This window comes from Rhinolophus hipposideros (assembly GCF_964194185.1).
Source record: "Rhinolophus hipposideros genome assembly, chromosome: 10".
Classification (NCBI taxonomy): Eukaryota; Metazoa; Chordata; class Mammalia; order Chiroptera; family Rhinolophidae; genus Rhinolophus; species Rhinolophus hipposideros.
The window spans coordinates 38,432,362-38,572,133 of NC_138056.1; the positions used below are offsets into that span (position 1 = coordinate 38,432,362).

General features: G+C 39.3%; 2 protein-coding genes and 1 pseudogene across 18 annotated transcripts; 2 read left to right on the forward strand and 1 right to left on the reverse strand.

Annotated features, from left to right (window-relative positions):
- Positions 1 to 50,133: 50,133 nt before the first annotated feature.
- On the reverse strand, positions 50,134 to 112,177 carry FAR1 (fatty acyl-CoA reductase 1). Of its 13 annotated transcripts, XM_081064886.1 has the most exons (14): positions 111,690 to 111,741; positions 110,152 to 110,236; positions 106,819 to 106,869; positions 88,557 to 88,752; positions 81,456 to 81,631; positions 71,782 to 71,961; positions 69,865 to 70,042; positions 68,768 to 68,812; positions 68,531 to 68,649; positions 67,504 to 67,571; positions 65,102 to 65,273; positions 58,052 to 58,181; positions 52,569 to 52,696; positions 50,134 to 51,106 (listed from the first exon to the last, which is right to left on the reverse strand). In XM_081064886.1, exons 4-14 carry the CDS (start codon positions 88,743 to 88,745, stop codon positions 50,944 to 50,946), a joined length of 1,548 nt encoding a protein of 515 aa, XP_080921012.1. In that variant the 5' UTR covers positions 88,746 to 88,752; positions 106,819 to 106,869; positions 110,152 to 110,236; positions 111,690 to 111,741; the 3' UTR covers positions 50,134 to 50,943. The 13 variants fall into 13 exon arrangements, with proteins under 13 accessions (XP_080921012.1, XP_080921013.1, XP_080921020.1 ...); XM_081064887.1 differs by lacking the exons at positions 65,102 to 65,273; positions 106,819 to 106,869; positions 110,152 to 110,236; positions 111,690 to 111,741 and adding exons at positions 65,583 to 65,754; positions 89,976 to 90,043; positions 111,986 to 112,177; XM_081064894.1 differs by lacking the exons at positions 106,819 to 106,869; positions 110,152 to 110,236; positions 111,690 to 111,741 and adding exons at positions 89,976 to 90,043; positions 111,986 to 112,117.
- A 169-nt stretch (positions 112,178 to 112,346) lies between these two features.
- LOC308504372 (uncharacterized protein) lies at positions 112,347 to 121,263 on the forward strand. Of its 4 annotated transcripts, XR_013994347.1 has the most exons (4): positions 112,347 to 112,812; positions 113,303 to 113,413; positions 117,832 to 117,917; positions 118,345 to 119,621. XR_013994347.1 is itself a non-coding variant. In XM_081064773.1 (3 exons), exons 1-2 carry the CDS (start codon positions 112,420 to 112,422, stop codon positions 113,387 to 113,389), a joined length of 480 nt encoding a protein of 159 aa, XP_080920899.1. In that variant the 5' UTR covers positions 112,407 to 112,419; the 3' UTR covers positions 113,390 to 113,413; positions 118,345 to 121,263. The 4 variants fall into 4 exon arrangements, 3 of the variants coding, with proteins under 3 accessions (XP_080920899.1, XP_080920901.1, XP_080920900.1); XM_081064773.1 differs by lacking the exon at positions 117,832 to 117,917 and having other exon boundaries at positions 112,407 to 112,812; positions 118,345 to 121,263; XM_081064775.1 differs by lacking the exons at positions 113,303 to 113,413; positions 117,832 to 117,917 and having other exon boundaries at positions 112,477 to 112,812; positions 118,345 to 118,458; positions 118,978 to 120,852.
- On the forward strand, positions 119,762 to 120,776 carry LOC308504371 (actin, cytoplasmic 3-like; annotated as a pseudogene). The gene has a single exon. The product of its transcript is annotated as an actin, cytoplasmic 3-like (transcript).
- Positions 121,264 to 139,772: the final 18,509 nt, after the last annotated feature.

Here is a 139,772-nt window from a genome sequence, read left to right on the forward strand (position 1 = left end):
AACTGAAAAGAATTCCAGACCATAAAATGAGGAGGGCTGAATGCAAAGACCAAGGTGCTGAACACAAAACCCAAGATGGTAATGGGGCATCATGTGCAAAAAAGAACCAAAAAAAAGGACCATGCACAAAATAGTTGAATGCAACAAGAAGAATAAATATGCATACCTGAAATAATTTAATCACTCCACGTGACAGCCTATAAATACAGAAGGTTCCTCCCCAGTCAAGGAGAAGACGCTGTTAGAGCATGAGTTCACACTTCTCCATTCCTTGATCAAAAAATAAAATATCTGCTCTGCTTTACCAAACTCTATCTCATTCTATTGGCATCAACAGTACTGGCGGGAGGACCTTTGTTTTGGTACCCAACCCAGAATGGTCAGTAACAGCTTAAAACAATTATTTATTTTGATCATAGATTGGAGGTTGACTAGACTTTGGCTGATTAAGGCAAGGCTCCACTCCTTGTATTTCTCATCCTCCCCCTGAGCCTGCAGTCTGGTCCTGGCATGTTCTTTTCACAAGGATGACAAAACCTCCAGAAAGCAATTAGAAATATACAATGTCTCTTGTGCCTGGACATGAAACTAGCATGCCATCACTTCCACTTCATTCTTTTGGTTGAAGACAGTCATATAATCAACTTGCAAGTCAAAGGATGAGAAAATATATTCTACTTCTTTTGCAGGAAGAATGGCAAAGTCACATGGCAAGACCAAAAAATAATTAAATTTCAAGATTGGAATCTTACAGAGTATGGTCTCTGGCCACAACAGAAAACAAAACTGAATAGAAATCAATAACAATAAAATGTCCAGAAAATCTCCTCACTTCTAAACAATCCATGGGTCAGAAAAGAAATCACAAAAGAAACTGGGATATGTTTCAAATGAATGATCATGAAAACACAACATATTAAAATGTGTCAGATGCAGCAAAACAATGCTTAGAGTGAAGTTTATAGCTTTAATGACTAAAGTGGAAAAGAAAAAAGGCTTAAAATAAAGTTACAAAGTCAGAATTTTCACCTAAAAAGCTAGGGAAAAAAGCAAAGTAAACCCAAAGAAAGAAAAAGGAAAGAATAAAGGTAAAAGCAGAAATAAATAAAACAAAAAATAGACAAACATTAGGAAAAATCAACAAAGCCAAAAGTTGATTCTTTAAATATTATCAAAATTGATAAATCTTTACTAAGAATAAAATGGAAAGAGAAAGAATTCAAATTGCATATATATATATGCAATTTAAAATATTTGCATATATATTTAAAATATACTAAGACGTTTAAAATATTTAAAATATACTAAGGAAATATTTAAATATTTAAAATATACTAAGGAAATATTATAAACACATTTATGCCAATAAATTTGATCGCTTAGATGAAATGGACAAATTACAAAACACAACATACTAAAACGGACTCAAGAAGAAATAAAAAATCTGAATGGCCATATGTCTTTTAAGGAAATAGAAATTGTAATTAAAAATCTTCTAACAAAGAAAATTCCAAGCCTAGAGGTTTCATTGGGGAATTCTAGCAAACATTTAAGGAAGATATCTTATACAAATTCTTCCAGAAAGTAGAAAGGAACACTTTTCAACTGATTTTATGAGGACAGTGTTGTTCTAATAACAGAACCAACAAAGATTTTGTAAGAAGATAAAACAATAATATAGCTCATAAACATAGACACAAAATCTTCAACTAAACATTAGCAAATTATATCCAGGAATATATAGAAAGGATAATGCATTATAACTAAGTGGAATTTATCTCAAAAATTCAAGGTTGGGGGGGCGGCCAGTTTTCTCAGTGGTTAGAGCGCAGTGCTCATAACATTAAGGTCGCGGGTTCGATCCCCACATGGGCCAGTGAGCTCTGCCCTCCACAACTAGATTGAAAACAATGACTTGACATGGAGCTGATGGGTCCTGGAGAAACACACTGTTCCCCAATATTCCCCAATAAAAATTAAAAAAAAACAATCAAGGTTGACTAAACATTTGAAAATTAGTTAACGTAATCTAGCACATTAACAAAATACATGGGGAAAATTATTATGATTTCAAAAGTTGCAGAAAAAATATTGAAAAAAATCATAACACATGTAGGTAGAATGTACGTTTGATATAATGTGTGAGAATAGCACTTTATCTGTATGATCTTCCTCTCCAAAACCCATAACCCTAGTCTAATTTTGAGTAAAACATCAGACACATCCACAAAATATCTGACCAGTACTCCTCAAAACTGTCACAGTCATAAAAAACAAAGTAAGTCTCAGAAACTGTCATAAAAAGTCTCAGAAACTGTCATAGCCAAGAGGAGCCTAAGAAGACAAGATGACTTAATGTATATAGCATCCTGGATAAAACAGTAAAAGGACACTAAGGAAAAATGAAGGATATCTGAATAAAGTACAGACTTCAGTTGATAATAATATGTCGATATTGGTTCATTAATTGTGACAAATCCATGATACTAATATAAGACGTTAATAATAGGGGAAATTGGATGTGTGATATACATGAAGTCTGTATTACCTATGCAATTTTCTGTAAATCTAAAACTCTTCTCAAATAGAGTTTATTTTACAAAGAGCTGTACCTCGATATTCATATCAGCTTTACTCATAATAACAAAAATTGAAAACAACAAAGGTCCATCAACAAACAAATGGATAAACAAATTATGGCATATTAGTATACAATAGCATGGTATTCAACAATAAAAATGACCAAATTACTGACACATAAAACATGGAGAATATAAAGTGATATTTGAAAAGATATATAAGAAGTCCCCAGAACCTTCTCTCAGAAGGCTTGACACTGAATGTCAAGCAGGAACTTTATCTCAGTATCTATTGTTTCCCTCTCCTATCCTAGGGTGTCAACCATGGACAGGGGTACAAAATAAGACCCCTTCTCAGACTCTCACCACCACCAGCAATGAACTTTGTTCCCTTCCTGAGTGGCTGTCTCAATGTTCTAGCTCAGACACTTTTAGTTCCCCTGTGTGGAACAGAAGTAAACTTACTCTATTAACTATTTTTCCAAACTTGTTATTGAAATGCAAACTCAGCTTTAAAGCTCTAAAGCCAAAAACAAAAAAAAGATTTATTTTGATTCTCTTTGCATTTCAGCTGCAACAACCCAACAGTGAGAGCTGAGAATGCTGAGGTCTAGTTTGAGATAAGTTTAGACTAAAAGGGGATGAGACTTCAGGGGGGGAAATATGTCAGTTGCTGTTCTAAAATATTAACCCACCCGTTTACTCCTTGGAATAAAATGTTTCTTGTAACAAGAGTTTACAAAATAAATGTTCTGTGTTAGAGAGGAAATGAATCTTCCTTAATGCTTTCCATTTTATGGCCAGACATCAGTGGGATATCCCTGGTTAGCACTCTTTGGGTCCCTTTACGATGTTGTCAGCACTTTTCATTAGCTACATTTACTTCTTTTTCCCACCAGAAATGCTATGACTCTGGAAACATTCTCAATGGGCAGCCTCAGACTAATATAAAGAGACAACAATGAGGTGTTGTTAATTGCTTCCTGTAAACATCCCGCTGACCCCCAATATGTCAGACTTCTTGGGCATCCTGCAAACCCCTGATGGGAAAGAACTATGATGATATTTCAGAGTGTCCTCATTAAAAATGTAGAAATTATTCTAGAACCAAAACAATCCAACACCTGAAACTAATTTTCTTGACATATTCATGAACTTTAATGACAGCTTCATTAATTGAATGGAGTCACATGGGGGCAAAACTCATGTTTTCCTTAATGACCTGCCAGATGATGATTTTTTTTTTTTTTTTTTTGGTTACCTACTTGACTCTGAAAAATTTCAGAGGAAGGTAAAAGAGAGGATTTTTCTGAGTGTCATATCACAACTAGGCTTGATCAAGAGGCCTCCTGGGGCCTTGAGGGTGAGTCAACATGTGAAAATGATGAGGTGGGCCTGCCAGGGTAGGGAAGCAATATGATGTCATCATTAGGAGCCTTGCTACTCAAAGTGACATTCGCTCACTGACCAGTGGCATCACTGAGAAGCTGATTAGAAATGCAGCATCTCAGGCCCCACCCCAGTTCGACTAAAAAGGAATTCGCATTCAACGGGATCCCTGGTTGATTCTCAGGCACATTAGAGTTTGAGAAGCAGTTGTTGGGAGCACGGGATTCGGAATCCAATGGACTTAGGTGGGAATTCCAAAGCAGTTTACTGCTGGCTGTGAATAGGGCATATTATTTAGCCTGTCTCAGCCTCATTTTGTTCTTCTGTAAAATAGATGTAATGCGATCTACCTCATGAAGTTGTAAGGATTAAACAAAATAAGCAATTAACATCATGCCAGGTATGTAACATGTGTGGAATAATTGGTAGGTAATGGGACCACTATGGCTTCTCCTGTCCATTCCATGTTGGAGAGAAAGTATTTTTGAAATCAGAACTGAGTTCAAATACAAATTTTGCAACTTAATAGCTATGTGATGATCTTGGTCATGTTACCTAACTTTCTCAGCCTCAAAATCTGTCTGTAAAATGGGTATGATTTAAATGTCAGTTAGAGCCTCCCAAGTCTTAAGATACAGACCAATTACACAGCCTAGAGAAGTCCTAAAACTTCCCAAGATTTCTGCTAACAAAGGGCTTACCCCTCAGACTCTTGAGCTGCATCTCAAGAACAGAGGCTGTCCTTGCTCTTCTCCAAGTCTCTCCTGGTACACAGTTCAAACCCTTTAACAGTTTCCATAAGAAATCCACTTACTCTAGATGTTTCATGAGTTGAGTAGGATTTTGTAAAGATTTGGAGTATAGGCCACAAGAAAAAAAATCATACTACATATGGCATAGCCTTATGCCATCTCCTGGCTCTTTCCTTTCTTCCCTCTTATTTCCCCTCATTACAGACCCCCCTCAGGAATAAGAAAAGGCCTCCCCTTGTCACCCAGAAGAAAGCTTAGCTTCAGCAGATGTAGTGGAAAAAACAGTGAACATGAAGTGAGAAGATGTGTTCTCATTCCAGTGCCACGATTACTATTTACTCTCTCTCGACCTCCATTTTCTTATCCATAAAATAGAACAAGAGTTCTTCAGTCACAGAGATGGCATGAGAACTGAAAGAGATCTCCTATTTGAAAAGACTTATGTAGTGCCTGGTACATGGTGGGTTGCTGGTTATTAAGCCATTGTTTCATGGCTCCAATTGTCTCCTCCTCTCCATTCTCCTTTCTGAGGCTGGGGCTGAGTCTCGGCAAATGGCATTTTTCCTTTGCCAGCTGGCTCCTTGTTAGGCTCTGCCTATCAGGGATGTCACGGGGAACTTGAAGGTTGGAGGAGGAGAGGGAGACTTTCTCCTTTGTTTGCTTTCTGTTCCTGTCAGCGTTGCCCCAGCAACATTCTTCACCTTGGCAGCAGCTGCTAGTTCCCGCAGTGCAGGTGGTTCTAGTCTGCCGTCCTTCCACACTCTTAGAACCAGCCTCACTAAGCCCTCCAGAAACACAGCACCCACCACCGGCACCTCCTCCCCAGAGGTCAGAGTCCCAGCTCCCAGGAGCCTCTTCTCCAGGCCCCTTCAAGCCCTGAGCGTGGGTTCCATTTGAGCGACACTTCCTCCTTAGAGGGCTGAGTCCCAGCTCTTTAGGCCCTTTCTCCAAGCTTCTAAATTTTAGTAATCCCAACGTCTTCCCTCTGTTCCCCTATCCCTAGGGGAGGCAGTTGCTTCCTGCAGCTACGACCTTTGTGATACCTTGTTATCCCCTTTTTGCCTGTTCAGTTCTCTTCTATTTGGGAAACAGTTCTCTTTACATTAAACTCTCTCTGCTGATGTAATGTCATGGTTTCTGGCTTCTGACAGGATCCTCTCTGATCTGGAAAGTATGTAAGAGATACTAGTTTCCTTCCAAAATAATAAAATAAAATATACCTTCTAAATGCAAGTTTTGACACCAATAACGACATTCACAAGAACACGCCAATGGCTTTGAAAACAATTTCCCAAGAAAAATTTCGAAGCTATTTTGGGCTCTGACAGCCTTGTTGGAATAGAACAGTAATCCCAAGTATTTGGAACAAAGGATCAAACATGTTTCTAGTGAAAGAAATGCAGAGTTAGACATCACTCACGTGGCAGAACTGGTGCACAGCTAAAGAAGGAATTGTAGACACCAGTGTAGGCACCAGTGTAGGCAAGGATATGAGGGAGGAAATGGGAGTTAGGGAGGCACCCCATGAACCAGGGGGAGGGTGTCACGTTTCCAGAGGTCAAAAAGGTCTTGAACAAAAGTTGAAATGAATGGGATCTTTAAAAACTTGGAAAGAGCAGTTTATTTAGTGGTGCTTAAAAAGTCCGAGTTGACCATGCCTTCATAAAAAGCTGTACTTTGAAAGTGCTGGCCATGACTTATATAGAAATTGAAATAAAGCTGAAAATAGTTTTGTACAGTTATTTAATTAGTAAAGTTAAAATGGAAGTCATAGCCCTCCGTGGGGGCCATCTTGCTCCCAAATGGGCACCAACCTGTTGTTGGTGCAGTGTACATAAAGCAAGGTAATAATAGTTTGAAAGAGTCAGTGATATTCTTATCTTTTGGTCCAGTTATTCCATTACTGAAAATTAATCCTAAGGCGTTAAGTCAAAAAATATTTTTAATCCATTTTTGTGAAGATATTTATTGAAGTGTTACATCTAGGAGTGAAAAATGACATCAGATAACTAGCAAATAAAAGGAGAATAATTAAAAATGTATTTATATTCACTTACTAAAATATTATAAGAATTGTGAAGATCATGTTAAAGAAAACATGATTTTTGTGGTGTCATCGTAACTAGAATAAAATCAGCATATAAAATGTAGAGGAGACTATAGAAAAGAGTACAAGAAAGGAAGTTCAGTAATGTTACTCTTTGTTACCACAGGGATGAGCATACGGACCGTTCTGAGAGTCTTATACCGAGGCACAATGGGGCGAGTTAGACAGAATAGAGAAACCACACATGAACCTTCACTGCCCTGTAGATTATGTATAGGCTGGAACAGATCTCTTGGTTCTAAAATGAACAACAATTTTAATAATCTTCAGGATTGTGTGTTTGACTAAAGAGAAGACAATTTTGTTACAGACTATATATAATTCTTCCCTTCTATAATAAAGCATCAGAATTTTAAGGTTACTGTGAGTTCTTTCTCTCCTTGGGACAGCAATGAAGATGGTTTTGCTCCACAAGAAGAAGGGAGGAGAGAACATGAAGGGTAGAATCTGAGTCAGACAGAAAAGGCATTTGTGAAAGATTTGGTAGGTTTTAAATAGGGAAGGAAGTGATAGACCACTGAGTTAAACAGCTGATCAGGGAGAAAAACAAAAAACAAAAAACGCTGTAATAGTAGCCAACCAATTAAGTCTGGCCTCTGACCAAAGGGATTTTGACAAGGCTTGGTATTTGACTTTCCAGGGGCCTTGGCTTGGAGGACTGGCATTCTGTGAGCCTTAGAGACCCCCAGAGTTGTAAAAGCTATGAGGAGTTAGGCTGCCATATAAGGCACAGAAGGAGTTATTCCAAACTAATGATTTCCAAATACGAAGAGAAGTGCAATTTTCCTGGCAAAATCTGCTATTATTGCAGAAAATCTATGAGAATCAATTTGTTCACTGTGATTATCCATTGGCCTTTAATAGATGGAGAATAACCAGGGTTGGAGGTCCACATAGGAATAGCCTGGCTTTCTTTGTTGCTGAGGGATAAAGAAGATGAAGAGATCCAACAAAGTGAGGGAACTGCCACCAAAAACATTTGTTCAGCAAGTATTTGCTAAGCCCCTGTTGTACTTAAGGCCCACGTTCCATTAGGGGAGATAAAAATGGAGATAAATCCATTTGAGGGTAACTGTTTTTTATAATCAAATTATCGTGGCTTCAGAAAGAAAAGAAAGGTTAATTTTTTAAAGAAACGTTTCTGGGGAAGATTCCTAGAAGGGATGCCTTCTGAACTGAGTTTTAAAAGAATAGACATTTTCCTTAGTCCGTGTGTTGGAAAGAACAGCAGGGAGTTGCATGTAGCTGGAATGTTCAATATGAGGAGAGAAGGGCACAAGATGATGACAGAGATGTGGACCTGGCTAAGATCATGCAGGTTCTTAAATGGAGAGTTAAGGAACTAGACTTTCTCTGGATGTTGAGAAATAGTGAATAGCTTTAAGCCCAGTTTAAAAAAAAAAAAGATTAGACTTGCATTTTAGAAAAACAAACAAACAAACAAACTCTGTTGTCTATTTGGGGGATGGAGTAGAGTGGGACAAGGCTAGAGGCAGAAAAAGTAAGCAGAGAACTCTTCTAGTAGTCAAGGCAAGAGAGAATGAGCACCCGAATTAGAGCAATGGCCAAGCGAGGGGAACCTTGCCTTTCCTCCTTCCTGTCCTTGATGCAAGTGAAGCATACCTTCCTCCCAACTTTAGTAGTCACCCCAGGATCAGATGGCTGCCTGCCTGCTCTAGGCTTGCTGTCAGTGGTCTGGCCCTAGCTTAGGGGATAGATGCTAGCATGTGGAGGGGTCATATGATAGGACCAAGAGAGACAAGCTTGGGAATCAGAAAAAAAGGAATTCAAACGCTAGTGTTACCATGTTACAGACTGAATTGCCTCCCCTCAGAATTCATATGTCAAAGTTGCTAACCGCCAATGTGACTCTATTTGGAAAAAAGACCTTTAGGGAGGTAATTAAGGTTAAATTAGGTCATAACGGTAGGGCCTTAATCTGATAAGACTGGTAGCATTATAAGAAGAGGAAGAGACACCAGAGATCTTTTGCTCTCCCCACACATGCAAAAAAAGAAAGGCCACGTGAGGACACAAGGAGAGGTCCTCTGCAAGCCAGGAAGAGAGAGGCCTCACCAGACACCAACCTGATGGCACCTCGCTCTTGGACTTCTGGCCTCCAGAACTGCGAGAAAATTAATTTCTGTCGTTTCAGCCACTGTAGGGTGACAGAAGATGCCACCTCAAAATACACCACCTTAGCATAAGGATTATTTTGAGTTGAAGGCAATTGGGAAGATGTAGCTACAATAAAAGATCTATCTGCTACCTTTATTTAACTAAAAATAGCACATAAATTTCCTCCCCTCTTTACCAGGAAGGACAAAAGTTAATCACTGGAGATACCTTTAGACCCTTCTCAGCCTGGAGATGGCATCAGAGTAAGCTGCATAACAAACTGCGAACTAGCCTTTATCTACCATTAGTTTCCCATATATTTGCCTTCTTACAACTTGCCATCCCTAGAAAGTCAAGTTTCTTCTCCTTTATCTTGTCACTTCTCTGGAAACGTATTGTTCCTTTACTAAAATGCTATATGAGCCCAAGTTCTAACCAATACTTTGAGTTACTCATCTCTGAATGCACCTGTGTGTAAATGCAGTACACATGCTAAAAAAACTTCTGCTTTTCTCTTGTTAATCTGCATTTTATTAGCCCAATTTATAGTCCTGTTAGAGAACTTAAGAGGGTAATGAGAAAAATTTTTTTCCTCCCCTACACCACCCAGCCTATACTGATTTGTTCTGACAGCCTGAGCTAAAACACACCATTTTCAGCTTTCTGTTAAACAAATCATTTAAACTAACTGAGCCTCAGTTTCTTTATCTCTAAAATGAAGCAGTAAAATAATAATAATTCCTACTTCAAAGGCCTCTCGTGAGCATCCAATAAGCTACGCAGGTAGTAAATGGTGCTTATTTGAAAGTTCTTTATAAATTGTGCATATAAAATATTAAATATTCCTACCATGAGTGCTGTGTACTAATAAAAGATTAAAATATTTTCAATCATAATATTAGTTTAATAATTATACTTAACTATAATATCTGTCTCTTGGATACATTTTGAATGCATCTAATTAGCCAGTAATCAAAAGCTAATTGATCACAGATTTCTAAAGGGCTTTCACTTCAAATTCAATAATGATAACCAGTGCCAATAAAACCATTTAGGGAATTTCTATGTTTTCATTAAAAAAAAACAAACCACACAGTTCTAAATATATGAAGTACCCCAAATATAGCCTATAAAAGAGACTTCTTTGAAATGTTCAACATCTATAGACACATTCGGGAAGAGAAGTCTTCAATATTCATTTTGTTTTACTAATATTTCTGTTACATGGAAATTAATTAATAAGTATGGACAGAAAGACAATCACATAGAAAGTGTGTATATACATATATATATATATATATATATATATATATATATATATATATATATTAGGGTCTTAAGAGTATTACTCAACTTTATTTCATTATTGAAAAAAGTAGACTAAAAAGTAGCCTTATAGTCATTTTTTCCCTAATACCCCCATGAAATTTTAATACCATAGGTATACTATATATCTCTTTATATGTGTGTCTGTCCTTTATACATAAAGTACATAACCAAGAACTAATTTTCATCCCCTTGGGGTGACATTGCCTCCATTGAGAATGCATGACCTTATGATGATTCATACATAATAAAACATCTCACTGGTCTTCACAATGATTTAAAAAAATGCATTCAATGTGAGAAATGAATCAGAGTGTACCTGGACATAGAGAAAAATATGACTGGAGGGGCCCAGCTTGAAGCCAAACTGGGGTTACACTAAGAGCTAGACAAGACTAGAACTGGAGGTGGGACTGTCTATGAGAACCTATTTTCATGAGGAGCCCAGGAGTCTTCTGGGAAGGAATCTAACCTGAAGGCAAAGAACACAAGTTTGGTTCAGAGTGCTCACTTCAGCAGCACATATACTAAAATTGAAATGATAATATTCAAACTATTGAAAGAGAGAAATTACCAGCCAACTATAATATATCCAGCAAACTTACCCCTTGATATGAAGGAGGAATAAAGACCTTTCCAGATATGCAGAAGCTGAGGGAATTTATCACCACAAGTCCTGCGTTACAGGAAACACTGAAGGAGGCTGTTCAACCTGAAAGAAAAAGACAAAAAGATAAAAAACCATGAGCAAGATTACTAACAGACAGGCAGAAACAGGAAATGGCAACCCCTACACAGAACAGGGCACTATACGCTTAAACATAACATAAAGGGTAAAGAAAATAAAAACATAAAAAAAAGAAAAAGAGAAGAAGACAATTTGTTACTGCAATTCAGAAATCAACTCACAGCATAGAGATGATTTGTGACAACAAAAGCACAAAAGGGGATGGAATAAAAGTCTGAATTTACACAGGGGAATGGAGATAAGAAGCATACTGAAGAAAAAAGGACTACTGTATATGTGAAACTTTCTTTTACATAAACTTAATGGTAACCACACAAAAAAATCCAGAACTGAGACACATAACATAAAAAAGAGGAAAAAATTATGCAATACCACCAAACTAAAATAATAGAAAGCAACAAAAAGGCAAAGAAACAATGGAGACACTGAGCTACCAGAAAAACAAAAGATAGAATGAGAGGAAAGCCTCATATGTCAATAATCACCCTAAATGTAAATGGATTTAACTCACCAATAAAAACCGCACAGAGTAGCAGATTGGATCAAAAAGCAAAACCCAACCATATGCTGCCTCCAAGAGACACATTTCAGGTATAAGGAAAAATACAGACTCAAAGTGAAAGGGTGGAAAACAATACTCCAAGCAAATGCCATCCAGAGACAAACGGGTGTAGTTATACTTACATCTGACGAAACAGATTTCAGCACAAAAAAGGTAACCTGACTCTAGTGTTCCCTCCTTGCATAGCCCACTTTTGGCTTCTCTCTGGAGCCTCATAGAGCCTAGGTCACTGGATTTTCTATTGACTTGAAGTCCTCCAGCCCATCCAAAAAGTTTCTCTTCTTTCAGGCCAGGATGATATGCAGATGAATGCTGCCTAACCCTTTCTATGACTGTCAGACAGAGCCTTCAGATCAATAGGCTGTGGCATTTCAGGAGAAATCCAAAATGGCAGAGTAGATAAACGCTATGCCTGCGTTCTGTGAACACATTATTATAAAATTACAACTAAATTATAGAACAATCAACCTGGTGAACCATCTGAAGTCTAGCTGAACAGAAGCCCTACAAGTGAAAATTGTAAAGAAAAAGCCACATCGAGACCGGTACGAGGAGCAGATACACAGAATGAACCCCATGCCTCACGTGGCGGTTGAGAGTCAGAAGGGATATCTGGACCATCTCGGTTTCCCCTAGAGGAGTGAGGGACCCCAGCCCCCCCACACCAGGCTCCCCAGCCCAGAGTACTGGTGCCAGGAAGAGGAGCCTTCACAACATCTGGCTGTGAAAAACAGTGGGGATTGCAACCATTTTGATGGACCAGAAGGCTGCAGGAAACCCAGACGTCCTCTTCAATGGCTCCACACAGAGACTCACTGGTTCACAGGCATTCACCTTGAGCTCCAGCGGAGGGATGGTGACTCTGGGTGGCCTCAGAGATCTAGGGGAGGGGCAGACTGAGTTGTGTGGTTTCAGGGGGAGAACTGGAGGACAGTTGGCATTTTCCCTGTGAGGAGTCCACCTTTAATACAGCTGACGGGTGGATGCCATCTTTCCTGTGTTAAGCCCGCACTCTCTGGCCAAATCTAAATCTGATTGGCCAGATGAGCTCTGCTACTCTGCCCTGCTGACTCACTGGGACTCCACCCCACCTAACTCGAACACCACTGGAGGCACTTTCTCCAAGAGCAGCCAGCCCTGCCCGCATTGCACTCTTTCTTAGAAAACTATCAGAGTCTGGCAGGCTCCAGGCAGGTGGCAACTGCTCTGAGACTTTTGCTGAGTCACTCCAGGCTCAGAACTGGCACCGAACCAGAATTTAGATTAACCTGGTGACCACAGTTCTTCCCATTCTAGTACCTCCCTGAGACCCTGCCTCACCCAACTAGCATACCACACAAGGCGTTATCAGTGGCTGAACCTTAAGGGAACCAGCAGGTGGCAGCAGGCCTCAAAGTGTCCTAGCTTTTTGCGGAGCTACGCCAGACCTGGTACTGGTGACAGACACCCTGAGTTCGCAGCGTGGCCTCTCCCATATGCCTCTGTGGGGACAGAGCCCCAGAAAGCAGTTTCCAGGCTCTCGGCCTCACATAGAAAGGTGCTGGCTCGCGTAGTAAATGGCCATCAACTATGATCAGATGGCCATCAGCTGTGACTAGTTGACCATCAGCTGTAACCCGTAAGCCATTGGCCACTAATATAACTGCTATGGCTACGCTAACAGAAGTAATGGGTAATGGGGGCTAGCAAGAGCGGATTGCAGAGAGGCGGATGCCGCAGGCGAGAATACAGTGATATGACTCCCCTATCTATGGCTCCGTGGGTGTTCCTTTTTGGCCTTGCCATATCCTGCGTTCTTGTGTGGGGAGCGGGACCAGAGACCCCACCTGACACCCTGCACAACAGCCTCCATGTCCTGCACAGGCAGTGAACAACTGTAGATCCCTTTGTAGCTCCTACGAGGTAGCCCCCAGCTGGTCACAGGCAGTGGCTGACCTGGGTCTGCCCCAGCGCCCCTCCCAAGAGTCCCCAGAACCAACATACTTGAAAGTTGGCTTCAGACCATAGCAGAGCACCACCAAATTAGCCCCATAAATAGCACACCTAAAGGGTGGTCTCACCAGGCACCAGAGCCCACTGGGGCTAATCCCATTCAGCATAGTAAGCCTCCCCCACACTGCAGCCGATAAGCTGTGAACATGGCCAAACACCACAGCCAATCAGCCTGAGGGTCAGTCACACCCACCGACATGCCAACAGCAGTCAATGCTCAACTATAACAGGAGGGCACACAAGCCTCACAAGGGACACTCCTGGAGCATCCGGCTCAGGTGACCAGGGAGACTGTGCCACTGGGCCCCACAGGACACCTACCAAAAGTCCACCCAGCCAAGGCTGGGAGACATGTAGATCTACCGAATACATAGAAACAAACACAAGAGAGGCAGCCAAAATGAGGAAACAAAGAAATGCATCCCAAATGAAAGAACATGAGTAAACTCCAGAAAAAGAACTAAATGAAATGGCAAGCAATCTACCAGAGTTCAAAACACTAGTTATAAGAATTCTCAAGGAACTTAGTGAGAACTTCAACAAAGAGACAGCAGGCATAAAAACGGACATAGGAACCATAAGAAAGAACCAGTCACAAGTGAAGAATACAAAAACTGAAATGAAGAATGCACTAGTAGGAATCACCAGCAGACTACATGGAGCACAGGATCGAGTCAGCTCTTTGGAAGACAAAATCGCATAAAACACCCAATCAGAAGAGCAAAAAGAAAAAAGAATCCAAAAAAATGAGGATAGTTTAAGAGACCTCTGGGACAATGTCAAGCATAACAATGGGAATGTAGTCAATAATATTATAATAACTATGTATAATGTCAGATGCGTACTAGATTTGTTGGAATGATAGATGGAAGAAGGTTGGAGGCAGTGTGAAAACAGTGAAGGGATTAAGAAGTACAAATTAGTAGTTACAAAATAGTCATGGGGATATAAAGTAAAGTATAGGGAGTATAGTCAGTAATATGGTAATATCTATGTATAGAGCCGGGTGGGTCCTAGACTAGTCAGGGGGGGTCACTTCTTAAATTATATAAATGTTTAACCACTAAGCTGTACACCTGAAATTAATATAAAATAATATTGAATGTGAATGGTAATTGAAAATTTTAAAAAGTGGGGGGGAAAGTGAAGGAGACTAAGAGTTTCAAGTTTCCAGGTATAAAACAAATAAGTCACAGGGATGTAACGTACAGCACAGGGAATACAGTCAATAATATTGTTATAGCATGGTACGGTGTCAGATGGCTGCTGGACTTAGCATGGTGATCACTTCTTTAGGTATATAAATGTTGAATATCTATGGTACACCCCTGAAACTAATATAATATTGTACGTTAGCTATATTTTTAATAAAAATCCTTTAGAAAAAGATCAACAGTTTGTAAATGCTGTATTTGATTTCTCAAACACTTATTAACTACCTACTAAAGGCCAGATACTGCTCTTTCAGAGTGCAGTTCAGAGCATTGAGGCTCAGAGAGATTAAGCAATTTTCCCAAGACCACTCAGCAGCAGAGCGGGGATTCAAATCCTAGTTCCTTGCTCTTCGGTTACATCACGTTGTCTGTCTCTGACACTGACGCAGACATGAGGGCTGAGGAATGGTTGTGTTTACCTGTTTTAGGAAGGCCTTTGAGGGGAGGATGGACATGTGTTCTGCTCCCAGGATCGGCATCAGGGAGTGTAGAGGTGATGGTGGGGAGTTCCCTTCTGCACACCCAGAGGGCTGCCATCGTTTCCATGGGTGAGGGGCCAGAGGCCCCCTCCGCCCTCTATTCACTTGTATTCTCATCCTTCCCAGTCCTAGTACAACACACACACACACACACAAACACACACACACTTCAGGTAAAATCCAAGAAAGAGTACACCTTTGAGCAAACATTAACTGTCAACTAGAAAAAAGCTGAACCCATTTTCTAGCACAGGCCTTAAGTGTTCTGCTTCAATGAACAGACCAGGTTGGAGATGAACAAGGAACTTGTGTATGTCAGGCATGTCGTGGGAGTGAGGGAAGATGCTTGGAAACAGAGGGCTCTCTGTGGTGGATCAGAGATCTTCCCACTTAATCTCTCTCAATGTATTTCATCAACCCAGCAGTATCTTTATTTAGAAGATATGCCCAGTGGAAAGCCAGCCCAGCCCTGGGCACAAGGATTGCCACTCTTTCCCTGGCAGGGGAGGCCCACAGCGGGGCCTCAGGGCAGGGTGCAAGGGCACCCCTCTTAGTGATTCCGAAAGGGCCACTTGTGAAATGTGAACCAGAGAGGAATTCTCACAAGGCTGGCTCTCAGGCGAGATAACCTGCAGGCAGCCTAGCTCAGCCATGTGACTCTGGAACTTCGACTTTCTCTGTGGGCCTCAGGCAGGCTGCTGAGAAGACACAGGACAGATGGAGAACAGGCAGACCGGGGCCCAGATCCTGACTCTGCTACTTAGTAGCTGTGTGACCTTGGGGAGGTTACGTTACTTTACCTCTCTGAGTCAGTTTTCTCATCTCTAGAATGGGGATACTAACAGCATCCACTACTTGTGGTCATTATGAGGATGGCATGAGATTTTGTATGTGAACTCGCATAACCCCAAGCATAGCACATGGCAGGTGCAATTAAATAACATTAAAACAGGTACACCACCCTGGGAACACCCCCCACCCAGCTCTCTGTGACTCGTCTACTCACTTAGGCCACAGCTCAAGTAGGCCTCAGTCTCTGTTCCCTGTGTGTGACTTTCCCCACACTAACTGGATGTCATCACTTCACAGTCTCTGGATAAATTTACACAGGCAGCTGATTTCTCTGTTCTGTAGTTCAGGAGGGCTTGGCTTCCCCTGAGAACTCTGCTTCTGCCCAGAGGAGTTAACACCAGACTCCACTGAGGCAGAGAGAACTGAAGAGAAAGAACGTCCAGCTCAGCCACTCGCCACCCAGGTCCACAGGGGAAGCCAGCACTCCCTTGAGGGCACTCCCACGGCAGCACTCCCATGGCAGAGGGAGCAGCAGCCCCATTAACCACCAGTGCTCTTGTGCTGGGAGCTCTGCCTGCCCACTGCCCACCACCTTCCAAACAGACCTGACTCTCAGACTGCCATGTTGTTTATAGAAAACCTGTGAGGTGTTTCTGAATAGGTTTCCCAGCTTATAACACACATGTTTAGCAAGGCATCTACCCTGAGATGAGTGAATATTTTTTTAATTGTGGTAAAATATGTATAACATCAATTTACCATTTTAGCCATTTTTAAGTATACAGTTTTCGGCATTAACATTCACATTATTGTGCAACCATCACCACCATCCATCTCCAGAACTCTTTCCATCTTCCCATAATAAAACTCTGTATCCATTAAACAACAACTCCCCATTTCTCCCTGCTCCTAGTCCCTGACAACCACATTCTACTTTCTGTCTCTATGAATCTAACCCAGGTACCTCATGTAAGTGGAATCATGTGGTACTTGTCCTTTTGTGACTGGCTTATAGCACTTATCGTAGTATCCTCAAGGTTCATCCAGGTCGCAGCATGTGTCAGAATCGCCTTCCTTTTTAAGGCTGAATAATATTCTATTGTATGTACATGCCACCTTTCGTTTATCTAGTCATCTTTGAATGGACACTTGGGTTGCTTCAGACTTTCGGCTGTGTGAATAACATTGCTGTGAGCATTGATGGATAAATATCTGTTCAAATTCCTACTTTCAATTCTTTGGGGTACAGAAGTAGAATTCCTGGATCAAATAGTAATTCTATGTTTCATTTTTTGAGGAACCATTGTACTGTTTTCTGGTGTTACTTTTTTCCTTAATTTAAGGAATTTCTTTAATTCCTTTCACGCCACTGTTCTATATGCCTCCAACCCACCCAGAATGGGCTCCTGGGAAGTATCTGTCAGTACATGCAAGCTCATCGTTGTTGCTTTGACCCATCCCGTTGCATTTCAAGAATCACAATCTCTAAGCCTCTATTTCCTTCCTGTCCTTGAGCCACACCATCTAGCTCATGGAAATGAGCCCCAGAACCCCAACCCAGATTTTCTGTGGAAGCCAGCAGCCCAGCACCTTCAGATTGTTGAGGAAACCGATGGCGGAGGTACTGCTTAGTCCATGGTACAAAATGAGGGCCCAATAAGCTCAGTTCCAAAAATGATGGGAAGTAACTTTTGCACTTCCCAAAGAATAAGAAAATCTGAATGTAAAATAATCTTAATCTACAAAATTTTTTGGTAAAATAACTAAGTTCATTTATATTTGTTCTTTGTTGTGATGGTTCTTTAACTCATCTTAGATTTTCAAATGCCTTGGCCTCTTTTCCCCCTGGTAGCATCCCCACAACCAGACTCTGCCTCCACTCTGGAGCAGCAATTAATTAAAAATTGACTTGAGCTCAACGTCCAATACTGACTTCAAAAATGTCCGGTGAACTCAGCCCTACTGCCACCACGCCAGACCAAAGCAAACCCAGGAGAGAAACACTCTTGAGGGAAGAAGCTTCTGAGTGTGAAAAAGAAAGCATATTTCTTAACAAACATCACAAAATAATGAACCAAGGCATGGAGCACTTGTGCAAAGTGTGTGTTTGGAGACTTTGTAGAAAATGCTGACACCGCTTTAATGCCAGCTGTAGGAATCAAAGCCCAGCAGTGTTTCCTCCAGGTACAATTATATGTTTTCTTTGGATTTTTTAGGAGACAATTAAGCAACAGCAGCAAAAGATGCTGTCCCCAGGACCCTCACAAGGTAAGAGATGCAAACAGCCCTTCCAGGATGGGAGAAATGCTGGAGTCCAGGGAAGTCCCATCTGGAGATTATGTCCAAAGGGTACCTGCCCCCAGTAGGCACAGACTGATTTAGACCCCCCTCTCTGAGAGAGTAGATGTTCCTGTTTGCCCCTTTGGGGCACCAGGATTGTGACTCTACTGATACTTCTATCAGTCATTGATTCTTACTGAACACCTACTCTGTGCCAGCTACTGAGATAAGAATGGCCCAGCTAACATGTTTACTAAGTGCAAGAGTATGTGCCCACGCCTCACATGCGCTATTCAATGAATCCTCAGGACGGTACTGATTGTTACCATTGTCCCCATTTTACAGATGAGGTCCCTGAGGCCTGCTGAGTCTATGTAATTTGCTCAAGGTCACAGTGATAGTGGCAGACAGAGGATTTAACCCATGGGATTTAACCCATGACCGGAGAGCCCATGTTTCTAATCACTTTGCTAGAATGAGGACAACCGCTAAGGACGGTTAAAAATACAAAGTTAATAAAGCAGGATTGTTCTCAGGCCCCCCACTCCCTGCCAGGGAGCTCAGAGTCCCATCAGGAAGTGTCAAGGCAATAATATTTCAATATTGTCTGGTTGTTCAAGATACGTGAGTGACTCGAAAAGCACAACAAAAGAAGAAAATCAATCAGTTGGACTTCATCAACATTTAAAACTTTCGTGCTTCAGAGGACACCATCAAAAAAAAGAAAGAATTTTGCAAACTTTATATGTGGAACTCATATCTAGAATATATGAAGAACTCTTTATATAGAGACTTCAAATAGCCCAATCATGCATAATAAAAATTATGTATCAAATAATAAAAAGACAACCCACACAAAGTAGCTGAAGAGTCATTTCTCCAAAGAAGATACACAAATGCCCAAATAAATACATGAAATGATGCTCACCATCATTAGCCATAATGGAAGTATAAATCAAAACCACAATGGATATCACTTCACACCTTCTAGGATGGCGATAATAAAAAAGACAGATAACAAGTGGTGGTGAGGATGTGGGAAAATTGGAACCCTCATACACTGCTAGTGGGAATGTAAAATAGTCCAGCTGCTGTGGAAAACTGTTTGGCAGTTTCTGACAAGTAAAACACAGAATTGCCACATGACCCAGTTTTCAGATACACAAAAACTTGAACACAAATATTCATAGCATATGAACATTTATATTTATATGTTAATATTCATATAGCTAAAGAGTGGTAGCAACCCAAATGTCCATCAACTTAAAGTGTTTTATCCTTAAAATGGAATATTATTTGGCAGTAAAAATAAATGTGCTGATACATGCTACAGCATGGATGAAATTTTAAAACAGTATGTTATGTAAAAGAAACCTGTCACGCATATTGTATGATTCCATTTACATGAGATGAACAACAGGCAAATCCATACAGACAGAAAGCAGATTAGTGGTTGCTAGAGGTGGAGATTGTTGGGAAGAATAGAGAATGAGAGTAAGTACAGCATCTCTTTTGAGGGAAAAGGAAATGTTCTAAATCTAATTGTGGTGATGATTTACACAATTCTATGACTGTACTAAAAAATGTTGAATTCTACACTTTAAATGGATGAGAGTATGGTTGGTGAATTTTTCTCAATCAAGCTGTCATTTTAAAACAGATATGCTGGTGACAACAAATAGAAGAGAGCAATTGGGGGGAGAAGAGTGACATTTGCCGGGAATGCCTTCATTCAGCAAAATGTAGGGGTGCCAGGTGCCATGCTGTGCAACAGAGAAGTAAATGAGATGCTACGTCTGCTCTCGGGTTGATCACGGTCTTGCCAGAGTGCAAGTGAAGTTCTGGTAACTGTGAAGGTCCGTATTTAGGCAGCAGAGGGTGTGTGAGGCCTTAGGCGCTCCTGGGAGGGACTACCTGAGAGTATGGAACAGGGCTGTACGTCACCTTCAGGAGTGAGACTGGAAATGGACACATCTGGTAGGAAAGCAGAGAGATGCAATGTCATCTCTCATCAGGAGCAGAATGAGTCCACATTCTACAGTAACGAGACGAATTTGCCCACCAGGGGACATTTGGCAATGTCACATTGTTTATTGTCACAACTCAGGGAGCCAGAGAGTTACTGGCAAGTAGTGACATGGCTCAGGACAACCTCCCAACAACAAAGAATTATCTGGTCTAAAATGTCAATAAGCGCTAAGAACTTCAGAAACCCTGATCTAAAGCAAGTATGCATTGATCAGGGAAATGGTCAGCCAGAGAAAAGCTCAGAAACGAGAGAATCACAGAAGCCAACTTCAGCAGAAACCATCTGTTATGGGTTGAATTGTGTCCCTTCCCCCAAAAGATATGTTGAAATCCTAATCTTCAATCCCCAGAATATGACCTTATTTGGAAATAGAGTCATTGCTGATGTATTTAGTTAGGATGAGGTCACACTGAAATAAGGTGGGTCCCTGATCCAACGTGACTTGCATCCTTATAAAAAGAACACCATGTGAAGGGACACGCACAAAGGAGAGCACCATGTGAAGATGCAGGTAGATACTGTGGTGAGGCATCAACAAGCCAAGGAATGCCAAAGATTGTCAGGAAACCACCAGCAGCTAGAGAACAGTCATGGAACAGGATTCTTTCTCACACCCTCGGAAGGACAAACCCTGCTGACTCCTTGCTCTCAGACTTCTAGCCTCCAGAACTGCGAGAGAATAAATGTCTATTGTCTAAGCCACCCAGTGTGTGGTACCTTGTCCTAGAGAACTGATACCCCATCTGAGCACTCTTTATGGGAGACAATGGCTTGGCCAATGGACTTTGCCCATCCCAGGCCCCCAAGCATGAGCATCACTCAGTCCCCATACTCCCCTAGTTCTGTTTCCAGCCTTACCAAATTATAGATAATTACAATACTCACTCCCTCCCCAACCCAGGGAAAGGATGGGCTCATTGTTCGCCCCAAGTATGCCAGCCTCAATGGTTTTCGGGGCCTGAGTTCTGAACATCGATTGACAAGAGCGAATGTCTGTCTCAAAGCAGAGATCCAAACCCGATTGGCTTCACCTTAGGTGGGTGGTTTCCAGGGTACATGGGGTGTGCCCAGCAACGGATGAACAAGACGTTCCATTGGAGTGAAAGAAGGAAATATTAGGCATTAATTAGTATTTTTTTAAAAATAAAAATAAATTAAAGTTTAATAATATTTAATGCATAAATTGACAAAAAAACGTGAAAATACTTCATAAATATATTTTTATGTATTGTGGGTTATGTGCTTTAAAACAATTTCAGTGAAAGCAGTGTGTGGTCACTGCCTTATACATGGCCTTAGATAATATCCCTGCCATTTCTCTAACCTACTCTGGCTTGAAACTGATTCATAAAAGACATTGAATGTCAGGCTAAGGGATTTGGCTTCTCTCCTGTGGGCTGTGAAAGCCCTCAGAAGGTTTTAAGTAGAAAACAGATTGTAGCAATTCTGGGAGGAGATTAACAGCACAATAATTAGTGTGGATTCGGAACCAGCTCAATAATTTACTATCTGTAATATTTGCTACATGTTTATCCTCGAGCTATTTAGTCTCTGTTTTAAGCCTCGGTTTCCTCATCTGTAAAATAAGGATAAGAGTACCACCTCTTGATGTAGTAAAGATTGAAAGAGATACCACGTTCAGAGCGCCATGCACAGAGCACCTAGACACAAGGCAAGCCATCAGTAAGTGTTTGCTATGGTTCTATCTTAGGATATCACTCTATTGGACCCACATCTCAGTGTAAGATTCAGACCTCAAGCCACCACATTCTAAACCTAGCTCAAGTATAGATGGAAGCTGCCTAAAAAGCAGTATTTGAAGATACATAAATTCTTTGGTTCCAAAACCTCCTAGTTTACTCAGTCCTGGGCACAATGGTTGGGAAAGCCTCTGATAACCAGCAAAGGCATGTCTGAAAGGTGTAGGCCATTATAGGGGGCATTTGTGTACAAGATTGAAATCCAGGTCTACCATTCTCTAGTGTACCAAGCTGTCTTTATTCTAATGTGGTAAGCTCTACAACTAGTTCCTCTACAAATGCTTTATTTTCTTACTTCAAAATATTGTCACTTCCTGGTTTAACATCACAGCCTTGTGGCGGTACCTGTCCCCACCACTAATCAGCATTAATTGGATTTTGAGATCCAAATGAAAAAATGACAGGTGGTGTTATTATGTTCTTAGCCACTCGGCTTCTAGCTGGTTTTAAAATTGCATTCCCCTCCCCCTCGGAAAATCCAAGTCATTTTCTCAGTATAAGAAGCAAGCATTTGCAGGCGCTAAAATTTGTTCCTACAGCGGCAACTCTGTGGGCTCCTTTGCCAAATTACATTCAAGAGCGCCATCTCCTGGCCAAAGTTGAAAAAGAAAAGAAAAGAAAAAAGAATCAGCAGGTGCCTAAATGGTCTTGTGCCTTTAATCAGGGACTTAACTACTTAACCATGAAAATGAGTTTCCCAGGGCTTATGAGAGTTGCCCAATTTGCAGAAACTGGGTGTTTATTTTTGTAGCACAATTTCCAGCTGCCTGCACCCTGCGTCCTTTACAGAGTGTGGCATCTGCTTATGCTGCATTGGTGGCGTTCATGGTTTTGCTTAAAGACCCCTCCTGGACCAGGAGGCGGGCAGAGCATGAGCGAAGTCTCCCAGGTTTGAAAATTGGACTCAGGAATCCAGAAAAGCGTCTAGGTTTAGCCTATTAGGACCCAGGAATCAGGCACAAAACTCTATATTTCAATACTAAATGTACCAAAAAAAATGATAGGAAGACAGGTTGAACTCTGATGATACTGTGTAAAAGCAAGAAAACGAATGAGAATTGGAGCAACGTGGTCCAGGGTCAGCATATCTATGGCTATCTATCACTCTGCTCTTTTTCTAAAAAAGAAAAATGCCAGTGTTTCTGCGATAATGAGATATATTTGTTCCTGGGGAGAAGGGGAAAACACACTTTCTGCAAAATTGCAAACTAAAAATAATAAGACTTATGGGGAAAATAGGATTGAGGTAGACAATTCAAAACATTGCAGCTTTGCAACCAGAGCTCTAACAAAAGCAATAACAATCTTAATTATATATATATATCGACAGAGTTTCAAAAGACTACTCAGCTCCTAATGAATAAAAATTCTGCAGAAAACAAAGGACTTTGCCTTAAAAAGAAAAAAAGAAAGGAAAGCTAATTGGATGGAAGGCAATGTAGGGGGAGCTGTAGTCTTCTGAGCCGTGGAGATAAGGAAATGATGCACAGGATTGGAGCTCTGAGCAGGAAGCATTCCTAAGACAGAGTCTGTGGCTCAGCTAAGGTGACAGGGAGACGCAAAGCAAGGGAGCCCCCCTCCTCAGCTTGCTGTACTCCTGTATTGTCTTCACCTTCTGACAGGTGGGCGCACCGCATATGAACCAATGCAGCTTCTTCACTTCACTGACATTGTCCCACCATTTAGTTATCAACTACATTTGAGCTAATTCATGTTAAAAATTACTCGCAAATACAGTGTGATAGCAACACAGTCTGAACGTGGGATGCTTTCCTGGCGTACACTTGACACTAACCCCTGCTGAATGGATGAATCTGTCAGTTCTGCTTCTTCCTCTGGCCTGTCTCCCTACAGCGTCGATGTTGAATTCACAGATGACCCCACCTCCCAGCCATAGGGACCCCATCACATCTCTGGGCTCGTAGGCTTCAATTACATCTGAGGTGCTGTCGGGTAGTTAACAAGACTGGTCTACTTGGCACGCTTATTTCGGTTACTAGTAAGACAACCCAAACTAAAACTGACTTAAGAGAAAAAAGATTTTTGCTAACCTAATAAAAAGTCTGATGTAGATGACACTTCAGGCTTAGCTGGAGTCAGGGGCTCAAATTTGGCCTCTGTCTCTCTCTCTCCTTCCTACCTTCACTCTCCCCATTTTCTGCTGTCCTTGGTGATAGTGTAGTTCTTTTTCAGGCTCTCTCCCATTGATGGCATCCAAACACCCTCCCTCTTCATAATCCTTGTAGCTAGCTAATAATCCCAAGGAAAGAGAGCCTCTCTTTCCCAATAATTTTTTTGGGGGGGAAAAATCCAGGAATTACCTCACTGGCATGGCTCCATGCACAAGATCCCCCACCTTGCCCTGGTCCACTACAGTCAGAAGATGAACTCTCTGACTGGGCAGGCCTGGGTTGTGAGCTGACCCTTGGATTCAGGGCTTGAATCAGCCCCAGCCAAACCACAAGTACATGGAGAGACCCAAGTCCCCAAAGGAGAAACAGATCCAATACCTGGAAAGGGGGAACAGATCAAGGCAGACAAATACGTATTGTGCATGGTGGTGCAAACCAGGCACCTGTCTAGCAGTTTGTGAAGTTTGGAGAATCTGGCTTCTGATGAACATGATATTCGAGAGACACTATTTATCTTGCACTTAAACAAAGGAGCAGAAAAATAAATGGATCTGGCGTGCTTGTACATTTTGTTTGGCTCAGTGGTGCTAGTTTTGTTGTTGTTGTTATTTCAGTTGGCTGCCAACATTTAGAACTTGCAAATTGTAAGGCTTCTCTTAAACTGGAGTCACACTATACCTGTTTTCCCACATGGTGACTAGGCTGAGCTGAGTAGGGGCTGCCCCTTTATTGAACTGTCCTCTCCTGCTCACAGTAGTTCCCACTAGTCCCTGTGCTCTTCCATCTTCTCCCAGCTCCCTCTTCAGTTACCCACCGGCCTCTGGAGCCATCTGAATTTGCAATCTGACTTGAGTTTAGCTCTGGCCACCCACCTCTCCAGTGGCCATGGCAAGTGTTCTCTGGTCAGGAAGGGTTGGGTCATGTGCTTTCGGTCTTGCTATCCTTATGGTGTTTCAAACATGCTTGAAAGTGAGTCAGTGGTCAGATGCTCTACTACTAAGACTGGCTCCCTTAGCATTACACCTTTAAAGTTAACTAGCAGATAAATTATTGAGATATTTATTCTAGCTTATTCCCCAGCTGTAGGCAAATGAAAAGGTAAAATTTTCTCTCTCCCATTCCTGGGAAAACAGCCAAGCTTTTGTATCCAAGAGATCTAAGTGACTTTTGTCCTGTGGGAAAATCAACAGGTTTTTGTTTTCAAGAGCCTAGTCATATAGAACCTAGAGCTGGATTGTTCCAGAGAGGAAAGAATCTCAAGGTCTGCAAAGAGGGAAAACACCAAAACCAGAAAATAATTACAGTCTTTGATACTCGAGGATAGAGGGGAGAAACTGGATTCATAAATGACCATGACCTTCACCTCACTTAAAGTCACCCAAAAGGAGCAGGACTCAGTATCTGATTAGGATTCCTTCTACTGCAAATAGCAAAAAACACCGTCCAACAGGCCTAAGGGGGGAAAAATGATGAAAGAAGTTGGGTAATTTATTGGTTAGTTACTTTAAAAGTACATGGGTAATTAACTTCAGTTATGGCTTGATCCATGGATCTAAAATATATCATGAGATGGAAGGATCCAAGATGGTAGAGTAGATAGCACTGTGCCTGCATCCTTCCATGAACACATTAAAATTACAACTAAATTAGAGAAAAATCAACCCAGAGAACCATCCAAATTCTAGCCAAAAAGAATTCCTATAACTTAAAATACAAAGAAGAAGCCACATTGAGACTGGTAGGAGGGGTGGAGATGAGAAATGGGCCAAAACTTCCATGTGGCAGTTGAGAATCAGGAAGAATATCTTGGCCAATGAGGTTCCCCCTGGAGAACTGAGAAACTCCAGTCCCATGCCAGGTTCCCCAGCCCAGAGAACTGGTTCTGGGAAGCGGAACACCCACAACATCTCGCTGTGTAAAACAGTGGGTATTCTGACCCACAGGTGGAACAGAATGCTGTGGGAAACCCAGACGTCCTCTTAACTGGCCTGCGCACAGACTCATTCACTCGCAGGTACTCACCTTGGGCTCCAGCAGAAGGGACAGTGACTTGAGGGCATGTCAGAGGCATACGGGGGGCAGACTGAGGTGTGTGGCTTTGAAGGGAGGGCTGGAAGGCAGTCACCATTTTCCCTGTGAGGAGCCCTATTCCATGCAGCCGGCAAGTGGGTGCCATCTTTCCTGTGTCGAGCACACCCTCACAAGCCAAATCTGAATCTGATTGTTCTGGTGAGCTCTGCAGCTCCATCCTGCTTATCCAATTCCCTTTCCCAAAGTCACTTTCTCCGAGAGCAGCCAGCCCCACCCACATTGCACTCTTTCTTGGAAAACCATCAGAGTCTGACAGACCCTAGGTAGGTGGTGACTGGCCTTGTTGTGCTCTGAGACTTTTGCTGAGTAGCTTCAGGCTCAGCATCAGCGCCAAACCAGAGTTTACATTAACCTGGTGACCACACCTCTTCCCGCTCTAGTGACTCCCTGAGACCCTGCCTCACCCAACTTGCACACCACACAAAGCGATATCAGTGGCTGAACTTTAAGGGAGCGCGTCGGTGGCAGCGGGCATTGGGGGGTCCTGGCAGTTTGCAGAGCTACCTCAGGCCCACTACTGGTCGCAGACGTCCTCAGTTCACAATGTGGCCTCTCCCAAATGCCTCCAAGGTTAGCACAGGTAGCGAACAAGCACGGATTGCTTTGTAGCTCCTACCAGATAGTCCCCAGCCAATCACAGCCAGTGGGTGACCTGGGGCCTGCATCAGAGCCCCCCTCCAAGCGACCCAGAACCAACATACTTGGAGGTTGGCTTCAAACCACAGCAGAGCACCACCCAATTAGCCCCACAAATGGCATACCCAAAGGGTGGTCTCAACAGGCACCAGAGCCCACTGGGGCTAATCCCACTCAGTGGGGTAAGTCACCCACAAAGCTGCCCATAAGCTGTGGACATGGCCTAACCCCATAGCCAATCTAAGGGTCAATCCCACCCACTGACTTGCCAATAGCAGCCAAGCCTCAACTGTAACAGGAGGGTACAAACAACCCACACAAGAGACACTCCTAGAACACCCAGTGCACGTGATCAGGGAGACTCTGCCACTGGGCCCCACAGCACACCTACTACATAGGGTCACCCAGCCAAGACTGGGGGACATAGCAGATCTACCTAACACATAGAAACAGAGAGGCAGCCAAAATGAGGAAACATAATAGTACATCCCAAATGAAAGAACAAGAGAAAACTCCAGAAAAGGAATTAAACAAAATGGAGACAAGCAACTTACCAGAGATAGAGTTCAAAACAATGGTTATAAGGAGGCTCAAGGGACATAGTGAAAACTTCAACAAAGAGGTAGCAAGCATAAAAAAGGACATAGAAACCATAAAAAGAACCAGTCAAAAGGGAAGAACACAATAACTGGAATGAAGAATGCACAAGAAGGAATCACCAGCAGACTAGATAAAACAGAGGATCAAATCAGCTCTTTGGAAGACAAAGTAGCATAAAACACCCAATCAGAACACCAAAAAGAGAAAAGAATCCAAAAAATTGAGGATGGTTTAAGAGACCTCGGGGACAACATCAACATAACAACATTCACATCATACGAGGTCTGACAATAAAGCACGCGAATTTGTTTCAACAATGTTGCTAACCTTTCTTTGATATCAGAAGGATTATTCATTATGAATTTGTACCAACTGGACAAACAGTTAACCAAGTTGACTATTTGGAAGTGCTGAAAAGGCTGCGTGAAAAAGTTAGATGAATTGAACTTTTCACCAACAATTCATGGCTCTTGCATCACGACAATGCACCAGCTCACACGGCACGCTGTCTGTGAGAGTTTTTAGCCAGTAAACAAATAACTATTGGAACACACTCCTTACTCACCTGATCTGGCCCCCAATGACTTCTTTCTTTGCCCAAAGATAAAGGAAATATTGAAAGGAAGACATTTTGATGACATTCAGGACATCAAAGGCAATACAACAACAGCTCTGATGGCCATTCCAGAAAAAGAGTTTCAAAATTGCTTTGAAGGGTGGACTAGGCACTGGCATCAGTGCATAGCTTCCCAAGGGAAGTAGTTCAAAAGTGACCATAGTGATATTCAGCAATGAGGTATGTGGCATTTTTTCCAGGATGAGTTTGTTTCATACCGGGCGCCATGTGTGGGGAGAGAGCCAGGAGTGCAGTTTCCAGGCTCTCAGCCTCACGTGGAAAGGTGCTGTCTCAGGTAGTAAATGACCATCAACTGTGATTGGATGGCCGTCACCTGTGGCTTGTTGGCCGTCAGCTGTAACCAGTGAGTCACTGGCCACTAATATAACTGCCATGGCTACGCTAGCAGCATATGGGGGCTAGCAAGAAGACGGTGGCTGAGTTAGCAAGAGCAGATTGCAGCTAGCAAGTGAGGTTGATTGGCAGAGAGAAGTAGATGGCGGGTTGTGGTCCTGTGGCTCCTGCCTCCTGTGTCTCCAACCCAGTCGCCAGCAAGAATATAGTGGTATGACTCCCCTACCTATGGCTCCGTGGGTGTTCCTTTTTGGCCTCACCACGTCCTGCATTCTTATGTGGGGAGTGGGACCAGAGACCCCGCCTGATACCCTGCACGACACATACAGTGTCTCAGCTCCAGGTCCCCACAAAAGAACACAGGATATGGTGAGGCCAAAAAGGAACACCCACGGAGCCATAGATAGGGAGTCATACTGCTTATTCTCTCTGGCGGCTGGGCTGGAAACACAGGAGGCAGGAGCCACACTATCCGCAATCCACACTCCTCCCTTGCTAGCCCCCATTTGCTGCTAGCGTAGCCATGGCAGTTATATTAGTGGCCAGTGGCTCACTGGTTACAGCTGATGGCCATCCAATCACAGTTGATGGCCATTTACTACCCAAGTGAGCACCTTTCCACGTGAGGGCGAGAGCTTGGAAACAGCACTCCTGGCTCTGTCCCCACAGTTTGCCAACTTAATTGTCTGACTTCGTGTGTGTGTGTGTGTGTGTGTGTGTGTGTAATTTGTTTATTCAACAGGTATGTACCAGCACCTATCATGTGTCTGATACTTCTGAGTCAAACAGCAAAAACCTCTTTTAAATTACTCTCTTGAAGGGAAGAAAATAAAAACTCCCTCTGCAAGTTTGCATTGGAATAGTCAGTCTTGTGCTTAGACCAGCAACATTTTCTTCTTTGCTTACGGTTGAATATCTCCAGGCTTTCCTCCCTACTTCCACAGTGGGGGACTTCTTTTTAGCTGTTCCGATGCAGCAGGGAAGAGGCCCTGAGGGTCTAGTCAAGGAAATCAGTGAGCGCAAAGTAGGGTGGGGAGAAACATGCTCAAGTATATTTTGAAATGACGTCAACAAATACAAGGGAGGCCAGCATGGTGTAGGAGACCCAGTAATGGGAGATTTGTTTGTGGAGAATTAAGTGGAATTCAGTGGGCTAGGCCTGGGAGCAAGGAAACCAGTTAGGCGGTCATTAATGGTGGGCCAGGAGAGGGATTACAGCGGTTTGGAGCAGAGAGAGGGCAGTGGCAGTGGGGGTGCCTGGATGGATTTGAGCTACATTTTGTAAGTAACACTGACGGGACTTGTGGAGCGGAGTGGAGAATGATCCCCTGGTTTCCATTTTAAGCAAGCTGGGTGGGGGGTGGCTCCATTTACTGAGATAAGGAATGCATAGACAAGAACAAATTTGGGATGAGAAAAGCAGCTAAAGAGTTCAGACTTGAAACAGCTGATTTCTGTATTTGATTTTTATCTTATCAGGGTCACCACATGTGCTGGTAGGGGAAAGTGCAAAGGCAGGCAAGGATTTAAATCCTTTCTCTACCACCTGCTACTTGTTTGTAGGCAAAGTTAGCGACCTCTTGGTCTAGCTATTGTTTAATTTGCAGTGTTAAATGAAATTCTGAAAGTGAATGGGGTTTCTTGGCTGGGTTCATAGCTATTACTTAGCAAGTGAAATTAGCTAACACTCTACCCCAGTATCCATCTGCTGGAATCGATAATCCTGAGAGGATGAGAGAGAGTGGTTGGGGTACGAGGCCCCCCGGGGGGCAAAAGGGAAGATGAGGACCAAGGTGGAAGAAGAAAATACTGAGCAGTTTGAGGGACCGGTTTTTAGTCATCCCCAACCAGAGGTGGGGGAGGGAGGGTAGGATATGGTTGGGGTGGGAAAAGGGGAATAAAGTCACCTTGGACAGGAAGTGGGTTGAGGGTGGGGAGGAGGAAACGATAGGATAAGAAAGTGAGGACATTCTGTCCTTAAATACCTGTGTCCTGCTTCAGGAGCCAGGTGACCCAATCGGACTCAAATTTGGGGATGGGGTTGTTCATATTATACCTGACCCCTCCACTGAGGGCTTGGGGCACCACCAAGAGAGCACAGACTACTGCATCTGACAGAGCTGTGTATTAAACCAAGGGCACAATTAGCAAGGACAGGATGGTTGGCTGGCAGGCACCAAATTGCATCGGGGATGGGAAAACCATGAATGGACTCAGTCTGAACACAGGTAAGTAGAAATACTTGGGGTTGACTTTGAGACCATCTGGAACCCCTTTGTGAGCAGATGGGACTCATAGCAATCAAGATGTGAGATTTAATAGTAATTCAACCATATTTTACACTCTCAGTCTGGTGAAGCAAGAAGATTTGAGTGGCCTCTGGAGCTCTCCCACACATTCCTTTGCCCTCTTTACAATAAAAGCTCCTCCAGCCCAGATTCTACTGTTTTTGTGCTTCAGTAAGAACCCTCATTATTTCACCTTATTTGCATTATCTTGCATGTAACTTAGCCCCGCCATGTCATACTATGCATAAAGTGCACATATGTTCTCAGTTGCCTGGCAACATGAGAAAAAGCAGATATTTGAGTGAGTAAGCAGAGATGATGATGTTTATTCATTGGTTCAGCAAATATTTGGTTGAATATGTGTCAGGCATTGTGTTGGTTCCCAACTAATTTGTATATTTATTTCAAAATGAACCTAATAGTAGAACTGGCACATCTAGAATACATATTTCCTTTTGTATTATGCTTTTTACCTTTCATATGAGATTTTACTATTGAAATAACTAATATTTACCATTGACATCAACACACACACACACACACACACACACATACTCACACACACACACCAAAACCTTAGCAATTGCTGGCTAAACATCATTACAGCATGCTGTCCTGCTTTCAAATGTCATTCACTCTTAAAATCGTGGTTGGACACATAGTCCCTCAAGTGGGCAATTGATGAGAGTTATTTGGGTTCATACATAATATAAAAAGAAGCAGTGCAAAAATAACTCTGTCCTCAGGGAACTTGACCCTCATTGGAAAGGTAAGAGCTATACCTGAAATAACTACGATTCCCCAAAAGAGACTGGCCCTCTCCAGGCACTCAGTAGGATTACCTTCCCGGCCCCCTTGTGGAGCAATGGGGCCTTTGGTGTCACTGTCAGGCGGAACATTTCATTGTCCATGCAAGACCTTCCAGAAGGCTCTTTCTCTTTGCATAATGACCATCTGAATTGTCGCAGCTCCATCATTATGGATCTCTGAGTGTTCACCATGAGCAGAGCCCTCTGCCAACCAATCATGGATATGTAGCAGCAACGAGAATTAAACTTGTTTTTAAGTCATTAGTTGTTGGAGGTTGTTTCTTACCAAAGCATAACCTGGGTTATCCTGCCTGAAACACTAAAAGGATGAAATGGCCAAACCTCTAGAGCACGTTAGAGCATAAGGAAGGATATTAAAGAAATGAAACTAACAAATGCAGTTATTTTTTTAAAATGATGTTCCAAAATCTACACGCTGCTAAGCTTGATATTGACTCTCTACAAGAGTCTAGACGGAATAGGTAAAGAGAACGGTCTGTGAACACTTAGAAAAGAAAGCAGAAACCATAAGGATTCAATGCAATTCAATGATAATCGCAACCAACTCATTTTCATTTGCTTTGCAGATAGGGCTTATATTAGGATCCTGGCAGGTAACAGGTAGTGTACTCAAACTATAATGTCTTTAAAAGAGAGTTGTATAAAGAACTATGTATAAAGATGAGCAGGATGTAGGCAAACCACAAGCAATTATCCAGTACTCTGGGCTAGAAGAGTGGGAATGTTACCAGCCCTGAGCCTGAAGGAGTGAGGCGTGAGAGTGCACAACCAGGGACAGAGTAACTGTATGCAAGCCACACCACCTTTGGTGGAGCGACCTCGACAGCCTGAAGCAATCTTGGATTAAAGGAGCTTGGAAAATAAATATCCCAACCCATCCTTCTCTTTTCATACAATTTCTTGTCTCCATTGGCCAACCCCAACTGGAAATCCAACTAGAGGGCAAAGGAGACATTGATGTCATCCAGACAAGTCAGCCTCTTGGGGCACAGAGCAGGTGGAGAGCAGATCTGGAGGAGCAAATAGATATCCAGTTGAAGATTATTAGGGAAATTAAATCGACATTATGTACTTGGACTTGAGTGAAGTATTTGACAAAGATTGGCAGGAATTCCTTAAGAAAGCAGTATTGGTCATTTCCTCTTCTGTGCTCGCATAGCACTTTGCACTGATGCCCTGGAGTGGACAATGGTAAATTTATATAGTTTAACTTCTCAGCATGCTTCTCCATCTTATCTCTGTCATTAGCACCCTCATATTCTCCAAGGAACTTGTCCCCCATCCTTGTGTTTGGGATGTGGTCAATTGCCACATCTTGTCTTCCCCTAGTCCCCAACTCCAAAGGGTGAGCACCTGAGTCAGTCAGAACAGAGTCCTAGAAACATTCCTGCTGAAACTAGAGAAAATATGCTATTTGCCTTTGGATTACAGTGCTGAAAAGATGCAAGTTTGGAGCCATGGACAGCCATCTGGCCTAGCTCAGCAAAAGAAACCATTTACAGTAAGAGAGTCTGTGGTCCTCACACAAAGAGAAGCAGAAAAAGAAATCTAAAAGATAAAGAAAGACCAAGTAATATTGTCTGAGTTTCTGAATTAAACTGTTCCTGAGTCAATCACCTCCAAATTTGTCACTTATGTGGTGCACTCCGTTACCTTTTTCACTTTTGCTAGTTGGAGCTGGATTTCTTTTGCTTACAACAGAGATCTCTGATTAATCTACCTGTATTATAGAGCTTCAAACATTAACTTCATAGTCTCATCGGCAGTTTTTTATTATAATACATTTCAATCCAAGTAATGAAGGCTCTTTCTCTCATGGAGTACTTTGTGGGTTTCTCAAAACACCATTCAGTGGAGGTCTCCCACGGTACCATCCTCTGCTGTGAGTGACTATTCACAACTGGCCCCTCAGGCCCTGTTCCTTTGGTATATTCCATGCAATCTCTCTGGACTGGCACAAGGTCCTGTGGGTTGTCTCCTTCAAGGTGACGAATGCCTCATGGAGAACATGCTGCTTGGCCTGCCGTAAGCACAACCCACCTTACTCAGTCTGCAGCCCTCTCTCCTTGCTCTGACATTAGGGTCAACTCCAGCCAGGCTCACTTCTTGGCCTCTCCAGACACTAGTCAGCCACCAGCTTCTGTATGGTAGAGAAGTTTCCCTTACTTAGTTCCAGTGGGAGGAAGGGGACTACCCTCATCTCCCCTGTAGGTGGGGAAGGAATCACACAGCACTCCAACAACTCTTTTCCAAGAAATTCCCACTCCCCAGTCAGTTCTCTTCCTCTAAACCCTACCTCCTCTTACAAATGGTCTAGACTTCCATGGTGAGCTAAGACTCACGAGCTGGTTGGAGACTTCCAGATTGGTCCAATTTCTGTCTTTAGAACTTTACTATCCAATATGGCAGCCACTAGCCAGATGGGGCCTCTGAGCACATGGCTGGTCTAAACTGAGATGTGCTGTGAGTGTAAGCAACACACCAGCTTTCAACAACTCGGTATGAATAAAAGAATGGAAAAAATATATATTTCAATGTTTTTTACATTCATTAAGTGTTGAAACCATATTTTTGATATATTGGGTGAATTAAATTATTTCCTTAAAATTGATTTTACCTTTTTCCTGTTGTTAAAATGTGACTACTAGAAAATTTAAATTACATACGTGGCTCACATTGTATTTCTATGGGACAGCGCTGCTTTAAAATGTATGGGCACACGGCTGTAGGGCCTGACCCAAACTCTGAGACAGGAAAAGTCCCATGTAAGAGTGTTATATGACATTTGTAAATCCCTTAGTCCTCTGCCTGGCACATGTTAAGCTCTCAATAATTAAGGTCAGGGCGAGACTGGAGGTGGAAGAAGAGATGTTCTTTTTGTAGAAGCTTAATGATATTCATCTCCCTCTACCCATCTGTAAAATAAGAATAATAATCGCTGCTCTAGTGACTTCACGAGGTTGCAATGCAGTTTGAGTGAAATAGTGAATGTGAAATAAAGCTCTTTAAACTGTAGAGAGCTGCATAAACAGCGTTTGTCACGGTGGTAATGGTCATGATGGCGGCGGTAATATCCCGCCTCATGCCAGCAGCGCCGCCACAACTGGGTCTCGGGAGCCCCGGGCTCAGACGGGCTGGCCGCGAGCCCGGCCGCTCATCCCGTTGCATCGAAGCCGAGCTCTGGGTCGCCGCCAGGTGGCAGTGGAAGCCAAGCTGCGGTCCCGGCCGGGCTTCCCTGAAAAGCTATTGTGCCCTACGGAGGAAGACACGTCGCTTCCCTGAGGACCCCTGAGTGAAGCCCCTTTCGCATCTCAAGCTTGATGCTAGGCACTGTGACAAATACAAAAACAGCTTCTAAGACATGGTCCAGCCCTTCAGGAGCGGCAGGGTTAAAGAAGGAGCTTGGCCCCCAAACACCACGTTCCATAGTGGAGATCCCAGCCGGTCAGTGACAGTCAGTGATGGGGCCTGCAGGAATTTGAGGGAAGCTTCCAGAGAATTGACATTGGAGCTGGGTTTTCCTGATGGAGGACTTCATTTGGTGGAGAAGTGGGGGTGGGAGGGGCATTCAGGGCAGAGGAACAAGCAAGTGCAAAGAGCACTTGGTGCGTTTGGAAAGGGAGGAGGGCGTTTGGACATGAATGATAATGGGCTGCAATGCTACAGTCATTTAGTGAGTAGAGCCCAGTGAAGTGGAACGACCATAAATGTGCAGGACAGTCATGCATGATGGAGAATTGTCCAGCGTGAGATGGTAGTAGCAGCCCCGTGGAGAATTGATTGTCTAGTTGGCGAAGGGAAAGCTCAGATGTGAGACATAAGGGGAAAGATAAAGTAGGGCCAAATTGAAAAGGGCCTCATGGCTAGACTATGGGCCTTGGGACCTCTTGCAGATGACTCATAGAGCCAGCACCTCATAGAGCCACCAAATTCTTTCCCATCTGCAAGAAAATGGCTCCCACTGTTTCTAACACCCAGCAGGCATCCCTGGAGTAACCTGGAGGGAGACGCTGTGGTGGATGTGCTCACACAGAGCCCAGCTCACCCTCTTCCCCAGGGCTCTTGCTCAGATTCCCAGTCATCCTCTCCCTGACCCCAGAATGAAACCATCCTCCCTTTGAAACTCCAGACTAAGTGTAGACACAAGCACTTAAAAATGACATTTGCCAAATTGAATTTACTTCCAAGACCCAACACACCAGTGTGAAAGCAGACCCTCAGTCCATGTTGCTCTTGTATGTTTAGGTTAAGTACCCGGGGCACCCCTGGGTTGTCAGAATCAGCTCTGAGCCTGTATGAGGGTCTTCATCCCAGGAGGGGACCAAAGACTTGCCTATTAATGATTATAAGAGCTAACACTTATTAAGCTGACATCGAGTCAGGCGTTGGCCTGGGTACTTTATATACAAGAGAATATTTCATCTTCACAGCCAATCATTTTACAGGTGAGGAAACCGAGGCTCACTCAGGGTAAATGAGTTGTCTGAGGTAACCAAGTGGCAGAGCCAGGACTTCGACCTAGATCTCTCTGGTTTTCAAGGCCTTTGCTCTTTCCCCTCCACGAGCCTGCTCCTCCTCTCAGTCATGAGGAAAATGGTGGTTTCTTGAAAGGGAGGAAAGGGACCCAAGGCCAGGTAACCCCCAGGTATCTTTCTTCAGCAACTTTGGAAGGACGTGGTCTGCAGAGAGCTGTAGTGGGTTCCCTGCGAGACGGTGTGAGGGCTCCCAGCCCACTGCTCTCCTGGACCTCACTCAGCTCAGAATGGGGACCAAGAGAACTGGAATGGAAGCAGGAGGGGAATAGAGCCTGGGCATGCTGTTAGCTTCCAGAGCTTCCCAAAGCTGCCTCTGCCAATTCCTTGCTTTGGGCTGGCACCTTGGCTGCACAAGAATGTATTGACTTGGTGGCTTTTTCGTGGCGGAAGAGGAGCCTGTACTTGTGGAGGCAGCACCTCATGGAGCCACACCTCTCTCCCCAGGGCACCATAAAGGCCCATAGCTCACAGCCACTAGGGCCATTGCACAAACCTGATCCACCACGGCTTGTTTTTCTTTGCATGTTCCTGGGTGACAGCCAAGTCACTCACTGTCAGAGGGCTATTATCCTGCATGAAGAAACAAGAGAGATTAATTGCTGTTGGGACTGGCCCGTGCAGGTCTTCTGTGGCCTCCCCAAGCCCCCACGACGCACTATGCTGAGCCCCCGAGGAGCAAAAAAAGAAATAACAATAGTCCCAATGCTCAGATTTTGGGGTTCAGTTACGGGGATACTTATAAGTTCAGGCTCTCCAATCCTCAATAGCTTGTGAATACTCATACAAAGGGGGACCCATTAATTCAAATAACTCACTCAGAACCTTTAATTCCCTACAGTGTGCCTCAAATATTTCTTGAAGTTCCCAAGGAGTGTTTGTTGTATATAATCATGAACCAATCCATCAGTTTTACCAACCTTGACCCCCACCCTACAGCTTGCCCTGATTCTTCCTTTCATGTCATCTGTCCTCACAGCTGCGTGAGGGAGTATCCACACACCCACAAATGACAGTGCCCTTTCTGAAAAAGCCATGCCTACTCCAGTAGGACTGCCACAAGACTATAAAGCCTTCTGTACAAAGTAGAGAAAGCTCTTCCTTGCTTTGGGGTGACTTAAGCCCCACTCCCAGCCTTTTGTTCCAGTTCTCATGTGCAGCCATACATGGTAGGGCTGGGTGCCAAGGATGCCAGCCAAACCTGTAGGCCTCGGGTTGTCAGAGTGATACTGGGTTTTATATCCAGGAGGAGAGAATGGCCTCCCCTCACATTCGCATGGGACTTTGTCACTTAGGGACCCCAAAACAGTGCTGCTTGAGCCCAGAGTCTCACAAGGTCTGTGACTCACCTCTGTACCAGGACCCACAAACATTTCAAGGAGCTTGGCAGAGAATAAACACCTCTTATAAACAGCCCCGATGTCCTCCTACCTCCCATCTTTCTCTCCGTCTTCTAATCCCACACTTAATGTAAAATTACCCTTACGCATATCAGCTGATGGAAATAGCATCCAAGACAGGGCCCAGTCCACCAGCTCTGACTCCCATTTGGCGCAGCTAGAACACTCTGTCGCATAAGTAACTACAATGCAGTGGTGAAAAAGCGATCATAAGTTGCAAGCACAGACAAGGGGCATATAAATCAAAGTGGGTCTTGGAGAAGGAACATCTGAATTGAGACTTAAACAGTGAATAGGGTAAGTTAAAGTGTAGGGATGACATTCCAGACAAAAGAAACAACATGAGCAAAATTTCAGAGGTGTCAGCTTGATATTGCTGGAGTGGAAAAATGCAAGGCAGGGAGAGAGAGGGGGAAACAATCGGAAGAGTCAACAGGAACCAGATCAAGGATGGTTTTATGCTCTACATTGAGGAGATTGTACTTTATTTCGGGCAATGGGGAGCCATTGGAGGTGTCTAACAGGACTGAGACCATCAGCTCTAGGCCTGGCCTCTTCTTTGGGCAGCTACTACCAGCCCAACACTGCTCATGGCCTCATGTAGGTCCCTTCCCCTGTGAGCTGACTTCTCTGTGCCTCCCACTCGCCTGACAATGGCCTCTCTGTGATTTGGACAGATTGTTCTGGTTACATGGGATGAACTTGAGGAGTGCCAGAGAGGAGGGAGTGAATCTCCTAGGGCAAATGTTGGAGTGACTGGGGTAAGAGGTGATGAGGACCAGAGTTGAGCAGTGGTAAAGGAGAAGGAGGAGAGAGGGGAGTGGAGAGGGAGCAGGTGAGGAGGCGGACTGAGGCAATTTCACAAGCAGGGCAGCGAGAATGACTCCCAGGTTTCTGACTCCAGGAACACCAAGCTGAGCAACCACATGTATTGAGGCCATTGACTAAGACAGATGATTCTCCTCCCAGGAGAAGGGAGAATTGGGAGATAGGAAAATGACCAGTTCCTTTATGAAACTGTGTGCATCTTTGAGGGTTGACAGGTGGACTCTGGAAATATGAATCTGAATTGAAGCTCAGGAGAGGTGTCTGAGCTGAGGATATAGATTTGAGATTATCAGATGGGAACTCATGCTTGTGGACGGGTCGCTGCCAGAGATCATCTGAAGGTGAGAAGAGTGCTGAGACAGAGCTTATATAAAGAGAAGACACAAAAGCAACATCAGTAAAGGGGATTAGAAAAACCTAGGATATAGCTGTAGTAGGGAAAGCCAAGGGAGCGGGGGAAGAGTAAAAAAGAATGGAGCAGTCAACTGCCAACTGGTGCAGAGAGGTTAAATGAGATAAGGGCTTGCTGACTAGCCAGAGTGCATTGTGCTGAAGTGTGGGTGGCAAGGAAGGGTGTTGAGATAGAAGAGAAGACCACTCTTTCAAGACCGGAGGTGACAGGAGAGAAACAAGAAGGCATGAGTGTGAGAAGGAGCCTGTGAAGGGAGTGGCTGTCTCTGAATGGGGTACATTTGAGCAGATGGCTAGGGAATAGAGAAGGAAGCAGGCAGAGCAAGAAGTTCGAAAGAATCATTGATAAATAGGCCTTCTGGAACAATCAAGAGAAAAAGTGTACCTAAGGATGGGGGTGGGTGGGGTCTAGCCTTTGAACAGGTAGAGAGATGTGGCTCCTGAGACCCAGGGCAGGATAGCAGCACCGAGAAAGGGGTCTGTAAGTAGGGCGCTTCTTGTCTGAGGCTCCCTGCAATTTAGGGAGAAGGAATCTGGACTGATTCCAGATGTAGGAACTTGTGGCGAATGGAATAGGCACAAAATAACCGCAACAGGGAGTGGGCCAAGCAGCTGGCCAGGAATGCTCAGAAGAGTTGTGCTTTGTTTTTGCTTTATGTTTCCTTGCAGCTAAGTGCAAGAAAATTTGCTACAGAAGGTGAATAGCCTGGGCATTGTTCTAACCCTTTTTTACTTTCACTTTTCTCCAACAGGCAAGTAAGTATCGTAAAAAACCTTAAGCTACCTTTTTCATGCCAATATTCAGCAAGTGCCAGGGCTTTAATGGAAGGCCTGCAATTGCCCAGAAACAATGTTACTGCCAAGGCTTCCAAAGGCCTCTTCAGCCCTTCTTCTACTCCACCTTGTTGGGCCTCAGTCAGGTAACGCCTATTGGAATATAGGCTGGAGGCACCAGACTTTCCAAAGACCGTCTTTCGTCACAGCATGACTGGATCTGCCTGTGTGAGAAGGTGGCTGTAGTGCAGGGCGGCCTGCGGGGTCTCAGCTCCCGCTCCCCACACAAGAACACAAGACATGGTGAGGCCAAAAAGGAACACCCACGGAGCCATAGATAGGGGAGTCATACCACTATAGTCTCGCTGACGGCTGGGTTGGAGACACAGGAGGCAGGAGCCACACTATCTGCAACCCGCCATCCTAACTGCAATCCGCACTTGCCAGCCACCATCTTCTTGCGAGCCCCCATTTTGCTGCTAGTGTAGCCACAGCAGTTATATTAGTGCCCAATGGCTCACTGGTTACAGCTGATGGCCATCCGATCACAGTTGATGGCCATTGACTAGCTGAGCCAGCAGCTTTCCACGTGAGGCCGAGAGCCTGGAAACTGCTCTCTGGGGCTCTGTCCCCACAGTGGCATAAGCAGTTATATTTCAGATATGAGAACTGTGTGTCTGTAGCAAGCAGAGAAAAGATGTCCAGGTTGAAGAGTACTATAGAAGAGTTTGGGGATTGCCTCAGGCTCCCAAACCAGCAGAGGCCTGAAAAAACATGGCTGCAGTCCCGCGGCAGGTCTGGGGCACCTACCTTCGTAGGGAGGCCTCTGTTGACCAGACCCCTTGGCAAAGTCTAAGAGAGAGCCTCCAGGGCAGCTTCTCATTTCAGGGATGATCTTCCTCTTTCTCTTTCACTGTGACATTCTCTCTTTGAAGATCCTGATGGACAAACCCTTAATCCAGCCTCCTCTTAGGTCAGCCTTGGGGAGTTGCAGGGAAAGGGGCAGGCAAAAGGAGCACAAGGGACGTGTATGAAACCACCAAGTAAGCTCACCTGGGAAAGAACTATTTGAAAGAGTGCCCTCCCACCTCAGGAGGAAGCTGACCTTCTGTCTCCACTGTCTGAATTTGTGCCCGTCCCACCTGTCACACACAGGATTGGTGCCCCTCACCCCACTCCGCTCCTACTTCTGTCAGCCGCTGTTACTTACCCCTCATTTCTGGATTCACTGCACCTAACTCAGGCCCTCAAAGCTCCACTGTATCCCATGCCCCGACATCTCAGGGCTTTGGACCAACAGGACTCCCATAGAGGCCACAGCCTCGTACCCCTGCCCACCCTTGTATCCTAGAGCCAGGCCCGGACTCTTCCTTTGGCAGCTATTACCAGCCCAGCACTGCGCGTGGCCTCATGGCTGGTACTATCTCCCGTGAGCTGACTTCTCAGTGCCTCCCACTTGCCTGGCACTGGCTTCTGGGTCCAGCAGCTGTGGGAATGACTGGACTAGAAGAAGCCCTCCTAAGATGGGTCCAGTCATCTGCCTGAGTCACACTGAGGGCTGCTGTACTCCCCCAAGATGTCACCCCACTGATTCTGAGTTCCTTGAGGACTGAAAAGTTATTGGAGCCACAATTACCTTCCCAGCACCTGACCAAGAACCTGGCACAAGGAACATTTGTGGGTAGACACATGGAAAGAGGGTCAAACGAATGGCTATAAGAGGTCAATGCCCTTCCTGCCAGGGGAGTCCTCCAGGAGACCCCTGCCCTGATTTCACCCCTGTGAGGCTCCATGACAGCCTGGTCCTCACTACTTCCTGGTATTTCAAAAGATGAGTCCAGTTGACTCCAGAATTTCTAGAAGGCGCTTCGGAAGGTGTTTATGCAATCCTTGAAGAGTAACAGGTAGACTCTGGAAATATGGATCTGAAGTTCAGGAGAGATGTCTGAGTGAGACAAATAGTTTTGGAATCACCAGAGGTGAACCCATGCTTGTGGATGGGCTGCATCCCCAGACTTCTAATATACGAAAAATCAGCTGCAACCTGAGTTTTTGGATATTTGCAGTTGAAAGCATTCCTGATACAGAGTTGATGCCTAAACTGAAATGTGCAAGACGGGTGAGAGCAGACAGAATTTTCCAGGTAGAGGGACATCATGATAAAGACAAGAGAGATTAGAACTTTCGTAGAACAGAAGTGGTTGGGGCATGGTGAGTGGGGAAATTGTGAGGGACGAGAAGCTATTGTCCAGATCACAATGAGCTTTAGGAATTGTGTTATGAAGTATGGGCTTGATCCTGGGCGCAGTGTACATGTGGGAAATCACTAAAGGGTTTTAAGTATGGAGGCTAACACAAAATGATCCAAAGATCATTCTACTGGAAAGATCATGCTTTGGAAATTAAACAGACTAGAAGCATGGAAATAAATTAGAAAGATGTCACCATCTAGGTAAGAGAAGTGTTGATATCTGGACCATACTGGTAGCAATGAAGATGGAAGTTAGTATATCCCAAATGTTAAGGGAATAGAATGGAAAAGATTTGGTGACTGATGCAATATTTACTATGAGAAGGAAGAGTCAGAATGGTTCCTTTTTCTAGCTTACTTGGGTGGATGATAGGTCTTTACTAATGGGACACAGGAAGAGAATTTGGGGGTGAGATAAGAAAAAGGCAGGAGATAATTTCCATTTTGGACAGTCTTGAACATTCTTTTCCAGAGCTGTCCTTACGGAATGGATGCACTATATTGAAGTAATACAACTTTAATCCAGTGTCTGACGTGTGTGTATGTGTGTGTGTGTGTGTGCGCGCACGCGTGCGCGCGCGCGCGCGCTGGGGGGTGGAATGTACAAACAGAGGCAGACAGACTGGGTAGAAATAGTGGAGTTTTTTCAGGCAAAGAATTTGCCTTCTGGATGTTGGTGGGCTGCCCCGATCTGTGAATTTAGCAATCTGCTCTGTAGTGATACGTGTGTAAAAGCAGGGATGATTCCCGTGTAATTACTGTGTGCCCACATCAGGAGCGGAGGGAAGTAATGGCCAAGTTAAAAGGTAAAGGCAGTGCACCTTTTTTCAGGACAGACAGTAGGCTTTATTCCATCACATTTGGAGTCCTGAACTTTACTAGTGAGGGTACCAGCACTGCCACGCTGTAGACAAGGAGCTGTATCCAAGTCCAGACAGGAAACAGATGGCACACTGAAAAAGTAAGGTAGTTTCAGGAAGGGACAAACTACAAAACCATGACAAGGCTAAGGCAGCCAACAAGGGAGCTGCAAAGGAGCTTGTAGCTCCTTTGAGAGCTGCAAGCCCTAGCAACAATGGAGAGCTGCAGGCAAGGGGAGGCAATTACTGGGACTCAGAATCGTGAGCTGTGAGAGGGAGGCCACCTACAGAAGCAATGGCCTGTGGTAGAGAGATGAAACCACTGCCAAAACAGAGCCCAGGAGTGACTGGGAAATAAATGCTCCTGTCCTCTCTCCTCCTGTCTTTTGCTTCTGCCAGTGCTTCTCATTGGCTGAACCCACCTGGAAGCCAGAAGGCCAGGAAATGAAATGTGTCATCCACAAAGGTCAGCTTGCTGTGGCAAAGAGCAGTGGAGAAGTGAGAGAGGCGGGGAGAGAGGCGGGGAACATCCTAAGTGAGAACTGAGAGTCAGAATTAGAAATTCAACTCAAACGCCAACAACTAGAAAGTGCTCGCCAAGGGAAAAAAGTAACTAGATTTATTTTGTGAATGTATTGGCTTAAACTGCAAGGGAAAAAAAATAATTTAAGCTTAGGGAAAAAAAAAAAAACACCCTGGCAACTGAATGTGGAAACAATTGTCCATTCTCCTTTGGAAATGAGAAAGGGTGAGAAAGCTGTGTGGAGTGCCTGGAACAGCAAAGACCCACATCTAGAGCTAACAGTGTGTGATTTAACAATTTCCAAACACATGTAGTACCCTGCAATTTCTAGTTGTAAGTGAAACTCTTCTGCGTTTCGATTGAAGAGCCTTGTTCAAACAGGAAGACTTTAAATATATGTATTATGTGTGAGGGTGGAATGGTTCCCCTTCCATTTCAGTTAAATGAGAGTTTGTTTCTGGAGAGTTTAAGCTCTTTCCAGTTACAGGCCACTGATTGTCCTTGTGCCTTTAATTTTCCAGGGTTGAAAACTATAGGGCTCATGGAATGTAAAATGCTCTAGGAGCCAAGTTATATAAACAACCAGAAAAACTGACAGTTTTGTTTCAGACTTCTCTTTTAAATACATGCAAGAGGAGGGAAACTCCCAAAATGTTCTCGGAACATAAATGGGGCCCAAATCACGTATTGTAAATCTCTCAACCCTAGAAAGAAGACAAACTGTTGTTTGCTTCACAATCGGCTGACTACAGATCCTTGGGTAAATAAGGTGGGTTGCCCAAGGTGCGGCTAATAAAAAATCTGTGGAGATAAATGATTTGGGAAATGGCCATCTCTGAAGAATTATTCTGCCCAAGGGTGAAATAAGTGGGAATTGTTCTTGGGTGGAGAAGTTGTGAAGAATCCTCATTCTATTCCAGTGGGCAAGAGCTGTTGGCTGCTGAAAAGCCAGTGATTAAAGTGGTAATATTAACATCACACGGGGAAAAGAGATCTGTTTAAAATATTTTTATTCAATATGCACAGAATTTGTATTCTTTAACGATAAAAAAGAAAATGTGATGGAAATATTAGAAATGGGAAAATCATAGTGCAAATTGGAGACTATACACTGGGTCACATTAATTCTAACATAATTCATTCCACGGTGTGGGATTTTTGGTGATTTTGAGGGAATAGTTACTGAACATTTACTGTGTGCCACACAGTTTATAATCATTATATCATTTAATCTGTACAATCACCTTCCCAGATATTTTACAGAGGTGGAAACTGAGGCTGAGCAGTTGGCTCATTCATGGTCACATAGTTGGGAAGTGGCAGTCAGTTCTTACCTAGTCTCACAGCAAAACTAATGCTCTTTCCACTACATAATTCTGCTTCTCTGTCCTTAACAGAAATTTTGTTATAATATTTTTTAAAATTTAGAAGTGAACAGGTACTGTGCTCTACACTTACATTGGAACAGTATGTTAGAGATGCAGAGATACGGAATGGAATACTCATTTACAAAAACAATCAGCATGCTTGTACTGAAATGGCAGTGGAATTTGCTGAAAATTGCTAAAGAACTGCAATTTTGCACATTTCTGTCCTCTGCTTTTGTCTTATTGGGGTAAAAATATCTGGAATCTTTTCTTCCAAGAGTGGCAAGTTTCTCCCAAGGAACTTCTGGAAAAGGGTCGGGCAGTTCCTGAATCACCTCAAATATGTCAAATCACCCAAAAGTCTTGTTATGAATACATGTGCCTGGGCCCCATCCCAGATGTTTGCTGCAATGAAAAGGCCGCTGGGGGTGGGGGGCAGGCATTTCTGTGTATGGAATTCCTCAGACGACCCTGCTGTATATACTACTGGCTGAGCGGAGGGAAAAGCAAACCTGGATCATCATTAGAATCACTTGGGAGACAATTTTGAAAATTCAGATCCCTAGGCTTCTCCCTAAACCTAACGAATCAGAAACTCAAGGGGGTGGGTCCTGGAAACCTCTACGTTAAGAAAATTACCCTAGTGATTTTGATCACAGGCCAGGTATGGGAGTCCCTGGTTTGCGGGTTAGTGGAAATGAACTCTGGGCTTGCAGTGGTTTATTAGTAGGTGGCAGAGGGGTATGCATCACCTAGGGAGAGATGGGGTTTTTGTGTCTGCTTTATTAATTTATGACCTAATTGTTCGAAAACCCCAGTAACACTACAAAGAATGTGAATTCATCCAACTTAAATAAGAATTAAATAAGCATAGTGCTTGACAAATCCTTCCTGACATTTTTTTTTACTATTATTTACCATTTCAGTGAAGGCTATTTTCCCCATATTCTTTCTCTGACAGCAACTTTTATTTGCTGAATTATTTAGCATGTAAAGGAAAGGCAACCAAGAGATGTATTAGACAGTATTTTCACATCACCGTATCGGTACTCTTTTCTCTTAATTTAGAAAAAAAAGTCAGTTCATTTGAAGCCCAAAATGTATTCATCTTTAATAGGAATGGGGTGTTTTGAGTATGTGACAGCCTTTAGTGAGTGCATCCTGAGTACGCAAAGGCCTTCTGTTGGCCTCTAACAGCTCCCCCAGCCTCAGCTTTTCTTAGTCATCTAACCCTTGTGCACGAAGAAATTTCCTCACTGTTCGCCACACTCCCCAGCCTCTACATGGTGGATACCTGGAATGCTTCCCTATCCCAGGATTTCTCCCAATCAGACTTAAAACCACAACTCAGATGTCATGTTTGCATGAGCTGTTCCCTGAAACACTAAGCATTACATCACTCCTCTCTGCTTTCAGTAGTTTGCTGTTTTATGTTACATTAAAATTGTTTATTTTCCTATGTTAAGTAATAAAACCCTCACAGGCAGGCAGTGTGTCATCTTCATGTCTGGACCACTGGGAAGCTTAGTGTGGTGAGTGACACAGACAAGCAGACTGTCGCAATATAAAACACAGCACCTAAGCCACATCAGGTACCTAGGATTTGTTGAATAGATAAAGGCTGAGTTTTAGAAATGAAGAGCCAAATAGACATTTTAATACAACAGCATGTCAGAGAACCTCTCCACATAGTTCAGAAAGGTACAATAGTGTGGCCAACAAGTGTAGTAAGCTTTGGAGCTAGATTACATGAGTTCAAACCTTGGCTCTGCCAGTAGCAGTGTAACGTGGGAGAAGTTATAAACGTGACGGACCTTAGTTACCAACCAGTAGAATATGGGTAATAGAAGTGCCCTCCTCAAAGAGTTGCTGTGCGGCATAAGTGGGTTCATACATGTAAAATGCTTAGATAGAGCCTGGCACATATTACGTGCTCAACAAATGTTTCCTAGTGTTATTTCTATAATGTAAAAGGTGCAAAGCTTGTTTTCTTCTCAAGAAACCAACACTAAGTGGGGAGAAATGATCTTCACAGGAACCTGTGCAAGATGTTAACATAAAGCAGAAAATTAGGTATTACAATGCCAAATAATTAAGTACCGATGAAACACACAATCTCCTGGGACAACTATTTTAAATAAAACTACATTCAGCTATATGTTTAGGTTCAGGTGTATTTGTTCAAAAACAAAACCAAAAAAGCAGCTCTTACACTAGGCTGAGTCATATGAAATTGTCTTTATAGGTCACAGACTACCAAATATTAGCATTTTCATATGGCTCAAAACTTAACACTTTCTAGTTACACCTTGCTCAGAAAAACTGCGGAGAGGGGTAGGGGATGGGAGGGAGAGGTAAAGAGAAAAGAGAATGCTAGGTTTTCTGTGCAGCGGCAGAAAATAAAAGAATTCTGTCCCCAAAACATCTCTGGAAGACACCTAATTCAACCTCATAAAACTGTAATGTGAGAACTAAGTTAAACGCCTAAAAGAACCTTAAGGTAAATATTTCAAAGAGAATAAGAATGTTTGTATATTTTAATGAATTCAGAAAAATCTCCACGGCCTCTCTTTCTCTTGTATAATATTACAGGTATAGTCTGTGATCTGTGACAAAAAAAACCAGGATTTATAGTCTTAGTACTCTGAGTGCAGACACACAGTAAGGATAACTAAAAACTTTACATTTTTTCAATATACATGTATGGGAGCCATCAACTTACAAAGAAACACATCAAACTTAACTAATGTTACTCAAATTTTTCTGTAATTAAGAAAAATGAATTATTTAACAATTTTGCACAACTATGCTCAATTCACAAAGATGATTTGTTTAAGACTCTTAAGGGCAGCGGAGATGTGTGCTAAGAGGGCATGCCACCATTGAAAAAGGACAAATTCATTCTAAGACTAGAAAATGCTTAAAGATAAAAATATTAACTCAATAAAGAAAGCATTTCACATTTTTTAAAACAGAAACTGTTAATTTAATTAACTCATTTCTATACTGAGTTACGCAGCACACATTCCTTTCTCTGGTTTCTCACGCAAAAGGTTAGTGAGTTTTCCTCAAAATAGAGCAAGTCAGTGCTAAATAGTTTCAGGTCAGGACTTGGAGTCAGCCTGAGGTACAGGTAACTATATACTCACCTGTACGCCAGTCTGACGTCTCCCCTTTTATATAGCCCATTTCTATTACTAATGAATGATCCCTTATATTTACTCACTAGATCAATTACTACAAGTGTACCTATAAATTATCATTCAATGTGGAGGAGAGTAGCTGGAGCCTAATGACACCCTGCCAGTCTCTTCATACTGTTTTTAGAAAACAGAAAAGCCACCTCATCTTAGCTAATACACAAAAATACTTTTAAAAGTGTTCATCCTGACTACCTGCTTCCCCTAAAAGGCTGTGTAAGAAACGTAGACTTAAATAAAATTAGGATACAAAAAGTTATGAGTACACCTGAAGAAAGGTAAGGCGTGTAAGAGAGGAGTGCTTCCTGTAATCCTAACTACATAATCTCACTGGTAATTTTCACAATGATTATTGTAAAAATACAATAAATACTATAATGGAAATATAGGGATTCATTTATTACTTTTTGGTTTACAAACAAAGGCACCCAATAATGCTTCTATGTATTTCTTATAAAAGATTATCAATTTACATTTAAAACATAAAGCAAAAAACCCTGAACCAATTCCTACAAACACAAACAAGGGAAGAAATAAGATGTTTTTTCCTCCCTGCTTCCAAGCTTTATTACACAGATTCAGAAAATGTTTATTTTATACCATCCTTAAGTCAAAGAACATATTGCCATGCTTCTGTGTTGAGTTTTAGGACATATTAATGTTGCCAGGTCAAATTTAAATACAGTTAGTGACATCACAATTGACAAATGCATATGCCAGAATTATAAGACTCAAGAGTGAATGGGGGGGGAAAAAACAAATGTTTTACAATACAGCTTTATCAAGTGAATTAAATGAAATGTTAAATTTATTTAATTTTTTAATAGGCTATCCTGTTAAAATTGAGTGTGTGTAGAAAATATAATCAAACAGAACTAAACATCATGTCTAGCAAATGACACAAACAGAACTGATTTCCAAAATCTTTTAAGTTCAAGTTAAGCTTGAAATCTAGTTAGTGGGGATTACCAATCTATATGAGCTTTATACTAATTTTAACACTAAGTTCTGGAATGACATGTTAATTTATTCATTAGTTTTCTTTTGACAACAGAATTCTAAACACACAAAATAAATGCAGTAGCCTCAGCACCCTCCCAGTGAGCATTTCTTTGTTAGATTACAAGAACAATGACACAGTTCCAAAGATACACACCCCGTGTGTATTTCACATGCCTACTGAAGTTGTACCTGATTCGTTTTCAAGATACAAAGACAGTCTATCTGATTCTCAGTATATTTGGCAGAAATATAAAAATTATACAAATGTGAGCATGTTTTCAACACATTATGCAAATGTATTTGGAGAGATGGGGCACTCAATGTACACAGCATCTATAGTTAATTACGCGGGCCACTTTAAATCAAAGGCATCACCATTTATTCCATCTTTAGATACTGCTATGGTCTGTCTCTCACACCTTAAACAAGGTTTGGTCCTAGACCAGACTTTAGTATCATTCCAAAGAATACATATGTATTTATTACATATTTGTTTTAAAATAATGTTTAAATGTTTTATTACGGAAAATCTGGCTTCAACATGGAAGCACTTTTCCTTTTCAAGATTACACACCTGCATGGAAGAAGGTGATTTCCTTTACATTTAGTTTTTTTTCACAATAACAAAATAAACTTCTTTTACACTGTATTTAAAATGACAAAGAAAATTAAAATGTAAAGGTCTATGTAACTTTTTATATTGTGAAATGACCTCATTCAACATATTCAAGATACACTGTTGATGATTTAAATATAGTACAACTTGATCAGCTAAATTAGAATGTAATGCTGATCTGTTAAACCAAATATGTTAAAACAGGAGCGTTAACTACTATTAAGGTTTAAAGGGAATTATATCATTAAAATATACATTAATTTTCTTACTATTGCTTGTTTCTATAATGCATTTCTTCCTAAAGCTAAAACCACATGCAGAAAAAATAAATATCTTCAAACTCATTCAATAGTTTGCTACTTTACGTGGTATGTAAATAAAGTCTTTAATTTTATATACATTATTTTATGCATTATTTTATTTTTCTTGAAGGAATTCAGCTCTCAGGGTTAAAAGTTAGTATGTGTTTACACACATGTGAGAACATTTTCTTAATGTTATGACTACCTGCAAATACATTCTTCCATAATAATGTACTTTCAGTTTTCACTGGAAAGACAGTATAAGCCTTTTTAAAGTCTTATTAATAAAATTTATAAAGGGAGGAGAGCACAAGTATGGTGAGTCCCTTCCCAACCCGCCCCCATTTGCCAAAGTCTCAAGAAATCCTCCAACTTCAAAACAAGAACAACATATCACAGGATCGATTTTTATTCGGTCATAATGTGAACAAGAAAAATGTATAATTTTTTTATGCTAATAGTCTTATTGAATTCATTTTAATTTTCCTTCAAGAAACACATAGCATATATTGATATGGATTTTCAAACCCATTTAGATCCAGTAAGATCTTTAAAATAATACGTAGAAAGCCTTCTGATTATGAAAGCAACTGATTGCTTATAGAAAAATGATATGCATCAGACCTCTAATCAGAGTAAGAAAAATGAGAACACGTCTTTCATGTCTGAGACCACTCAACAACTTACAGGATAATGTGAAAATAGTTTGGCTATAATTTTATTAAAACTAAAACCCTTCAACTGAGGAAAAGAAATTAAACACTGAGGAATCAAATACCTACCAACTTCGCTAGTATCCCTGTCCAAATAAATGCTTTCCATTGCACTAAATATTAGAATTAGAAATTCACTATATGTTAAGGCATATTTTAATTAATATGTTCCAGAATTGCACAGTTATACTGGTCAGTGTTCCTACATCCCCACTCCTACCCTCACCCCACCCCTTTTCCCGAGGGATCCAAATATTCAGTCATGGTTTTGGTGGCTATTGCAGATTTGAGCTGGCATACTGCATGTGTTCACTAGGTTTTTATGAGCATAAACATTAAAATGTTACATAAAATGTACCATAATTTACTCCACACTCCGATCTAAGATGGTTTAATGTCTTGACAAAAGGTGAGATGACTTAAGTACATTTTACATTTTGTGCATTTAGACCACCATATGCATAGATGTTCTAATGCTAAATTCTTGTCTTCAGTATCTCATAGTGCTGGATGCTCGGAAGTACGACAGAAACTTGTAACACAGACTAACCACAAAGTACCAGATGTTTCTTGCCATTTGTGATCTTGCAATAAAAATACGCCAGATCAGGATTACAAGGACAGTATTGAAACCGTAACGTATGTTCCTCAACCTGGAAAATAAATCAGAAGACATATTAGACAATATTTTCTAGAATAAATATTGTTGGATAGCAGATAATTAATGCTCAGTTTTTAATATAATCAAAGTTCAAATCCACATTAATTTGAAATTTATTTAAAAACTAGAAATCCTTAAATTAGAAAGTTAGCAAAAATCAATTCTGACTGTGCATATTCTGGACTGCAACCCATCAAACAAAATATTACCTCTATTAACAATGAATAACGCAAAGCTTTTTATAAAAGTATATTTGGGATGCAAATTTATTCATTCAACAAGTGTTACTGAGCATCCTTCTGTGTGCCCAGTACTGTGCCAGGCAGCAAGTATATTGTAGGTAAAACAGACATATCCCTTACATGTCTAGAGCTTCTTATCTAATCTAAAAAAGTTTGTTCATTATACATATCATCCTACAAACAAAATAAAGATTTTTTTGACATCTTTAGCTGCTTACGAGTTGTCAGACAAGTGAACTTAGTCCTTCATTTATAGGTGTGTGATCAAAGGCCACCGGACAAGAATTCATTCATGAATCAAACATGGCAGTAGCTCTAGATAGGAGGACCCTCCCATTCTCAAAGAGTGACATGCATATTATCTTGCTAAGGTTTCAAAACACTTTGATGTTTTTAATGGTGTTAGGAAGGAACACAAATCTTTAGATGTGCAATGTTACACACATTCCTTCAAATTCAACAGGCAGTGCAAACTGGGACTATAATATGTGAATAATGGGTGTTGTCAAAAGAGCTTTGAATTCGATGTCAAAAGCTCATTGTTCTAGTTTGTTTTGCCACTTAATACAATTATGACCTAGGCAAACACAACTTTCCTAAACCTCAGTTCCTCATCAATACAACTAACGGCCCTGAAAAGCCTCACAGTTTGGAAGCATGAGAAGAACATAAAAGTCTTGAAGATGACTAACAGTGATTTTTCCTCTTCTGAGTTTTTTTTTTTAACAATCATTACGTATTATTTTTATAAAGAGACGAAGGGAATAATTATAACTGTTTTATAAACAAAGAAAAAAATCCCATGCTGAATCATGTATTATTGTCTCTTTTCCTCTTCCAAAGATGCATTTGAATAGGGTAAAAAAAGAAAAAAAATCTTTAAATAAATAAATTACCTCTGGTTTAAAATATATTTTTATTTTCTCTTAATATCTTTACTTCTTCAGTAGCAATATAACGGAAGATAACAGCTATTTTTAAAACTAAATTCCACTTGGACATACTGCTAAGAAACAGCATAAATTGATAAAAGATATCAAGTTTCAACAATATTAAGCTAAATCAGTGCTACCATAGTTCCAATCCAAAGGTAAGCCCTTTTCCTAAAACAACAGATTAGCAGTATCTTTCATTCAGTATAACCCCCCCACAAAAAATTGTGTAATATTTCTTAAGGAAGATAAGAGGAAACCAAACCCATGTAAAACTTACTTGTTCAAATGTTTTCTAGCTGCAGGGAGACCAGACATTTCTTCATTCAAAACATATTTCTTAGTTCCCATGCAATAGTTCTCTATGTACTCTGCCCAATGTAATTGCCGTACATCGATATTAAAAGTCTACGTAAACAAACAAAAAAAATGACTGGTTACTTTAATTTTGTTTCACAACTAGGTAAAAATTCATACTTTTTCCAAAGGCCAATTCCAAATGACATGATTACAAAATATTTACAGTATTAATTTTTAAAATCTTACTGCTGTTCACAAAATAGTTCTTATTCCTATTCCATACTTTCTATTAAACACAGAAACACTAAGAAGATAATCTGAAAACTCACGTCAACATTTGAAGAATATATTAAGTGTGAGGAGAAAGAAGCCTGCAACATCAAAAAAAAAAGACAAAATCCCATTGTCCAAATAGATCTATGTATTCCTCACTGCTTAATACACGTATTAACACATTTATTTCCAGCTTCTATCTACAGTATCTTCTCTTTTCTTGAACATCCTGCATACCACACAGAATAACTTTCCTAGCGAATAGTACTGACATCAAGAGAAACAATATGTTATGAAAGCTGGCTTAGGAGTTTAAACGACGGTAACTAGGCCATCTGATGAAAAAGGTAGATGATTCTGGAAAAGGAAGCTTTACAAAAATGCTATTTCATGGCAAAATAAGAGGGCCATGCACTACGAAGTGCTCCTCCACACTTTTGGGGTGATAAACAGATTATTCACTATATGTCATCACTTATCTAAAAACATCAAGTTTTAGATTAGATCAAAAAAAGCTACCATAAATAAGTTGTTAAAGTAACATCACACTTAAAATGGAGACTTAAATAGAAGATATGAGAAGGTCATATAAATGTGTAACTGGATTCCCACAGAAGAGTGAAAAAGAATGAAATAGAAGTAATATCTGAGAAGACAATAGCCGGAAATTTTCCAAAAATAATGAGACATCATGACATAGATTCAAAACACACATATACCATATGCATACACACACAACTAGACATACCAGAATAAAACTGCTGAAAGTCAAGGAGAAAAATTTTGAAGATGTCAGAAAACACCATATAGATTACTTCCAAAGAAAACAACTGACAGTTGACTTGGGAAGAAGCAATGGGAAACCAAAGATGCTTTCTAAGTGCTCAAAGAAAGCTGCTGACATAGAATTCGATACCAGTGTAAGTATCCTTGAAAAATAAAGATGTTTCCAGAAGAATAAGAACTGAAACAATCTGACATGAGCAGAAAACTCATACTTAGAGAAGTGCACTACAGGGCATTCTTTAGGCATAATGAAAATGATTACAGACTGAAGTCTCAGATGAAAAAAAAAAAAGAACAATAAAAGGACAATTATGCTGGTATATCTATATGAATACTTATCACATAGAGTGCAATAAGAAAAATGGTTATACAAAAGAAAGAAGAATGGTTATGAGGCCTATAACACATATATAGAATTAAAACATGTTAACAATAGCAGATAGGTATTAATCTGAGTACAGATAGAATTATTAGTATTACATTAGACCTTTATAAATTAAGGATGCTGTAATCTCCAGAGTAACCTACTAAAACAACTAAAAAATAATATATTTCTATGTAACTAATACAAATGGTAAAATATAAAATTGTAAAAATAACCTCAAAAAAAGCAAAAAAGAAAAAGAACTTAAAACAGGTAAGATAAATAGAAAGTACTAAGAGATTTAAAACCAAAATTATCAGAAATTATATTATGAATTAAACCCTCCAATTAAGGGTCAAAAATCGTCAGACTGAAAAAATCTGTATGCTATTTATGAGAAATATTTGAAAGATGAAACAGAAAAGTGGAAAATAAAAGGACAGAGAAAGATATAGATTTCTACCAGCAATATATGAAATGCCCATTTGCTCAAGGCCTCACCAGAATATGTTGAGTTTGCATTTTTGCAAATCTAATAAATAGTAAATATCTCAGTCTTAATTTGTATTTCAATTTTTTCTGAGTGAAGTTGAGTATCTTTTCAAATGGTTAAGAATCACTTAAGAATTGTTTTTCTGTAAACTGTCTCTCTAGTATTGACATTTTTGGCCATTTCTACTTAAGTTTTTTTATGTAATATGAAATGCATACTAACTTACACTGAAATACCACTACACACCCACCAAAGTGGCTCAAATTAAAAATGAAAATTAAAATGCCAAATGTTAAGGAGGATGAAGATTAACAGGAACTCTCATATGCTGCCACTGGAATGTAAGTAGATACACCCCCTTTGGAAAACTTTTGGCGTTAGTTACTAAATTGAACATACGAATACCCTTTGACTCAGCTATTCTATTTCTAGATATATATCCTACACTAATGTGTGTACATGGTTCATAGAAGAATTATTCCCAATAACCAAAAACTGGAAATAACTCAAATGTCTATAAATAAAAAGTAAAAAACACTCCTGTCACATCATATCATTTGTGCAGTCAAAAATGGGTAAAACTAACATTTAGTGTTAGAACTCAAGATAGAGTTAGGAGAGAGGAGGTAGTGATTGAAAGGGGTTATGAGGCAATCTTCTGGAGGTAATTTCTACTTCTTCACATGGGTGCTCATTTGCTGATAATCCATTGAGCAATATGTATTATGCTTTGGGATGTGGGGTGGAAGGGCGAAGGTGGGGTAGAGGAAAAGTACAGAATCAGCATAAGCCATAAATCTTTCATCCTGAGATTATCTGCAGGACCCTGCTAACTTAGACCGTCTGCTTTTAAGGTTAAAGGCAGACAGGAAAAATGGCTATAAAGTCTGTGGGCCCATAAATTCAGAAGTATTCTATATTCTTACAGAACACTCCTGCAAAAACATAAGAATCCAAAAAATTTTATCCTCAAAGCATGGATGAAAAAGAAGTAAACCTACCACACATAGAAGTGGTCAGAGAAACAGCACACTGAGCACTTCTGTCATGCAAAACCAATAGAATGGACTAACGCTGCACTATCCAATACGGTAGCCACAAGCCACACGCACCTTGTGACACCTGAATTGTGGCTAGCCTGAACTGACATATGCTGGAGTCAGCTGGAGTGCAAAATGCACACTGGTTTTCGATGGCTCAGTATGAAAAATACAAAGTAAAATATCCTTTGAAAAACTTTTTAAACTTTAAATAACTTTTAAAATTGTTATTATGTTATTTTGGATATATTGGGTTAAATAACATATTATTACATTTTTTTTTTGGAAGAACTAGGAAGAGAAAGGAAGTTGGTTCTGGGAAGATGGGGAAAAAAAATCTCCTTTGAGAAACTAATCATGCATTAACCAGCGCAATAGTCTATTTAAGGCCTGTATTTACCTGAGTTATGCTAAAAACCTAATCAGATATTTTAAAGTGGTTCTGGCTTGTTAATGACACCTAGCTAGTTAATGCTAATAGTCACTAGGCTATTGGTGGAAGCAAAGGTAAATCCTTACTGGGAAACTGCAATTTCAATATAGGCTTCAAAAAAATTCCCATAGGGCCGGCCTGGTGGCTCAGGTGGTTGAAGTGCTATGCTCCTAACGCCGAGGTCGCCGGTTTGATTCCCACATGGGCCAGAGAGCTGGGACCTCTAGAGCTAAGATTATGAACAATGGCTTTCCCTGGAGCTGGGCTGCCATGAGCAACTGGAGGTCGGTGCGAGCTGCGGCGGGGCTTCTGTGTGCTGCCAGTAGCGGCCGGTGGCTAGCGTGAGTGGCCGGTAGCCGGGAAAGCTGCTGTGAGAGGCCAACTGACAACTGGCAACTGACTGCCTCCGCCGGGGGGAGCACAAGGCTCATAATACCAGCATGGGCCAGGGAGCTGTGTCTCCTACACAACTAGAGAAACACGGCTTGAACTGGAGTTGGGCAGGGGAGACAGAAGAAGGGGGGAAGAAATTCCCACAGAAATCCTCAAGGAATGTGAATTTACAATCAAACACCAATAAAAAACAGAAACAAGGTGCCAGCTTAAACAGAAACCCAGCTTAACCAACAGACAGATCAGATTTGAACATCCTGTAGAAGTACGAATGATCAGAAACAGAATTTAAAACGATTATGTTTAACATGTTTCAAGTAAAAAATTCTAAAAATTGCTTAATTAAGAAATGTCCATAAGATCTGAAAAATAAATTGAACTGAAAATGAAAATATAATGACTGAAACCAAAAATTCAATTCGGTGGTTTAGACACAGCTAACAGAGTGCCATAAAACTTTAATAAATTATCTAGATTTCAGGCCAGAAACAGAGATACAAAATATGAAATTAAAGTTAAAAGACCTGGAGGAGAGAATGATCTAACGTATACTAAAATTTCACAAGAAGATAAAGAATGGTGAAGAGGCAATATTTGAAGAAACAATGGCTAAGTATTTTCCTGAACTGCTAAAAGACATAAAACTTCAGATCCAGGAAGCCCAACCGAAACAGGATAAACTTTTCAAAATTACACCCACATTCATAGTGAAACTGCAGAACACCAAACACAGAGAAAAACTCTTGAGAAGAAGGTAGGAGTAACAGATCACCTGTAAAGCAGCAGCAAATTAGACTTTTCAAAAGCAACAACATAAGAAACACATGAAAAGAAAGTTACCGTTAATGTGCTGAAATCATGTTACAGAAACAAGGGTGAAATAAAGACATGTCAGACAATCAAAAACCTAGAGTTCACTACTAATAGACCCCATACTAAATCATATTCTAGTATTCTGGATATATTTCAGGTAGAAAGACAATGATCCAAAGAGAGGATCTGATAGCAAAGACATGGGTAAATATATAGCTACATTTAAATAAAACTGAACAAAATAATCATTTCTACTTAAGAGGTTTAAATAGAAAACTAAAGCAATGTATTAATCATGTAAGTTAGTGGGGGTGGTTGGTAATCACAGCTAAAACATTTTAAGGTCCTGAATGTCCTTGAGGAAGAGACTATAGAAATTGTAATTTAGACTTTATTAGGTATGCATGTTAAAATACCTAAGGTAACCTCAAAAAGAACTCAAAGAGTTTGTTTCAAACTAACAGAAGGAAAAATGTGGAACGACAAAAAGTATATGAAAAACAATTTCTGAGAAAAGGTTTTTCAAAACTCAGAAAACAAAGTATTTGGGGGGGGGGAATGCATAAAGAAATCAAAGTTCTCTTTGAAACTGACATTAAAAGAAAAAAGAGAATCAACATTTCAATTATATTTTAAAAATATCTGCTTCTCAAATTCTTACATTGTAAATTCTAAGGTAAAGCAATTTTATTTCATCACCAACAATTATGATTGAAGCTTTAATGAGAGACTCTCATTACATCAATATACATCAATAACTTTCTTGCTGCATAATGGTTGTGGAAAATATCCAATTATTTTTCAGGTTGCTAATGGCTGTCTAATTACTATGCTACTTATTTTCTAATATAAAACAAAAAATACTTGCCTTTTTATCTTCAGGATTTAGTTGATTCATTAACATATTGACATTATCAGTATTCCAAACCCAAGAATTACTTGTGAAATATTCAAGAAACATCATAGCTCTGTGAAGACGAGTTATTGTTTTCATCATCCTGTTGTAAGAAAATGACAGATTTATATTTTGCATAGATTAGGAAAAATCTCACCACCACCCAGGGTATCAGTTTCTATACTGAGACATTAACAGTAAAAGTATAATGCGTAATTCAGTAAGTGTACCAAACCAGCAGGTCTAATAAGAATATTTCTGCATCTTGGAAGGATATTTCATAAATCCAAAACAAACAAAAGAATTTTAAGCAGCAGCAAATGCATTTAATATTATCTAAACAGAGTTCTGCTGATGTATGAAATTAATTTTCAAAGGAAATACAATACTTTAAGGTCAAATTTTCTACATATACTAAGCAATAAATGGATTCAATTAGAATTCCTTACTTTTTGTTCTGTAAACCACATTTTAGTTCAGCTGCATTTTCTAATATTTCCTCTGAATTCAAAACATATTGTATTACATTACACAGAAATATTCATTTGCCATTTAGTCAACTCTCTCTCTATATATATTTTAAATAACTTTCTCTGTAACACTGACAGGTACTGCTCTTGATCATCTGGATGTGCCATGAAATCAATGACTCATGCTGAAAACTTTCTGAAATAGATATTCACTCATCTCCCCAAATCTCTAGTATCCATCCTTATCGAAATAAAGGAGTTCGAGTTTTTCTTTTTAAAAGGGTACGGGTTCATAATCTTTAAATTTGTCATTTTATGTATCATGGCTGGCTCACTGGTAAGTCATTGATATCATAACACTAACCCGAGCAGTAACATCTATAAAATAATCACCTATGACAAGTAGGGAAAGGGAAGAAAGAACCTTTTGATACAAAACACACCCAAAATTCCTAACCTCCGATAAACAAAAAAATAATTTTTGGAGAGATATTTTAAAAGAACTCAATTTATATTCCCACAATAATGATTAGCATTGTATGTAGTTTAGGGAGTCCCCAAATCAGGCGCTTTAGAAATGGGGAAAAATTAGAACATTAGAAATGCGAGAGGGGAAAAATCAAAACAGTAACATAGTTAGCTAAGCAATTCTGATGACACATACATTTAGAAAGAAACCCTGAATCCAGAATACTGAGAGAAAATGAGGTAACACTGACTTTGTAAAAAAACAAACTGCAGTTCATGCAAGAAAACAATTACAAAATAAAACCTCCATTAAACACGAAAAAAATTATTGGGCATCAAAGGCTATATTTGGACAAAAATAGTTCACACAGCTCAAAAGCACTTGGAGAAAAAACAATACATGCTGCTTTTAGAAAAGAGATTAAACACTTTTTTTCTAAAAAAAAAAAAAAAAAGGACAAATTTGTAATTAAATCAATATTGACTATCACAGCCAGTATAGTATACTTGAATCACAACACATACATGTATTTGGTTAATATGGTTTTCCAAAATACACCTCATTAAAAAGTTTTTCTTCCTAACTCCTTTTTCACTGGTAAGTCTCACCTAGTCTTATCCTCAGATTCATTCAAGTAATTTAGAATTACCCTAAACTGTATCACTGATTCAGCCATTCAAAAATAATTACAATAAAAACTGGAGTGAGAAAAAGAAATCTGAATGGCCATATATGAGGAAAGTTCATAGAGTATTTATCAAACCTATGGGAGATAAAAAGAAACTTACAACTTTGGACCATCACTCTTTGCTGAGACATGACATAAAAGCAAATGCCTGGGACTACACTGCCATGCATGTTCTGAGAATTTATTTACTCTTTATCATAGCAATGCACAAAAAAATAATCAATCACAATTCTTTACAGTAGGGCAAGATCGTAACCGTCATCTAGTCCAGGGTTTCTCAACCTCAGCACTACAGACCTTTTGGGCCAGATAATTCTTTGTGGTGGGGTGTTATCCTGTGCATTTTAAGATGTCTGGCAGCGCCCCTGGCCTCTACCAACTAGATCCAGTAGCACCCCTCCCCCAGTTGTGATGACTAAAAATATCTCCAAATATTGTCAAATGTCCCGAGGTGTAGAGAACCACGCAGATTAAAAAAATATCAGGTTCAGAGAAGTTAAGCTAAATAACCAAAAGATAAGACCATGTAGCCATTTTTTAATGTCATTTTTAACAGTGATGAAATACCTACTACATTTCAGAGCTAGGGTGAACAATTTATACTGCTTCTACAATGTAATATCATGCATCCCAGTCCTAATGGCTATTAACCAGGAATCCATATGATGCATGAGGTGTACTTTTTATAATTATGCCAAGATTAAAGTAAATCCGAGTTTTATCTAGCGGACACTCAGAATGATGTGAATGAGTAAAATGCACACCATGAATGACATAATTGACATTAGTTTAATGTAGAAGTAGGCACTATATTAAGGCCTCAATATAAGGTATAAAGCCCAGTGATTGGCTCAGTAAATGTCTGAACAAATTAAATACTATAAATTACAAGACTTCACATTTAATATTTATAAAAGTGCCTAAACAAAAAACAAACAAACAAAAAAAGAAACTTGGTCTCTCACTGTTTTTAGACTTTAAATTCCCAGAGGTCAGATCATTCCTGATTTAATACATAGCCTCACACAAGACAAACCTCAGATAATAAGATTCTTTACTTGATGTTTCCTATTTGGAGCAGATTTTAATTTCCAAAGGTGGCTGCAATATCATCTCCCATCCTACATGCTCACCTATAATGTCACCTTGACTATCTCCCCATCAAGAGGCGAAGGTAACTTATACCCAATAGATGAAGTGCAAATGACCCTGTGATTTTCGAGGGTAGATAAGAAAAGGTGATAGAGCTTTCTGCCTGGCTCGCTAGAATACTTGCCCTTGAAGCCTGCAGTTATCATGGATGCTGTGCCACTTCCCCTGAGGCTGTCATGCTGTGAGGAAGCCCAAACTAGTCCGTGTAGAGAGACCACATGGAGAGGCTCGGAGAGACTACAGGACGAGAGAAAGACACGCGGCCACTCAGCTGCTCTGCACCCTTCCTTTCCATTACCCCTTACTCCACAGTGATCTGCTCCAGTCCCTATCTGACAGCTACCACTTGAGAGACTCTGAGACAGGACCATGTAGTCAAATCCTTCTAGAATTCCTGACCCACAAATATCATAGGCGATAAAAAAAAAATAATAAAATGTTGTTTTAAGATACTTAGTTTGAGGGGATTTGCCACGCAGCACAGGTAATGGGAACAGATCTTAGTACTGGCGAGTGTGGGGCTGCTATAATAAAAAATCTGAAACATGTAGTATTTGCTTCAGGGTCAGATGGTAGACAGAATCTAAAGGTCTCTGAGGTGACCACTGGTGAAACCTGAAAGACCAAGAAAAGAATCTGAGTGAAGCCTTAAAGGGCTTCAATGAACCTGCTGGTGAGGCCTTACAGGAAAGTGAGAAAAATATTGTTGGGAGTTGGAAGAACAAAACTGTCACCAGTAGTAACATGGAAAACAGAAACTGTACCTAATAAACTTGATGATCTAGCCAAAATTTCCTCAAAGAGGAATAAGGTGATCTTTGAAAAATGAACTATTTCTTTGAGTGGAATTTAGAGGAAATGTAAAATTCCAGGGAGGAATTCTTTAAAAAACAGGTTCTGAGCACAGGTCAAATCCAGAATTTTGATGTCAGATATTTTGTTAAGACCTCTGAAAGATCTAAGGTAGTACCTGAGGAACAGAGTGAAGAAATGAAACAGAGTCACTATAGTCAAGCTGCTAAATTAGAGGAAACAATTCTATTCTTGTTTTAACTGGCTTTGGAACTTAAACCTCTGAACTTTCCAGTCCTGTGTCAATGCCTGGATATATATCACTTCATTGAATTTCAATACCTGGCCATACACCAGACCTTCAGATAACCCTGATTACTCTCCCAAGGACTCACAGACCCAGACCACCTAACGTCCACCACCTGACATCTATTATCCAGGCCACCAGATGTGACCAGACTTCCTGGCACCCATTCTCCAGATCACCTGGCATTTATCATCCAGACTGACTGACATCTGACTAATAACTCTCCTGGACCAATCCTAGGGCTAAAAATGCAGGACTGATTCTTCTTAAACATGTACTTTTTACTATAAGAACTCAACTTTTCTTTCTTCTTCAGAACACTCTGGGTATTGCCATTGTGTTTCTGATTTGCAAATGCCAAAACCTTTGAATAAATCTTTATCATTTATTTCTAACCAAAGCGTCCAGACTTTTTGAGTTTGTTCAACATGCCTAAATAGAACCTTTCAAACAAAAGGCTTGCTTCGTAAAGAAATGTCTCATAGAAACCCAAGAGGCAGGACCTAAGAGTCTAGTTTAAGGACCTAAGAGGCTAGGATCTAAGGATGTTGTCTCATAGCAACCTCATAAGGAACCCAAGACAGAGAAGGGCATATCTCAAAGAGATCTGTGGGTACAGCTTTGGTCTAATGGAGTAGATTGTCTTAAAATAGATACACAGAACATCCAGTTTGTACTTGAAGGGACAGAGACAGTACAAAATGTAAAGTGGCCTTTGGATCAATCAAGTGCTAGCAAACCAGAGTCTAAGGGACAAATCTACCTGTTTTTGTAAATAAAGTTTTATTGGAACACAGTCATGCTTATTCATTTACATACTGTTTATGGATACAGAGTTGGGTAGTTGCATACTGGAGCCTACAATTAACAGCAGAGTTTAGTAGCTGCAACAGAAACCATATAGCCCTTTTATAGTAGGTGATTCCCCCCAGGGACTCCCAACCTTCTATGGGCAGGAAGTAGGTTAAGAAAGCTATTTAGTTGCAAACACGGGCCATTTTTTAATGGAAAAAGAAGAATGACTCACAAGCAGCCACCAAGAGCCTTAGGGAACTCCCAGAGAGTAGGACTGAGCCCTAAATAAGAAACCATCAACACATACCCAGCTGGAATTTCACACTGTTATGGACCAGTGATTGCTGTGTGCCTCCCATGTTCTCTTCTTTTTGCACAAGACTGTCTAAAGTCATTTTCCTATGCTTGTCTCACCATTATATATTGGATGTGTGGGCAGCAGGTAACTTGTTGCTTCAGTTCACAGGTTTTCAGACCAATGCTTAAGAACTATACCTGCAAAACCATTCCTAAAGAGCCTCATTTGCAATTACACCAGATGTAGTTGACAGAACACTGGCTTCAAGCTGATGTCAGAGAGGTCATGGGGGGAAGAAACAAGTGTATTTTCCACGTAGAAGAAATATAAATTGTTGTGGCCAGGAGGCTACCTGTAGCAAACTACACTTCCCAAAAATGGCTGCAACAAAACCTTTCATCTCATTTGTTCATATACACATCTTGACCAATCTCCACATCTCATTTCCGTGAATCTTGGAGGACTTGTGACTCACTTGTGACTAAAAGAATAAGGCTGAACTATGCTGCATAATTTTCCTAGGTAGGTCACAAAACGTGTGTTGCTTCCACCTTGCCTGCTGAAATATTTCACCTTGAAGTCTACAGTTGTCATGTAAGCAGTCCAATTCTCCTGAGGATACCACCAGTCCTTGCAAAGAGACTATATGAGATCCTGACACTATATGAAGAGACAGTGATACCAGCTGTTCCACCACATGCATCCCTTTCAGCTCCATCAGACAACAACCACATGAAAGACCTCCAAGCCAAAACTGCCCAGTTGATTCCTTCCCAAATTCCTGATCCTGACAGAAATAATAAATTGAAAGAAATAATAAAATGACTGTTGTTTTGAGTCACTAAATTTGAGATGACTTGTTACGTAGCAACACCTAGTATAAATTATTTAATAAACATGGGTTATTCACTCATTTTTTAAGTTTACTAAGCCCCCTTTGCATTGTGATATATTTAACCCATTTAACTTTTTTGACCTAGGGTTGACTTTTCTGTTCTAACTTGCAACAACTTTATTAATATCAAGAAAGCATACACTGCAATCACTGATAAATTTACATCTGTTTTAGCCACAAAAGAATGCTGCCAATGACAGATACTGCACTTTTCAGATCATTCCAGAAAACATGAAAATAACTTTGATATATTTTGGATCTTTTTTCCATTAAGCAGTTCTTTACCTATTCTAAAGTTGTTTAATTCAACACCTCTCACATATTTCAATACATAACCTAGATTTAGCAACATAACTGAATCCACAGAAAATCCCTACAAGTAACTCAGATCCTGAGACACTATAACTGGCAGATACCTCACTTTTACTTTTTGAGCAGTTGATGGAAGTTCTGGAATCAGCATCTTCTTTATACATAAATAGTCAAATCCTGAACTCTCCAATCAAAGGCTCCACTGTAATGCCAATGTAGTTAAAAAAATAAATATTTTTATAATACATTTCACTGTAATTATGGTAAAGACAGAAAGATTTTACGTTTGTGGGTTTCAAAAAAAAGAAAAGAAAAAAGGCTATAACAACTATAAGAAAAAAAAGTTTTCCATTTGTTATTAACTTTAAAAAAAAATACTCTCAACCTGGAAAATTAGTCAAAAACTGTAATTACCATATTATAAGCTGAATGGGCAGCTGAGATAATTCAAGCCATTAATTTTCTAGAAGCATCCTATGTTTTTTCATATAAAACTGAATAATCTACTTAAAGCAAAACATTTTAACTTTAAACCCCTATAAAGCTACCCTATGTTTTTAAGAGGAAGAGAAGGGCTCTACTTCAGCTTATAATAACAATGACAATCTTGATGTTAGACGTTTCCTATATTATGGGATTTTGGAGGATCAATGGCCCAATAAGATAAGATCCAGTCAGTCTCCCCAAATATCCCTAATTGATAAGAAATGTCTTAGCATCCTGACTGTGATTGTGATTAATCAGGTTAGTATTCTAAGGATAAAGCTCATGCTAGCGACTTCTCCTCTCTCCAGCAAGCTTCCACCACCTTACCAATAGAGTGTATTTACTGCTATTCTTCTTACCACGGTTCCTGACCTGTCAACCTGAGTGCAAGATCGAGCAATAATGCAGGTACTGTATGTCTGACACCCTTCCAATAATGAAGCAATAAGTTGTTGGAATACAACTTAACATTGGGGCGCCTGAATACTTGATTTAAAGGATTCATCTTGAAGGAATGATTTAGATAATATCCTGTAGGAAAAATAAGCGTCAAAGCATTTTGAATGTTATTTGTTATTCAGAAAAAAATACCTAAAGTTAGACCTAGAATTCAGCACATGACAATAATTTATTATCCAAACTTTAGAATAAATTAGAGTGAATTGTAACACTACCTTTGCTTTTCTGACAAAGTCTTAAATTCAAGAGTCTTCTCATTCACAAAAGGCCATTAAGCCTTATCATAAGCATAAACAAATACAGAGTTAATAGGCATTTTAGTGTAAGCACGGGCTGTTTAACAGTCAGAGGAACAGATAAGACAGAGCTAGTCACCATTACCTTGGGCTTCTTCCAGTCATCCTGAGGTAGATATCATACAGGAATGCTGGGGCCTTATGGCTTACAGCAATCCAGTAATGATATAAAAGGTGATTGGAGGTTAGATTTACATTGGGCCGTCTGAAGGCCTGTTCGAGAGGATTCCTCTTGAAAGTGGAAATTACATGGTATTCTGAAGAAGAAAAGTTGTGTAACAGCTTTGATAATAACCATGTAATGAAGTTTTGAAAAAAAATCATGTTTTTACAAAGCATTTTACCAAAATGTCAAGAGTTCGTTCATTTAAAAAACAAACTGTTCTACTCTCTATAGTAGCTAAGAGAATATGTGTGTTAGACTGCTGAACTCAAGTCGTTTTAAAACTGCCACTATTTATGAATTTTATTTAGGTGAATGAATTTTTGCTAAAATTCACTCTTAAAAATCCTTTTAATGTTTTTTTTACCTATGTCAGTTTACAATGTCACTTTCTATATTTCACCTCTCACGATAGCTTCTTTCTTTCTGTTCCTCTTTCCAGATTCTTATTACTGTACTTACTTAAAAAAGAAAAGGAAAGTCATCATCCTTTGCTTATGAATAATTAAGGTGCTCAAATTAACACACATCAGCAGCTTAAAACAACCCCAAATTAACTTCTACTATAATTTATTCAGGTTATGCAATGTCGACACAATCAAATCTATTATCATCTATGTTAATACTTTAGTGGAAATGTATATTGAGACACTCACTAAAAAATAATGCTCAACTTAATTTTTACTGAACTTTATAATACAAAAAAAGATTACAAAAAATACCTCTCATTTGAAGTGTTTTAAAATTATTAAAAGAATACTAAATATAATTATCATAAAATTAAAATCACCCTAGATTTTTTTTTCTTATATGCTCTAATGGTCAATCTTTAAATTGAAATAAAAAAGCTATAGAAAAACTGTAGACAAATGACATAAAAGATTTACTTTAAAATCAAAATTGTTCTACAAAGGTAACAAAAATCATTCAGTTAGAGGTAAAATAAGACCTATTAGTAAATCAATGCCATATATACTGTGTTTCCCCGAAAATAAGGCTTAGCCAGACCATCAGCTCTAATGTGTCTTTTCGAGCAAAAATTAATATAAGACCTGGTCTTATTTTAATATAAGACCCGGTCTTATATAAAACCGGGTATAATATAATACCGGGTATAATGTAATATAATATAATATAATATAATAAAATATAATACTGGGTCTTATACTGATTTTTGCTCCAAAAGACACATTGGAGCTGATGGTCCAGCTAGGTCTTATTTTCGGGGAAACACGGTATTTTACTTTAAATTTGAAAGCATCAACCAACAACTTAAACATGATTCAATTTTAGGAGGCTTTAAGTTATAGTATTCCCATTTTAGAACACATAACAAAGCATACACAACCTGCTACGAATTTGTCAATTTATATAGATTAATAAATATAATGGAAAATATTCTAACAAAATGTATCCTACTTGCTAACTCCTTTATTTATTACTCTTTGGACCACTGCCTATCTCCTGTGATATACCAACTCTTGTAGTTGGAAGTGCTATTGCCTATGGATAGGCAACATCAGCACTGAGAGTGCCCATGAAAGAAAAACAGCACTATTTCCATGCCACAGGTATCTATGAGGGCTGCTGCCAATGGCAGCAGAAAAAGAGTACGGATCAGACAAGGGTGGGATGAGAAGGGGATATGTAGCAGGATAGTTTTAAATTTGCAAAACATTACTAAGGCCCACAAGGCAGGTAGATATTCTTAAGATGGCAATTAAAATAAGAATAAACTGGTAATTCAGTGGCCTTAATGTCTCATGGATTATTCTGACATAACTCAGAGAACATTTTAAGTTAAGATTTATTCTAACATTCAAAAACACAGGTAAAATCATACCAACTTCACCCCAGTGGAAAGGATTAGTGCTGCCTGTTGTGCAATTATACACCATGATGTTCCTTGGTCTGCAAAACAAAGATCAAAGCAATGAAATATAAAAAAGAGGCCTAACTTGTCCAATCTAAATCTTATATGATATTCAAGTAGGCAAAAATGAGGATGAGTACCTTTTCTACATTATTTTTTAAAGTATGCTTAAAAGATTAATTTTTGTGTCTATTAATTACCCTTTCACCTCCCCTACCAACAATATTATTTATTAAAAAAATACAAATTTTGCCTTTTTATATTTTTCCTCCTTGTATTAGCAGGAATGTCTGTTGTTTTTAAATGTAAGAAGAACAACGACAAATAATCTCAGTTTTTCCTATCTCCTTCTCATTTTCAGACGTTCTAATTGAAAATATTATAGACTGAATTCCCTTTTACTAGAAACCATATATTCATATGATCATATCCCACCTTTTTTAAGATATAAAAAATACTGACTTCAAAAATAAGGGCAGTTTTATTAATTAGAAAACAAAAGTTACTGAGCCTAAAGTTTGTGTCACCTGTAAATACTCCCTTTTAAAAGGAGGCCCGTAAGTTGATTAAAGCTGCTCTACTGTAACATGTTTGATATATGTAAGCCATTCTCTGAATTTTCAGCTGTTTATGTTGAGTTTATACCAAATTTTAGTATGGATTAAAAAAATCATCAGGGGTGAAGGGAGTTCATTTTTAATCTCTAATGAACTTGTCCGTCCTGCAGGTAGTACATGAGAATTAATATAATATTAATTCTTAATTACTGCTAATGGAACCACTTGCTATTATTGCCTGTGATAAGCCAACTCTTGCAGTTGGAAGTGATAATGCCTATATATATATATGTGCATATATACATATATACATATACACATACATATACATACATTGGTATGGGAATATTAAGACTGAGGGATTAACATTAGTCAGTAGTTCTGTTTCCCATTCTCAGTTACTATATATATGTAGCAAGCAACGCTGTCACCTCATATACCTATTAATTCCGGAATACCAGGCTGCCGCAAGACTCGTGTTGACAACTACATCTACAGGAACAAGATCTGCAAGGGCATTGTTGGAGGCACGCATTGTTCGAAGAATTCCTTTCCCTGCCTTTGTTAAAATTAAAAACAACACTTTAAGATATATAAGCCAGAGTCCACATATACATATAAATACAGAAAACAGAAAAAAAATACAGAATATTAAATATATCAAAAGGTTTACTTACCGCAATAAAGAGACCACTTGGTCCATTAAAGTTATCAATCCATCCCTAATACCAAAGAAAAAAAAAATAGGAAGCTTATAAATATTATGAAACTAGAGATTTATTATTTGAAATCTACAGCTCCACATATATACTTGGTAGTTCTCTTCTAAAACCGAAAAGTTAGACTTAGATTCAGACCAGAATATTTCTCCCCATCCTACATTAAAGTAGTCTTCCTCTGGGATTGCAAGTGTCTAAGTAAAATCATTTTCAAGGTGTTACCTATTCTTCCATTAACTCTGAAATGAGAATTTTATAAAAAGGAGTGCATATCTGTCAAATATTTTTGCTAAATTAAGCCTATTCAAGTTTGATTTTATGCTATTTAACTGATGCAGTATCCTGAGTTCAGGGAGAAATGGTAAATTATCCTCAAAATTACTGAATAAAACAGAGGGAAAATAAAACAATCTCAAAGCGACAAGAAATGCTACCATTATAGAAACCTACGTTGTACCTAAATCAATTTATCTGTTAATTTATATCTATGTTTTCTCTTATTCCAGGGATTCCCAAATACCATAATGACCTGCTTTTCTATAGCAAATTATCATAGAAATCTCTCTCTTTCTTAGCTTGTGATCTCTATAGGGAAGAATCCATGTTTTGGAAGGCCTGCTACTTTTTGGTACTAAAAATCAAATGAAATAAAGTAGGATCTTGAATATTCTCGTTTCTATTCCCTTCCCCTCTGTTGCAAGAGAAACTAATCAGCAAATAATTTTAAAAGCTAACAAATGTTTATTTGTCAAAAGTCCAAGCTCATCAATCACAAAGAAAACATAGCTCATGGTCTCCTCTGACTCAAGACAACATTAGTGTCTTTGATTTAATTTTCAATAGGATTTTTAAATGTTGATCTGCATTTCTATACACACATTACATCAGAAGTAGAAGTACCAAAAAAGTGTCTCTTTCTATGAACCGAAACAGCTTTGCCATACTAAGCTATGTGAATAAAACGTGCTCTCAAATCAAACAGAGCTGCCAACGCTTCAACAGAGCTATGACTTAAATTTTCAATTTCAATTATTTAGAGATTTCTAACAACTTACCGGAAAAGGTTCTTTCCAACTGGCACCAACGATCGATGGCCTTACAATGGCCACATTTAACTTTGCTCCTTCTTGTTGTACAACATATTCTGCCAATGCTTTCGTGTATATGTATGTATTAGGTCTGTCTCCTATCAATTTGGGGGTGATATCATTTACTAGGCCATCATCCATCCACCTGGTAAACAAAGAAATTGCATCCAAAAATATTTTCAGATGTTTTACTATAAAATGAAAAAACCACTTACCTTGCATATTCAAAGATATCTGTTGCTCTGACTGAAATGATTTCACAACTTTTACTAAAAATGTGGATGCTAGTCTTACTTTCAGCATACACTGATTACAAGTCCACATCTCTTATACCCAATGTCTATATCCAAAAAGGTCTGAAAACCTAGAGTTCTTTCATAAATCATATGGTATGTAGCAAAAGCTAATCTGAAATGATTTATGATTTTTTAAAATACCACTTCATACGTGTTTGATTGGGGTGCTACCTCATACCTAACTGAAATTATTTCATATTATATAGTGTATAGATTATATTCTTTCTAAAATCCAAATAAATTCCAAAATACATCTGGCCCCAAGGGTTTCAGATTAGGAATTATAGATCAGCATATAACCACCTAACAGTGTAACATGTTAATTATATACAACTGCAATGAACACAGATTTACAATTAATATAAAAGGTCTAATAATTTCAATATTTAAGGTGAAGCACTGAAAACTGTATGTTCTCACTAGCAAGACTAACAAAAAGTAGGGTAAACTATAAAAATAAATTGAACCATGCTATACAGATTCAATTATCAACCTACTATGAAGTCATAAAATTCCTCCAGTTTTCTCAGTGTCTCTGAAGAAAAGGTCTACTCTGATAATCTGTAAAAGGAGTGTGATATACTAGGTGATATCTATGGTCTTTCCCAGTCTAAATATCTGATTCCAATGTTATGTACTTGTTTTCAGATACTTTTCCCTTATTGTCTATAATACTGTGTGTAGTATAGTACTTGTATACTCAATATACCGTCACACTCTAATGATAGTCATACTGAGAAGGAAGCATAAAATGGAGATTATCAAAATAAATTTTCTTCTGGAAGTTCTTTTCGTGTGTGGAAGGAAAAGAATAATAATGAAATTGAAGGGCGGTGGCTACTAAACTTAAGAAAAACTCCACAGTGGAGACCAGTTTTGAAAAATGGGAAAGATAGTTGCTACATTAAAAGAAAAACACCACACTAGCTAAGCTGAGGACTTAGCCAGTAAGCCTTATCCCTGGAATGAGTTTACAGATCCAATCTATGAGTTATCCTAAAATTATGTTAGGTAGATTTCATTGTAAGTAAGGAAAGAAGATATTAATATAAAATTAGAAGGTTACACACTCTTTCTCAGTAACTTAAATGTTTGGAAGTATCAACTATGAATAAGAGAAAAAGTAAAAAGCTTCGTTAACTTCCACTTAGCTTTTCCCAGAGTTATTAAAAACTTCTGCTGACTGACCTGTAAGCAAAATGAGGTAGATATTTGGGACCATCTAAGAAATGGAGTTAGGAAACAGAAACTAGGTAATTATCCTAAGAATGTCTCAGTAAGCTCTCATACTTATTAGAGGCCCTAATATCATAGATGAGTTGTTCAGAGGCTTTCCAACCATCACACTTGGTCGAAAGTGAAAGCTCCCCACTGACTTCACCAACAATCATTTAGATATAAATCTAGACAATAAAAAAACACAGTAAATAAAGAATAATTTTTTGAATAAAGAAGAGATAAATGTATACGTATGTGTGGGTGGACAATAGAGAAACTGAAATAGACCAAGAGATACATATAAATAGATAAACTTGGATCTAAAGTTTTAGCATCAAAACAAACATATGTAAATTTCAAACAAACATACTCTAAAGAATCAATCAGTTTCTTGGGATCCACAGGTGGTGGATAGACTACTTCATCAATATGCTTTCGATTGCAGTAGGCATAAGCTGTAGACACATGCATGAACACTTCCAGATTCTTCATTTGTTGGGCAAGGAGAATAAGCTGTCGTGTAGCAATCACATTTAACTGAACAGCATCTCTGTAAATGAAAAAGTGACAATAAAAAATTGGGACACTATGTCATTTATTTCACCTGCTAAATAAATCTTATTTCCATTGGAAAGACAGAGATAGAGATCGCTTCTTTACAACTGATTCCTTAGCTTTGCTTTTGTGTATTTTATTTCAATATGAAGTACATCCATTCTATTAGTCGTGTTTAAAAAGAAATATTTTCGGGGTCCAGTCAAGATGGCACAATAGGTAAATGCTGTGCTTACCCTCTCTCATGAACCCATCAAAATTACAACTAAACTACAAAACAATCGTCATTGAGAATCGCCTAAAATCTTGCTGAACCGAAGCCCTACAACTAAGGGCATACAGAAGACACCTTGAGACTGGTAGGAAGGGCAGAGATGCAGAATGAGCTGGTCCCACACCCACATGTGACCATTAAAAATTGGGAGGGATATATCGACTGGAGGTTTCCCACCCCTTGCCTGGAGGGAGGGGTTCCAGCTCCTCCCAAGCACAGGGTTCCAGTGCTGGGGAGAGAAGTCCCCATAATTTCTGGGGACATTTTTGTGAAAAACAGCAGAGGTTATGACTGAGTAAGATGAAGGATGGCTGGAGTCCCAGGCACTCCTCTTAAAGGAACCATCCACGGATGTACTCATTGACAGAATCACTGGCTCTGAACTCCAGGACTGTGACAGCAGCTGGAAAGGTGGCAGAGACATATGGTGGGGAACTGAGTTGTCTGGCTTGGGATGGGGGCAAGAGGGGTAGCTTTCTCCTCGACTGAGGAAATTGCGGAAGCCATTGTTTTTTTGTTGAGCCTTTCCCCTTCCCAGAGTGCAGACGCAGGCAGCCACCACATCTGAGTGTCCATCAAGCTGCCATTCATTTGCCACACCCTGGTGATTCGAGACCCCACCCCACCCAACTTTCGGGCACACCCAAGCCACTTCTAGTGACTTTTTTGTACAAACTGCCTGGTTTAGCTCAGCTGCAGACTTTCCTAGGGTCTCTCAAAGGTTTGCGGAACCCAGACAAGCAGCATCTAGCTAAGCAGCCCTAAGCCCGGCACTAGTGGTAGCTGGCCTTGGTTTGCAGCTTGGCCTCTCGAGGCACTTCCAAGCATGGCATGGGCCATCTGCAGATTCTTTGTGGCTCCTGCCAGGTGGCTCCATGTGGGGCAGGGGCTATGGCTGAACTTGACCTGCAGTGCATCCCCTCCAAGGTGATCCTGGGGCTGATGCCCCCAGTGGCCAGCTTCAAAACGAGCTGGAGCATCACCCAGCCATCTCCAAGACCAACACAGCCAATGGGCAGATTGGACAGACACCAGAGTCCTGCTGAGGCAGACCCTGCTCTGTAGGCTCAGCCCCTGCACCACAACTCTTCCACTGCAGTCTCAGCCAGTCCTCACAACCAGTGAGCCCAAGGATCATTCTCTCCCATTGATGTGCAAATAGCAACCAGGGCTCAACTACAAGAGGAGGGCACACACAACCCACACAAAGGACACATCTGGAGTGCATGGCTCAAGCAACCAGAAAGACTGCGCCACTGAGCCCAGTCTGCTCTGGCACACCTACTACATAAGTTAAGTCCATACTACTAAGACCGGAAGACACAGCAGCCCTACCTAGTACATACAAACACACAAAGAGACGCAGCCAAAATAGGGAGACAAAGAAACATGTCCCAAATAAAAGAACAAAACTCCAAAAAAAAAAAAAAAAACTAAACAAAATAGAGACAAGCAACTACCAGACACAGAGTTCCAAACACTGGTTATAAGAACGCTCAATGATTTCAGGGAAAACTTCGACGAAAAGATAGGAAATATAAAAACAGAGATAGAAAACATAAAAAATAACCAGTAAGAAATGAAGGCTACAATAATGGAAATGAAGAATACATTACAAGTAATCAATGGTACAAAAGATGAAGCAGAGGATCGAAATAGCAATGTATAAAGTAAGGTAGCAGAGAACACCCAATGTGAACAGCAAAAAGAAAAATGAATCCAAAAAACTGAGGAGAGTTTAAGGGGCCTCAGAGACAACATCACGTGCACCAACATTCGCATTATAGGGGTATTAGAAAGAGAAGAGAGAGAGCAAGGAATTGAAATCTATTTAAAGAAACAATGACAGACAAGTTCCCTAACCTGGCAAAAGAAATAGATACAACAAGCCCAGAAAGTTTGGGACAGAGTTCCAAATAAGATGAACCCAAAGAGGCCAACACCAAGACACATTTAATTAAAATGGCAAAGGTTAATGACAAAGAAAGAATCCTAAAAGCAGCAAGAGAAAAGCAGTAAGTTACCTACAAGGGAGCTCCCATAAAACTGTCAGCTGGTTTCTCAACGGAAACTCTGTAGGCCAGAAGGGATTGGCAGGAAATATTCAAAGCAATGAAAAGCAAGGACCTACAATCAAGATCACTCTACTCAGAAAAGCCTTCATTTAGAATCGAAGGACAGATACAGAGCTTCCCAGACAAGAAAAAGCTAAAGGAGTTCATCACCACCAAACCAGTATTACAAGGAATCTTAGAGATTTAAAACAAAAACAAAATTGAAAATATGAGTAATAAAATGGCAATAACTACACACCTATCAACAATTACTTTCAATGTAACTGAATTAAATGTTCCAATCAAAAGATAGGGGGGCTGAATAGATGAGAAAACAAGACATATGCTGCTTACAAGAGACACACTTCAGATCTAAAGACATACACTGAAAGTAAAACTGAAAGTAAACGGATGGAAAAAGATATTTCATGAAAATGGAAACAAACAAACAAACCAAAACAAGCTGGGTAACAAAATTTATACCAGACAAAATAGACTTTAAAACAAAGACTGTAACAAGAGACAAAGAAGGACCTGACAAGCCAAATTCTGGGTATTTATCCAAACAAACCCAAAATGCTACTTCGAGAGGACATGCTCATCTATATGTTCACTGCAGCATTATTTACATAAGCCAAAATAAGAAGGCAACCTGGGTGTCCCTGAATGGATGAATAAAGAAGAGGCAGTACATACCGTATATATAATGGAATATCACTCAGATGTAAAAAAGGAAATCTTGCCATCTGCAACAACATATATGAACCTAGAGGGTACTATGCTGAGAGCAGTAAGTCAGACAGCAAAAGATAAGTGTCATATGATTTCACTTATAAGTGGAATCTAATAAACAAAATAAACAAACAACTGAAACAGAAACAAACCCATAGATACGAAAATATTTTGATGGTTGCCAGATGGGAGGGGATTTGGAGGGGTAGGTGAAAAAGGGAAGGGATTAAGAAGTACAAATTGGTTGTTACGCAGTAGTCATGGGGATGTAGGGTATAGCATAAGGAATACAGACAATATTGTAATAACTAGGTATGGTATCAAATGGGTACTAGATTTATTGGGGTAGTAAATGGGGGGGTTGGGGGCAGGGTGGAACAGGTGAAGGGATTAAAAAATACAAGTTGATAGTTACAAAATAATCACAGGGTTGTAAAGTATAGAGAATACAATCAATAATATGGTAATAACTATGTATAGTTCCAGGTGGTACTAATCAGGGGGATCACTTCCTAAATTATATAAATGTCTAACAACTATGCTATACACTTGAAAATAATACAAAATAATAGTGAATGTCAACTCCAATTGAGACATTTTAAAAGGGGGGAAAAGATCAAAATTATTGTGATAGCATGGTTCCAACGTCAGATAGTCGCTGGACTTATCATGGTTATCACTTCTTTAGCATAGGGAATATAATCAATAATGTGGTAATAACTCTGTATAACGCTAGGTGGGTACTGTTGAGTATCTATGCCGTATACTTGAAACTAATATAATATTGTATGTTAGCTATATTTTAACAAAAATCTTTCAAAAATAAAAATAAATATTTTGATTATAAAATAAATTTCGTATTAGAATTTAAAAAGTAAAAATACAAATTAAAAAATTTAAATTACCCAGAAATAAACAGATAATTTCTGTGTCTTTGGCTTTTCTGTATGCATTTTGAAGTTACGTTAGATTTCTTTTGCATCTTGATTTTTAAAAGTATATTATTACATGATATGTACTAAAGAAGAAGAAATTAGAATGGTTAAGTAATTTTAAAATGCTATGGCAGAGTCACCAATATGGGTGAAAGAAAACTCAGAAATATTAAATTATGTTAACATATAATCAAGTAAGAATGTTTATTACCTTCTTTGTAGCAACTAATCCAAATAGCTTTTTAAGTCTACTTACAAAATTCAAAAGGGTATTATAATAAGACTGGTACATAAGTTATAAGAGGTACATGTAGGACATCAAAATGATCTATATATCCCCTTCTTGAGATTCATTTGAAATAAATAATTCCATAAATATACAAGTAAATATGCAGACTAATCAGTGAAGCATCATCTAGTAATAGCAATAACCTAGAGCCCAAATATTCACTATTAATAATAATGATTTAATAAAGTGGATATTTTATCACAATGAAAGATTACAGTCATTAAAATAACTATGACAACTATAAAACATGGAAAATCTATAAGAATATTTTGAAAATACATACACTATGAAGTGAAGCAAGATTAAGAACAAGAGTCTGGAATAAGACCTTGGTTCAAATCCTGACTTGGCCAACCTTACAGTTAGGACTAGGTGTCCTTCTAAAGTCACCCAGGCTTCAGTTTCCTCACCTGTAAATTGGGATAATAATGGAATATACCTAACAGGATTTGTACAAAATTAAATGAAATAAATAGCTTACAAGTATTTAGCATTATCCAGTCCCAGAACAGGCATTCAATAAATATTACTTAAGGTAGTAAGACAATGAGTGGTTTTTGCTTTCTATTAAACTTTTGTTTATATAGCTTGATATTTAAGGGGGGGGAAGTTGAAATTCTCAATACCAGTAATACTTTGATAAAACTGGCATGGTAATATACTGCTGGTGACACTATACCTGATAAAACTGATCTGAAAGAGTCTAGGACAAAATAGGAGGAATTATAGAAATGATATAATTAATCTAGTTAACATACTAAAATTAACTCAGAGGTAACACTTGTTCTAACCCTAATTTTTGAAACAGAAATTAAAATTCCACAAATCTGCTAAAGTGAACGTTACATAAATTATGGTATATCAACATGATGGAGTATCATCACATCACGTAAATTATACCTGGAAAAAATTAGAAATATGGAATTGTTTCTATAAGTAAACTCGAAAATTCTATGTTTCCATTTTATGTAAAACAGTATATGTTCAAATATAGACCACAAGGACATTTTTTTAAAAAACAGAAATAGTTTTGAGTACTTTCCAAAATTTTTACATTTTCATTATTTAAGAAAAAACCCAGCCATTCTTTTAAGGGGCCAGGATATGTCACAGATAGAATTTGGTCCACTTGACTGTAAAGCAGTACTTTGATGTCTATCATATTTGCAAAACAATGGGGATGGGAAGGGTACAGTTTTGGAAGAGGTATACAGAGAATATTCTGTTACAGGTTCCTGAGGACGGGACAAGAAGTTCTGGGTCACCAGGAACAAGAAGCAATTCATGAGAGTTTGAAAAACTCCTGTGCCTTATTTTTTCTTTTAATTCAATAGTATCCAAGAGCCTATGAAAACATACTGGCAGGAAATTTTTTAAAAACGAAATAAACTGGGTTGGAGGTCTTATAATTATGAGTGTATCTTTTTTCTTCCTTATCGCAACTGGGGTAGGGGGAAATCTGTTCAAATGCAAATCCAGCAAAAAAAAAAAACCACAAAAAACATTTCACAGAGAGGATACTGTCCACTAGACTGCAGGGCAATGTGCTATTTTCTTTTGCATTTGCAAAACAATAGAGTGGGGAGAGTAACGTTTTTGGGAGCAGTACACAAAAGATATTCTGTTACAGGTTCCTGAGGATGGTGACAAGTTTCTGGGTCACTGAAAATAAGGAATAACTTGAGAGAGGAAACACTCTTGTGCCTTCTTTCTCCCTGACCCCTTTACCCTTACCTGTACCTGAGAGCTCAAACCTGAAGGCATTTTTGTGCCAACAGAAGAAACTCTTAGTATCTCTGCCAGGTTCACTTCACTCTATTTTACCACCACCCAATTTCTGCTCCCCTGAAATTCAGGCTAAGACCCTAACATGTTAGATCAGAAACCATTTAGTACTAAACAAAAATAATGTTCTCATTATGTTTTGGTTTTCTAGAGTCCTAAATGCATCCTAAATAACATTGGTTTTGCAATGAGAGTGGGGTAAAATGAACAAATCTTTGTAATTATGGTCCATCACTAACGTAGACATAGAAATCACTTCAAAAAAAAAAAAAAAGAAAAGAAACCAACTTGAACTGCCGGTAAATTTTCTTAGTTACTTGTGTTCTGCAGACATCCTGGGTTGTTCAAAATCTTGTTGATAATACTTCTAAGACTTTGAACCAGAGATTTCACACTTGGCATGACATATACCTGGGATCTTATTAAAAATGCAGGTCACTGAAACTCATCCTCAGACACTTTAATATCCAAAGTGAGGCCTGTGAATCTACCTTTTACGTAAGTTCCCCAGGCCATTCTGATCTCTTTCCTCACTTCCCCACCTGTGAGAAAATACTAGTTAGATGAGATCTCATCGCTGTTGTTACAGATTTTTTTTGAACTCAATGATGATATAAATACAGATGTCGAGGGACCAATTAATCAATCTTACAGCAGGGAACCCGGACCCCTGTAATTTAAATCACACCCAAGGCTCTTGCTAAAAATGAAGATTCCTGGGTATTATCCCAAAACTGGAGGGTCTTATTTTGTCAAGTACAGTTAAGATTCTGCCTTTTTAACATACCTTCCAAGAATTCTTAAGATTCAAAATACATTCTAAAGTTTACAAATAAATGTCCTTACACTTAACAGTTTCTTGATCTTTTCTAATCATCAATCTTTACTTCCACTCCTTTCTGAACACCTACTCTCATATTCATACTTGGGGCCTATCACCCAAAACTGCTTCATCTCTGAAATCTCATACTATGAATTTTACCCAGACTGCACTATCTGTCCTTCCATTTCTCCGTTAAGCCTGTTTTCTGTCCTCATGGTTTCTGTCTAGTTTCTTGACACTTCTTTTCTCTCAACGCCATTCGCCCTGTCTTACCTTCACTTTCCTTCCTACCAAAGTATACCAGACCCCATGGATCAACTATTTAAATAACTCCCTTTATTATCTTCAATATCACTCTCCCCCCGTCTTTCGTCCGTATTTCTCTACAATTTCTAAAATTGATACCCATTTTTCCCCAACATAGAGTTTATAAACCACCATATCTGAAAATAAATGAACTCTACCACCTCTCAACTCTCACAGCCCTTAATGTATACTCTTCTGTAACTCCTTATTTTTATCCTATATTAGGGTTATTTAAGCATATTCTATCTCCTTTATTATATTATATGGACTTTGCAAACAGGATGTGTGAGCAATTTATCTTGGTTTCTCCCAAACTACTAGGTAAAATGTTGGGAGCAAAATCTGGATTTTCTTTCCCTGGCAGTAAAGGCTTTGTGCCATTTTTTATTTGTGGGTTAACTTAAAAAGTGATTATAAAGAGTAATTGTTTTATAAGTGGTTATTATGTGCCAACCGACAGTAATTTAGAATATCAGGCCCACATCTAAAGTTGCAGTATCACCACTTAGACATCAATATCCATTAAAACTGCTTCATAAAAAAAAATAATAATTTCAATGACAAAGCTTTGGTCAGCAAATACACATGCCTTGACAAGGAAGAGAAGAACAATACATTTTTTTATTCACCTGCCTATCCCATCCTCTCTGGTTTCTCTAGTAAAAGAAGAAAGAATAATGGAAAGATTTCCCTTTCGTTGATGGTAGCCTTGCTTACCTTGAGAGGAACAGAAAGAAAGAAGGTACCGTGAAAGTACTGTATTTTGGTCCCCCTTGTAAAGGTTACTTTGATGAGTTTTGCCCTAATTAATGTTACCGGTTCCAATGAGGACTACACCACAATTATCTAGTATCTATATACAGTTTTTTTTTCTTGAAAACGGTTTGACAAGGCTGTGTGAACTCTTCTGGTTATGAAAAAAAATAAAAGCTAGAAGAACTATGGGGGAAAATATCTGTTAGATTGTTTCATACTAAAAACCTACCTGAAATTACATTATCCAAAGATGATTGGCAAGTATCAGAAGACATGTATATAAATACATATATATACATGTTTTATGAAAGCATTATTTTACTATAGTTCTAATAAGATTCTTTTGTCACGTTTCAATCATGAACACATAATAGCTGCATCAAAAGAACTACAAAGTAAATAATAAATTAGTATCACCAGATAGTAAATGATCAAGTCAAGATTAGAACTAAGGTATGTAATTCCAAAGCTCATACCCTTTCCATTACACAATGCTGCCTCTGCTTCCTCAAACGTAACATGGATTTGCCCATACTACTCCAGTGGGTAATGTTAGCATGGAATAAAATAATGGATGGGAAAATACGCTGAAAACTATAAAGCAGACTATAGAAATGTACAGTGTCCTTACCTGAAATATAGCCAAAATACATTGTGATGCCTTGGCACTAAACTGTAACATTATATAATGTCTATTAAGATTTATACTTCTATGCTAATTAAAGACAATATAGAGGATAATCTCTACACCCTTTATAATCAGAATTGAATGAAAAAATATTTTAAGAAGAAGGTCTTCAAAGTAATTGTGAAAACCTAAAGAAGTCTATGCCAGTTTTAACCGGCATAAGACCATAAAATTAGATTAACATAGTATTAAAATTGTATTTCTGGACACACCATCAAAAACAATGCTCTAAATTAAACACCATTATTTGAAATGCATATCTGTTAAAATTTTTTAAAAATAGTGAACATTTAGAATGTTTTGCTTGAAAGAAGGATCTTGAAGGAAGTCCAAATTATTTTTTAAATTAAAATTATATCCAATGTACTCTGCTCCTAACTCTGCTAACGAAGTTTTAAGACAAAAACAAGGTATGACTTAAATTTATAAGCTGCAAACCTGAGCCGAATTTTTTAAAATTTTCAGATGGATATATATGAAGTAGAAAACTAAAGCTACTGGATTCTGAAAGAATGGAAGGAAAGGAAATAAACGCTATTAGTTGTTAAGACTTACACTCTACTCTTAACGAAGGTAAACTTCTCTTTCTTCTATCCATACCTCCCATTTCTTGTTTTCCCTATCTCATATTTACATTCATGGTAACTTCTTCTAATAAATATATACTAACTACCCAATGTTTTTAAACAGATAGTAAGAGAAAGGAAATTCGTTTAAGTCTGTAGGACACTGAAAGCTACAATTGAGTTTCAACTCACTTTCAAAACAACTTGACTAAAAAGTAGAATTCAAATTAGATCTTTTAACCATGATGAAGTTCAAATATCATATCAATACCTTTACTTACCTTAAATTTTCATTAAACCTTACTGTAGCTGCACAGTGGAATATAATATTGGTAGAATCTATGATGATCTCTTTATCTTCTTCACTAAGAGCCAATTTAGGTTGGGTAAGTTCACTGCTGATTGCTATAATTTTCTCTCTAAAATCTGGATTTTCATCTCGCAATCTGTCAAAGAGCTATCAAAGGAGAAAAAATATTTTTAGGGCAGTATTTTTCAACTTTCTAAAAGCCTTTATCACCGCCCCTCCCTTCTTCCCCACCAAGGATCATGATATTTAAAACTTCAACTATGGAAATCCTATGGTTGCTATTCTTAACTGTTATCATTGTATATAGAAAACACTCTATGAGGCCATGATTATCCCCATTTTATAGATGAGGAATCCGAGGTTAAGAAACTTGCCAAATCACAGAGCTGGTAGTTTGCAGAGTAAAATTTGCCTTTGTTGGTTAGATCATATTATCTTTCAGAATAGACAAGCAGTACAAACATCAGGACAATGTTTAAAATAACCGGATTTCTAAAATCTAGACCTTAATTTACTAGGAAAAACCAGAAAAGTAAACAGACAATTAAAATATAATGTTAAGCAATGAAACAGAGATCTAGTTCTATGGGGCTGCACAGGAGAAACAACTAACCCATCTTGAGAAAGACCTGAGATTATAAAGTAATAGTGTTCCAGGCAGAGACAGTAGCATGTAGAACCACTTAGAAGTGCGAGAGTATTGGTATGTTTGGAAAATTAAAAATAATTCAGTAAGACTTGGCCAATGACTAGACATGAGAGATAAGAAATGTAAACTGCGTGAGGACAGGGACCATATCTATTTGCTCAGCACGCAGGCACTAAATAGCAGAATTTGCCTCGTAACATATTGACATGATAAACATGTACTAAGTGAATTTTCATTAGGTGAAAAACACTGGGAGTGAAAGTACAGTTACAAAGATACAGGTTTTTCAATGATTTTCCAAAACAGTTTTGTGAATGTTGAATGTAAAGTGCTTATGTGACACCGCAGCAGGCAGGTCTAGTAGAGGTAACTGGCTCTCTAGGTCTGGAGTTCAGGGAAGAGATGGTCAGACTACAGACAGAGATTTTACTACCCACACACAGGTAGCCCTGGGAGCAGATCACCCAGGTCACAGCAGTGATTGGCACGCAAGGTCCAGACTATACCAAGTTTTTTCCAAATCTAATTTAAAGTACAACCATTCAGCTTACATAAAACAGACAGTTGCTGAGTCATCACCTAGTTGGAAGAGATTTAGGCCTGGGACAAAACTCTCAAGAATATCAATATTTAAGAAGCAAGAAGAGAAAAAAAGATCCTGAGGAATGACCAGAAAAGCACTTTTAACAACTTGATCACACACGTTTTTATTCCACACTTTTTCATTCTCCCAGATTGCCGATGACCTTTAGTTCCCCTTCCTATCAGGTATCTCCCACTACCACCCAGACATGATCATCCTGCTTCACAAGTTGTATCAGAAACCATATTCTTGCCTTCCTTAGCCACCATCTCTTTAATACCATTTTCTTCCCACGGTTACCCCAATTTGTTCCTACTTTACTAACTTCACTAATGCCCTCTTTAATATACTTCATTCGTCCCTTTCCAGAATTTATTTCATGGTCAACTACTTTAATTTAATCCTCACCATCCAATAGTTTCTTTTCCTAGAGGCATTCCTATAAATTAGTGGTTCTCAACTTGGGGCAATATTTGCCCCTCGGGTACAGCTTGGGACATTTTTGGTTGTCAAAACTGGGAGGATGAGAGAAGGGAGCAGCTGGCATCTACCGGGTGGAGGCCAGGAGTGCTGTTGATCACCCTACAATTCACAGGACAGCTCCTTATAACAAAGAATTACCTGGCTGAAAATGTCCATAGGGCTGCATTTGAGAAACTCTCCTATAAGACAATGTCCCACTATGGTATGTGCTCTTTGCCTATGCTCTTTATTCCTGTTCCAAAATCACAGTCGCATTACCCCATAAGTTTCTTACTAACTTCAAATATATTTAAGGACTCATTTTACTGATTCACCAGCAACGCTATACATAATGGGGAATGAGTGGCCCTAGGATTAAAGGGTGGAAGCACCAGAAGGGACTTAAAGGCCTAAGATAAAATAACATCTATCGTTTTATGGAGACTCTAGTCAAATATTTATTCAGACAAATATTTGGGAACAATGCATCTTTATATTGAAAATATACTGAAATGGCCATATGTTTGGGCTCAACCACAAAAGTTCAATGAAATTTCAGGCTTTAAGAAGATATTAATTTTCTTTACAAATTAGCCTTACTGTGGAGGAGAAGTTTTAGAAGCACTGCCCCGGAGACCCCAGAGGAGAGGCCCAAATCTTTCACATTTTACTCGGGCCCTCAATTCCAACCAAGGTATCAACTGTAATTACTGGTCCTATCCAAGCTCACAACACCTCTATGCTCTCTCTTCCTTCCCTCCTTCCTCTTAAAAACTCTCTAATCTGTAGGCCGCATTAAGGCAAGGACTCTATCTTATTTATCCCTGAATTCAACCGCCTGCCTCAAGTAAATTATGCGGCACTGAGTAGGTACAATAAGTATTTTCTGAAAAATAAAAAATGATTAAGAATAAATAACCTCTTACTAGGGGGAGGGAAGTCGTTGGAAGGAGGATTAAAACATTCTAATTACAAGTGGTTCATGATAAAAAGCCAATATGAGTAAACAAAGGGCAACAAAACACACATGCAGGCATTTTTACTTCAAATAAGCCTTGTGGTCTTACAATCCCCTTGATGACTCCTTTCTCATGGGTTTTGAGGGAAGCAAAAGATTCTCAAAGAATTCAGTAAAGAATCAGAAAATGAAAAAAAAACGGTGAAGGGAGACTAATGCAGACTAATTTGAATAGTTAAGAAGTATAAGGATAATTTCTAAATTACCAAGGAAGAATATTACAATCCACAGTTAAACAAAAATAAAAGCAACACGATGAGGAGTATCTGCTGCATGACATCAGAGAAAAGCTAATGTGATATGACAATTAGTTCCCATCCAAAGAAATATCATAAAGGCATATGAAGTTCATTCAAAGCAAAATGTCTGGTTGGTCGCTGTGTAGGGCTTTTTTCAACAGGCCTATAAAGAATTTAGATATTTAAATGAGCATCACTCTCATTCCAAAACAAATGCTATAATCAAAACTCCTTTTTGGGAAATGCCTACAGACTCAGATTTCTTACATGTACCAAATTTAAGCTCATAGTTTTCTAATCACTTTTGTTTCTGACCCCAACTTCAATCTCTGAATCTTTACTGCCAACCTTCGGTTCAAATTAATTTTTAGATATCTGTAAAAGTCAACTTTTTCCTTAAAGCATGAATATTTGCCCCATATTAGATATATCTATAAGAATGTGCCAGCAGGCAGTCCCCAAGTGGTCTAAGCAACACTGTACACTCTTCATCAGCAGCAGTTTTCAAAAAGTAGTCTAGGAGCCTAAGAGGCCCCAAGACACCTGCAGGTAGTTCACAAGGTCAAACTATTTTCGTATTAAGATATTATCTCCATTTTTCACTTTCATTCTCTCACAAGGGTAGAGAAGAGTTTTCCAAAGGTCACATGTGTGATATCATCCCTCTGATGGCTAATGGAATGTGTGTTTTTTGCTTTACAAGTTTTAGTTTCTACTATGATAAATATCAATAAAATATTTGAAGCAAAACCTCACAAAATCAAAATCTCTTTGATTTGTGGGGGTCCAGAAACCAAAAGTTTGAGAATCAGTGCCTTAAATAAACAGAATCTTTCAACCCATTTGGCGGATACGAAAAAGTATAGCCGCAAGGTAAAGGTATCAGTCTGCAATACACTGTAGTCAATCTACCGTTTCAGATAATTTGCTCAGAGTTATAATTAAAAGTGACTTGGAAAAAAGCTATAAATCACGTTTTTGAAAAATGTACTAAGGGGATCAAATGTATGGTGACTGAAGGAGAACTGACTCTGGGTGGTGAACACACAATGGGATTCACAGATGATATAATACAGAATTGTACACCTGAAATCTATGTAACTTTACTAACAACTGTCACCCCAATAAACTTTAACTTAAAAAAAAGAATGTCCTTATACTAGTCTACCAAACAGTTTTCATTTTAAAATCACATGGAACATAGTACATCTTCTCACTTCTTGGGAGAAAACTGAAAACGAACTTTGTACCTACCATACTTTAAGATGGCAAATTCTTCAAACAGTTCTTTTGTTCATGTTGGTAAATACAGAAATATTAACTCACATCTTACTTTTCAAAATAAGTACTATAAAGTTCATGTGATAATTCTTAATGAGTTTAAAGTCAATACCAGTTCATATGTAAGTATAAATATTTATTTGTCTGAAGCCTTCTTCCTCAAGCCAAACAAGCAAAAATTTTAAATAATAATAAACTAACAATTTTATTGTATTTTAGGAGGCAGAAAGCTTACCTGGGGAGAAGAAAAGCAATTGTAAGGAACAATACCCTTTGTACCGACTTTACATGCTTCATATAACTCCCAGTAAGAGAAAAACCACAGCTGGTCCGGGTGTTCTTTACACCTACCTGTCAAGCAGCTCTCAGCTCAGAGCCTTTGCCCGTGACATTTCCTCTGCCTGAAACACTGTTCCTCCATATACATGGATTCTTCGTCACTTCACTCAAGTGTCTGTACAAATGTCACCTCAGAACTATCCTGATCACCATAATATGTAAAAAGCAGCACCTCCATCACTTTCAATCCCCTTTATCTGCTTTACTTTTCTGCACAACATGTATCATTCATTACTCAACATGTTATATATTTGTTAACTTGTATCCTTAACTAGAAATGCAAATTCCCAGAATGCTGGGAACTTAATTTTATTCACTGCTCTGTCTCTGGTAACCTGAACAGCCCCTGCTATACAGCAGGATGGAGCAGGAGGCAGGAGGGAGGAACACAAACACCTGAGAATTTGGGGCCATGGGAAGAATGTTATTAAAGTGTAACTAGCTATGAGTTATACTATCACTAAGTAGCTCTCAAAGTAGACTTTTTTTTTCTTAAAGTAGAAACAGTTTTTCCAGTTGAAGTAAGGATTATTCAAAGTTTTCATGTAGGGACAAACTGAATTACTAAAATGAAGAGTGGAGACAGGTAAATATTATTTTGTATCCTTTAATGCCCTATTAATAGTATCAAATAATTTATTTTTAAAAGGAAAAACTACTAACTTACACCTCAATGTTAAAACCCCGTAGGTCTAAAATTATCTCTTTCTGAGGGTGTGGAAAAAAATACAAACAAGAAAAACATGGATGCTTCACACATAAGTGAAGTTTATCTTCAAAAATTACATTTGAATGAAAATCATTCCCACACAATAAAAGCTCAGTAAAGAAAACGTTCTAAATATAGTTTAGCCTTTTCTTAATTCGTTCTAAGTCACCACGTTAATATTGTTTATTGTATTTTATTATAATGCTACGATGTTAAGACAATTAAAAAGTTATATTTAAATACCCCCAAATGTCTATACGTGTCTCATTGTGTATCTTCTCTTTTTTCTCCTAATTGTTCTTCTGCCATTTGTATTTTATCACTCCTGGGAGATATGCTTCCCATTATTGCCCTAACCCATAACCTGACTACTATTTGTTATGTGTTACCTGTTATTCTCTGTCTTTCACCCTCTTCTTTTCTGTTCTTTGTCACCTACTTTTTGTCAACTTGGGCACCAACTGCTATTAGCTTCGGAAAATTAAGCTACTTTCCACTAACTGTGTAAGCTACAACTCTTGCAACTAGTTAGCTCTAAAGACTACTTCCTCCCATTGTACCACAAAGTCTTCCATCATCTTTCCCTTACTTTCTCATCTATTGGGGAAGTAAGGCCATAAAGTAGAATGATAATAGGGATTTGTTATCAAGTCATGAGTGTTATCTCCAACATCTGTCAGCTACATAACCTGAGATAAAATGACAGCTTCTGAGACTCATTGTCCATATTTGTAAAATGCGATTTATCAACATCTGCCCCTTCTCTCTGGGTTTGACTGCAAGAGTTCAGACACTGGTATAAACACTGACTAACTATATGACCTTGTAAAATGGGACTAACACCAGTGCTTACCTTAAGTTGTTGTAATAATTAAATACATATAAGGTGCTTTGCAGACAGTGCCTGGCACAAGGTAAATACTCAAATGTTAGTCGTTACTAAGTACTTTATGGATTTCTACTAAAAGGTCAAAGACTAGAAAACAAATCATGTCTAATAAATTATTTATGTATTAACACAAGAGTTGTTAATCTGTAATTAATTATCACATCTTTTGACACTTTTCAGCAATTCTTTGCTCAGACTGACTGAGGTTTGTTTTTTGTTTTTTAAACGTAAGTCCTAACTGCTCTAGGTTAAAAGGTACCACATACCTAACCTAGTAAATAAAAACTTACATAGCTAACTATACAAACTAATTATTAATGAATGTCAGGTAAATCCATTCATTTTAAGAGAATTTTACTCCAGCTCACTCCGTTTTTACTCAGCATAGCAATATTTTTCTCAAGTGTGAAAATGTATGACATATTCTTGTTTTCTATTTGACCCCACTGTCATCATGTTCTTATTTGTCAAATGGGAATATGTGAATTTCCTATCCTATAATACTGCTGTGTGGAGCAATCTGTTCTTAAAAATTTTTAAGTGGTATCAAAACATAGTATCTCATAGATAGGGAGTCATTAGAAACTATCTATTATTATTATTAAGACTAAAATATCTAGTAATTACAAATAACCTGCCCCAAATATTCCAAAAACACATTAAATATCTACCATAAAGGTAATTTAGAACTTGTTACACAATTTTGCCCATCGTAGACGAAAGCTTTTTTCTCCTACTGATCACAAGTCATATCCAGCTTACTGCCATTCTGTAGGGTAATTTCTTATCAAATTTTTTCAGGATACTTTAGAAATATATGAAGCTGTTGATGATTACAATAATTACACACACACAAACACCACATTTTCATCTCTCTTCCAAATGATTATTTTCTACACTTACCTTGCCACTGATAACTTCTTCTACTCGCTCTTGGGGTGTCTGTCCAGCTTTCTGCCTCACCAAAACATACACTAAATTCACCTTAGGACAAGACCTCAGCAACTTTTCCAGAAGTACCTTCCCTAGGAAACCGGTAGCTCCAGTGAGGAGAACATTCTTGCCTTCATAGTATTCTGGGATTGAAACCATTCTGATCCTAAGAAAAACACAACAAATAAGCATCAATTCAAAGATTTATATTCATTCTTATGTACTAAAATCTTGGCATTCGAAAAAGTATTTTAAAGGACAGGCAAAAATCAAAGTTGAATGTTTACAAAAGGAGACTTTAACCTCTGGTTCATTGCAGTAAGGTGGGAAGAATAAGGCACTACAAGCAAGAGCTTCTAATCCCTGTTTTCCCCCGGATCACCTCATCCAAGCCACTCACCTTCTCTGAGCCTCGGTTTTAGTACAGTTTGTACTAAATGGCCTGTAAAAAGTCCTTCCAGCAATAACTCAAATCTTCATTTAAACCTCAGTCAAACCCTAAACACGAATGAATGGTGTCTCTCTGTCTCCAAAAGGATTTATAACACCAAATAGAGGTCAGCAGCAAGACTCAATTGCCTAGCTTGTATAACATGGTGAGGTGTCATATTCACCTATCATCACCAGCTGAAACAAGAAGAGGTAACACCAAGTCCTTTCTCCTACACGTCTGTAGTGACAATATATCCAAAAGGTGCTTAAATCTCCATTTTAAAAAAGCCATACTAAGAAATATATTGGCTGACTTATCCTCCTTACCCAAATTCCAGTAAAACAGCAGAAAAGATAGTATACTAAAAGAATGAACAAACAAAAGAACCATAACGAATGGAAAAAACCAAGATGCAGAAGGATTCATGCAGTATGCTACTATACAAAGTTCAAACACATTCAAAATTATGCTTTTTATTGTTTAGAAATGCACACACGATAATATTCACAGATGCATGAGGGGGAGTACAATACAATCACAGAAAAGAATAAGGAGCTTCAATTGTATTTCTGTTTTATTTAAGCTAGGGAGTAGACACATTTGTTTTATGTCCAAATCTTCCATAATTATAAAAAGAATTAATTCATGGCAATCTGAAAATAAGAAATAGGCCCATCAACAAACAGGAAGGAACGGAGGGAAGGAGGGAGGGAAAGAGGTAGGGGGAGAATTTCTAAAAGAAACAGATGAGACTATGATAAAGAAGCCATAGCAGAAGTTAACAACCCAAGCAAAACAAGCACAGGAAAGGATTATAAGGAACCAAGAGCTGTCCCACCCTCCTAAAAAGAAAAAACATCAAACTCAGGAAAAGCAGCTGATTGAAGGCATAGGGAAATCAAGGTCGTTAAAAAGCATTGCTCACAGAACAGCAGAGCCACTCAGGACAGTCTTACTTCCTGTATAAACTTTGACTCCCAGGATTAGTATCCAGATCTGCAGAGAAGAGTATCCAGCATGGGTGCTAGGGATAAAAGAGAAGGAGGGCTGAGCCTGAGCTTGTTCCAAACATCCTCAAATGGCGGTGGGGGATGTGGGGGAGCAGGAGACAGGAAACAAAAAACACCAAAAGAAAAAAGTCTTCATAGCACTGGAGCCTCAGAATAAATTTTAGGTTCCCAGCTAACTGGCTGCTGCTGGCCCTTAAACTCATGCAGAGCTCTCAATCAGTAATCCCACTGGGAGAAAAACTCTTTTGGAAAAACAGACCTCAAAAACTGAGAGGAAGCCAGCATCAGGTACCAAAACCAACCTTAGTCCTTCATAAATATGAATAGATAGCCAAAGATCACTAGATACCTAGGAAATACTTACAAAATTAAGGATCCAAAGTGAAAGGTAATAGAATCAACCACAAAGGAAACTAAAGTAATGAAAATTTTAAAGAGAAATTAAATTAATTCTAATAAATATTCTCCAAGTTATTCACAAGAATATTGCATCCATAAAATAGCTACTATACAAAATGAACAAGGAATAAGCATTTAGAAATCGAAATTCAGATGTTCATTGCAAATCCAATAAATATACAAACTATTAGAATTACCAAGTGAATTTAAGGTCACTAGATACAAGGTTTATATGCAAAAAAAGTATTTCTGTACACCAGCAGCACACAGAAAATGAAGCAAAAAAAACCCCCACAAAACTATACCACCTATAATACTGTCCAGACCACCTATAATACTGTCTAGAACACCAAAACATTATGAAAAATAGCAAGTATTGATGAGTGTATAGAGAAAGTGGAACCCATGGACACTACTGGTGGGAATGTGAAACAGTTCAACTGCTTTGAGTGTTGGGTGGCTCTTCAAAAATGTAACACAGAACTATCATAATGACCCTGTAATTCCACTCGAAGGTATACCCCGAAAGAAAAGCAAACAGGTACTCAAACAAGTACATGTACATGAATGTTTGTAGCAGTCCTGTTCACACGTCATTTATCTTGGGAGTAAGCTTACTTACCTGTTGGATCTGTAGTTTCTTCATCTCTAAAATGTAGATAGCATACCCACCTAGCCTCTAATCCACTTCATAGCATCTCTGTGAGGATTAAATGTAATTAACACACAGAAGACTAGGCACATAATCCCATTTCCTTACTCATCTTCCCCTTACTTCTTTGGCACTGATTCTCAGTATGATTTGTTGGCAGTCAGTCCAATCTGTAGTATTTCAGTCTAAAAATTTTCAATGGTCTTTTTTTCTGGAAAGAATCATTTCGGACTATGAAAAAACAATAGCAGCTTTATTAAGGGCAATATACCCATGTAATCCCTCTGTCCTGAGGGTTCTCAACCTTGTAGATGGTGGTGTAGAACAACTGGGGCTATCCTAACACTACTAGTATAGTGGAAATGGGTAGTCACTTTGGAAAACTGTATGGTAACATTTACTAAGGAACACCAAAAGGTGTGAAGAAGATTCACAAAAGTATTATTTGCAACATCCTAAATGTGGAAAAAATTCAAACATCCATCAACACTAAAATGGAAAAAAAATTGGCATATTCTAGGGCTGGCCTGGTGGCTCAGGCGGTTAGAGCTACATGCTCCTAACTCAGAAGGCTGCTGGTTCGATTCCCACATGGGCCAGTGGGCTCTCAACCACAAGGTTGCCAGTTCAATTCCTTGAGTCCCGCAAGGGATGGTGGGCTCTGCCCCCTGCAACTAAAATTGAACACAGCACCTTGAGCTGAGCTGCGTCCCCAATGGCTCAGTTGGTTGGAGCACATCTTCTCAACCACAAGGTTGTCGGTTCGACTCCCACAAAGGGGCTATGCCCCCTGCAACTAGAAACGGCAACTGGACCTGGAGCTGAGCTGCGCCCTCCACAACTAAGACTGAAAGGACAACAACTTGAAGCTGAACGGCACCCTCCACAACTAAGATTGAAAGGACAACAACTTGACTTGGAAAAAAGGCCTGGAAGTACACACTGTTCCCCAATAAAAGTCCTGTACCCCTTCCCCAATAAAAAAAAAAATCTTAAAAAAAAAATTGGCATATTCTATCAGAAAAAAATCCTATACAGCAATGAAACTGAGTTCTCAAATTTTAGCCCAAGAACCCCAGATGCAACCTCACCATCAGTTTTAAATAGCTTTACAAAAGCCATCTCCAAATTTAAGAATCACAGTTGATTTAAGGCAGGCTGCTGAAAACCAAACTTTGAAACCTAACCCATTTTCAAGGTAAAACAGAATAAAGCAAGAGGATTAAAATGTCTTTATACCTAACTTTTAGAACCTAGTACCTGTCCAGCTCAGGTAATAAAGAACTTCAACCTGAAAGCCCCATCCAGTCACTGCCTAAGGAAAAAAGACCTAACAGAGCTTTACAAGGCCTGATTTTCCCAGCACTGCGGAGGTATAGAAGAGTCTACTGCCTTAAATCCGGAATCCATTAAACAGTAAATGAGCTTCTGAGGCATCTACCTGCTCAAAAAGCTGCAGTTTACTCCCTATTCTCATAGTATGAGTCTAGACTAACGGGTGACAAACTATTGCCCCAAAGCCAAATCTCTATTCTGTTTTAATAAATAAAACTTTAATGGAACACAGCCACATACAATTATCCATACTTGCTCTTCATGGTAATGTAATTTTTAATAAGAAGTATATATTTGGTCTTCTCCCCCATTCTTGGCTCAAAGTTTCTAAAACCTCTGGAATTTCCTAAGTGATGAAAGCAAACAAAGATGTCTTCTTGTTATGTTAATGAGGTGACTTTTGGACCCCACCGGAGGTTAAGGCCCATTGCCAACAATCTGGTTAGAGGACTGGAAATTTTAGTCCCACCCCAATATCCCCTGGAAGGGAGAAGGGCTTGAGGTAGAATCAATCACCAAAGGCAAATTAGTCAATCACAACCACATATTGAAGCCTCCATAAAATCCCCAAAGGACACCTCGTCAGCCCTTTTTGGAGAGCTTCCAAGTCAGGGAACAAGAACTCTTCCATGTGCCACTGTGCTGGGCCCCAAGCTTCACAAAGACAGAAGTCCTTTGTTTGGGGCCTCGCCCTATGTTTGTCTTCATCTAGCTACTGATTTGTGTTCTTTAATATCCTTTGTAATAAATCGGTAATCTAGTAATAAGTAAATGGGTTTTCTTGAAATCTGTGAGCCTTCTAGCAAATTAAGTGAACCCGAGGAAGGGATTATGGGAACCTCTGATTTACAGCCAGTCGGTCACCAGTACAGGTAACAACAACCTGGACTCACAATTTGCATCCTAAGTTGGAGGGGTCTTTGGAACATCAAATTTGTAGTCAGTAAGGTTGGAAGTACAGGTGACAACTTGGGCCCCCTGATGTGGGGCGCGGCCCTGTGGGACTGAGCCCTTTATCTATGGAATCTGATGCTTCTCTAAGTAGTGTCAGAATTGAGCTGAATTCTCGGAACCACTCCCAGCATCCTGAGTACTGCCTGTTGGTGTGGGAACCTCCACATACATGTTGGAATTGGGTCTAGGAACCCTTCTCATTTTTATACTTTAACAGCAGGATTGAGTAAACACAACAGAGATTCTATGGCCCAAAAGTCTAAAACAATTACTGTCTGGTCTTTTACAGAAAAAGTTTGCGGACCTCTGGTCTTGACCAAGATCCTGAGTTTCTGCCCCAGTTCCGGGGTTACACTTTATTTTTCCACTGACCCTTCAACTCTGACTTAAACCCTACTCCTCCAGGCTGAACTCTCACCAGTTCCCTTTCCCCAGAACCTGTTCCTAAACCTAAAGCCTCTACTTAGAAATTCTGTTTAAATCCTAATAAATTGTGGACCCTCAGGAGCCCTATGGAAATGAGACATTCTAGTGAGAACCAAAACCATATCCATAGACCTCTGCTCTAGTTACTCTAGGCACACAAACCCACACCTCAAATATTTTTGCCAGTTCAATTGAGAACTAAGTTCATGAGACCCCCAGCCCCACCAAATAGTATTTTGTATACCCTCTTTGGGAGGCTACAGTCTTTTAGGCCAGGTGAATCCCTTTACTAGCACCCCCTAACTTGAATGTGCACACAACTGACCTGGAGACTTTGTGAAAACACAGACTCTGATTCAATAGGTCACACTGTTGAGTGGCAAGACTCCACTAGACCCCCTCCCACTGCTAGTTCACCACCGAGGCCAAGTATTCCTCAGAGCCAAGACTACTTAATAATTTGTAATAACCTGTTTTACTTAACAAGACAAATAAAAAGGAACAAAGAAAACATCAAGAATATTACCCCACTTTCACATACACGTACACACACACACACAAACTTTACATTACATACCCACCGTCTCTAACATGAAATGCAATGTGCCAAAATGCTACAACTTGCCAGAAAAGGAAGTATATCACATCAAGGAGAAAGGGCCAATTCATGTTAACATATAAAGAACATTTGTAATCTAATAAAAGACCAACAATTAATTAGATGGGCAAATGATATGATGGAAAACAGAAAAAAAATACAAATAGCTCTTAATCATCTATAAAGATACCCAACCTTACTCATTCAGAAAAATGCAAATTAAAACAGGATCTATTTTTTCACTTATGAGACTTATAAAGGCCCAAAAAATTGATAAAGGGCACACAAGAAACAGAGACTATTATATTGCTGGTAGGGCTATAAATTAGCACAACTTCTATAAGGGTGAAAGGGAGGCAGATCTGACAATATCAAATTTTAAGTGCCCATTACCTTTGACCCGGTAATTAACTCTACATATTTCTGAAATCTTTCATGTGTGTGCAAAGATATATTCATTACAACACAGATAGCAAAAGATTAAAAACCTAAATGTTCACCAATAGGGGACTGGGCAAACTGATATATTCCTATAATGGTATATACTCGGCATCTAAAAAAAAGAAATGAGGTGCTTTAACACATATTGTTATAGAATAGCATTCATGATAAATTTTAAAAGCCAAGATGTAATACTGTATGATACACCACCTTTTATGGAAAAGGAAAAAGAGTATGCATATGCTTATAAATACAAAGATTATTTCTGGCAAAAAAAGTCAAAAACTTGGTAATGATGGTTGCCTCTGGGAGAACTGGACCAATGAGGAACAGAGATAATGGGCATTTACTTTTCACTGTATATCCTTTTGTACATGTTTAAATTACATACTATGTGCATGTATTACACATTTTTTAAAAAAAAACCACTGTTTGTAAAAATAGAAAACTCACAAAGTATCAAAAAATATTTAAAAGAACAATTTTTCCCCTCAATTAGACAGTCTCCACTGTCTTCTAACAATTTACAAACTAATTTTCATGTTACTAGAAAAAACAATTGACAAACCTTTTTTAAAGTGAAAATAAAAGAATATCATTAAGAAATTATCTTCTGCTAATCTTTATTAAATTTTCATTCCACTTCTTTATTAGATGGAAAATCCATTAGATTAGAAACCAGATGATTACTTAACTATGAAACTGTTGATGAACAGGACTCAGAGAGGCTGGGTCTCCGGAACGGAATGTGAGAAATCCATCTCCGCTCAAGATATGTTGATCTTGAGATCAGATGGCCCTCCTAAGAGACCCCCTACGTTCACCAAGCAGTCAAGTACACAGAACTACCAAAAACAATTCTGCAGTGAAATCTAGACTTTCTCTACCTGTATGTTTCTTTCTGCACCAGTATATACTGAACACAAACAGTAAAACCTGACCAAGGGCATTTGTAAGGATCCTTAGTTCCATATTTTAGCTGCTACAAAATTTCCACCATCTACAGCTACAGGTCTGTTTAGTTGTCTTCTATTAAAAACGGGCTTCTCTGTGCCTTCAGCACATAAAGAAACCCAGAGTCAAAACCTATCAATGGAGGCAGTGGGGAAGGCAAATAGACAAGCAAGATGTTTCACCTATCTTTTCACTGGGAGTCAGACTCCCAATCAGGGTAATTCTTCTGTGTTTAACACAGCCACATCTAATGCTGTTTTGTCTCACTGTCCTACACCTCTAAGCTGGAAGAACACTTGGCAGGAATACTGAAGGAAATTCAAGCAGCAGATAGAAAGTTGAGCTGAATGGTCATTAGATTCCATGACTGAAAAGGTAAGGAAATAAAGAACATCAAACATCCTTAAAAGGGGGGAACTGTAAAATCTTCTAAACCAAGTTTGGCAAAAGTTTCTGTCAAGGGTCTGGTAGTAAATTATTTTCAGCTTTGAGGGCCATATCATCTTAGTAGCAACTACTCAATTCTGCCATTTGAGGCACAAAATCAGCCATGGACAATAAGTAATCGAATGGGCAGGGCTGTGTTCCAAATAAAACTTTACTCACAAGAACAGGAAGACAGTTTAGTTTGCAGGCCACAATTTGCCAACCCCTTTTCTAAATAATGATTCCCAATATTAAACGGTCAGAAAATAAACTACAAATGAGAAAGGTATCAATGCAAAACCGTATGGTCTAAAAATTCATTGCCTATAAATTCACTACTACTAGAATTACTGTGCGTCTATATACTCATCATTGGAAAATGGACAGTAACTACTTGTTTGATAATAGTTTCAAAAAGAAACCAACAAATGAATGCCAGGCTTCAGAAATAGATACGTCAAAAATTACATGCAAAACGACATGACCTATAGCCTTTTTCAAGGTATGTAAAAGAAATCTGTTTTCAAAGGAAAGCTCATTAAGATGTTCAAGGGTGAGGTTTGGGCAATATTATTTTGGAGAAAAGGCTACAAGTGAAGAAATGCACAGAATATAATTCTGTCACAGACTCAGAAACCCTAAACCACTACCCTGTTCAAAAAAACTTTGATATAATAATCAAAAAATAACACAGAACTTAAGTCAAGAGCTGGGTTACCCAATACAGTGGCAAGATATAAAGGTCTGTTTCTACACTGTGTACAGGCCTAAAAGAAGGTAGATTATTCTTCTTTACAGAGAAATATGTTACTTATAATTTTATAAATCATAAATTTATATTTACAAAGGTTATATATAAGGGGTTGGAAGGGAATAGAAGCTAAGCATATGGTAACTATCACACAAACATGAAAATTCCCCAGAAAGCTGCAATGAGCTACGAAAGGGATCCTAGGCATACATCTCTGCTTCCTCCTTCCTATCCCTCCCTTTTGTTTGTTTTTCCACTAAAAGGGAAATGGAGACTAGGTATCTCTAACCAATGGAAATTAATAACTAGAAGTCCATGAACAGGTTTGGGGAGGTAGCCAAGAACGTGTTACAGTTTCAGCTAAAATAGTGTGTGTTTATGTGTGTATGTGTATAAGCATGCACACCCACGCATACATCTGTACATTTTTCTAGGGGAAGAATCCACTGCTTTCATCAGATTCTCAAAGGAGTCAATGAGCCTGAACAAAAATGACTATTCAATTTGCTGTGTATTATGTGTGTATGCTGGAGAGACAAGGGACTTAACATGCAGAAAGTAAGAGCCTCAGGGACACTGATTCAAAACCCCATTCACAAAGGGGGGAGGAAGATGAAGGGGAATAAGAGGTTCAAATTTCCAGGCATAAAACAAATAACTATGGGGATGTACTGTACAGCATTAGGGAATATAGTCAATACTGTTGTGACAGTGTGTACGGTGTCAGATGGTTGTTGGACTTATGCTGATCACTTCTTTAGGTACACGAATAAATGATGAACAAGTACGGTATACACCTGAAACCGATAGTGTTGTATGTTAGCTATATGTTTTAATAAAACCCTTGAAGAAAACCCCATTCACATCTAATCTGGAGTAAAAATGTGTAAATGGTTAAAACATAATTATACCAATCTCCCTGAGGCCTGTTATGGATAGAACTGTGTTCCCCCTAAAAAGATACACTGAAATCCTAACCCTCAGTACATCAGAATGTCACCTGATTTGAAACAGGGTTGTTGAAGATGTAATTAGTTAAGGTAAATGATGTCACACTAGAGTAAAGTGGGTCTCTAATCCAGTTATCACTGGTGTTCTTATAAGAGGGACATTTGAAGACACAGAGATTCAAAGGGAGAACTCCATGTGACAACCAAAGCAGAGTTTGGAGTTAGCAGCTGCAGGCCACGGAATGCCAAATTTGCCAACAAAAAATGGAAGAGAAACCCTTACAGATTTCAGAGAGAGCATGGATTTTGGACTCCTAGCCTTCAGAACTGTGAAACGATAAATTTGTGTTGTTCGAAGCCACCCAGTTTGTGGTACTTTGTTATGGCAGTCCTAGGAAACTAACAGAAGGCCACGTATCGTAGTAACTAAAATTAAGGTACAGAGCAAAACAACTTCTAAAGATGCTGCATATGGTCTCATGTCATAGTAAACATGTCCGTGGACACTTTCCAATACACATGAGTTTCAGTTACCAAAATACCCTCTACTAAATACTTAAGATGGAATGGCTTTTCCAAATGGGTGCAGGAAAGAATGGTAGAAAAAAGTTTTACATACCAAAGGTAAAAGATAAAAAATAAGATTAATGTTCATATCCCAGAACAAATCATTGGGGTATATTCCTAACTACATCTGTATATTGTCAAATCTCAGCATACAGTAGCAGATTCAAGAAAAGAAGTGTTTTTATTATCTATTGATATGTAATAGAATCACTCTAAAATTCAGTGTCTTAAAACAATAATCAGGGCTGGCCCAGTGGCTCCGGCAGTTAGAGCTCCATGCTCCTAACTTCGAAGGCTGCCGGTTCGATTCCCACATGGGCCAGTGGGCTCTCAACCACAAGGCTGCCAGTTCAATTCCTCAAGTCCGCAAGGGATGGTGGGCTCTGCCCCTACAACTAAAATTGAACATGGCACCTTGAGCTCAGCTGCCGCTGAGCTCCCAGATGGCTCAGTTGGTTGGAGCGCGTCCTCTCAACCACAAGGTTGCCGGTTCAACTCCCACAAGGGATGGTGGGCTGCGCCCCCTTGGCCACTGGACCTGGAGCTGAGCTGCGCCCTCCACAACTAAGACTGAAAGGACAACAACTTGAAGCTGAATGGCACCCTCCACAACTAAGATTGAAGGATAACAAATTGACTTGGAAAAAAAGGCCTGGAAGTACACACTGTTCCCCAATAAAGTCCTGTACCCCTTCCCCAATGAAAAAAAAAAAAAGTCTTTAAAAAAAACACACAATAATCATTTTATTCTCTCTCACAATATCTGTGAGTGAGGAATTTGAGACGGGCTTGACGAAGCAGTTCTAGCTGAACAGTTTCTAGCTCCTGATCTTAGATCTTCTTTGGAAGGTCTCGCCACATGAGGTAGTTTTTGCACTTCCCTGCAGCAAGGCGATCTCAAGCTAGACTGCTTACAAAGCTGCTAAAGGCTTCAAGACCAATATTGTACTGAGCTAAGTAGAAGTGCTCTCAGCTTTTCTAACCTTGCTTTGAAAGTCACACAGTATAACTTCTGCCACAGTGGTTACAAATGAGTCACAAGATCCCCCAAATTCAAGAATAGGGGACATAAACCCCACCTCAGTATCAGAGAAGAAGCAAAGTCACACCGAAACAATGTGATGAGAGATGTTGTTACAACCATCTTTAGAAAATACAATCGGCCACAAAGGGAATGTTGAAGTAACTGCTTTATTACTGCTGAGACGGTCAACTATTTAAATCATATCAGACCTGCTTCAAGGGGCTAGGGAACAAGTTGTTCCTTACATTTTTTTAGCCACCCCAAACTCCTTTAAAACAATAAGGCCCTATGGGTCTCATACTTGGACATATTTTGCCTACCAAATACAACCTTACTGAATAAAAATTTTCATTTTCCCATGTTCACTTAATTATGAACTTCTAACCAGTAAGTAACTACTTGCAGTTGACACACTTCTAGACAAAAGCAAGGCAACTCATTTTAATTAGGCTATGAAGAGACCTCACCTTGTAGGTTAAGTATGAAGGTCAAACAATTAAGTTCACAAACTCACCCTAGAGAAAGTGCTACGTACCTCATTGCTGAATATCACTAGTCAGCTCTGAAGTACTCCCCTTGGGAAGCTATGCACTGACGCCAGTGCCTCGTCCACCCTTCAAAGCAATTTTGGAACTCTTTCTCTGGAATGGCCCTCAGAGCTGTCCTCGTATTACTACCTTGATGTCCTGAATGTCATCAAAATGTCTTCCTTTCAATATTTCCTTTATCTTTGGATAAATAAAGAAGTCATTGGGGGCCAGATCAAGTGAGTAGGAAGGGTGTTCCAATACAGTTATTTGTTTACTGGCTTACAAACTCCCTCACAGACAGTGCCGTGTGAGCTGGTGCATTGTCGTGATGCAAGAGCCATGAATTGTTGGCAAAAAGTTCGGAGTCATCTAACTTTTTCACGCAGCCTTTTGAGCACTTCCAAATAGTAAATTTGGTTAACTGTTTGTCCAGTTGACACAAATTCATAATGAATAATCCCTCTGAGATCAAAAGAGGCTAGCAACATCGTTGCAACAAGTTTGCGATCTTAACTGTCAGACATCGTACATACTGCCTTTTACGATTTTTCATCAACTGCCATCTGCAGGCATATTGGGAACTACTCGTCTAGTGTGTTTTCTACAATATTTTAATAACTCTAGAATCTTTAGTGTTTTAAGACTCAATATAAAAAGAAAACCTCCTCTGAAAGCAAAAGCCATAAGCAATGAACAAAGGGCCAAACGAAAACTCAAAATGTACAACTATTTACTGTAGTTAAGTTGGTAAGAATAGTGGGCTCCTTTTTGCTTTTTCAAAAATTAAGGCTTGTAAGGCATTTTTCCACAAACAAAAGAATAGCTGAAGCATCTTGGTTAACGTTTCTTTCAATAAAAGATGCTAGTGTCCAACCCTGTTGTAAGCACCCATTGAAGAGGATATAATGGCCACTCTGTTTGCCTACACAGATTCTGATATACCAATATTTAACTCTTTGTGTTCTATTTTCCCCAATGTTGAAGGTACTCATTGATAGTAAGGCTTCTCAACAGGTTTATTAGTTCTTAGGGCATCACACAAGTATGATGTACACTGATGCTGCTCCATAAGCATGGCACTGTGGGAAGAGTTAAAAATGCCTCTAAGGGCTCATTATTCTGGAAAATATCAGACACTCAGAATTCCTTTGAATAATGTAAAAAACCAAACACAAAGACATCTTAAGAAATCAAGTTCTACTCTATCAGAGAGGAAATGTCAATTCTACAGTATTAAAATTGTGTGCTGACAAGCAAAAAACTTTTTCAGCAATATCCATTTTCCTTTGTTTCTGTTTCTATCCTCAAGGCCTGTACCAGTGGGGTAACTTTTCTACTTTGAAGCCGACAGAAAATGGGCTGTGCTCTTGTGAACACATAGTTTGGTAATAAACCATTCCGTTGTTTGCAAAAACATGTATTCAATCCCATTTTAGGAGAAAACAACTTCTAAAGAGTAACTACCATAAGTCACACGTGATTTTTTTTAGACAAACTATTATACTATAGTCTCTCCTTAGCTTAATAAAAATGTTTTCATGCTAATTCACGAAATCTTTACACCCTAATACTTTTGACTCAGAAAAGTGAAATGTATTCAAATATACACTGGGATTACTTTCTAAGGTAATGACTGTCCAAAAATGGGCCAGACTACCCATGGACTACAAAGTTTTTAGAAAGCATGGCCTTCCTTTGACCCCTAAGGCTACTTAAGAATAAACTATTAAGTCAGGTATGAAGAATTGCAAAAATGAGCATGTTATTGGAATGTACCAAAGACTTCAACTTGTATACAATAACTCAAATTATTACAACCCAGTGGTGCAAAGCTCCTATCACACATATATGCACACTCAAAAGATTGAATTTTGTAATTTTCAAGAGGGACACTCACTATCAGTGAACTTGTGCTGTCTTTAGCTGTCATGGTTTCCAATGATCATTATTGTTACTTCTCAATTAAAAATCACTATTAGTCAACCTTCATTATTTTAGTTTTAGTTGTATTATTAAACCTGCAGAACTTATTACACAGTTGAAGCACTAGGATTTTGAAGCCTATGGTTTTCTAACTAGTCTAGATTTTTAAGACCAACGTGTATGTGGTTCAATTAGAAACCATCCATATCCCTAACTGCTGAAGAAATGCTTATACAAGGTCTGACAATTAAGTTTGGGAACTCACCCTAGAAAAAGTGCTCCATACATCATTGCTGAATATCACTACGGTCACCTTCAAAGTACTCCTCTTGGGAAGCCAGTGCCTAGTCTACCCATTAAAGCAATTTTGGAACTCTTCTTCTGGAATGGCAATCACAGCTTTTGTCGTATTACCCTTGATGTCCTGAATGTCATCAATACGCCATCTTTTCAATATTGCCTATATTTTCAGGTAAAGAATGAAGTCATCGGGGGCCAGACCAGTGAGTAGAGAGGGTGTTCCAATACAATGATTTGTTACTGGCTAAAAACTCCCTCACAGACAGTGCCATGTGAGCTGGTGCATTGTCATGATGCAAGAACCATGAATTGTTGGTGAAAAGTTCAGGTCGTTTTCTTCTAACTTTTTAACGCAGCCTTTTCAGCACTTCCAAATAGTAAACTTGGTTAACTGTTTGTCCAGTTGGTACAAATTCATAATGAAGAATCCCTCTGATATCAGAAAAGGTTAGCAATATCATTTCGACTCTTGATTTGGATTGACAGAACTTTTTTGGTCATGGAGAATTGGCTGACTTCCATTGTGCACTTTGATGCTTTGTTTCAGGGTCGTATTGGTACACCCATATTTCATCACTAGTGATAACATGGTCCAAAAGATCATCTTGCCTCTCCAAAAGGTCTTGGCAAACTTCGACTCTCCTTTGCTTTTGTTCACTGGTGAGCTCCTTTGGGACCATTTTCGCACACATCTTTCTCATGTCAAGATTTTCAGTTAAGAGTTTCCTGTTTCTCTATCAATGTTTACTTGGTCTGTTATGCTTCTCACAGTCAACCATCAATTTTGACGCACAATTCGATGAATATTTGCAATGTTTTCATCAGTTCTGCTCATGAGTGGCTGCCCTTACCTCTCTACATCAGTGTCACGTTCTCTCTCCTCAGAAAAACGTTTAATGCATTTTTACACTGCCGTTTTCTTCATGGCATTATCTCCATAAATTTGGACTAACATGTCCCTAATTTCACTTCCACTCTTGCCAAGTTTAACAAGAAATTTAATGTTTGTTCGTTGCTCTAATTCAAGCTCAGACATTCTCGTCATGGCACACAAAAACACGCAATAACAATAACGAACGCCACTCTGCAAGACACCACCACACATCAACAAGAACACAGCTGTGAGACACTGATATACCAAGGTTATGAAACCTTACCAAGCTGTTTGTACAGTGCTGCCAATGTAAGTGCCTGGTGATAAGTTCTCAAACTTAATTGTCAGCCCTCATACCTTGACATTAGTTATTATTCCACTAGAAAGCGGGAATTATTGAGCTGAAGAATGATCCAGCTAATGAGCTGGGATTAAAACAGCTTGACAATCACTGTTCTAAGGGTCCTTACTCTGGCTATGAGGTCATTAAGGTAGAGGCAGGTTTTTTCCCTAGCTACCTGGTCCACACCAACCAAATGTAGAATAAGGACTTGGAATCAGATCCCATCATGGAAGTAATAATAACTTCTCTAAACTTGGATGTCAGTGATACATCCAGTCTCCAGTTTTGATGGGAAGCTTCTGGAAATGTCTTAAAATGACTCAATTTCATAACAAACCCTCTTTTCAAAAATCATTTCCTGGCTTATCTTTAAAACCTTGCCAGGTTCATAGATACAGCTTGAAACTAAATGCTGTCAGGCAGGGATCAGCCCCAAAAGGTATAAAAACCAGGGAAGTAGTATTTGATGACTTTTTTGGATTCTTAGTATCTGTTTCCAGCTGTGAAACTCACTTAAGCTCCTAAGAAGCAAAGCCCAGTAAGCCTTGTAGCCATGGGCTATTTGTGCTAAGTATGGGGTGAGACATGCATAGCAAAGGAAAAAAGTTACCGTATAAAAATTCAAGGAATTCTTAGTCAATTTACTAACAGAGAGTCAAAAATCACAATGCTAAAAATCCTAGTGTTAAGATACTTCCTTCTCCAGAAACTGAGATCCAAAATGAAAAGACAGCCAAAATAAATAAACACAACAGACTTACACAAAATCAGGTAGGGTAATGAATAACTACACTGTTGGAACTGGCACTAACCACCTAACCTTGGTCATGTCATTTAGCTGCTCTGATCATTAGTAAAATTCATCAAAGGTGCGGCCAAATCACTGATGATTAAATTCTCTTCTACCTCTCAGTCTGTATGTCTATTACTATGTGCTAGAATAAGTTTTTTTCTAATAGTACACAGAATTATTAGATATACAGAATTATTAACTCTCATAGGTCACAAAGGTTATCTCTTTAAAGCAATACACCTAATACTCACTGATCTTCAAACAGCCTATGCACTGCTCTGCAGCCAAATATCCCAAAAGCAGCCAGTTCACCAGTTCCCCTCTCCCAAGGAGTCTGTGCATGATAATAACCATGATTTTGATTACATTTTAGGTGCAATCTACAAGTTTTTAAAACCACATATTTCTAAGAAACTTACTTAGGACCATCTTTGAAACTTGAGTTGCTGGTAAAGACTTATGATTTCAGGGCTTCACTGAGAATCAACCCTCTGTCAGCTCAATACGCATTTCTAACGCCCTGTATCCCTGTATCACATCTAGGAGTTATTTTAACACAAATGTGAACTTCAAAGTACTTTAACAAATCCTTTCCTCTGAAAAAATAGTATTTATGCATTTATTCATTCTTATATCATATATTCTACTTCCTGTTAATTCAGGATAATTAGCAGCCATTATATAAAGTACCATACATGCACACAAAAATATTTGGTAAAATCATTCCTATGTATAGGAAACTGGCTATAGCTTGTTTTTCCCCAAGAGTCCAATTAAGAATTGGTATGTTTTTGTAAATTAAGCATTTGCATAGTGAATTTTATGATGTTACCACTCAATAATAGAAACACCTGTTTGTAAGCACTACACATAAAAATAAATTTGAGTTGAATTTTAGCAGTGGGCTTTCTGCCTATACATTAAAGAATGGATTATTAAACCAGAGTCCATAGTACCCCCCAAAGATATTTGAGTAGATTCTGAGTCTTATCAACCCCGGAAATTATATGAAAAACTATACATGTACATTTTTCTGAGAAGCTAGCACAAAGCTTTGAGAAGATACACAAAGAGGTTCATGACCTTAAAGCTTTTATTTTCAGTTAATACTTCAAAGTACTTAAGTCAACATTCCAAGATAATAAGATATAAAGGTAAGAATTCCTTACATTCAAGAAGGATTTCGCATGGAACTGTCACGCAACATTTCTGGCAAGAATTCCATAAAAGATAAGAATGTGTAAACTAGATATTTCAAAGCAATTCTAAAATTGTCAAATGGTTAACATTTAAATTAAACACACACCTGCTGTGTGCTGCCATGGGCTACTGTGTGCTGCCATGAGCAGCCGGTGGCCAGCGTGAGTGGCTGGTGGCCAGTGTGAGCAGCTGGCAGCCGGCGAAAGCTGCCGTGAGCTGCTGTGAGCAGCCCACCGATGACCAGTGACCAACTGCCTCAGCCGGGGGGAGCACAAGGCAAAAAAATAATAATAAAATTTAAAAAAATTAAACACACACACGCACAAACACACACACAAGCCACCATTTAAAATCTCAAAATGACATACTTGAAAGCTGATCACACACACACACACACACACACACACACACACACAAACACAAACATTCTAGACAAAATAAATCCATTAACATATGTGGTACTAAGATATTTAGAAGGCGTTTTAATAGAATGTGTCAAATAATCCACCATGGACAGTGCTACATTCACAAAGTAGTGAGTGTGTCCTAACTTGTAATACAGCAATTGGCTTCTTTTAAGTACTGATGTAAGGTCTACAGTATGTCAATAACATCTTGCAGGGACGGAAAAGATGCATGTAGATAGAAAGATACAGATTTAGATATAACTTATTCTATGAGGCTAAAGTCAGGTTTTCCTAACTGCATGCTTTCTCCATGGGATCATCCTCACCTCACCCCACTAAATGTTCTTTCTCCCTGTCTAAATCCTACTTTCATTCAAAAATAATGTCATTTCCCACTCAGAATCTCTATAACCAATTTTGGCATATGATCTCGCTACACTGTTTTATATATGTATATTCGGTCTCCCTAATTATATTATCCCTGTCCTACAGTAGGTTACTATATCTAACTTCTCTTGCCCAGTACAGTGTAATTCTAAGTCTCAAAATATATATGAACAGGGTGGCCGGTTCCATTGGTTAGAGAGTAGTGTTAATAACACAAAGGTTGCTGGTTTGATCCCCACATGGACCACCATGAGCTGCGCCCTCCTTAAAAAAAAAAAACATATGTATGTATGTATGACTATATATATGAACAAATGCCACGTCATTTAGATTAGCATATCTATTGCTACACTTACCACGCTATATGGTAATTATTGAAACAAATGTCTAGGGATTTGCTTCAAAATAAAAAAGGGGGGAAAGTGGGTGGAGCTACTGATGAAACAAAATTGACCACAAGTAGACAACTGTTAAAGCTGGTGATATGTCTATTATTGTATTTTTATATTGGCAATTACCCATAATACAAAGTTAAAAGAAGTTTGACTCTCCTACCAGGACAGAGAGCTTCTTAAAGACAGGTCCAGTAGCTTTCTTCTTGTACATCTGCCCAGCAGAGAGCAGATAAAGTTATTTTACAAAACACATTTCATTCTTTAGGCATAACTTTCAAGGAAACTTCAACTGCTTTTTTATGGTATTCTATTTAAATGATTCTTTTATTAACTCAGATAAAACATATATAGAGGGTGTCAAAAAATGTATACACATTTTAAGAAAGGAAAAAACTGTATTAAAATTGTTATAATCAATATATACCAATAACAACAGATGAATACAAGTCATGTGTATACATTTTTTTGGCACCCCCGGTATTTATTCATTCATTAACTATTTACTAGGAACCTACTTTCTCAGATAAAGTAGATATCCTGTCTTGATATCCTGTCAGATATCCTGTCTTGGTAAATGCAGGATATCAAAAATAATTCATTCTCTTTAATCGATTAAGAATCTGACAGTAACCTCAAGGATCGATGGAAAAAAGAGCAGGGAGATGAAGAGAAAGAAAAAAATAGGAAAACACAACAAATACAGGTTTTTAGGAAGGGACCTAAGGCATCCACATTTTTTATTAGAAAGAAGACATACATTTTGTTTAAGCTAAACAGGTCTAAAAGTTCCCCTCCCCACTCCATTGTACAGATGAAACTAAAGCTCAGAGAAGGGAAGTGACTTGCTTCATTCAAGTCTCACATCAACTTGCTAGCAAAACCAAAATAAAAACTCAGATCTGCTGATTCACAGTGCAGTGTGAATTTTCTACATCTAAATGTTTTCTTCTATACTGAAATATTCACTAGCTAAAGACAATGACTTTTATTATTAATATATATTTCAGTTCTGTTATACCTTACTAAAAAAAAAGTAATAGCTTAATAAAAGGGGGGAGGCTGGGAAGAAAATACATACAAGTAAGATAGTTATACATGAAGTAATACGCATATGTCACACTTCCTCAATTCTGAGACACATTTAACTTGAAGACATATCCATTTCACAAACATTTTAAAAGAAATATGGCACTGTAAAATACATCTTCATTTCAAAAAATACTAAAATGTGAAAACACACACACATAATGTCATATAATGCACTCTGTAAGACACAAAAATCACTATCATTTAAGAGCCAGTGTCACAAGGCACAAACACACAGAGTAAGAGTCCCATGTTCTAAGGTAACAAACAGTTACTAAATACCAAAGGCTATGTGGCATTTCTTTCAATTGTGGTATTGATAGAAATCTTTCTTGCCATTTGTCTTGTAGGCATGCGTCCTGGAGTTTTAGAAAGCAAGGTTTAAATCTCAGCTCTGCCACTTAGCTCTCTTTCCTTTGGAAAGTTACTAACTTCTCTGAGCCTTATTCTCTTTATCTGTAAAATGGGATATCTACGGTAGAGAATTGTATGAGAATTAAATGTGATAATTTATTTAAGAAAAATAGTACAGTACCTAGATGAAATATTAAGTTTCCTCCCACAATCCCTATGGGCTAAATGCAATTAAACTAAAAACTAGAACATATTCTTCTTGATTTACAAAATTCCTCCTGCTCCACATTAGACTGGAATAATTCTGTACTGATCCCAGGGCAAATCGTACTAGTTCACTTTGGAAAAATTATTTGATAAGAAAAGCTTATTTTCTTGAAATTTGTCTCTTCTTTTTCAAATTGACAACAGAAAACAATGACAAATTTTAAGTGTTTTAGTTAGCTATATGTAAATTCAGCACTTTATATTGTCTTACTGAACTAAGACTCTAAGACCATTACAAACCCACTGAAGAGAGGAACTATAGAACCCATGTGGTAGGAGGGAAAGCTATATGGCCAAAAGACACAGCTAAAATGACTCAATTGTATGGGTGGTTTAGTTTCTTTTTTAACCTTGTATTTACTTATTAAACTCTAAGAAAACAACGTTTAGAAGAACCAAGACCATAGCTCCATGATTCAAAGGGCTTTAGTAACCTGGTCCCTCAGATTAAGCACATGCCATCTTTCAACATGGAGTTTCAAGATGTTTCTACGGGTAACAACCCAGTCATTTCCAAGATGGGAACGTGCTTACTACTCAACTGGCTCAAATGCAATAGGCACCAAAGTAAGATCTTTCCTCCTACTCCAAACATAACTCAGGCTAGCTCACACACATACTCCCTCACTATTAGCTCATTTCAGTGGAATGATTTTTCCCAGCTAATTATAAAAATAATGCTTATTTTTTTAAAACTTGGAAAAATACAAAAAGTAACAAGTATTTTTAAACCACCCATAATTTTACCAGCCAAAGATTAAAATATTACAAGGAACATACCAACATCTTTCCTATGAATTTGACCAAAACTGTGATCATACCAAATTTTTAATTTGTATAGAGCACTTGTCACTAAACAGGATTAACTGTGAACCTGTATCTTAATATCTTCTTCCAGGCTTTTTTGAGCCTAAATTCACACTACTTTTTTCCTTAACTTAACTCAATAGTTTCTTCTCAATCTTTACTCTGAGTCTCTAAGCTACATATTTTGCTGCTGACCTCTTCCTCTTTCTTAAAACTTTTCTATTCTAAGCTTCCCTAAACAGTATATTCTTCAGTGTCTACAAACGTCTCTCCAACTAATCTTTTTCTCTTTCTTCACTGGCTCTCTTCTGTTAACTCATGAAAATCTCTAAAAAACATTGGCTCAGGCCTGACCTTTGGATTTGCTCGTCAACTTTGAATCTCCAGCACTTAACACAGTACCTGGCATGAAAGAGATGCTCAATTAATGTTTACTGACTGCCTTTGCCAACCCTGACCTACCGTTCACTAGTTGTGTGACCGTGGGTAAATTACATCTCTCTGAATCTCAAGTTCCCTCATCTATTAACTAGGGATAATCAAAGGAAGATGATGCTTGGAAAGCATAAAGTCTGCATAAAGTAGCATCCAATAAATTATGCTACTATTATCAACATAATCTAGTACAGGACTCAAAAAATTTTCTGATTATTACATATGGTTGAACACCAAATCTACCTCTCAATAATCCAACATACTTTGGATTCACCATATTCTCTTATAACTATCAAGAAATATTTTTGCGCTCGTTTCTTTACTACCTGTCTCCAATCCATCAATTATTCTAACTCTCCTCTTAGCCACCATACAAAACCATTATCTATCAACAACAGACTTAGTTGATTTCCATACCCTTAAATCTTCATTCAAATCTTCAATCCCCCTTTAAAGCCATTGTTAATTTGTCACTCATCATAATCCTCATGTCTTCTAATAACCATGTCCCAACTCCTAGTTCAAAAAATGGCTCAAAACTCACCTTTCAGGAAATCCCTGATTAACTCCACACCACTGGGATTACTTCTCTGCTCTGAATCACCTCAGCACTTAGGTATTCTGTTATACTAAGGGTAAAATGTGATCAGTGAATAGCATTACCAAGAAATTACTTCCACAAAATTATTTCTACATCCTGAAGAATCGCCCATTCGCTATAATGTTTTGTTTAATAAGATTAATAAGGAAACACCCTATACAATGAATGCCCTCTTTGGTTTCCGTCCTTGACACTAGATGAGTGTGTCAAGAAATGCTGAACTCTTCACAATCTTTTGTCCTATCCTCAAGCAGAAATTATGTCTGTGCTTATCATGACTTGCCATTTAAATCCACTGGAAATTTGGTAGTGGGCCACTTTCTTTTCTGCTACCTCTTCTCTGCCCCCCAGCTCTGCCCACAGCCCACAAATAAAGGTTCTACAAGCTTGAAACAGAAAGGCAGTAGCACACACACCACGCCTGTCTTTCCTCTAAATGGAAAGAACTTTGAACCTATTCAGCTATAAAGATCTTCCCAAGGCGGAAAATTTTCCCAGCAAGCAGGGTACGTAACCAAATTCTACTCCATCAAAATGGTTGATCCTATAGAATGGCAGGGCCGTACCTACATGTTAACCCGCACTTCTGTTATCGTAAGAGATCTTGCATCATTATTGTACGCTACATTACACATACCCAACAAGATAGCGCACCTACTCCCCTGTATGGCAGATTTCCTGAAAGTAACTTCTGATGTCGCCTTGAAACCAACACATTCCACTTTTTTTAAAAATAAGCCTTAAGCGATTGCTCACTGCCATCCAATCAAAAGCAAGCGATACTTGCGCCCGTACTTTGGAGAGGGCGAGCCCGGGCGCTGCTGAGGCAGAACAACGGGATGAGCGGCCGCCGGGGTGGGAGGTCGAAGGGCCTCGGCCGAGCGCGTTAACAAGCCTGGGTCTCGGGGAGCGGCTCTCGGGGAGCGCTGAGGCCGAAGCTGTGGGCCCGGCTGGCTGGCTGGCGCCCGAGACAGGCAGTTCTGCCAAAGCCAACAGTGACTAGTGCTCGTCGACTCCTAAAAGATGCACGCCCTTCACCACCGTACAGAAACCCACCTCGTCGGCTCCTTGGATACGGTCCCCGGACCGGCCACCCAGCGCCCCCTCGTCAAACAGCCTCCATCCGCCCCTCACCTAAACCCTGCGCTCCGGCACCTTCCGGTTTCAGTCGGAGCCTCTAGCTCGACATCCACGTGTCCCCATTTGTCCGGATACCGTAACCTCCCAAACCCACGCCAGTCCTCCCTTCGTTCCCGGCTGATTTCCCCCCACCCTCTACCAATGCCACTTCCCAGAGGCCAGCAACACGCCACCGCGCCGCACCTCCTCCTCCGGCGCCCTTTTCCGAGCATCACGCTTTCCCCATCACTTTCTTCCTCCCCACTCACAGGCCTCCTCTTCCTGCCACCCTCGGACACACTGGCCAGCTCCCCCGGCTACTAGCCCACCCCACCTTCGCCACCTCGACGCGGCCTCCCTACCCCAGGCAGCACCCCAGGCTCCGCAGCTGCTAAGCAGGCCCCTCCCTCCGTCCCTGCTCGCGGTCCCCGCCCTCCGGAGGGCGGTGGCCCGGCCAAGCAGCGCAGAGACCATCAGGGCAGAAACAGGCGCCCCCACCTCAGGGAGACCGGGGGCGGCGGGGAGGGCGTGGGCGGGGCGGCGGGTGTAACCCCCGCCTCGGCCCGGCCTGCAGCCCCGGTGCCCGCAGCTCCCGCCCGGGCCAGGCGAGGAGGGGACCGCAGTCCGACCGCTCCCACCCGGCGTCCCTGCCTCTCACCGAGATGCAGAGGCTCAGGCCTCGCTTTCCCCCTGGCCGTCCAGCGATGGCTCCACCGCCGCCGCCGCCGCCGCCGCCGCGCTCTCCTCACTCGCTCTTCCACCGCCCCCGACCGGCTGCTGAAGAGCGGACGGGCAGTGGCACACCCATTGGCTGCGGCCCTCACTCACGTCAGCCGCCCCGACCCGAACCGCGGGATGTGACTGGCTGGCGCAGCGCCTCTCTTCCACGTCTTGTACTGATTGGCTGCCTCGAGGCCCCTAACCAACAGGACCGCTCACCCGCCTCTCCGCTTCGGCCTCCCACCCCCCAACCCCGTTTCCATCCGGGAGGGAGGAGGGAGGGGGGCGGGACGGGCGCCGATGGAACGCGAGCCGCCAATGGGAGCGCCGAGAGTGGGCTGGGGGGTCTGCCCGCGGGGGAAAGTTCAGCTAATGGGCGTGCGCTTCACATCCTGGGCTCGGGAGCGCCTTCCCTGGCGGCTCGGGTTCCGGCGGGTCGCGCCCAGGGCCACGCCCGGCTTTCGGTCGCGCGGAAGGGGCGCCCACTCGAGTAGGGGTAAGGATGCGGCGAGGTCCAGCGTGGGAGGTCGCGGGCGGCCATTGTGGCGTGCTCCAGCACTGCCTACGTGCGGCCCGGCGCCTTCAGGTGCGGCTGGTTCGCTTCTGTGGGCGCGGAGCCGTTGCTCGGTGGATCCCTGGAAGCTCCGCGGGATTCCCTTTAATGAGCGAGCGGAGCGTGGGTCCCGTCCTGCCCCACGGGACTGTTGGCCAAATCTTTCCACTTTCCACTCCTTCCAGGATAATTTCATACAAAACTTATCTACGGTGAGAGAATTTAGAATAGTAGTTATCTCGGGGAGCGGGGGGATGGAAAGGGCACAAGGTAGCCTAATGGGAGCTTGAAACGCTCTGCTTCTTGATCTGGGACAAACGTGTATACATATGTAAAAAATTCATCGAGTCTTACGCTTAGGATTAGTGCACTCAGCGCACTTTATGTATAATATCCCAATTTTTAAAATAAAAGGATCGTGAGAAGCATTCTGTAAGAACATTACCTACAGTTTTCTACGCCTTTCTTAACCTTACGGTGAGGTTATGGAGCTCCATGGGACTCCCATGGTATAAACATTCCCACTAGGATTTGGCTGTTAATCACAAATGAAAACTGGAGAAAGAAAAAAGGGTTGGGGATTGTGAGATGTTAAAATGAGTGAAATCTGGCACGGTGAATAAAACACACACGTTAAGTTAGTACTTTAAGAATGAACTAAAGGATTGTGAACTGAATGATTCAAAATGATTTTTCTTTAAGGATTTAGAGCTTGTCTCAGCGCGTGGCCATGTTGGTAACACAAAAGCACCCATGGTGCTGCACCCAATTGGACACCACAAAACTTGACCGAGCTGCCTACTTTGTGACCACGTAAGTCTGAACCCCAGAAACTTTCATTTGAATACCGTGGCTTTTGTCCTGGAGGAGCTCACGGTCCAGCACCATGTATAGTCATTCCACCAGGAGGGCACAGAATACAAAGCTAACACAGCTGCTAACCCTCAGGGATGAAACTTTCCACTAGGTTAGGCAAGATGTGTGTTCCTGGAACCCGGTCTAGTAGCAGCGTTCTGAAATAACCAGGGTCAGGTGAAACAGTCCTAGAAATGGGTCAATATTCTCCCTAAAACAAACATGAGAACTGGGCCAAATTCTAGCCTGTGAAAAGGCACCAGCAGCAAAACAAAGATGATGGGATTCATGTTTACTAATTTCATCATTAAGGTGATCAGTTCTGATAAATACCTGTGTTTAAAGTACTTGCCCCATAACTAGGCACATAAAATTAGATAAAACAGTATTTCCCGCAGAGCAAAGAGTATGATAGGGGGACAGACATAAATAGGTAATTCCAATAGAATGCAGTATGAGGGAATACGGATAAAGATCCAACTCAGCCTAGGAAATTCAAGGGCATCTTCTTAGAAGACATGGCACTAAGTTAACCACTGCTAAGGTTTATCAGCATACCATTTGCAGTTAGGCACTTTAAAAAAAAAAATTTCAGTTACATTTGACATTCAATATTACATTAGTTTCAGGTGTTTAGAGGTGTTTAGTGATTAGACATTTATATAATTTAGACAGTGATTCCCCCCCACCACATTAGCCTAGTACCCTCCTGGCATTATTCGTAGTTGTTGGAACATTATTGACTGTATTTTCTATGTTATACTTTACATCACCATGACTATTTCGTAATTACCAATTTGTATTTCTTATCCCTTCACTTTTTTCACCCAGCTCCCAAACCTCCCTCCCCTCTGACAGCCATCAGTTCTCTGTATCTGTGAGTCTGTTTCTGTTTTGTTTGTTCGTTTATTTTCTTTAGATTCCACATATAAGTGAAATAAGCCCGACTTATTTCACTTAGTGTAATAACTTCCAGTTTTGTCCATATTCTCGCAAATGGTAAGATTTCATTCTTATTTATGGCTAGGTAATATTTCGTTGTATGCACGTACCACATCTTCTTTATCCAATCGTCTAATGATGGCCCTTGGGGGGCTTCCATATCTTGGCTATTTTAAATAGTGGCACAAGGATTATTTAGCGTAAAGACACTTTAAAAACAGTAGATACAAGAAGTGTACTGTAACCCCCCTTTTTCTTCCTGAAAAGAGGAGATAAAAACTCCTGTGAGAAAGATACCCTCACTATATCTGGAAAAAAGAAACGTTTGACAAGGAAAATAGTCTGAGATGTCCTAAATTAAATTTCAGCAGGCAGGAGGGTAGGAAGAAGACACAGGAAAGGATAACAACCTCCAGAGATAAGCAACAAAAAAATACTCCTTACTTTCCTGAATGTTGAAACTTTGAATTAACTTCCAGGTGGCTATTTCTGAGGTTATCCAGGTAGAATAGCCAATGCATGAACTTTCCAGACTGTTGCCCACAACCAATCCAGAAAGAGCAGATACTTCCTTACAGACTATACACCTAACCCAGAACTAGCCTTGCTTCACCTTTTCCTGTTTCCTCTATCTATAGCCATTGTAAATTCTTTCAAAACAACATACTTCTCAAACTCAACTGTATAAAAGAGCCACATCAGACACGTTTGTCTTCCTGTTTCCTCTATCTATAGCCAATGTAAATTCTTTCAAACAACATACTCTCAAACTCAACTGTATAAAAGAGCCACATCAGACACGTTTGTCTTCTCCATCTAGTTCTGCCACTGGCAGTTTAGACTGCATACCCCAGGACCTGGTCCTTTTCCTGGCTAGCATATGGCCCCAGTAAGCCCTTTTTTCCAGAAAAACTTTCAGCTTCAAAGTTTTTTTGTTTGACACATTCCTCAATGCGGAATCAAAGCTGAGAGAATCCTGTATAAATAGACGTTGTTAAAATAATTCTTATCTTCCTTTAGCCTCCCCATATAGTATAGTTACTTTTCCACAATTGCCTTTCTTTTGTTCAATCTAATGTAAAAGCCTGTAGGTTTTGCTATTTCTTTGGGTCTTCATTTCTTAGGAAATTTATAAAACATATAAATTTGTATAGTTTTCACCTGTTAATCTGTCTTATATCGGTTTAATTCTCCAGCCTAGCTGAAAAACCCTAAAAAGGTAGAGGTAAAATGTTGCCTCCCCTACATTCTCAACTGTTTCCTCTAGATCCTGTTCATGGATAAAAGTGTCCTGGTGTTTCCTAGCTCATAGGAGTTGAGAGGAAGAGGAACAATATCTGTAACATTTCTTTAAATACCGTCTGTTGTCTATTTTCCAAGCATCATTGTAAAAAGAAGAAACTACCTTGCTGGACAATTTCTTCCCACATTGATTAGATAATCATTTTGCCCTTCTTTTGTGGGTGGCATTGTCATTGTTTGGACCTCATTGTTGGGCAATAGTAACTCAATAGAACCCTGAGACCTGGAGATTGTTCTTTATTTTTTTCCTGTGTCCTTTTTTTTTTTCTTTTTTAGAGATTTACTACCTTTGTACAAGAGTCAGAACAGAGCTGTTGCAGATGCCCAAAATGGGAACCAGAGTTCACACAATCTGTATTTGAACATCATAGCATGTCAAAGGTGTAAGCCACAGACTCAGAGTCAGCTGTTTCCTGCTCTTTGGGTGGTGCTTTTTGAGGACTGTGCATACAGCCTTTAAGATCAGTTCCATCACACCTTTGAACTTCGAGGGAAGTGCTTTTTGAGGACTGTGCATACAGCCTTTAAGATCAGTTCCATCACACCTTTGAACTTCGAGGGAAAGGCCCCCTCCCAGAAATATTTGTAAACAAAGGCCCCAAACTGGGAGAACCTCAGGCAGCAAACCACACCGATATGTAAAAAAGTTGTCCCTATATACAAAGGTATGACTCTTTAAGACAGTGAAACTTACATTTGACTCAGTCCCTAATCTCTATTCAGAGCAGAGAACAGTGCACAGATTGTAGTTTCTCCATAAACAAAACCATTTAATCACTGTAACAATATTTATTACAACAGCAAATTGTAGTTTTTTTCTAATGAATTAAGCAACAATTGGCTTGAGAAGAATAGAGCATAGCGATTAGGAGTCCTAACTCTAGAATTGAACTCCTGGGTGTAGAATCCTAGTACTACCACTTACTATCTCTGTGATCTTGGGCAAGTTATTTACTCTCTGTGCCTAGATTCCCAGGAGTAAAATGGGAACTAACACCTACATCATAGGGGTGCTACGAAGCTGAATGAGTTAACATTTTAAATCACTTAGCATAGTTTCTGGCACGTAGTAAACCCTGTCTTACAGGCTTACTTTTTAAAGTAAAATCTTAAGGAAAAATAATAAAGTGAAAAACTTCCCAGAACCAATAATAATGCCTATCTTCTATTTTTGAAGATATACTAATATGCCAAAAATTTTATAGGTATCATTTCTAAACCTCACAGCAAGATAGGTATTATTGTCTCTGTTTTACAGATGAGAGAGTAGGAAATTGGGGAATTTAGTGAAATTGCCTAAGAATATATAATTGAGTAATGGAGTTAGGAATTCTAACCTAGAGTGTCTAATTCCAATGTGATTTTCCACTGTGCAACATAGTTTCCTAAATCTTCTTATCCATCCTCTACATTTATTTATATTTACACTGTTTTAGAACTGGTCTTAAGAGTCACTTTGCATCGCTTCTTGGCCTTTTGGCTAAGAACAAGTGTACTATCTGTTCTTATTAGCTTAATATCTGATATGTCCTCTATCCAAGGTCAATATGTTCATGGATGGACCTAGAGGGTATTATGCTAAGTGAAATAAGTCAGAGTAAGACAAATACCATATGATTTCACTTTTACGTGGAATCTAAAAAACAAACAAACAAAACAAACTCATAGATACAGAGAACAAACTAATGGTTGCCAGATAGGGGACGGGCTGTGAGGCTGGTGAAAAATGTAAAGGGATTAAGAAGCACAAATTGGCAGTTACAAAATAGCCATGGGGATGTGAAGTACAGCACAGGGAATATAGTCAATAACACTGTAATTACTACGTGTGGTGTCAGATGAGTACTAAACTTATGAGGGAGGATGACTTTGAAAGTTGTATAAATGTTTCACTACTATGCTGTTACACCTACCTGAAACCTACCTGAAACTAATAGAGTATTGAATGTCAACTGTAATTGAAAAATAAAAATTAAAAAAAAAAAAGTTAGAAAAAGAAAAAAAGCTTCTGTCTGGGGGAAAAAAAGAGTCCCTTTGCACATCCCCTCTGTCCTTTCACAAATAAGTAAATTGAGATCATAAGAAGTTAAGTGACTTTCCCAGTACTACCTAATTACTTAATGACTTTTCAGCAGCTATTGAATGCCAACCAACCATCTGCTGGTAAAGCAAGGAATAAACAGTTATGGATATTGCTTATCACAGTGCCTTTCACATGGTAAGCAACCAACGCTTGCTGTTTTTATCATTGTTCATTCATTCATACATTCATTCATTTGACATTCATTTTTTTGGGTATTTCTTACAAGTTTGGTACCTGGAAATATAAAAATGAACAAGATATGATTTCTTTTAAAGCTCACATGAGGTGTCCAATATAGGAGCTACTTACCACATGTGGCTATTGAGCACTTAAAATGTGGCATATTGGAATGTACTTAAGTATAAAAAACACTGGATTTTGAAACTTAGTACAAAAAAGAGTAAAATACCTTAATAAATTTTATATGAGTTACATGACAATTTTGGGGATGTATTGGGTTAAATAAAAATATTAAAAGAATTTTTCATCTGTTTGTTTTTACTTTTTAAAAATTCTACTAGAAAAGTTAAGATTACATGTGGCTTATATTTCTATTGAACAGCATTGGTCAAGATGAACGCAATAAAGTACAAGTGCTATGGCATACAGGAGTCAAGAAAGGCTCCACAGAGGAGGTAATGTTTGAATCCCAAGGAATGAGTAAGGACATTGTCAGGTGAGTGTTTTCCAGCCAGGAGATGAGCATGTAAAAACATGGAAGAGTAACCAACAAGTTGAAATGTGAGAAATAGTTTGACTTTTGTCAAGTTTGGAATAGAGAGCTAGAGTGCTTAATGAGAAAGTAAGAGATGGAGTTGGAAAAATACATCGAAGAAAGTCTATGAAAACCCTTGCGTGCCACGTATTGAAATTTTTGATAAAGAGGACTGATGTTATTTTATTTGAGCTTTAGAATGATAACCCTAGTGGTGATATGGAGGTTGGACTGGAAGTAGGAAAAAGGCTTGGGATGAGAGAATGGGAAACGAAGACAGGAGATGTAGATGGCCATAACTTGGGCAATGGTAGTGGGAATTCAGAGCAGGACAGGGCCAAAAAAAGATACCTCAGTACAGTAGAACTGATGAGACCTGGTAACTCATGTTGGGGAGGCAAAGAAAAGGGGGATCAAGAGAAACACCCAGTCATCTTTGTGCTGGCTACATGGTGACATTTCATTTTGTTCATTCAACAGATAATTTTGTCGAAGGCCTACTTTTGTCCAGGTTCCAGGTAGTAGTGCTTACTGGACTCCTGATGAGAATGTCTTAACATTGTGTGATTATGTCTAAAACATTTACTACGGATCAGAAAAGAATAAATTATTAAATCCTGGGGTAGGCGATTATTGGCCCACTAATAACGTTTTTATTTTACTTATCTGGAATGTATTATATCTTATTCTCAGGGACCTTAAAGGCTCAAAAGTCTTGTGCTAAGGTTCCTCATCTAATGAGATAGCCACTTGGAACAGGACTCTGATCCCTGAGGGGAGAGATCAGCCCACAAAGTAATGGGTATAAAGTCTGATATTATAAAGTTTAGGAAAGGATGTAAAGAAACAGAAATTCCACAAACTGCTTATAAATTAGTGCATTGCATTTTAAAAACAGTTTGGCAGTGTGTAGTAAAATTGAAAATGTGCATTTCATAGAACTGAGTCGTTGGATTTGTGGATCCCTGAACAGTGCTCTGAAAGCTGAGCACTAAGTCCAGGCTCATCTGCAGCAATAATACAATCATTTTGTCAGTCAAATGTGACACTACCCAGCTCACTCGCCGCGGCCGGCTCCGCCTCCTGGTCCTCTTGCTGCTCTCCTGTCGGTTCCTCTGACGCCCGCTACCACTGCCGCCACGATTGCAAAGTGAGAAAAAATTGCCATGCTTGTGATTGACAATGGCTCTTCTGGCATGTGCAAAGCTGGCTTTGTTAGGCTTGACACACACCCCCGCCCCCCGCTGTGTTCCTATCCATCATCATGCACTCCCAACACCAGGATGTCATGGTGGGCATGGGGCAGAAGGACAGCTACATGGGTGACAAGGCCCAGAGCAAGTGACATCCTGACCCTCAAGTACTCCATTGAGCACAGCATCATCACCAACTGGGACAGTGGGAAGCATCTCTGGCACCACTGCAACGAGCTGCGTGTGGCCCCTGAGGAGCATGCTGTGCTACTGCCCCAGGCCCTCCTGAACCCCAAGGCCAGCCGTGAGAAGGTGACTCAGATCACGTTCCAGACCTTCACTCCAGCCATGTACGTGGCCACCCAGGCCGTGCTGTCGTACGCCGCTGGCTGCCCCACTGTTATTGTTATAAACTCTAGGGATGGGGTCACCCACACTGTGCTCATCTATCAGGGGTACACCCTGGCCTAGCAATCCTGCATCTAGACCTGGCTGGCCGGGACCTGACTGATGACTACCTCATGAAGGTCCTCACGAAGCATGGCTACAGCTTCACCACTACTACCGAGCAGAAGTCGTGTGTGACATCAAAAGAAGCTCTGCTATGTCACCCAGGACTCTGAGCAGTAGATGGCCACTACTTCTGTATCCTCCTTCTTGGAGAAGAGCTACGAGCGGCCTGCAGGCAGGTGGTCACCATCGGCAATAAGTGGTTTCCATGTCCAGAGGTGCTCTTCCAGCCCTCCTTTTTGGGTGTGGAGTCCTACGGTTGGTATCCACAAGACCACATTCAACTCCATCATGACGTGTGATGTCGACATCCCAAGGGACCTGTGTTCCAACATGGTGCTGTCTGGTGGGGCCACCATGTATCTCAGCATCCCCGATGGTGCAGAAGATCACGACCCTGGCACCCAGCATGATGAAGATCAAGATCATGGCCCCACCAGAGCACAAGCACTCAGTGTGGATGGGGGCTCCATCCTGGCCTCACTGTCCACCTTCCAGCGGATGTGGATCAGCAAGCAGGAGTACAAGTCAGGCCCCTCCATTGTCCACCGCAGATGCATAGCATTTGCTGCATGAGTTCGTCAGAAATACAAGTTTGCCCTGGCAAATGTATACGCCTTGTGCTAGCCTCATGAAACTGTAATAAACCTTTGAAAAGAAATCTGTCCTTGAAGCTTGTATTTGATATCAGCACTGGATTGTAGACCTGGTTGCTGATTTTGACCTTGTATTCAAGTTAACTGTTTCCTTTGTACATGTTTAATAGCGTGTACATATCTTAGATTTAAACCCCTGGTACACGTGGCTTAGTCACTTGGTGGCTGAAAAGCACATGTTTAATGCAAGAGAAATTGGTGGCTTGATAATCTGCAAACCCATGCGTTTCTTGATCTGTGCAGAGTGGTAATATGCAAGAGCAGCCTATTGTGTGAAGTTTTTGTATGCAATTCTTTAGCAAATCACAAATTTTGGTTTTCTACTGTCAGGTGAGAACATTAGGCCCCGGCAAGATGTCTTTATGAGGAAAATAAAGAGCTGTAGTAAAAATAAAGAAAAATTACCCTATCCATTTCTTTAAAGTCAAGTGTTTATTTACTGTAATAACCACATACACAAAAAGAATGTTAAAGTTTGGCCAATGAACGAAACAAATACTCAGCAACATTAGTTTTCATTCTGGCAAGTTCTGCATGCCTTATGCTTGACTCACACATTGTAGTTTTCAGTAGAGGGTTTCATGAACTTTGAGTGGTAAAGACAAGCTCTCAGTTACAATAATTAACTAAAAATTATTGACAATCAGGTTTGAGTTATGTTGGCCAGAATAACTTCAAGTTCAAGGAAAAGTTTTAGAAATTATAAAAACTGAGAAAGGGGAATGACCTAATACTTAAAATACAAATAACACGAGTATTTCTCTGTTCATCTCTGGAAAGTAGCAATTCAGGTTACACAGGCCTTTAAACACAGAATGATAAGAAAAAGCACAGGGATTGTAAGCACAGGTTAAAGAAAAATTAGTTGTACAGGAGGGAGAGAGTCAGGTTTTCTTTCAACACAGTAAAAATCTGTTAGAAGGTGGATTCTTTTGTGCTCTAATTTTTCCAGAACACAACCACAACTTCTGCTTAATAAAAACATCAAGGGGGCTGAGAAAATCTCACTTTTGAAACTGGTATTCATTCATGTTATTCAAGAAAGTAAAAGATGCCAAGGTATCAGAAGTAGGGTTTATTGTATAGAGCAAGTATGGTGTTTGTTACTGGAAGCCTGGCTAGGGTTGCTGGCTGCCAGGAAGCCAACTGAGGTGGAACGACAATGTGGTAAAGGGGGTTGGGGATGGTTAGGAGTTGGGGAGGGAGCCTACCAGATTGTAAGGTCTGGATTTGGGGCTTGCTAGTCCACAAAGTAGACTTTGGACCCTAGAATGAGCAGGTTCTCAGTGAGAGATTCATAACTGAATTGAATGAGGTTGGTACAATTGATTGATTTGTAATTAGGGGATATGCCTTTCTAGTGACAATATGGTCATGTGCCCTCTTCAGTGCATTCCTTTTCCCAGGACCACAGCCCCTTCCTTATAGGCTGAATTGGTGGTCCAAAGTTGTTGGGTAAGCAAGGAATTCCACTCAAAGGAGACTGTTAGACCTGAGGCATATATGTCAGGCAGCTCAGACCTGGGGAAATATTCCTGACCCACAGAAGAACATTTTTCTTTCACTAGATAGTTTGTCAGAATTTGCTTTTTTGAACTTCTACTTTTGGAATAATTTTAGATTTACTAAAAAGTTGCAACGATATTACAGGAGTTCCCATATACCCTTCATACAGCTTTCTCTAGTGTTAGTTAGCATCTTACACAGTCGTGGTACAGTTGTAAAAACTAAGAAATTGATATAATACTATTAACCATGGACCTTATTACAATTTTACCAGTTTTTCCACTAAAATCCTTTTTCTAGTCGCGGATCCAACCCAATGTCCCACATTGCATTTAGTCATCATCACGTTTCCTTAATCCCGTCTAGTCTTTGGCAGTTTCTCAGTCTCTCCTTGTTTTTCATGACTTTGACAGTATTGAGCAGTACTGGTCAGATATTTTTTAGAATGTCCTTCAGTTTGGGTTTTTCTCAGGATTACACTAAAGTTACCAGCTTTGGGGAAAATTACCACAAAAGTGAATTGCCTTTTCCTCACATCAGGGGGTAGATGCTATCAGCATGATTTATCACTGATGACAGTTAACCTTACCCATTTGGTTAAGATAGTGCTTACCAGTTTTCTCCTATTTTTCTTTCCCATGCTCTGTTCTTTGGAAACAAGTCACTAAGTCCAGCCCACACTCAAGGAGAGGGGAATGAAGCTCCTCCTCCTAGAGCGGAGAGTGTCTGCAAATATTGTTTCGAATTCTTCTGTAGGGACAATTTATTCTTTCTCTACTTATTTATTCAATTGCTTATTTGTATTACTATGGGCTCATAGATATTTATTTTATTCTTTGGGTTATAAATGTTTTGCTCAAATTGTTCCAGCTTTGGCCAAATTTTTCCAGCTTTGGAAGCTCTTTCAGGTTACCTCCTGTGTCCCTTTGTTAGAGAATTGTATTTAGAAACCAAGATTTCCGTGCTGGAAGTACTCATTGCTACTGAGATGCTACTGCTTCCAGGCCCACTTAGTGAACAGAGCTAGCAAATATGTGTGTGTATGTTTGTATGTGTCCACACAGATACTAACCCATGCAAACAAACATCTATATTTGTTTCTGTATCTGCATATATGTTAAAACAAACATGAGTGCATACAGACATCCCCGACTCTAATAGAGTACTACTATTCATTCTAGCCTTCTCTTCTTGATTAATTTTTAACTTTATTCTCCGACAGTGAGAAATCTGGCTCCTATTATCTAAAATTTCATTATTTGTTCTACGCCAGTATACCCAGTTTCAGAAATGCTGACTCATACCAACTATAGTGTATGTGTGTGTGTATGTGTATATATATGTGTATATATACATATATACACATATATATGTTTCTTTTTGTCTTTAGCCTTAAAGTATCCAGTCAAAACATGGTTTTCCAAAGTTACTTAGGTCAGCTCCTGTTTTCCCCACTATTTTTAATGAAGTTATCTCATGTGTTTGTAATACAATTATTATAGATTCATTTGTCACTGTCTACATTCTATCCTGGGATCCCTGAACATCCTGATTGATATTTTTAAAATGTGCATGCAGAGAAGTTCACTATTTGTGATGCATAATTCTGTGGGTTTTGACAAATGCATGTCATTTGTCTATCACTACAATATCATACAGAATATTTCCATCACCCTAGAAATTCCCCCGCGCAGCCCCTTTGTAGTCTGAACTGCGTTAAAATACTAATTTATCGTATTAATTGATTCATTCACTTTAACTACACAGCCATTCTGAGGGCCTCGGAGACATTTTGCTGGCTTCTCATATATGCTGAGTTGATAGGTTTAGGGTTCAGAGGGCAGCATTCTTTTTCATTTCTAAGATTTTGGAAGGCTCCTCACTGCTGCTCACTTCACTGCCATTTATTATCTAAATAACTCATCCATAAAATTGTAATGACCAAAAATTGCTTCTGAAAGACGCATTTTGGACTGCACTATGTCCCATCTACCTTATCCCATATCCTTTATAATATCATGTCAGAGTAAGATGACCTTTATAATATCATGTCAGAGTAAGATATGAAAAACCTTGCTGAAAAGCAAAGATGTATATTTACTCTATTATTTGTAAGGACTTTGGTGAGAACTTTGTATTTCTGTGATGAGTAACTCTCAGAGCAGTCTATAAGTGTCCTGCTTGATCAGACATCAGAACCCAGCCTTCAAATGTCAAAAATGTTTCGCTCAGTTTCAATGTCTGTCTAGAGTGGTTCCTTAACCTTTCTTGTCCAATTCGGACCCTTCTAGACTCTTTTGAGGATATGGTGAAAGCTATGGACCTTTCTCCCAGAAAAATGCGTTAGCATACATCCAGTCAAAATGCTGTATACAATCAGAAAAGCTTCCTGAATGCTCTGCCCCCACCTGAAAATGGGGGACCCTCTAGTGGTACATCAATTCCACATTAAGAATCTTGATCTAAACACTAAGTCAAGTTGATGAACACAACAAAGGATTTGTTGAAAATTATTGACTGTATTCTATAGAGTTAAGTGTACACTGCAATGGTTAATTTTATGTGTCCACTTGACTAAGCTGTGGTGCCCAGTTTGGTCAAAGCATCAGTCTAGATGTTCTGTAAGGGCATTTTTTACATGTGATTAACGTTTAAATCAGTAGACTTCGAGTAGAGCAGATTACTCTCCATAATATAAGTAGGCCTCATTCAGTCACTTGAAGGTCTTAACCAGCAAAGACTAAGGTTTCCCGAAGAAAAAGAAGGAATTCTCCTCAAGACTGCAACACAGAAACTCCACCTGAGTTTCCAGCCTGCTGCCCTATAGAATTCTCAAACCTTCAACATTAGCTGAATTGCCAGCCTGTCAGCCTGTCCTACAAATTTCAGAAAGCCAGCCCTCACTGCCCCCCATTGCATGAAACAATTGCTTTCACACACACACCTCTTGGTTCTGTTTCTCTAGAGAACCCTTACTACTGCATATATCAAACTAATCAATACACAGTAAATTCCCGCAGAAATGTTCAGTTCCCTTTTCACTATGAAAAGTGAAAACTCTTAGTGCTTAGCGAGATATTGCCTCTGTTTGATCCAGTTTTGATTCTTCTTGCTTTTGCATTGTCCAAGGCCTATACTAGAGATTATCACTGTATCTCATGCTGTTCTTATTCTATGTCAGTCTGCACTTGGATGTTCTTTTGCTGCTGTAACCAAATGACTGGCTTAAAACAACAAATAAAATAACAAATTTGTTATCACAGTTCTGACCGTCAGCAGGGCTACATTCCTTCTGCAGGAGGGTTCAGGGAAGAATCTGTTTCCTTGCCTTTTTTAGTTTCAAGAGGTCACTTGCATTCCTTGGCTAATGGTCTTTCTTGCATCATTTCAACTTCTGCTTTTGTTGTCACATTGCTTATTCTGACTCTGGCCCTCTTACCTCCCTTTTATAAGAATCTTTCTGGTTACCATGGGCCTACCAGTATAATTCAAAAATAATCTTCCCATCTCATAACAACTTAATCATATGTAAGAAACTCCTTTTGCATATAAAGTGACAGTCACAGATTCCAGGGATTGGAACATGGGTATTTTTGAGGACTCATTATTCTATCTACCACAGATGTCCTTTTTGTCTAATTTATTCTCTGTTTTACTTAACTCTTATTTTTACTCATAGAGTTATTTACAGAGTTCACTTGAAGGACTATTTTGATTAGTCTATTTTTCATAGGTTTATTCTTCTAATACTCTGAAAAAGTATTTTTCACCTGTTAAACCCCAATTACTTTTCTTTTTTTCTGATTGCATGATTCTGAAGCATTTTTCTCTCTGTATATGAGACCTCTACATTTTCTCTGAATTCTATTTTGTCCTTGTATGACAAACGAAGGGTAGTTTGATAAGAAAAATAAATTCTTGATAGGTATTTTAGCTGAAAATGGGTTTCCTCCCTTTAGACAGTGGTTTTTAGATAGGTAGTGCATATATTCAACTCCTATTCTCTTTCCCCTTCCTTCTTGCCAATAGAACCTTGATTTTGGTTTGAAGTTGTGACAACCAAAAATCTTTCTAAATATTGTCAAAAGTCCCCTGGAAGGCAAAATCACCCTCAGTTGAGAATCACTATCTTAGACCATTAATGACAATCTATTTCATCTTTATCAGTGACTTATTTGGGGGAAGGCATATGATCCAATTCTGGCAAAATGGAAGGAAAAGACTCCTCAGTGGTTGGAGGTGGAAGGCAGGAGGTCCTGAGGAAGATTTTCCTTTCTGGAAAAAAAAAGAAGGAAAAACTGATAAGACCCTTTTAGTCCCTTCCCCGTCCTTGCTGCCTGGGATGTGAGTGTGTGTGGACTTGAATCTTGGCGCTATAGCAGCCACATATTGTGATTTTTGAGGTACAGCAGAGCAGAAAGATGGGAAAAGCCTCAATCCTTGATGACATAGTTAAACTGCAGAACCAACCTTGTAACTGACTACCTCTAGATAGTAGACATGTGAGGCAATAGAAAATCTTTATTGTTTAAACATTGTTAAAGATTTTGTTATTTGTAGTCCAAGCCATCCTAACTGATAGGATTAAAACATGATAGAAATAGAGAGTTACATTAAACGTTGTCCTTGCAAAACACCGAAATGGTGAAAGTTTAGAGGAGTGTGAGATGTTTAAGAAGAAACATCTGTAACTATTTTATTTATTTATTTATTTATTTATTTATTTATTTATTTATTTATGGAGGGCGTAGCTCACAGTGCCCCATGTAGGGAATGAACCAGCAACCTTGGTGTTATTAGGACCACACTCTAACCAACTGAGCTACCCAGCCACCCTGTAACTATTTAAATACTATGCTTATTCAAAGAGAAAAATAAATACTACGCATATTCAGTACTAAGCAACAGAATAAAAATGTTCATGGGTTCTTTACACCTAAGGAAAATTTAATAAGACTATTAATTCAATAAAGTAAGAGCTTGAACACTAAATAAAACAATAGGAGATGGAAAGGGAAATTACATAGTTAAGAAAATAATTCAAGGACAAAACTAATACCAGCTATCATCTAACAAATGTGGAATAGCAAGAAACAGAATGGACACTACTGAAATGAGATTTCTAACACAAAAGAAAACCTGGTTAATCACTACAATTGTAGAGGATAAGAAAACAAAGGTTAAAGCATTTAAAGAGAAGTTAATATTGCAGAGGACAAACATTACCCAACATAAGACGAATTGACCCTAAAAGAGTGAGCTTAAAAACAGCAGGAAAAAAAATGTATTAAAAGAAAGTGAATCTACAAATTAAAGGACCCATTTTGTTCCAGAAAACAAGTGATACCATATGAAATGATCAACCTGATGTCAGATCGGTTGTGATGTGACATCGGTTATAAAACTTATCGGTGTGATCACTTCATAAGGTATATAAATGTCTAATCACTATGTTGTACATTTGAGACTAATATAATAGTGTATGGCAGCTGTAATTGAAAATAAATTTTTAAAAAGACATCAACTTGAGATGAAGCTTGTCAAATGTAGTTGAATTTCAAGCATTAAAGAATGTTCTTCAGTCATCCACACACAAAAAGAAGATCATCTGCAATGGGAAATCAGATTATCCTCTGACTCTTCCATAGCAATAGTCAATGCCAGATTATAATAGCAATATCTAGAAAGTTAAAATGTGAGACAAGAATATTACACAGCCAAGTTGTTTGCCTATAAGGAAGCATATTTACATTCCTAAATGTAAAGGAACTCAGGAATCACACTACCCAGAAGTCCTAGAAAAAACTACTTTTAATAAAATCCATATATTCATGAGATTTAAGTATAGAGAAGATAAAGTAAAAGAATTGGTGGTAAACAACGGATACATTTAAATATAGAATTAAATAGCTGTGATATAAAGCATGGTCTAAAATGGTGTTTACTAAATATTTCTGATGATTATCTCTGGGTGATAGAATTTTACTGTTTTACTTACTAATATATTTCTGTGTTGTTTGAATTCTTTTCAAGTGATATGCTATATTTTCATTTTCACAAACTTAATCATTAATCTAAATATAAATTTGTGATATACAAGATCTGACAATTAAGTTTGAGAACTCATCCTAGAAAAAGTGCCACATACCTCATCGCTGAATATCACTATGGTCACCTTCAGCTTCCTCCCCTTGGGAAGCTATGCACGGATGCCAGTGCCTAGTCCACCCTTCAAAGCAATTTGGGAACACTTTTTCTGGAATGGCCATCAGAGCTGTCGTCATATTATCCTTGATGTCCTGAATGTCATCAAAATGTCTTCCTTTCAATATTTCCTTTATCTTCGGGTAAAGAAAGAAGTCATTGGGGGCCAGATCAGGTGAGTAGGGAGGGTGTTCCAATACAGTTATTTGTTTACTGGCTAAAAACTCCCCCACAGACAGTGCCGTGTGAGCTGGTGCATTGTTGTAATGCAAGAGCTCCTTTGGGACCATTTTTGCACTTGGCATCTTTCCAATGCCAAGATTTTCAGTTAAGATTGTCCTAATTATTTCTCTATTGATATTTACTTAGTCTGCTATGTTTCTCACAGTCAGCTGACAATTTTGATGCACAATTCAACAATTTTTGCAGTGTTTTCGTCAGTTCTGCTTGTTACTGGCCACCCTGACCTCTCTTCATCAGTGACATGTTCTCTCCCCTCAGAAAAACGTTTAATCCACTTGTAACTGCCATTATCTTCATGGCATTATCCTCATACTCTTGGACTAACATGTCCCTGATTTCACTTCCATTCTTGCCAAGTTTAACAAGAAATTTAATGTTTGTTCATTGCTCTCATTCAAGCTCAGACATTCTCACAACGGCACACAGAAACACTTAACAACAATAATGACTGCCACTCAGCAAGGCACTGCCACACGTCGACACGAACACAGTTACGAGACACTGATAGTCCAAGGTTATGAAACCTTACGGAGCTGTTTGTACAGTGCTGCCAACGTAAGCGCACGGTGGCATGTTCGCAAATTTAATTGTCAGACCTCATAGCTTAAGTAAATTATTTCTAGAAATTTTAGGAGGGGATGAATTTTGTCTGGTACAAAACTTGGTTTGATTTTTGTCTTTTAAATATTTAGTACCTTGTTCATAAGAGTCTACGTTTGTATATAATAATTTTGTATTCTTATAACCCAGAAGGGTAGAATTATTCAGTGTTAAGCAGCCTTTTACTTTCTTGGCCTTAATTGAATTACTAAAGGCCTTCCCAAAGTCTTTGAAAAAATAGTAAAGGATGGAACACTTCCCAACTCATTCTGTGAAGCCAGTATTATCCTGGTACCAAAACCAGGCAGATATCACAAGGGAGAAAAAAACAAAATTACAGACCAATATCCCTTGTTAATATTATCACAAAACACCTCAGGAAAATAAAAGTTGCATATTTATGCATTTGTAAACCAAATTCAGCAGCATATAAAAAGAATTATACACCATGACCAAGTGGGATTTATCCCAAGAATGCAAGGTTGGTTTAACATACAAAACCAATCAATGTAATATACCACATTAATAGTAAAAAACAAACAAACAAACAAAAAAAACACATCATCATCTTAATATTTCCGATAAAAACATTCAACAAACTTAGAATAGAAGGAAACTTCCTCAGTCTGATAAAGGGCATCTGTTAAAAAACCACAGCTAATGTCATACTTAACGGTTAAAGATTTAAAGCTTTCCCCTAAGGTCAGGAACAAGACAAGGATGTTCGCTCTTGTTACTTCTATTCAACATTGTGCTGAACGGTCTAGTCATGGCAATTAAGCAAGAGAGAGAGAGAGAGAGAGAAGTGAGAAGAGAGAAGAAAGAAAACACGCATCAGGTTGGAAAGGAAGAAGTAAAACTACTACTTGTAGATGACATAATCTCGTATGTAGGAAATCCTAAGGATTGCATTAAAACTAGGAAATAACTTATTCACCAAATTTTAAGAATACCAGATCAATATACAAATATCAATTGCATTTCTGTACACCAACAAATAGCCAGAAAATAAGAAAACAACTCTATTTTCAGTAGCATCAAAGAAATAAAATACTTAGAAATAAAAATTTTAATTATTAAAAATTTTGAAAGAAATTAAAGACTTAAATGCAAAGGCATTTAAAACCTTAATATTGTTAAGATGACAATACTCCCTAAATTAATCTACAGATTACATACAATCTCTATCAAAATCCCAGCAGCTTTTTTTTTGCAGAAACTGATAAATTGATCCTAAAATTTACACGGGATAGCAAGGGACCCAGAATAGCAAAAACAATCTTGAATAAGATCAAACTTGGAGAACACAAAATTCTTCAATTCTTTATTTCAAAATTTAAACAAAGCTATAGTAATGAAGACAGTGTGGTACTGGCATAAAGATAGCAATATGGATATATGGAATCAAATTAAGAGTCCAGAAATGCACTCTTACACTTACAGTCATTTGATTTTTCAACAAGAGTACCAAAACAATTCATTGGGGGAAAAGAATAATCTTCAACAAATGATGCTGGGACAATTAGATTCATATGCAAAAGAGTGAATTTGGATCCCCTACCTAACCATATACAAAAATTAACTCGAAGTAAATCAAAGACCTAAATGTAAGAGCAGAAATTATAAAACTCTTAGAAGACAACATGATTGTTAAGATTTTTGTTACCTTGACTTAGCCAATGATTTCTTAGCTATGCCGGCAAAAGCACAACCAGCCAAATAGAAAATAGATTGGACTTCATCAAAATTAAATACATTTGTGCTTCAAAGTCAAGAAAGTGAAGTAACAAACCACAGAATGGGAGAAAATATTTGCAAATTGTATTTCAGGTAAGACTCTAGTATCCAGAATACATAAAGAGCACTTTTAACTAAACAATAAAAAGACAACCCAATTAAAATATAGGGAAAGGATTTGAATAGACACTTCTCCGGACAAGTTATGCAAATGGCCAATAAGCACACGAAGAGATGCTCAACATCATCAGCCAGTAGGGAAATGCAAACTTAAACCACAATGAGAGACCTTTTCACATCCACTAGAATGCTTAAAATTAAAATAATGAACAAGTATTGTTGAAAATGTGCAGTGGAACCCTCATACTTTGCAGATGGTGCAGCCTCTCTGGGAAACAATTTGTCAGTTTCTCAAAATGTTATACGTAGAATTACCATATGACCCAGTAATTACATTCCTAGGTATATACTCAATATAATTGAAAACAAGTTGACCCAAAAAATTGTACGTGATATTTATAGCAGCATTATTCATAACAGCCCAAAAGTGGAAACAACCCAAATGTCTATCAATTATGAACTGATAAATAAATAAATTGTAATGTATCCATACAATGGCATATCACTTAGCCATAAAAAAAATTAAAATACTGATACATGTTACAACATAGGTGCATCTTGAAAACATTATGCTAAGTGAAGGAAACCAGACACACAATGCCACATATTATGATTCCATATTTATGAAGTGTCCAAAATAAGCAAATTTATAGAGATAGAAAGTAGATTAGTAGTTGTCAGGGTTGAGGGAAGGGAAGAAAGGAGAGTAACTGATGAAAATGTTCTGGAATTAAATAGTAGTGATAGTTGCACAAGTTTATAATTATACAACAACCACTGAATTGCATTCTTTGAAAGGGTGAATTTTATGGCATGTGAATTATATCTCAATTAAATAGAAAGAACAAGGAAATGTGAGGACCCATTATTGCCCCTGTTTGGGCTGATATCTGAACCATATAAGGCTAAAGACTTATATGGTTAGTCCATATTAGTTAATTTGGTAGAGCTATTATTTGGGACTTGGCTTGCAATTCAAACTAGGACAAGCCCTTGACCCAAGCTAGGGCATTGTATATTCCGTCCCTGGGATTTGCATCTCTAGCACAGGGACAGAGCTCCCAGGGATTAAGTGCCCCTTCTTGTGTAACAGCATTCTGACCAGATCATTCCAGCCACAGAGACTGCTGTTGTCTCCACGGCTGTCTTAGTTCCTGCCCGTTCTCAGGCCTCACTCTCCTACCTTCTATCTGTTTGATTAAATCCCTAATGCCTTTTGAACACATCCCTTCTGCTTAATTTAGAGCTAAGATTCACTTAGGAATGGCAGGAACTATGGTAGGGCTGGATCTCATGGAACTGGGTGGTCATGCGGAATCCAAAACAGCTCTATGGCCCACAACAGTAGAAATTCAAGAACTATCTCTTGAGTGTGACATGATCGACTACTCTGCCTATCTGCTGCTCTCTGCATCTGTTCTCTCCCTACCATCAATTGACTTCCTCACCTTTATCTTTTCTCCAGCTCCCAGTTTCTGTATACTCAACCTTTCAGTTGTTCTCAGCATACTCATGTCCACTGCAGGGGAGGGAAAACTTTCCTTCTATCTTCTTAGAATCTGTGGCTGGGCCTGAGAATTAAACTGACATAAGACATATTAACAGGAGAAAAGTATACAAATTTTATTTAATATTTTTGTGTGCACTTGGAGCCTTCATAGCAAAACTGAAGACCTGACGAAGCAGTTTTTAACTGCTTTGTGTTTTTAACACAAAGAACGATAAATTTGTGAAGAAGTCACATGACAAAGGAAAAGAGTGAAAACTTCTACTAGTGGTAAATTGTGAGGAAGTGACTAGAAAATATAGGGGGTAAACTAATGGAAAATAAAGGTTGTTTTAGTGGGTGTGTTTGTACAGAGCCATTTTGGCATTGATTCCCAGTCTCTAATAAGGATATTCTTCTTTTCCTGGTACAGGTAGGGCATCTTTCTCATGGGAAATTTTAGGATCTGCTTTTAGGCAGAAAGAAGGAGGTCAGAGAGCCCTTCTTACTTACATCTGCTGTTTCTCCAGTGCCTTCAGCTCAAAATAACATGTCAAAGCATTATATTTTGGGGCGGCATGTTCTGATCCCCTCAGGGATCACACTTCTGAGCCTCTCTGCTCTCATCTTTAACTTACAGAATCTTTCAGAATTCTGCAGTTCAACACCTATAAGTGAGAATCTGTTTGCCACAGCTCATTCTCCAATAATCCAGAATGCCACATAGGTCCACAACTAAGGTGAAGCAAACAAGGCACCCAAGGCATAAAATTTCAGAGGGTGCCTACTCTGTGATGCCAACCATGCATTTGCACAAGTCTGAGGAGCACTTCCTGAAATATTGCACCCGACTGCCTCAGCATAGTGTTTGGAAACTATGCCTTATCCTGCCTGCATGTGAGGGCCAACCTAATTCTTGCTAGAGTACCCTTGAGCAAATTTCTCCTCCCTAATGTCCATTTCTCAAATTCCCAAGGCTCAGTGAGGGGAAATTGCTTTTATCTTTCTCACAGAGCCCATATTTTATGCTCCCGATTTTATCTTTTCTCAGGATGATTGAAGGTGGAAGCACATATTCTCTTCATCCCCTATCCTTGGGGTTGTCCTTCCTTACTTTAGGCTGTCACTAGAAGGTTCCTCTGAGAATAATGGACAGTACATTTTCCAAAATATGAGCAATTCTGTTTTTAATAATAGGCATACAACCAGTTAAGTTCATTTTGGGTAATTGCAGTTTTTCTCCAGCTCTAATTTCCTATTTTTATTTACTTGGACAAAATCACTACCATTTCTCCAAAACAGTGATTTTTAGGTATTGGCTATTCTAGTACCAGATAAGGGGAGAATGTCCTTAATATCATTTTCATGGACATGGTTCTGCTAAAAGATATACCAATTTACTTTTCTAAATAGGACACTCAATTTTTCAATGTAAATCTTCTATATTTGAATATTTTCATTGAATTTCCCAAGAAAAGGTAATACATACTTGACTTATATCCATATAACTAAAAAGACATGCAAAAATAATATTTCCCACAACACAGGGAGGGTCTGCTCCCAAAAGCAAGCTGTTTTTCCATCCTGGGTGACAGAGAAAATGCTTGCAAAATATAAATTGAAATTTTTCATACATCTACATTTTTCATAAGGTTCGGTATTTAGTAAGCAAACCCCTACCTCAATTAAGGCACAGCATTTCATGGCATCACACTGTGCAGTATGTAGGCCAGCCAATGTATTAGTTGTTCATCAGTCAGTTCACTAAGTTAATCAGCTGTGGTCATGGGCTATGAGATGAAGTGCCCACGTAACACAAAACAGGGTTACTAGGTCAGCATGGGCCATGGATGGAGCTAGGGAGGTGGAAAATACCTCGATGGCTCTCTCTGGTATTCAACATCATTCCACGTAAGACACAACCACAGCAAGAAGCTTGGTGGAGCAGACATGGAGAACAACACAGAGCTGGCATAGGGCCTCTGGGGCAGGGAGGAGGAGCTTGTGCCTCACGGTGCTATAGACCAGGCGTGTGAGGACTATTGTTTTACTAAACCTGGGGGTCCTCTCCAAATCACCAAATTGCTTTACTTCTTAGTATACGAGGTCAGACAATCAAGCTCGCGAACTCATCCTGGAAAAAGTGCTACATACCTCATTGCTGAATATCACTATGGTCACCTTCGAAGTACTCCCCTTGGGAAGCTATGCACTGACACCTAACGCCTAGCCCACCCTTCAAAGCAATTTTGGAACTCTTTCTCTGGAATGGGCGTCAGAGCTGTCCTCGTATGACCCTTGATGTCCTGAATGTCATCAAAATGTCTTCCTTTCAATATTTCCTTTATCTTCGGGTAAAGAAAGGAGCCATTGGGGGCCAGATCAAGTGAGTAGGAAGGGTTCCAATACAGTTATTTGTTTACTGGTAAAAACTCCCCCACAGGCAGTGCCGTGTGAGCTGGCACATTATCCTGATGAAAGAGCCATGAATTGTTGGCCAAAAGTTCAGGTTGTTTTCGTCTAACTTTTCACACAGCCTTTTCAGCACTTCCAAATAGTAAACTTGGTTAACTGTTTGTCCAGTTGTTACAAATTCATAATGAATAATCCCTCTGATATCATATCAAAAAATGGTTAGCAATATCATTGCAACAAGTTTGCGAACTTAATTGTCAGACCTCATAGACCTTGGTAAGCTTGATACTTCTGCTCAAAACATAAGCTTAAAACCAGGTGCCTAAGTCAAATTTTATCAAGTTGCCCATATTTAAGCCTTAGTTTCCCATGGGAGCATGGAGTGGGAAAACCTACATTTATTGAATATGTACCGTGTTCTAGGCACTATACATAATACTTTTTCTTCAGTCCACACAACAGCTCTTTGTAGGAAGTACCATTATCTCTACTTTACAGATGAGATAAAAATGAAATTCAGAATTGAGTAAACTGCTGCTTAAGGTCAGTCATCCAGTGGATAAGAGGCAGAGATAAAATTCAAATTCTGACCTGTTTGGTTCTTAACTCTATTTTTCTCTTGCATCACTTCAGATAATAACTATGTAACAGTTACACGTTGCTTATGAAAATAATTTTTTTGCCCTTATGTTCATACTTGTTAAATACTCAAAGAACTCTAGTTCTGTCGTAAAGCTTCTTTGTAATTCTGCCATTTCACAAATATTTGTGTCTTTATTTTATTAAGAAATGACTCTTTCTTGGATGACACCACTATGACATTTTTTACATATTCAAAATTTAAGTGGCAGATTTAACTTAATTTCTCTAGCATTAGCACACCTTTGTTTGAATATTCAACCATAAAGCTTTTTATCTGGCTGCCTTCCGAGGTAACTCAAATAGGTTTAGGGCTACTGATTCCCTGAACTGTAAGGCTGTGAGGCTAAGGATAGAGTATCCCTTACATACTGTCAAAGATCCTAGGGCCAAGTGATGAATAATAGAGTCATATCTGAGATTGAGACAGGGTATTATGTGTAAAATGGTTCCTACATAGTCAGGAATGGCAGAGGCAGGTATTAAGAGCCTAGGTGCAAAGCTGAAGAAGAAAGAACCAACAAAGGAGACAGTAAGAACTAGCAGTAGTTTTTAAACTTGTGACTTGTGTGTCCTTAAAGAGATTCTGATCTGTAGGTCTGGGGTAGAAGCAAGGTATTTGCATCATTAACAAAGGCCAGAAGTGATTACAATTTGAGAATCCCTGGGAAGGCCATCAGTGAAACCAGAAGGTGTCTAATAATGAATTCCCATTAAGGAGAAGGAGCAGAGACTATCTGTGGTGGGGATTTGTCCTGCTCTATTCCCAGCCCAACTTGGTGTACCTGAGTCTAATCCACACAAATAGGCAAAGGTTCAGAGAACAGGTTGAGGGAGTAGGACATTTTGCTTATGACCAAGACTTCCAAAGGGCAGAGTAGATTAGGGAGGTTGCAGAATGGATTAGGGATATGATGTCGGGTTAGATCACTGGAGAATGCTCAGAGCCATATAACTTGGTATATCCTAGCTTTCAAAAAATACTTCCCCTTGCAAATGCTGCTTTATTTCTCAGTTCCACTTTATGGCAAGACTCCTCAAAAGGGTTATCTATTCGCTATTTTATTTCCTATTCTCTTATTCCCTCTTAAATCTACACCAATCAGACTTCGTCTGAACAACTTTGGCAAATTTACCAACCTTTGTTTCCAAATCCAATGGTTATTTCTGTTTCATCTTGTTAACCTTTCAGCAGTGTTGACAGAGTTGACCACTTCCTTTTTTTTTTTAACTTTTTTTTTTTTAACTTTTATTGGGGAAAAGTGTGTTTTTCGAGAACCCATCAGCTCCAAGTCAAGTTGTTGCTTTTTTCAATCTAGTTGTGGAGGGCGCAGCTCACTGGCCCATGAGGGAATCGAACCGGAGACCTTGGTGTTATGAGCACTGCACTCTAACCCACTGAGCCGACCGGCCTCCCTTCTCAAATATTTCACTTGGCTCCCATATCACTTTGATTTTCTTTCTACCTCATAGAACACTTTCTCAGAGGCTCATTGTTGATTCCTCTTCCTCTACATTTACTGGAATCTGTCAAGTCTTAATGGCCAGCCCTCTTCTCTATCTACCTTCCCTACCCAGATTGTTTCATCCAGTCTCATCACTTTAAATGGTATAAATATGCTGATGACTCCCAAAATTCTTATCTCTAGCCCTGACCTCTAACCCCACTCCCAGGTCAATAGCTTTTTCAGCCTCTTCTTTTTAACTACACTTAGAAAGTATAGATGTCCAATACTGTCTTTCTTCCCCCAAACCTGCTCCTCATAGTTTTTCTTATTTTATTTTAATTAATTAATTAATTAATTTTTAAGTAAAAACCAAGTTCAACAATCATTTGAGCACCTACTAAAAGTTACAGAACGCCTGCGAGGACACATTTAGCATTTATAAAGTTGTAAGGAACAGACTTCAGATTTTATGGAATTTCCCCAGTATTTGGGCCAAAAGGTTTTCTCTAGGTGGGGGGGGGGCAGTTTGGAGGCACAGTTTTTCTTATTTTAGTAAATGACAACTACGTTCTGTCAGTTGTTCAAACCAAAAAATCACACTGGATTCCTCTTTTTCTCATACTTCACATCCAGACCCTTCACACCCAGATAATACAGGACAATGTGGAAATCCTATTTTTTTCTAGCTTTGAAGTATAACTTGAGCCTGACCATTTCTTATCACCACCGCTTCTACTACTCTGGTCCAAGCCACCATAGCTCTCAAGTAGATTAGTTAATAGCCTCCTCACTTATCTTCCTGTGTTTATCGCTGCACCTTCCCACCTAGTCTATTGTTAAGACAGCAGCCATAATGATCTTTTAAAAACATAATTCAGATTACATTACTCTTGCACAATTCTTCCACCCCACCCCACCCCCATCCCTGCATTTCCAATCAGAAAGAAAAGGATACATTTTCAGTACTTGTCATTGGGTATAAATTGTATATTCCTTTGACAAAAATTTAAACTAATAAATCTATGTTAGTTTTCTATTGCTGCTTAACAAATTACCACAAACTTAGTGACTTAAAACTGCAAATTTATTATCTTACAGTTCTGGAGGTCAGAAGTCTAAAATCAAGATACCAGCAGGGCTGCATTCCTTCTGGAAGATTCATGGACAAACACATCATTTCGTTTTTCAGTCTCCAGAGGCTCCCATTCCTTGTAGCACTCCAACCTCCTGCTTCCACCGTCACATTTACTGCTACTCCATTCTGATATTCTGCCTCCTTCTTGTAAGGACTTTTGTGATTACATCAGAGCCACCCAGATAATACAGGATAATCTTCCCACTTCGAAATTCTTAATTTAGTCACATCTGCAAAGTTTGTTTTGCCATCTAAGGTAACATTCACTGATTCTTAGAGAATCACTATTTAGCCTACCACAATCTCTTTCTCACATTGTTCATAAAAGTAATTTTTGATGGGGGTGGCCGGTTAGCTCAGTTGGTTAGAGCACAGTGCTCTTAACAACAAGATTGCCAGTTCAATCCCCACATGGGCCACTGTGAGCTGCGTCCTCCACAACTAGACTGAAACAACTACTTGACTTGGAGCTGATGTGTCCTAAAAAAACATTTAAATAAATAGTTTTCTTGTTTTTTTAAAAGTAATTTTAGATGAATTACAGACCCATGTGTTAAAAAAAACACACGTCTGTCAAAGAATAAAAGAAAATTTAGGGCAAATAATCCAATTTAAAAAATGGGCAAATAGATATTTTTTCCAAAGAACATATACAAATGGCCAATAGGACATTAAAAGATACTCAACATCACTAACCATTAGGGAAATGCATATCAAAACCACAATGAGATAGCACCTCACACCTGTTAAAATGCCATCATCAAAAAGGAAACCCTAGTGTATTGTTGGTGGGAGAGTAAACTGGTACAGCGACTATGATAAACAGCATGAAGGATACTGAAAAAATTAAAAATAGAACTACCCCATGATCCAGCAATTCTGCTTCTGGTAATAATATAGCCAAAAGAAACAAAAACATGAACTTGAAAATATATTTGCACACCCATGTTCATAGCAACATTATCTACAATAGCCAGGACAAGGAAACAACATTAAGTATTCATCTGTCGATGAATGGATAAAAAAAAATTATGCTATATACAAGGGAATATTATTCAGCCGTAAAAAATGAGGAAATCCTGCCGTTTGTGACAAAGATAGCATTATTCTAAGTGAAATAAGTCAGACAAAGACAAATACTGTGTGATCTCATATCTACTAAAAAAATCTTTTAAAAAATCCAAACTCATAGAAAAAGATCAGATTTGTGGTTACCAGAGGCAGGGGTTGTGTGGAGGGGAAATAAGAGGAAGGTGTTCAAAAGGTACAAACTTTCAGTTATAAGATAAGTACTAGGGATGTAATGTACAACATGACTACAATTAACACTGCTGTATGATATATATGAAAGCTGTTAAGTGAGTAAATCCTAAGAATTCGCAT

Coding starts and splice junctions, on each gene's coding strand:
- FAR1 (XM_081064887.1), bottom strand. CDS start 88,745: ATGGTTTCAATCCCAGAATACTATGAAGGCAAGAATGTTCTCCTCACT. Junction 71,962..81,455: donor AGGTTTAATGAAAATTTAAG/GTAAGTAAAGGT, acceptor TTTCATTTACAG/AGATGCTGTTCAGTTAAATG. Junction 67,572..68,530: donor TGGTATTCCGGAATTAATAG/GTATATGAGGTG, acceptor TTTGTTTTGCAG/ACCAAGGAACATCATGGTGT.
- LOC308504372 (XM_081064773.1), top strand. CDS start 112,420: ATGGGCGTGCGCTTCACATCCTGGGCTCGGGAGCGCCTTCCCTGGCGG. Junction 112,813..113,302: donor TCATACAAAACTTATCTACG/GTGAGAGAATTT, acceptor TTTTTCTTTAAG/GATTTAGAGCTTGTCTCAGC.